The 115,754-nt window shown below is 45.6% G+C and overlaps 3 protein-coding genes across 6 annotated transcripts; 1 reads left to right on the top strand and 2 right to left on the bottom strand.

Moving 5' to 3' along the window:
* Positions 1-13,323: 13,323 nt before the first annotated feature.
* On the bottom strand, positions 13,324-36,243 carry SLC9A6 (solute carrier family 9 member A6). The gene is made up of 16 exons (XM_075720421.1): positions 35,964-36,243; positions 29,199-29,398; positions 28,735-28,812; positions 27,977-28,053; positions 26,914-27,026; positions 24,446-24,551; positions 20,696-20,837; positions 20,363-20,468; positions 20,047-20,135; positions 19,716-19,829; positions 17,978-18,089; positions 17,365-17,518; positions 17,157-17,187; positions 15,825-15,904; positions 15,085-15,190; positions 13,324-14,015 (listed from the first exon to the last, which is right to left on the bottom strand). The coding sequence occupies exons 1-16, from the start codon at positions 36,241-36,243 to the stop codon at positions 13,740-13,742; spliced, it is 2,064 nt and encodes a 687-aa protein (XP_075576536.1). The 3' UTR covers positions 13,324-13,739.
* A 1,388-nt stretch (positions 36,244-37,631) lies between these two features.
* Positions 37,632-41,053, top strand: MMGT1 (membrane magnesium transporter 1). The gene is made up of 4 exons (XM_075720531.1): positions 37,632-37,713; positions 38,299-38,351; positions 39,267-39,370; positions 40,340-41,053. Exons 1-4 carry the CDS (start codon positions 37,632-37,634, stop codon positions 40,500-40,502), a joined length of 402 nt encoding a protein of 133 aa, XP_075576646.1. The 3' UTR covers positions 40,503-41,053.
* Positions 41,054-52,968: 11,915 nt separating this feature from the next.
* Positions 52,969-96,656, bottom strand: LOC104028068 (integrator complex subunit 6-like). 4 transcript variants are annotated; one of them, XM_075720549.1, is made up of 19 exons: positions 96,531-96,656; positions 96,366-96,443; positions 75,903-76,052; positions 75,086-75,175; positions 74,597-74,780; positions 73,611-73,739; positions 71,386-71,549; positions 70,144-70,296; positions 68,376-68,508; positions 62,064-62,158; positions 61,203-61,313; positions 59,312-59,527; positions 58,696-58,819; positions 57,965-58,107; positions 57,372-57,603; positions 56,297-56,689; positions 54,369-54,462; positions 53,570-53,947; positions 52,969-53,199 (listed from the first exon to the last, which is right to left on the bottom strand). In XM_075720549.1, exons 1-18 carry the CDS (start codon positions 96,639-96,641, stop codon positions 53,848-53,850), a joined length of 2,700 nt encoding a protein of 899 aa, XP_075576664.1. In that variant the 5' UTR covers positions 96,642-96,656; the 3' UTR covers positions 52,969-53,199; positions 53,570-53,847. The 4 variants fall into 4 exon arrangements, with proteins under 4 accessions (XP_075576664.1, XP_075576667.1, XP_075576665.1 ...); XM_075720552.1 differs by having other exon boundaries at positions 53,646-53,947; XM_075720550.1 differs by lacking the exon at positions 61,203-61,313 and having other exon boundaries at positions 53,646-53,947; positions 96,531-96,641.
* Between the last annotated feature and the right edge of the window lie 19,098 nt (positions 96,657-115,754).

The raw sequence follows: 115,754 nt of genomic DNA, 5'->3' as shown, positions 1-115,754 counted from the left end.
CCTGCAACCCACTAATTACCTCGCAGACCATGAGCAAAAAGTCTCCAGGCAGGCGAAGTAATGGAAAAGCTGAAACATTTCAGAGTCATTCCTCTCTGGGAGTAAGTAAGGGTGGGGTTGTGGGGGTTTTTATAGTGGTGTGGTTAAAACATCAGTGATGTAAACTCTTTTTCCACAGACTTTAAACACATAACACGCTGCTTTCCAAGTTGATGCAAACGAGAGCATTGCAACCTGTTGGCCACGTACCACAGGGGTCCTGCAATCCTTGGCGAGGACCAGCCAGGCTGCTGAGTGCACCTCTGCAAAAAACAGGTGTCAGTCAGCTCTCTGGCTTTGCATCCGCTGTAATTCTTCCTACCACTGTGGTTTGGACATCATACACGTGCATGGGAGTGAGGGGTTAAATTGCTGCTGGGGGGCATCGGTGGATTCATCTTCATCAGTGGTTGTGCAAACCAGCAAAGGACAAAGTAGGAAGTTCTGAATTTGGTGGGCAAAACAGTAAAAGACAAAAGAAGGGTTGTGGTTGTATTGGGTAACATGCATAAAACTACTCAGCTTTCCACCATCTAGTGTCAAAACATGTCTGTAGCATAGCGCTACAATACCATCAGCAAACCTGGCTCAACAGATCAAAAGAGATTTTCAAAAACAGGACAATCACCTGCTGAAAGACCACTATCAAATAAGCCCGTGAGTAATTACAGTGACTGTGTTATTCAAGGCATCACTGCTACTCAGATTTTCCTGAGTGACACCAGAATCTGCACATTGAGAGAGGATCTAGCTAGAGATTGTTCCCACCTTTAAAAAGCAACTGCAGGGATGGCTCAGCTATCAGATTAAGGGGAGCAGCCGTGTCAGCTCACTTGGAGTCCTTTGGCAGAGGCCAAAATGCTTCTCCCAGTCCAAGTTGCTCCTCTTGTGCATGGAAAATTACAAAGGTGACTCCCATTTATAAAAGGTGATGTACCAGGGCCCCGCAAAAATGGACCCATCTGTTGACTCTCCCACCCCAGCAAGGCTACATTTTGAAAAGGCAACAGAAAGGAAGGTTTCCGACTGTCTTTCCAGCAACAATATAAGTTTTCAAGGAATGTTGGCAGCGGCCACAGCTATTTATCTGCAGCCTGCAGGGGGCTATTCAAACACACCAGGTTTTCTGCCAAGGGTAGGGCTTGAGGTTTTCTGCTCCATGGTCATTTGAACCTCAGCATTTCCGTCCACATTTGTGCGCTGGGTCCCGGTGTCGTTTCCGCTGCCTGCTGGATCACAGGCAGGGATGTGGGAGCGGCAGGCAGCTTGCGGTCACGGGCATCGCTCCGCCTGGGCACGCGCCCACGGGACGTGGTAGCCCTGCGAGCGTGCACACCTCTGCCTCTCCATCCCCACACACCAGCCTCATCTGGTGTCATGGTTTGTGTAAATCCTGTCTAATCCTGAGCAGAGCCCGCAAACTGAAGCATGGGGAATAGTCTGAGCAAACAAGTAACTTTGCTCCTGCGGAACTACTGCTATGACTAAAATTTTTCAGCCACCCTCTGCTGAAGTCAAGTAAGTTTCCATTGACTTCAACAACTGCTGGGTCACAATTTGCTTAAGTGTTTCCAGACTTTGGCCCTTCCAGCAAACACCTTGGCTAGCCGTTCAACAATAACAGAGATCCGTCAAATATTTGAGTATTTGCATAAGCAAAACAGATAAAGTTTGAGACTAGGTTTGGTTCTTGGTCTTTATCTTTTGGTCAGCTTGGTCTTTATCAATTATCAGTTACTGGGTGAATACATATCCAGAGAGATTTAACAAACAAAGGATTCTGATAGCAATGAGGTAAAGCAATAGCAATATAATATAAGGTTTTACGTTTAACAGAGCAAAGGGATTTGTGATGGTATGTGTTATGGACACCTAAATCATGTTTATCTTACTATACATAATTACCCTAACAGGGGTCCTTTGCCTTGGTGTCAGGCTCACCAGGAGTTTCATGTTCCAGACTTGAAAAGATGGCTTCCAGGCATCAGACTGAAATTAGGCTCCTTTATTAATTTTTGCTTTAGATTTTAGTCTCGGAAAAAAATTAATTCGAGGTACCCACAGGCTAACGTAAGTAAAATAAGTGTTTTAATAGCAGAGGAGGTTTTCAAAACATGACAAATTTCATTTTTGCTTGAGTCTGCAGCTAAAATCAAATCAGTTAGAAAGCTGGGGACCATGAAGCAGCAAATACAACTGGATTAGATCATTGCAATGGACATGAGAAGCGATAGGCACAGCATGGGCTGGGACTTACAGCATTTGCCTACAGCTCAGGGGACCAAAATTAAGTTCCTCATCCTGGTACAAACTTCTTGCTTGAGTTTGGCTGTCACATAACATCAGCCAGGCACTACCTGCCTGGCTCCAGGGCTGCTGGCTACGCTATGGACATGCTCCGGAAGGGAGCAGTTGTGCTCCGTGCCTGCAGCCCCTCTCTTAGCTGGTTTGCGGCTGCCTTCGCCCTGTCTACATCAGCAGGCTGGAGGGGTTCACCTTGTCTCACTGTGCCTCGGGTTCCCATGTGTACAAAACAACATAATAGCACTTTTTGCTTCCCACAGGTTTCCTAGGGAAGTGTGTTATCAAAGACACGTGAGCAGCTTGACTTCCGTTTAAAATGCAGGCTTTCCTACAACAGACAGATAGAAAGAGGACAAGCTTTCAGACATAAAAGCACCCCGTGGAGAAGATTCAGGTTCAAAAAGCAGAGCTGAAGACATGGCATCACTGCAAGGGACTCCCACAAACCTCTTCTGCTGCCACAGCCTCTTCCAGTTCCGCTCTGTTCAGACGTGGGGTGGGACCCAAGAGTCGCCCGCTGTCAGTGTGTCCACGTCTCTCTGAATGCAAAGCCTCAAGCTGGGGAGTCTTAATAAATGTTCTGCTGGCTCTTTGCATAGTGATTTTATGTGACTCACAATGAATGCCAGTGAAAGTCTTATTTAGCAAGATGGTTAATGGCAGCTGAAGCTATGCAGAGCTTACATTTGGCGTGCTCCAGGGTACCAGCCTAAACTATCCACGTGGTGCCCATGGCTACACCGGGGGCAAAGCAGAGCAAGAAGCCACTTGTCCAAGGACACAGACGTGATCTGTCCCACGGGCTGGAGCTGAGCTCCAGCCCAGCTCACCAGACCCAAGTGCCTCTGGCTAAATCAGTCAAGTCTTTTTCTTGTCTATCAGTGTTCGGGGAATCATACTTACTACTCAGGCCCATGCTGGTGATAATATAGAGAAGCCAGGTCCCACCTTTCTGCTTTTCCTGGTGTCCAACAGCACTGGCTATTCAAGCATTTTTACTTTCTTGATCAGATCAATTTTCCTGTTGCTAAAAAAGATTGTATTAAAATTATAAAGCTATTTATGGAAGGCTTAGTCACAAAGGTTGGGTTTTTTAATTCCCTATGCCAAAAAAATCAAGTGAACAGTATCCCCTTAAACTATATGCTTCGTGTTAGCTTCATAGTTAGGCAAAAAGTAAATCTGTGTATGCTTTTCAAAGGCTTTGTTTCGCAAACAACAAAAAAAAAGGAATAGTCATGGGAAAATTGCAAACTGTTTGGCACTAAGGAAATTATGAATGCAATTTCCTGAGCTCTGTGTGCTGAAGGAGCTGCAGTAAATAGCTGTCAGGCAGCTTTCTCTACCAAAAGATTTTAGACATGATACCCGGCCGTGAAGGAGATTTGTCTGTGCTGGACTTTTCTCTCCTTCCAGTTCAGATGGGATTTTCAACTGATTTAGTTCAGGTGGCACAAAGGGATGTATTTTCTTCGGTTTAAACCAAGTTTTCTGGGAATCATCTCTTATGCGAAAATGAGAGAGCTCACTTTGCTGAATTCTGCTGAAGAAAAATGATTTAAAGATGTTTTGAAATCAAAGCTGAAAGAGACCCAAGAGAAAGACCTTAGATGTATGCATGGATATAGAGAAGCTGTCTTTCTGCCACTTCCAGACTGAAATAAATACCTTCAGCAAAAACATATTGTGATTTTTTTTCCCCTCAGCAGCTCAAGAGAGGGTTGGGAACAGAAGAAGGAACTGAACCAACAGCGGGGAAAAATATTTGACTTTAAAGACTCTGGATCTGAGGAAGAATGTCAAGAGTTATGCAGAGGCTGTTTAGATTTTGATGAAGGAGCCTCTCTCAGGAGAGCAACACACTACAGTGAGGGGTGACAGAGCCGTCCCCCAAGAGGAAAAGGGCTCTGGGTGCTGTGGATTCACTTCCCACCTCCCTCATGCACACCTGAGCTGGTCAGTGAAAAGCACTGCTAGACTGACTTCTGGGGGCTCATCAGCGCCTCGTGTCCCCCTTCCCGGCGCTGCTGGCTGGGATGCAGGTGCTGGGTGGGTGCAGTGGGTGCTGCTGTGACGTGGCACTGCAGCCAGAACCAGCTCTCGCGGCTGAAACGAGTTGGCCGGTGCCCTGGGTGCTGCCAGGCTGGCCCCGCTGCCTTGGAGAAGTGCCACGGCAATGCCCCTGGCTCCCTTCAGAGAGGTTTCTGCCCCTTGAGCAACCCTGCGAGTGTCCTTGGCAACTCAGAGCCACAAACATCGAGTGGTAGGAGCTGAGAGGGACCGGCCAAACACGAAACCTGGTAACTGGGCTATAAATATTTACACGCTGTGCCTCAGCTTTACTTGTTATGCTGCATCAGGAGCACGGCCAGCCACAGAAGTCCAGGTATTAACTGTCCTATTTGTTGTGGTCCAGGACTTTAGGCTGGACCATAATCCCCACCATCTCAGTGTCCTGGGTCAGATCCGCTCCCAGGGAGGCCAGCGGATGCTCCTCTTCCCAGCCCGAGGTGCCAATGCATCCTGCTCTGATTTTGGCATATCTGCAGCCCACCACTCCCCACATCAGCGGTGCCTCACAGCCCAGCCAGCTCTGTGCTGCTGCAAGCACAACTGCTCCAGTGCCATCTGGGCGCGACTGCCTGACCCCCAGCTGGGCTCTCCTCCTTAGGGCAATGAAATTCAGTCTTGTGAGCATTGCTGAGGCCCGATGCTGGCCATGGAATCTCAAATTAAATATCTGTAAAGCCAGGATGATCCATTTTTTCCAGGGAATTTTTTACTCAACCCCTACACCCCTGTCACGAGTGCCATCAGTCTATTATCAGCTCTGTCATCGGAGCACAGACAGATTGCAGCTGAAGCAACAAGTCGCTGATGGGAGCTGAGTATAGGCATGAAATTGTGCCAAACGGTGCTGGCTTCTCTTTAGCGGGACAATAGCATTCAGCCCTTTAAGGCATCTGACCCAGAGCTAAGGCATTTTATCGACAGCAAATATCTCAGCAACAAAGCTCCAGCTGGTGAACCAGCCCATGCAGAGCAGAAACGAAATCACAAGGGAAATTAATTTGCCTTTTGTAACAATTTGGGCATTCTCATGTAAGCAGCGGACACAACTCTGAAGTCCCAGGATGGAAAAATAACCCTGCCACACCTTGTGTATTTGCAGCATTGTATCACTTGACCTGCCTCATCAGAGGAATCCTTGATTTTGCACCTTGAAAAATGGACACCAATGCAAATAGTGACATCAGACCACTCAACCAGACATAATTTAGCTGAAGAGCTCTAGGATGTTTGTGTCTATTCCAAAGCTAAAAAAACATGGCAGAGTATCTGGTGAAGGGAAGATGTTTGTATTAGATCTGGCCCTTCTGTCGCTGAGATCCAGAGGCATTTCCAATTCTCTCTTATTACAGATCTCAAAAGCTTCAGAGGCTGGAAGAGTTCACACAATAGATCCAAAAGCACCAGTGTTTAATATGAACTGCCTGGGAAAAGGGAAAAGCAAGCAATGTTGCATGTGTTTGTCTCCTTCCTCTTGTACCTCTGGGAGTTTTAGGAGCGAGCTGTATCATGGAAGAGCAGATTTAGCCTTCCATCACCACAGGGTACAGAGGAGACAGTTCCAGGTGCTGCAGAGAATGAGGATGCTGTGGGCATATGGGAGATGTACTGGCCTTCGCTGTCTTTAGGGCTATGCCCATGGAGCTGCTAAGCAGAGAAAGTGCATTATGGTACAGGCCAGTGCCGCGGGAGGGGCAAGGGAGATGCTGTAGAGGGGATGCAGGTGCAGAACATGCCTACTGTGGCCCTCCCTCTGATATTCTGTGATTAGCCCATCCTCATTCAGGCAGAAGGGCTGCAGCTAGCACGGGGGAGAGGAGGAGGTTAGTGGGTTGCAGGTCATTTACTGTTACCAACTGTAATTGATGTATTACTGTATGGTACTGTAAAGTACCATTACTGTTACCAACACTGAAGGTGACAACAGCTCCTCTTGCTGCATTTGGAGACTGAACACAGCGGAAGCTAGCCGTGGGCTGTGGACACCAGGCCACAGAAACAGGGGGGAGGAGGGAGGAAAGATGTCCCTGGCAGAAGGATCAGGCAGGATTCAGAAGTCCCTTACAAACAAAAAGGGCTCAGAGGTAGCTGCCGGGTACCCGCAGCTCTTGGCTGTAGTTTAGCATTGCTTATAGGAGGAGGAAGGGCAAGGGAAAATATTTCTGCTGCTTTCTCAGCCTGGGCAGATTTACACTGTGAAATGCTTTGATGCTCGGCTGGTTGGTATTTTCCTATTCACAAAGCATCCTTTGCACCACGCTGCCTTCCCAGCTCAGCGCAGCGCCCATGTGGGTAGGCTAGAAAAACTAACCTTGCTGCTGCAGGTAGAAGAGCTGACATGCTGCATAAAGCTGACAGCTTTAATTATTACACTTTTTATCTTTGTCCGCATTCCTGGGAGCTTATGCATACAGGAAAGGGAGCAATGTTCACACATATCCTTAAAAGTAGCTATGACCGAACTATTCTGCGAAACAGGCAGGGTTAGGAGATTGCAACCATATATGGATTCCTTAGGGCTGGAGCATGCTGGCACCCCTCGTTGGAAGACAGCTGGTGGAATTTCCTATGAAAGGCCAATTAATAAAGACAAATCTACACAAATCCTTTTGTGTAGACGCATGTCTAAATACTAGACAACAAATTCAAGGCTCTGCTACCCCAGAGTCCTGAACCTTACAGAGTCTCCTGCAGTCATTAAGGGATCTTGTAGACTCTGACCCAGGCTCTAAGTGCCCAGCATGGACTATAAGGACAGGAGTAAGGAAAAGCACCAAGATGGCCTGTGGGAGGGCTGCACGTCCCAAAGTAACACAGTCCAGAGCCCCTGGAGCCCAAACTCCATTCTGAGAGCAGACCTTTGCACACCTTTTGTTCCATTCTGCAATGCCAAGCAGTGAGAGTCTCGAATTCTGCTTTCCCCAGCTTTGGGCCCTCCAGTCATAGCCTCACCCCTGACATCTCACCTCTGCAGCAGCCAGCCCACCAAGACTTTGCCTTGCTTGTTATCGGGCCTGATGCAGGGCCAGGAGCCTTCAGGGACATCAGACTCACTGCAGTGCTGTGCTGCTCTCCCTTAAGCCAAATTATAACGGTAGAGAGACCAGGCACTGGTGGCCAGGCTGTCCCCAGTGCTGCTCCTGCCAGCAAGGTGCAAAGCAGCTTCTGACGTTAGCATGGTTGAAGGCACCAGGTGAGTTGTAAATGCCTTTATATTAAGTGACACCCACATCACTCCCAGCTCAGCAGAGAGCAGAGGAGATGGAAAGCAGCAGGCACACGCGGTGTTTGCACTGGGCAGTGTTCGTACACTGGCACTGGACACAGAGAGTACACAAGCACTCCCACGGCCTCTGGGTTCTCTCATCAGCTTGGCAGGTTTTGTTATGATTGTCAGCAAGGACACCATTTCTTCATTTCCCTTCTACTTGCCTCATCTTCCAGTTATTCTCCAATCACAGGCACATGTGGCCAAAAGATCTTTTGCAATTTAGTATTATCAGAATATATTTGGGCCCACTAGCATCTGAGAGGCACTTCTACCCCCACCTCCTCTCTTAATCGCACCAAGATATTTCCAGAATACTCCCCACATCTGGTGACAAACACTGTTTTGGGGCTGTGACAGGCAGGAGCCAAGCAGAGAGGAAAGTCCTCTTGCAGCACTGCAAACAGCCATCATGACCACAGATTGGCTGCAGATGACAGCAACTTCTAGTGCTAGGAATAGCTTAAAGCCCAGATAATGTCCTACCTGAGAGAGCTGGGGAGCCTGGAAGGAGAAGCACCGTGGAGAAGGGTGCCCTTGCAGGCTCAGTGCTGTGTGTGGGATTTGAACCAGCTCTGATACTTGTCAGCAGCTCCAGCAAGGGCTGCATCTCATCTCTGAGGGGCTAAAACCAATCCTGCAACCAGCTTGTGACCACTAGCATTAAACTCCCGATTCTAAAAGCCTAACAGGGGAAAAAAAAAACAGTCAACAAGCAGCTGGCCTTAAAGAGGAAAGCAAGACACAGGGTAGCTGTACAGTCTCCAAGCACAAGGTCACCTCAGCCGCCTCCAGACTCCTGGGTGTTGATGCCTACCCACAGGTATCCCACTGAGACAGCCAGCTCCAGGCTGTGTTAGCAAATTCCTCCCTTTCTTCAGTGCAAAGGCAGCAATGAGGCCATGGCTAAGCCAAGCACCTCCTTTGAGAAGGTGGTGGCTTCTGCAAAGGGGCTCAGGGTGTAAGAGCCGTCAGTGTTGCAATGGGGGTCTCTTCTCCTTTCTGCAGATAAAGACTCGCGCTGGCTGGTGTGTAAGGCACGGCGAGCATGGCAGGGGATGGAGAGGGTCTCTGGAGCAGGGGTGGGCTGGCAGCCTCTGCACTGCCTGGACCTGCGGGGACGCAGCGGTGATGGACAATTACTGTCTTTTCCAATATTGCCATCTAGAGGACCCAGCAAGGACAAGAGATCCTTGCAGGCCACCATGAGATAAAGAAGAAGAATCAAAAGCTTGCTTTTTTTTATTTCACCTCACATAAAGGCTTCCCCAGCATGACACAGAGACAGCCAGCCAAGTGCACAGGACTGTCTGTGCCTTGGGCGTGAGAATACAGGATTGCTCTAAAAACAGCCCTGTGATGTTTTTGAGGCTGTAGATACCCGGTGTTGGCCCATTTCCCAGCTCTTTACTGATCCCCACATGAACGTGGCCAGGTGGTACGACTGAAAGCTGTCCCTCATCGGCTCAAACTGAACTGAATAAAATGGGGACTATTCAGCAAGTGGCGGCTCTGTGCACCTACCTGCGGTGCAAGTGCCCCTCCCCAGACTACGAAGGGATCTGCTTCGTCCCTTCTTCCAGTGCCTCTGAACAGCACCTATCCAAAAATCTTTTTCCATGGCTGAAACGACATGCCAGTTGACGGCACAGCGAGCCTGTCCCAGAGGATGCCTGCCTGCAGCCACATGCATTGGGGAAGGTGGATGCACACCGGCTTGTCCCAGCTACATTTTGGGCACTGGAGATAGCCCTCACCAATGGTGAGCCCGAGGGCCTGAATCATACCATATTTCAACAAAACAATTCATTTGTAAGGGGTGTGCTGCACTTCTTTTGAGGGCTCACGAGGGCAAAGAGCTGCCAAAAGGCATTTGTTCAATTGCTAAACTACGTCCTTGTTTGTTTTAGTTACGTGCCCAAGTGCAACCCAAGCCTGGGCTGGACAGTGTGCATACAGCGGGATTAGCGGTGTTTATTCTGATTGTCAGGATTTTGAGGTGTGAGAGTGCATGGTGGAATTAGCATCATTTCACAGTAAGAAAATAAACACCACCGTCTCCTGTCCCGCTCCTGTGACTTCCAGCAGCACAGGCCACCCACGACCAGCGTGACGCTGGACGAGTCCTTCGTGCTTGCGGACTCGCGGTACTTTTGTGAGCTGCAGTCAATGCTTTGGCAAAGCCCAGCAGGAGGGCTCAGACTGCACCGCCCCACGCCAGGATGACAGTCCCTTTGGAAAGCAGAACAGACACCCCTTCGGCTGGCCGCTGCTATGGGTGGGAGACGAGTGTGTTCAGGTTTCAGGGGCTATCCTCCCACAGTGATACAGAGCTATGAAGAATGTATTTTTATACCGTTTGAAAGGTGAAGGTTGTCCTTTGTGAATCAACTCTCAAAACCAGATTCCTGCAGTTTCTGAGATGCCCTCTATATTGAAGGATTGTAAAGCATTTGAACAACAAACCTCTTCAGCTGCTCCGACAGCACACAGCACCCAGAAAAGGGTACAGACAGGAGACGGAGGGCAGAATCACCTCCAAAGGACGGCAGAGCAGCTGCCATGAGCCTGACTGCAAATTCAACAAAAACATGGCACATAAAAGCCCATGAGAGCTCAGGAGCCTCAATTTTGCCAACACCCTGTAGCGACGCCTCTTGCGCAGGTCCACCCACCGCCCCAGGACGCGTGTGAGTGAGCAGCGCTACCCCAGCTGGGTTTTGCTGTTCGTGGAGGAGCCCGGGAGCTGCAGCGGCTTTTAGCAGGCATCAGCGTCTCTCTGCTCCCCAGCGCCTGTTCCCGCAAGGGAGGACGGCCCCTCCAGCCCACGGGCTTCAGCGTCTACATCCATGGCTGCTGCCTTACCCGTTGGCCAAAGGCCGTGAACAAACTAGTCTGAGAAGGTCAAGTGACACATCGTCACGTTGCTACAGATTTATTTCCGTGTGAATTATGAAACGGTACACACAATTCCCAGAAAAAAAAAACCAAACCCAAAACTTTTATAGGGCCGTAATCCTTCTTTCACAGTACAACGCAACAGTAAAGGATTTAGTCAGTGTAAACAGAAGGTCCAATAGTGATCATCAGCTATCACAGATCAGCTGCACAAACACCACAACTACGGAGTTAATGCCATTACCACATGGATCGACAGTACTAGTACAAATCATAACTTTACCTACAATGCTTTTTCGTGTGCAAAAACCATGAAAATTCAATTTACAGAAGAAGGGCACCTCCTCTAAATCTCTGTGGGAGCTGTAAACTGCCTCCTCGGGGCTGTCTTATCTATTTGGCAAAAGGTCTCGGAGCCTGATTCTCCACGGTGCCCTTAACTTCATCTACAGCACGCAAGCCATCAGGGCTCTGCATCTGAAAACCAGGCACTCATGTATTTTCTGCTGCAGCAGAATAAAGAAAATAATCAGCTGAGGATGAATCTGAGTCATTTATTAAATCGCTCCTGAATTTCAGCTTAGATTCATTCACTCACCAAGACTATTCAAAACAGTCCTGGTTATATTATGTATGGATCGTAAGAGTTCACAGGTAAGCCATAAAATCATCATTTGTTAACTTTTTTTTTTTCCTTTAATGTACTAACTGAACTGTCACTGGCGTCAAAAGCTGAGGCTTACGATAATGTGTTGGCAAGCTTAAAGAGGGTGGATAAATTACTGAAGTCGAAGGGTCAGAGAAAGAGAGGAATGCTACCAAGGCTGTGGTGAAGCGTTACGCTGCGGCCATCTCGGAGCGCTTGGCTGCAAATTTGCACCTCAGCTGGGATTGCCTGGGAGGGAGCCCTGCGCCGCCCTGACGCTGCGCCGGTGCGCGGGGCCTGGCGACGGGACCACGGGCTTTCGGGGGGCAGAACCGCTCTGCGCCTCCGGCTGCACCAGCGCCAGCTTTGTAAATTGAATTCATAGTCAGATTATACAGGAAAAAACAAGAGGTAGTTATTAATCATACCTCTTCAAAAAGGCAAAACAAACAAAAAACAGGATGTAGAAGTGACACGGTAAACCTAAAGTCAACAGATACCTACTTTTTTTTTTCTTTTCTTTTTTTTTTTAACACATGAAGTTACAGATATCATATAAAATGCACGCTTTTTGGAATTCCTGCATAGCAGGAAACAAAGAGGCTAGCGCTAATCCAACAGCTACGTTAACAGCGAGACTGCCATTTACCGGTGCAAGGAAGATGCCCTATCTAAATATAAACAGAGCGTTACCCCCCTTCTAGAGGAGTCCTATGGCAACTTACACATTTTGTTCAGAAGGAAAAAGAAAGCATTTTCTTGGGGACAAACTGCCAAAATAATTAGTTTCACATCCGTAAATTTAAGGCAATGTTACTTAGACCTGAGAAAATGAAACTAAAAAAAAGAAAGTTTAAATTTATTTTCTCAACTATACACATACACGCAAAATTTCAGTATTTCCCTGTCTCCTCCAACTCTCGGGTGGTGCTGGGGAAAACAGCCGCGGGGAAACTGCTCTGAGGTCTCAGGGTTGGATCCTGAGAGATGCAGAGTTTGTTCCAAGGAAAGCTAACGGGAGCTGTGAATGCTCAGGCTCACCCGGCTCTTTTTCTTATATTCTCTTTTTAAACACCTCTGTTTAAGCCCTCTGAAGACGGTTAACTCCAGAACAGGCCTGTAGTGCACCGGTAACCCTGAAAGGTTTGTATAGCAAAACTGCAGCTAAAATAGACAAGAAAATTACCTACAGTAAGTTTCTGCGATTCCGCCTTTTCAGGAGAAAAAGAAGGATGGCAGGGTTAACAATTTCACTGCAACTTTAGCCATTCCCATAACTACAGAGTAAATCCTTTAACACCAGTGTGAAATTGCAAATTGTTCTGTGCTCTTCCTTGGAAAACAAAAATTAAAATTAAAAAAAACCAACAACAAAAAAATCAACTTGCAAACATTTCTCATTAAATGGTAAGAGACACGAGAGAGATCAGGTGGGGATTACAGACACGCAGCATGCTAAGGAGTTATTAAACAAAGTGCAATTAATTTTTGACTATACAGGAGGACGGACGGACAACTCCCCTTCAGTACCACCTAGGTGCTCCATACCTCTGGAGAGGTCCGCAGGTACCGTGTCAATCTGCAGCCGTAAAGCTTGCGCTCGAGGTTGGCCGGACTCCACGGCCCTGTGTGCAGCTGCGGTAGCTCTGCACATCTCAGCTACGTCTGCGACTGCAGGAGAAGGGATTCGCTCGCACAAAGACACAGTCGCTTCCCAAACGTGAAATTTAGTTGCCAATTGAGGATTTGATGGCTGGCTCTAGAAAACTGCTTGAGCCACAACCGGAAGATGGACTCAGCCCTAAAATCTGTGCACGCCTGGTGTAGTTTCTGTGGGATTGCCTCCTTCTCCTAAACATGACTACAGACACAAAGCACCCCTCCCTCCTGCTCCCATCCGAGCAGCCAGACACACGCAGTCCTTGCCGTCAGCTTTGGCCGGTGCCCGCTACAGCAGGGCTCGGGCAGAGGGTCACTAAAAAGCAGCAAGTCTCCAGGTCCCAGCTCAGATTCCCACAAAGCGAACAAGTTTATCACCGGCTGCTGCCCGGCAAGAGGGTCTGTGGGCAGATATTTCAAATGTGACTATCCAAAGATCAGAGACAAAAAAAACCCCAAAACAATCCTCATCTGAATAGAAAATGATTTCCACTGCTCGCCAGCACCTCCCTACCCTCCTCTCCCAGGCTCAAAGGACGAACAGGGAGTCAGCTCCTTTACCTACCCCACTGGGAACTAAACCCTTCGTCAAACCACACATTAAAGAAGCTCACTGTGTGCAAAAGACTCTTACGCTAAAACAGTTCCACCCTACACAGTGCAGTCAACACAGTTTTTAACTTAAATTTGCAGCTTGTTCTTTACAAGTGCTTGGCAGAGAATATTTATATTCTTCTGACACCATATAAATAATATTTATACAGTTTAGACATTTTGAGACATGCATTAGACTTTAGGTAGTACATACTTCTTGATCATATATGCAAATGTTACTGTCAATTAAACCAAGCAACCTTATGCTGGACCATGTCTTGCGTTATCCAGGACGTTTGATGGTGGCTCTGAATCGTCCATGGGAAGGACCAGGCGCGTTCCCCGGATTACGAGTTCATGGTCCCCAAAAGCAAGCTCCCGATCAAGTGCGTCTTCAGAGCTGTTTCCCACGAACCGCCGTGACGTGCCGCTGGATGCAACGGAGTCGGTGTTGACGGTGGAATCCCCGTAGGTCAGACTGATGTCCCCATCGTTCAAAATGAGGTCAGAGTCATCGTCCTTCAGCTGCTCTTGATTCTGCACAACAAACAGGAGGAAAGTGCCGTTTCTGAAAGTGCTTCCGGAATAGCTATGTTTGAAATCGCACAGTGGTGGTGAACGAGCAGATAGGGGCACCAAATCAGAGACTCTCCTGCACCATGACCATAACCAGATGTGCCACACACACCTCTCTCAGCCCAGGAGGCTCGCACAACGCGCTAACTTCTCTGCGGACTGCCTAAAAGGGTGCTCTTGGCTCTTCTTTCTGATGCCATAGCCAGATACATGGGGAATGCAGTTGTGAGTGACTTTGACTGCAATAAAGTACCCACGACCACAGGAATTGCGTCACCGACCCATCAGAGCCATCTCTGTTTTGTGCAGGGAGCTTGATGCTGATGCTTTGCGGGCAGGGCAAGAAAACTGCCACGGAGAGCTGCTGCTGCAAGGGACTCCTGGGCATGGCAATGCCCCGAGCGCTGCGGTCCTGCCGGAGAGCTGTGCCCGCACCAGCCACCTGCAGAGCCGCGGGAGGCCAAACCTGACCAGCAAACCCAGCTCCTCGAAGAGCACGGATACACACAGGCTCTGCAGTGATGGTGGAAGAGGTCGCTGCCTACGGGCTCTCCAAAGCTGCTTGTCACCTCCCTGCCCCTCTGGGCGGCTCAAACAAAGGCTCTTTACCATTTCAGGAGAAAATCAGTCCTGGTTCAGATGCTGGCAACCTTTTCGGTTGCGAGTGATGCAGCTGAAAGGGCTGCAGGAATGGCTCACCTGCAAGGCTAGAAGAAAGCAGGGGATGGGGAAAATGTATGTCCTCCCAGCTGGACCTGGGGAAGGACACCCGTGACAGCTTCCCCATGACAGCTTCATTGAGCCAATCACTGAGGAACCACCACGAATACACCATGAGTCCCTTCATGACCAAACAGTCAGGTGGAAAAGCAAAATGCTCATGGGAATTAGCTCATCCATCAGCCCCAGTATCTGACCTCCCCCCAGGCTCCCAGCTCAATGCTGCAGAGCAGCATCCAAAAGCTACGCAGAAACATAAACACGCCAATCTCCACCGACACCACAACAGAAAGGACACTGATGGACTCACTTCGTATGCCTGAGGACTCGTCAGGCACCGGGCAACAGGCCCACAGCACCCCGGGAGCGTGGTCGTCAGAGGAGGACCGCTGTGCGTCAGCAGAGGCTTTAGATAGCTACACAGAGGGTTAAGGAAGAAAGAGGAATAGGGCGATGTCGGCAGGTCGAGGGGTGGGATGCAGAGGCAGTGGCGAGGGACTCGGTGTCTCGAGGAAATCACAGGAAGGAAAGAAACACAAGTCCCTGGAAGCATAAAAATTATAGGGATGAGCAATATGAATGCAACCAAACACAGCGGGACATGAGCGGACCAGGGCACAGTCCTGGTAAGAAAAGGCTTAGCAGCATCACTTGTCCCATCATGCTGTGCCTGGCAAATCGCTCCGCCGCTAATTCATGGCAAAGCATTTGCAAGGGAGGAGAAGCATGGATCTAGCAAGAGGGCTATGAATTAGAAGACCCCCCTGCCCCTCCTGCCCACCTGCCACAGGGATCGAGGACCCCCTGGGCTTCCAGCCTTGGAGAGCCCAGCTTTGAACTGAGCTACTGCTGCAGTCACGGTTAACGGCGGGTGGCAATGGTCATTTTCACATGACAGACACGAGAAGGTGCAAGTCAAAAGTCAGCAGTGTGACGGGAAAGCAAACGCTGGCTCCTCTGCTAAGCGGGGAGCGACTCACGCTCCGAGCCAAGAGTCGCTCGGGCAGACGGGATTTCGCACGGCGTGCGCTGACCGCCATTCAAGGATACTTGTGATCGAAGTTGTACCACATGCGGAAGAGCCAGGCGCTTTCTGCCTTCGTACTCCTCCTCTCACTCTCCGGGACACCCTGCGGGAGAGCAAAACATTAAAGCGGCAGCAGGGCAACGTGCCACGACCTGGATCGGGGCCAGAGCCCCCACAGGGAAGCCGGTTATCCCCAGGGGAATGTAAGAAGACACACACCTTCCCACCACCTCTTGAAGAGAAACCTTTGGCTTGCAGCAAGTATAGGGATGTTCACACCATGACAGGCTGGAGGTGCCTCCAGCACCACGCTCTGCATTTAGCAGCGTACAACAGCCTTAGGGAGGTGGTATCAAAGCACCGAGTGACCATTTTTCTGCTAGAGCCTTCCAGCTTCTGGCCCCAAGGTTTAAAGTTCCTCGGAGCCAGCGGCTGCATCCAGACATCACATTTAATAGTGACTGACAGATCCAGCCTCCATCAAATCTTGCCTGAGATTTTTGCATGCAAATAATCATGTGTTATGGGGACTCCTGGCTTCCTTTTAGTCACAGAAAAAATATAAAACTGTTTGGAGGGGACTATGAATACAATTACATATTTCACAGAAATTTGGCTTTCACATTTACGGCTTTGGGCTGCCTTTAGCATTTGATGCTTTCTCTCCAGGAGGTGAACAGCCCAATAAATGGCTCTGAATAAAATGAACCTCCAAGGTGCAGAACCCACACTGAAATCAAGTAGAGCCACAGCCACAGCACGACCGGGCTGCAGATGCACGAGCAAGGCAGCTCAGGGCTATCAGGCAGGAAAACTCCCGACATCACAGGGCTCCAGCATTTATCTCGGCGCAGCTGGTGGTTCCTGCACTGCCACATAACTACCCACAGGAAATGTGGGGGCAAAAAGAGAGGTTGAGGGTACCCATGGGTTAAAGTTAGACAGAAGATGCTACATAAAATGAGTCAGTAAATGGTGTTTCTGTACTGCCCTGGACGCTGGGATGAGGCAGAGAGCCTCCATGTCATGCACATTTTGGTATTTATTTCAAACACAGCAAGGGAGAGACCGAATCTATTGCAGCAGTAATGTGGACTGACTAAACAGTCCAGCGTTCCTTCTATGCCCTTCTTTCCATCTGAATAAGGGCAAGCCTCATTATAACCACAGAGAGCCCAGAAAAGCCATGACTCCCACTGAGTGCAAACCCTTTCACCAGAGGAGCTAAAAACCCTCCTACAGCTGGAAGGGAGTGGAGCACAGATGGGCATTCACAGGGTCTCCGACATAACCCCCGCACCGACGAGCACAGCGCAAATTCCTCTACGGAGGCTGCCCGGCGGCCCCACACTCACCACGTTCTCCTGATCTGCGTCCACACCGACTCTGCGGAGGAGAAAATGAGCACGGGGTTAGGACAAGCAATGCCAGGTGAGTAGGCACCATGGTTCAGGGGGAAGGACGCGATCTTCCTCGTCTCTTAAAACCAAGCAGCTTAATGTAAGACTGGGACGAGGGAGAGGACATGCTGCGCCAGGAGAGCCCCACGCACGCTGCACTCACCGGATATTCAGGCAGGACAGCATGGCGGTGGTGCCCCCGCCAAAAACCCACACCGTAAAGAAGACGATGAGGAGCGTCGTGCTGAACATCATCTGCCGGGCGTAGGTGGCCGTGTCGCGGATGGCCAAGGCAAACGCCATGGCTCCTCGCAGCCCTGCCGGGGAAGGGACGGCAGAGGAGCTCTATCAGCCCACAGCACAGGCAGCTGTGCAGGCTTCCCCACCCGGGATTTACATCGCGCTGCCCCACGGGCAGTCCTGCCCCTCTGACGGGACATCCACCACCGGAGGAGACCACAGAGCTTTAACAGTGATGACTTCAGAGCACGTGCTGTGAAAGCCTGGGTTATCATAGCTCTTTCCCAGCCCAAAAAGGCAAACCCTCCTCCTGCCACACACCATGCACTCAAGCGCAGGGCAGAAGGAGCTCATTCCTACGTCTCAAAACCAAGGCATGCACACCGCCGAGCCTAAGGGAGTCCTTTCCTGCCCAGCCTCTTCTCCAGACATTGCCCGTAAGAGATTTAGAATTGAATAAGAAATATTTCCAGGCACTCAGGAGCGAGGAAGTGCAGATGGGCCACATGGTCGGAGGCAAGGATGCGATAACGTACCAGCAAACATCATCATATGCTGTAAATTTGTTCCGATCTTATTTCTTCTCCCCAAATTCAGTAAAAATGACAGTGGGTAAATATTGGCAGCTCTTCCTAGGAAGATAGCAAGCTGTATTTGGACACGTTAAGGAAATTGCTCTTTCTGTGTCTCCCATCACATCCCACCTCTGCACACAGAGCCAATTTCTACTGCCTGACGGAAACGCTGGGGACGCCGGTCCTCTGGGTGCAAAGATAATAACCCAGCTCTGAGTGCTACAGCAGTGTGAGAAGAGCATACTACTGCCTCACCGAAGCAAAGTACACATTGCAATTCAGGAACATCATACAGAGACAAGCACAAATAAACACGGGAAATGATGAGAGGGCAGGTTAGACGAGCGAGAGGAGAGAAAATCCAGCATTTCCCACTGTATGCTCTCCCCTGCCGGGTCCATTTCCCACCCCAAGAATTATTTGTCCTCTGTGAAGCTCAAGTTATCACAGCTGCCACAACCCCTCTGACATTCCCCAGCATGCCACACTTCACAGCTGGGTTTGAAGCTTTAAGCCAAGTCCTATTCCTGAAGATTATTCAGCAAAATGAAAGCAGCAGCAGTTGAGAAGAAGAAAAAAAAAAAAAAAACACCACCCCAATACTCTTTCTGTTTTCATAGCCTGCGAGATACAAGAATCACCAGCCCCTTCACATTGCTTTTTATCTTTGAAGCTGTGTCTTTTAACACAGCACCCAGATGGCAAAAATAATCCTGGAGCCAGTATTCAGCGCAGCCTTGAATAATATGGAAAACGCTTCCAGCTTTTATGTTCTTTCCTGAACATCATGAATTTGCATAAGAGACGTGTTTCATGATCTCTCTCATGAATGAGCTATTTCATCAGTGAGTTAGCCAATTCCTACTGAAGAGGCACAGCACAAAATTTCAATCTAACCACCCAAACGGCACTTCCCCGCTCTTCGCTCCTTTTACCCCACTGCAACCCTGCAAAAGCTCACTGGGGAAATCTAGCAGACCCCGCTGCAAACACACGTGCCAGCATTGGCAAAGATAACAGTGTTTTATTTATCGCTATAAACCTGCTTCAGTGCAGGCAAAGGGTGAAAATTCTGCACGTCTGAACTGGCTTCCCTGTGATATGAAAAAAATTCCTTCAAAATCTTTGTTTTTCTGAGACATACCAGGGCTGATAGCTTGTTTCCGTTAGCATCAGCCTGCAGAAGGGGAAATCATTTCTCATTACATCATTCACAGGCATCTACTGTAGCTTTAACTGTGCTATTTGACAAAAAAAAAAAAAAAAAAAAAGCAAAAAAAAAAAAGCAGCTTTTTTCAGGGTCAGCCTAATGGAATAGCAGAGAAAAGAGGAAATAAACGGCTATACCAAGTGGTCCCTATTTGCAAAGCCACTCCTGGTGCCACACTGCCACGTGATGAAGCCCGGTGCTTCAGCACTACATTCACATTGAACGCTGAGTCCCTGCAGCAGCTGATTTGAATGCCCATGAAAGGAGACAAGATGGGGAAGAAAAAAAAAAACATAAAAGCTGGGAAAAGAATCTCCATCTTCTTAAAATAACCAGCAAAGGCACCACTACCCAGGAGAAATCCCCTTTTAAAAATAAAGCTAGACTGACTGAAAAAAACCCCCACACATCTGAATGAAAAACCCAAATTGGGAATGAGGCACCTCTCCCTTTCTTTTTTGGTCTTATAAAATGGGCTCCAAAGGATACGAAAGCCCCCACCACAAAGGTAGGGTTAAAGACGTGGTTCTGGAAGGTGAACAGTGCAAGTCCCATGTAGGAGAAGATGAAGTTTTCTGCCAAGAAATTCAGAAGCTCAAACAACTGAAAGAGAAAAACAAATTAAAAGCAAGTTAGACATAACATAGATTTAACAAAAAAAACATGTTAGCCCATCCATCACGCAATAAATACTTCTGCAGATGCAACCCTAGTAAAATCCATCTGTAGAAAGACAGATGCACCTAATTCTGGCTAGAGGGAAGGAAAAAATATTGAACTTGAAATTCAGAGAGGCTGAAAGGGGCTGAGGAGCTCTCACCTGCTTCGTTCTGTGTTGGGACTCTGTAGATAAGTTGTTATAGGTATAATGGGCCTGCGTGATCCCGCAGAAGAGTACGGCCACCACACCTGGGGAGCAGAGCATCACGTTAGACTCCTGGTCATGAAAAAGGGAGCTGAGCTGCACCCCAATAGTGTAGGGGACTTAATGCAATAACTCCAGAACCCAGAATAATTAAACTTCTGAAAGCAGAGGGAGAGCCCCGGCTGCAATCGATACTGGGAGAAGCAAAACTCCGTAGCCCCATCATCCCTGCAGATCTCCGTCCCAGACGCAGGGCTGTGCTGGAGCTTGCCTGTAAAGCCACACGCTTCGGCCAGCAGGAACGTGCTCCAGGACATCAAGAAGAACAAGCCAGTCTCCAGCAAGGGGAACTCCCGAAGTTTGGTGAACTTGGTGACGTTGCAGATGGTTAAGGACAATTTGGAGAGAAACTGTAGGCTAAGAGCATATCAAATCCAGTTGTGGATCACAGCAACACTACACAGCCTGCCCCTAAAAAGGCTATGGCACCGCCTTTCATTAATTTAGGCAAAAAATCATGAAACACTGCATTTGGGTGAGATGCAGCGCAGCAAAAAAAGAAGCTGTTATGCAAACACTTGGATAAAAACAACAAAAAGGATATTAAAGCTGTCACAACTCCAGTAGCTGCTCCCATTGCAAAAGATCCACTGAATATCCCCAGGAAGATCCCGATGGACTTAAACATCGCTGTGACGTCAAATGTGTGGCTGTTGTCGCCCGCCGGCTGATACGCAACAATTGAACTGAAAGAGGGAGGAGAAGCACACACAAGAACAAAACACTCCTTAGTCTGGAGGGAGGGGCACCTCCACGGTGCTACGTGAGCTTCGCAAAGTGCTACGACCTCCGCAAACACCGAGCCTGAGAAAACAGGGAGACAAAACCCGAGTCCCACACTGCAATCCCCCCGCATTCGCAGCACACAGCAGCAGCGCGCTCACCCTGTCCCGGGGAGTTTGGGATCCCCTTTGCTCCCGGCCGGCTTTCTGCAGCTCAGCCACCCGTCCTAGGCAAGGCTCTGCATTTGCTCCTTCTAGACATTAGAGAGCATTGGACCAAAGCCCATCTCTTGCATGATCTCCTGCAAATGCATTTGCTAGGTGACAGTCCGTCACTTATGATGGCATTTTGGGGGTTTGGCATCAGCTCTCTATAAAGTCAGGCACTCTAGGACCACAAAGCATTCAAGTGGGAAGCCTACATTTCTCTGTTGACTCCACAGAGGCGGCTGATGTGAACATCCCCTGGAGAACTGTAAGTTACGCCGGTTTACTGCATTTAACATGCACTACATTGATTTTGCACTGCCCCAAGTTCTGAAGTGAAATATTGCAGGGTAGCAAGGCAAACGGAACAGTGCCGGCTCACTACAGCAATGCTCTATCTTTGGCCACCAAACTTCAACAGACCTTTGTGATGAGATGGCAAATAGGTCTGCCTCGCTGATCCCATCTCTGAATCTGCCCCCTCCTAACTCCTGAGCCTTGCATCAGCCATTCCACTGTTATACTTGGAAAGGCTGAGACACAGGGGTCCCCTACCCATCTCCTAAATCCCATCCTAGTATCAACTTCTTATATCGCTTTCTTCGATGTAAACTTACTGAAAACATTAACTTCCTAGTTAGCAATCCCTCAGCTGGCTCTGTTAAAACTCTTGGATGTGAACTTTAAACATTTGCTGTTTAACCTCCCCAGTTACGCTAGAACGGAAAGTTACTGCCTTGTGCACACATCCTGCAGCCTTCTCCCCTAACTACACACCAACATTTTTCTGCAACATGAATGACAATCCTCCCCTTTCCAACACGTCACAGGACACTTCCCTTATTAAACTTCCCTGCTTTTAATACATTTTGGTTTTCTGCATTGTCTTTTACACTGCAAGCTGCAGATTTCTCTCTGTGATTTAATTTCTTTTGTCAATCCCATCCTCTACTTCCCATTCACCAACGTGCTCTTATTCTGGGGTTTGGAGTTTTTTGGTTGGTTTGTTTTTTTTTTTAAATCCAGACTGGTTTCATTTCCCCTCCATAACCAACTGTTTGGATGGCGGTTTTGCGTTTTAACCCATTACAGTTTTCCTTCTGGTTTTGCTTTTTGTATTGTTATTAAGACGTTGTGGCCAGCTGCCCTTTGCGTGCTTTATTTCCCCTGTCCCTGCCCACGGGGCTCCCTGTGGCACTTACCCCCTGTGAAACCTCCCTTCGGAAGAAGCAGGTAGAGACCCTGCGGCTGGATCTACCCCCCCGCCCCAAACCGCAGCCCCGGCACCTCGCTGCCCACTGGCTTTCGGTTCTGCGTTCAATTCCTCTTCATCCTGCAACCGGCTTCCTGCCGCCAAGCCAGGCCCGGCCAGGATAGCAAGGGGCAGGAGCAGAAAGGCACGGATCCTGCTCCCCAGGCATGGGAACGGGCATTGGGCCGGGACCGAAGGCAGGGAGCGGAGGAGCCTTGGCGGGCACCGAGCTCCTGGCAGAAACCGTGGAGGAGTCCCAGCCCGGGGCAGCGCCAGCGCCCGGCTCCTCGTCCCCTCCCGGCATGGAAGAGACGTGCAAGGAGCCAATGGCACTTCTCGGGGCGATCACCAAACCCGCACGCTCGGCCGGCCACGGCTGGAGCCCCTCTTCACCCCTTGGGGCAAGGCAGCACCCACCACCAGCTGTCAGCCGCTCCTCCATCAACACATCCTACCACCCTGAAACCACCCAATTCCTCATCTTCCCAACTCACCCTGGCATCTCCTAACTGGGGAGGAGGTCGTCTGCTCATGGGAGCAGAACCGTCCCCCCGCAGTTCCCCCACTTAGCCATGAAACGGGCACATGCCAAACTAAATTTAAAAAAGGGTAACCACAAATAGAAGCTCTGGACTGCTCTTGGAGGAGCTCTCCTCCCCGGAGCAAGAGGCCCTCGCCTCCTTCTTGCACCCAAGATGTGGCTGTGTCCAGGTGACTCGAGGCTGTCCTTGAGATACCTGCACCACCCGACAGCCGCCACGGGGCTGCCTTACACTGCTTATGGCAACCATGAAGACAAAGACCACGGCAAGCTTTAAAACGGGTACGCGTTAACCACTGAGAAGCCCTGGAGAAGTTAGCTGCTGCTGGGCCGGTCTGCACAAAAGCCCTGCAGCAAAATAACTGCTGACTGCAGCTCAGAGGTGCTGTTTTGGTGCAAATTATCTTATTTCAGGGAAGGGGGGTGGGCTGAACTCAGCTTGTGGAAAGAGGACGGCAGGAAATCGGAGCAACAGCTACGAAGCTGGTACTGAAACAGTGAAAGAGGGAAATGACCGCACACGGTACAGTCACCTACGTGTGTGGAGATCCACCACAGATGTCGTTACTCTGATGCTGAACCCGTCCACTCCCACCCAGAACCTCCCAGCAGAGGCTGGAAGACCCCATCTCCTCCCCACTCAGGATCACTTCTTAAACACGACCTGGCTGTGCAGCATTTACTCTCGCACCAGCGGCGCCACATCCAGCATAAAAGCCAGAGCGAACAATACAAGTAGTTCCAGAAACCTCAACAGAAACATTCAATTCAGTAAATACAACCATGCGGGTGGCGATACGCAGCTCACAATATGTTACTTGCTGCCTCCACCTCAGTAAAACCCACGCAACCAGCACGCCGGAGTGACAAGTATTCCAGAAATATTTTCTGCATTAGTCTTAGCTATACGTTAACCTGTCACCATTGCAGATATTATATATTTCCAAACAAATTCCTGTGGTGACAACACAGTGAAAATGCAGATAAAATACGTCCTACGTGCAGAGGACATAAAATACTAAAGAATATAAAACATTCTTTAGAAAGCCAGCAAGTTTCCCATGTGTTCAGTCCAGGGTATTAACTCCAGCTGTAAGAAATACCATCTTCTTGATGCACGGGAAGTGGGGAGAGAAAGGAAATCAGCTGGGTTACCAACTACTTCCACCTAAACAAAAGCACGTATTTGTGGATGGGAAGGAGGACAGGTAGGAGCAAAGCCATCAGAAGGGGCTTCAGTGGGATCCTGTGGCAGAAAAGCAGACACAAGGCTTTTCCCATTTCAGAGGAACATAAAAACTTCCTTCTGGCTGGGTCAACTGTCCATAAAAGCGAAAGAAAACTACCCGTCCCGCAAGGGGAAGTTGTAAGGACAACCTGCAATCCTAAGCTACGGTCTGCAATGAGGAGATGCATCAGAAGGTCACTACAGCTTTTGGGGACATTTAATATGGAAATCTGCTCTTGCAAACACCGATGCTCCTATTTTACAGGAGCGAGGCCGAGTGGCTCCCCCCAACACCTGACATGTAACATACATAACAATTAAAAATAAAAACAGAACACACTTACGAAGACAGCACTATGGCAACGGCATCATTGAGGACGCTTTCGCCAAAGAGAAGGGCATACAGCTCAACATCAACCTGGAGTTCATGGAATATGGCAAGAACAGTCACTGACAAATAGAAAAATAGAGAGACATTCAAAAAGGTGCCGTTATTTTGGTGTCATCAAAGACAAAACGCCCCTTTTTAGAAAGCTGCCTTCCTGCATGTCTGTGCCACTCGGCTGCGATGGTGCCAGCCGCCCCCCATGCTCACTTTCATAGTCTTCCTTCTGCCCTTTCAGATCTGGATTTGCTTTATCATCTTCCTCCTTCTCCTTTTACTAAAATACATCCTGTGCATCAGGTCTATTGAGTCTTCAGCAGGCAGACATGACCACACTGTGCTCTGAGCTTCCTGAGGGTCTGAGCTCGTGGGCTGGACCACGGTACTATGCTGACACGACCCACCCAGCTTTTGGGTTGCCATTAGCTCGGAGCATCACGGAGAGCCTTCCTCCACCTGCAGAAGGCCAGGAGGATGCCCGCTTGCCCAGGACAATGGCTGTCTTTTCCTTCCACCCCTGATACTCCGAGAGAAATCTTTGGATTCAACACAGGTTGGCACACTGGAAGTGCCCGTGTTAACATTTCAGACCTAACTGGAAAAAGCCACGCATCGGCTCAAACCCCATATGGGGGTTTCTTGTGATTTACAGCCACATGGCAGAGATCAGAGTACCCTCAAGCCCTTCTGTGATCCAGTGGCTCCAGGAAGATAATGAAAATGCAGCGGGTTTTGCATATCAGCCTTGCAAAAACATCACAACATCTAAAGCAAGCGAGATGTAACACACGGTGCATCATGCACAGCTCAGGCTGTGGCAGAGGGCTGAGCTAATTCCAATCACCTTCTGTGAAAGTCCTTTAAAACAGCATTCAGGGACTCAGCTGTGCACAATGAAGGGGGTTTAACCCATTTATGCACAGGGCAATGCTCCATTTTTACCTGTGAAATCTTCTTGTTCCTGTTTCGAAGCCTGAAGAAGGGACGCGACGCTGACAGCTCATCTGCAGCACTCCTAAGCATTACTGCTACCTATGGTCCTTGCCTGGCCTCTGCCCATGTGCCATCAGATCTACCACACCGCCAGCACGCCTGTGAGGTGCTCCCCACTTTGCAAACGGCCATCCCTCTCCAGGTCGACACCCCGGCTAAGTCATGGGGAGGATGCTCGACCTCGCAGCCACACGGGAACAGCTCCCCGCTAAAGGAACCAGTGGCCTGAACACATGCCCACCCAAGACACGGTCGGAAAAGCTGGGAAATTATTTTACTTTATTTTTTAAGGTTTTTTTTTTATTAAAATAAAAATATCAGCAGTAATAGCCACACCAATACCTGGCGAATCTTAGGGAAACATAAAAAATAAATTATGAAAAACCCATGGGGAATGCACATCTCACATCTCCACCTGGCAGACAGATGTGGCTACTGCCACGTTACGCCGCAGCTTGTGTTCTGCAGCGTTATTCTTGCATATGTGCATATACATACAATGCTCCTCATTTTGCCTTTGAAAACAGAAATGGCTCATTGTTAAGATGAGCAGGTAAAAGTCCCAATTCATCTGGAAATGACAGCCACTGGCACTTGTTTCAAAAGGGCAGAAGACTTGGCTTATCCAGGCATGCAGTCTCTCCCTTCCATGCAAAACTGACCAATATCTGCATTTAAAAAGACCCCCCAAAGCTACTGTAGCATCGGGGTGGGGCAATGCTGCCAACCCCCAGTCCCACCACGACGGCCTCCAACGTAGCAGCCAGGCTGCAAAGGAAGAAATTCAAGCCCCATTCAGCAAAGGGCAAGGAGGACGGAGAGGCCTTTCTGTGGTCCTGTGTTTTTATGTGAAGTTGGAACATGCAAATAAACAGCTACCGTGTACGAGTAATCGTGAACGAAGTGAAGTTCAGTTGGACAAGGCATGTTTTTCATAGTTTTGATTTACAAAGTGCTTCAGCAGGCCAAGCTGTCACTACTGTTCTCAGTACTGCTCGTTATGATCAACTTCCAATTAGATTAGCACCTTCCAAAATACCACCCAAAAGGAAGCAGAAAGAAATCAGCTCAACTAACTAAAACTATCAACCGAACCCTCCCCACATTACACATCTTGTTCTGCATCAGCTGTTGGCACAGGATGGCAGGAACACAGTGGGCCTGTCCCAAAACCCAATGAAGTCAAGCAAGAGACTGCTACGACTTCACTGCAAACAAAGATTTAGGAAGCAGAGGTTTGGAAGGTATATTACACATAACTGGAAGGAAATAACAAGGCATGGAGACAAATCTGACCTCTAGGAATGTTGCAAATAAACTCCAAAATTCAGAAAGAGAGAACTTCCACAGGGTTCAGACTTTCTTCCCCTCTTCACCACAACTCAAAATAGATCAAATAGGTAAAATGAGGGGGAAAATAACCACCTAACATACCTGGGTCAGTAGCCGATACGATGGCACCGAACAGGAGGCAGTCGGTGAAGTAGAAGTCTCCCGCGAGCTGCCCAGTGACTTTCATCAGCGCCACGCAGCCATACACGACAGAGCTGGTGATGAGAAGAGGCAATTACTCATCTCTGCAGTGAATGAAAAGGACATTCAAAGGGGCTCGATTCCCCGGAATTTGCCAGATTAACCCCTGAAGTCATCCAAACGCTGGAACGCTGAAGAACTGTACCAGGTGAGCCGATCCTGGTGAAAGCCCAGGTCCATGGTCTCGGAGGCGAGCGCCAGAGCACGCACGCCAAAGCGCCTGCGCAGCAGAGCACGAACACAGCGCCGGTGAGGAACCGGGACCGAAACTCCTCCATGAGCATAACACGACTAAAGAAAAGCAGCAGCCAGGCTCGTGGGGTCTCGCGATCGTGTTGCAGCACTTCACATTGACACGCTTCAGTGGGATGACCTTGGCCTGACTTTGAAATGGCCGAAACTCTCAGTGAGGAACAGGTAACGCGGATGCTGAGCTTGCTTGGATCCACCGCGCTCTCCAGGGGAAAACACCCTGCGCCAGCCTGTGTGTTACTATTTCAGAGTGGGAATCATCTAGCTCCCTCTGCACACAGGGATAAATATCTGAAACACAATCTGTGCTCGCTGGGCACCTGCTTCCAGCAAGTAAGGACAGGACATGTGTTTACGATCCTGCCCCTCCCGTGTCTCACGCTTGTTAGGGCCGTGCTTTCAGTAACTCGAAGTTACTGCCTCTTTTTGCAAGACAGTCTTCACAGAAGCATGAAACTTTCCTTGCCATGTATATAACTATTCTGTATGGGATGCGGAGAAAGCGCTATGCAATTAGACGGCAATCACCCTGTCCAGACAGCAAAAGTTTGGACAGTAAATAGTATTATTTGCCACTGCTGAGCAGCAGTAGCAGAGAGCCTGTGTGATCTTTCAGGCCTGGGATTAGCAGCCACAGATCCGGGCTCAGAGCACTGCCTCCAAGCACAGCTCAAACCCCCATGGAAGAACCAGACCAGCTCCAACTACTCACCCGATCACCAGGCAGGAAATTGCAGTGCCGAGAAAAGCGTATGCTAGGATAGATCCCAAGTTTCTGAAGAAGTGCCTCTAGAAGGAGGAGGAAAAAAAAAAAGAAAAAAAACCTGAATTATAGTTTGCTAACAATTTATTTCAAGCCTGCACAGGCACCCACGCAATGTCCGTAGCAGCTCGCACCTAGCTCAAACGCCACAAGCTGGACAAGCACGGCAGAACGGTGCCCAGCACGATGGTATACACCGCCAGACCAGCAGATGTTAATGCAGCATTAATAAACATGAACATACCATTTTCTTGTACCCGTGTATTTAATAAGGTGCTGTTCCCAGTCCTGGGAACTGATTTCCTAACCCTGCAGCATTCCTCCTTCCTTCTCCCACAAGCTAAACAGGATCATTTTCCTCTCCTTCCAAATCAGCATGTCAGAGAACTGCTGCTTTCTAAAACCTTCCCACCCTCCTACATGTTTTCAAAGTAAGGTCAGCTGAAACGGCCCAGCTGACCTCAAAAACCCCTGCGCAAACCCATGCTGGAAATGGTTGAAGTCGCTGACCCTTCGCGGGACAGAGGGACGGACGAGACTGACTGGGGCACTCTCAGCCCTGCCTCCTACAATCCTGCATCTACTGGGGAAAACTGTACCCAGCTCCGCAGCCTTGGCTTGCTGAGCAAGCATTAAAGCACTCTCAAGTATTAAAAATGCTCCGGAGGCAGAGGAACTAAAAATGTAGACGCTGTAAAGGCACGTACCCTTTTCAAGCTGTAGCCTGCATAAAATATAATTGGAGGAAGCAAAATGTTGAAAAATACTTCAGGATCAAAAGTCACCTGTTAAGGGAAAAAAAAAAAAAAAACACAACAGTAAAATAGTTTGTTAAGACTTTGCAAGACAAAACACAAATAAGAATGTCATATAAAATATATGGAGGAAACCCTGCACCACTGCCAGATGAAATGCTGTCGGGTGAATGCTGAGGATGTGTCTGAGATCTTTGGGAGACACAGCTCAGGGTCTCAACAGCTTAAATTAAGAACAGCTGAAACTAGAGTTTCACTACATTGTGTTCAGCTTATAATTTATAGCTGATCACAATCTGACCAAAGTTTTAAAAAAAAGAAAAAAAAAAAAATCACTTAATCCAGCAGATACAGGACCCGTCCCCACGGAGGGAGTGGGGAGCATTGCTCGCCTCTCCAATCGCCGACTCCCTTACCTTTCTCAGCATCTCATTATCCTGGACGTTATTGAGCTCCTGGGCGCTGATTTCCCCCTTCAGGGTGTACTCGTAGTACTTTCCGCTGACGTTCACCAGCAGCGTGGCAGGACTGGTCTGCACTTGGCAGCTCAGCGTCACGTTGTTGACGTCGCTGGGGACGTGGATGCCGTAGCGCAGGACCACGCCGACCAGGACCCCTGGGGAGGGACACGCATCGGTGAGATGAGCCATGGCAAACTCCTGGGACGATCTCTTTCCGCACGGATGCAGCATCAGGCACGCCAGGATCCTGACCCTCTGCTCAGCTGCTCAGCACAATCACCATCCAAATAATTGCCTGAGTGATATTAAACCATCCTCCCATGAGCCATGCAAATGCTCCGTGCTAGTGCGGACTTTCTAACACCAGGCATGGACCGGTCCTGAAGGTTTTTAATTACCCAGCAATCAGTCAGACCCTTGCTCTAGTGCAGTGAACAGCCAACATTGAAGGCACACTGGTTTTCTTCGGGCGAGCACCCTGGCATTGCTGGCACATAGCTGGGGACCTGGGCAAGGTGCTGCTCACATGTGCCCAAAGTATGCACGTTGCACCTGGAAAACTGACGGCATCATGTTCTGCCACTACAGAAATGCATTAAACCCTTCATTTCTGTAGGGGATCAAAAAAGGTATCAAGCAACCATCACAAACACTTTGAGGATGGCGAGCATCCTTCATAAGATGCTGCAGCACCATACAGCTGCCTCCTGCACCAGGTAGCTTTCACAGCACACAGCAGCCATCCCCATTTTAGAAAAACCAAGAAAGTTTCCCAATCCAGGCCAACCACCCAGATCTGCTCCTCGCCCCCTGCAAGCTCCAGCTCTGCACCACAAGCAGCAGCCCCAGGGCAGCCCCGCGAGCCAACGCTGCCTCCGGCTCAGCTGCTGCGCAGGAGTATCGTGGGGTTCATTTGCAAGTCAGCAATTTATATGGCACTTCTCGTTTGCAGCACAGCTGATGAGCTGTGCTCTGAGGTCTCGCATCCAGATTAATGGCATTCACACTGTGCAGGCTCCTCCGGGTCCTTCTCACCCGCACGGTGTGCCGAGGGCTCTCCTGGAGGAGCTTTTTGACATCTGCAGGCTGGGGAGGAGGGATGTCCCACAAGACACCTTTCCACCTACCCTTCAGCACAAAAAGGTTTGGAAATTCCTCAATTAAGGCACGCTGAGCTGCCGCAGAAATCCTGGATCTTAACCCCATCTCTGAACCACACATTTATGAAAAGCTTTCAGACGCATGGGAGCTAAACGGAGACCGCAACACTCAGACGGCTTCTCCATTTGCCTCCCAGGATGCTCCCAGTTCTTTACTGTTGCCTTAATTAAGATCTTGCTCTGTGCTTTCCTACAGGCAGGGCACAACCCCGACCAAAGGGAACACCAAACTCTTCCTCCGCTGCCACCTCACGGGAGCAGAGCCTGGGCAGGAGCTCTGCCACGGCTGAGCAGGAGACCGCAGGACCCCGGCACACACAGTGTCCCCTGCAGCCAGTTCCCGATCTGCCGCCCATTTTTTGCCTTCTCTTCCCTTGACAGCAGTTTCCTGGGATGACACTTGCTCCTTTTGCCAACAGGCAGAAGAAAAGCCCCCATCTCCCATCCCAGGGGATGTCATGCACAGCAGGGCCACCCAAGCACACATCCAGGCCATGAGCAGAGGCAGAAGAATCGGCTGCAAACAGACTCACCGCTGCTAACCCATCGCACCGGTGACACAGATGGCTCATCTCAGGGACCAGGCTGACAGACCCGGGAGCTGCACCCAAAACCCAGTCCCTGCAGCACAGCTGAGCTGCTCTCGCAAAGCTACCCGTGCTTTTAAGCCAGGCACAGTCGACCATGTGCTCACCACATGCTTTGGGCTTTATCCTGCACTGCACCGTTGGCACAGAATCGCCCCGACAGTAGCAGAAAAGGTCCCTCTCGGTGCACAACCAGGCACGGTCAGCTCCAGCAAGGAGAGCTCCTTCAGGGAACGTCACGCTGCATGGAACATCCGAGAGCTGCTTTCACACCAGCGTCACTAAGAGGGGACACCAATGAGGAATCCTTTTGCTTAATGTTCTGCTAGTCTTTTTGTTCCTGTGATCTTCCAGTGCTCCGGAAATAAAAGTGTGGAAATGAAGGCAAGGATGTCAAGAACACTGAGATGCCACAGCACGTATTTACATGAGGATGTGGCAGGGGGGTGCATGGCACCACAGCATCGGGACAAAACACCCAGGTTTCCCTTCACCCAGATGATGACCCCCGAGGTACCATGGGAGACAACCAAAACTCTTCACTGGGATAAAGCGAGCTTCAGAGGGTTATCTACACCTGCTTACGGCTATTAAGCAGCTTTAAGCAGTTACGGTGAGAATTCAAATGAAAGGGAGGAAAGCCAGACCAGAGACCTCATTTACCCTCTACCCTTGCAACTGCTCCTCCACTCCTACGGAGCAGGCAGCACCAGGTACACTGCGCTCTGCAGCCCTCCAGAGCTACCTGGGGTGGCTTTTAAGAAGTCTGTTTTTTAAAAAATAAGTTGACTTTAGAGCTTCACGTGGGAGTCGGAAACCTCCAGCAGCAGCAGCTGCCTGTCTTTTCTCAGCTGGAAACCCATCCAGCGATCCCTTTAAATGCCCAGGCTCAGTGCTTTGAGATCAGAGGCAGGAAGGATGGACAGACATCGGTGCTGGGAATTCAGAAAGGATCCTGACTCACCCGCCTCGCCACTCTTAATCCCCGTCCCAAAGCAGCGCTACATGTGATAGCACCCCTGCTCGTCCTCGCCGTCTCGCTTACCCGGGCAGCTGCTCCCGGCCCCACGTGCCAGCCGCAGCCAAATTCCCACTCTGGCCAGCAACAGGATAAGGGAAAAGGGACGTATAAACCTACAATATCTGCCAAGACCGCTGGGCTTGGGGCTCCAAAAATCAGGCATTTTACCCTGCCCTGTGACATGCTGCCTGGGAGGCTCCCAAAGCTCTCTGGACCTGGGTGGGAAAAGACACCCACGTGCAAATACACATCCGCACAAATTGTTTCTGGTATGTGAACCAGCCAGCAGCGCGCCAGCGGCTCCCGACGCAGAGATACCATCAGGGTTACTTACAGGGAAAGCACGCAGCCGCTCTTGCTTAAAGCCAATTACTCTGCCAACATTAAGATGACCCCACTGCCAGCCCCTCCTGCCCGGCGCTGGATCTCTCATCAACCCTCCCCACCTAACGACGCTCCCTGGAGGCCCCTGGGACAAACCGGACTCGGATGCCAAGTTCTTCTCAGACACCAAACCCAGTCCTGGGCTCAGGCTACCTGGACCAAGCCCAGGGGACCATGTAGGTCCTCCTGGTTCTGACGGTCTCTTAGGAAATGGTTCAAACTCTCTTGGCGCTCGAAGGGCCGTCCTAGCAGCAACCCGTGAGCCGCTCTGCCAGTACCGACATGCTTTTGCAGCCGAAAGTTTTACAAAACTGAGCCCTGGGAGGGAGCAGAGCGGAGGGAACCTTACACTGAGGAAGCTGCCATCCGAAAGCTGCAAGGAGTAGAGAAGCTGAAGGCAAAGCTGGTAAATTAATTGAGTTCTTTTATGCAAAGTGCAAGGCATAATTTTCATTGCATTTCTCCCAACTTCATTAAAAAGAACAAAAGCCCATGGGCTTTTTTTTTTTTAGGTGCTGTTGAACATTTCCGAGGTAAGGTTTTAAATGAAGACTAATATATTACCATTCAGACACTTAACAACAATGGAAGCACACAGGATCCCCAGGCGAGCATTAATCTGGACACCAAAAGGGAAGAAAAATGTAGTGAGCAACTGAAGACATCCTGACAACAAGCAATTTAGATGGACGCAATCCAGGGGCCAAGTGGGAACAAGTACAAGGGAACTAAACGTCTAGCGAAGCTCCTGCCACGTCCAGCACCAGACCCCGAGAACAACTGAAACAAGATTGTTCAATTAATCATCCTAAACGTCGAGTACCTCAGATGTGGGAACCTCATTTTAAACACTGAAATGAAGCTTAGAGGCTACGAAACGCCTGTTGTCTATCACCATGAAATGACTCCAGCCTGTGCCCAGCTCTGAGCCGACAGTGTGATTTGTAAGATATAAATCCACCCGGAGCAAGAGCTTATAACTTGCAGTAAAAACACAGACACCAAGGAAACTCTGATGTATTTCGGCAAGAAGAGATGTCTGCAAAAGTTTTATTTGACTTAGTTGTTGTTTTTTTTTTTTTTAATTAGAAAAAGACAAGCTTTTACAAATTGCTTCTCTTGCCCAGATTTCAGGGTCTGGTTTGCAGCCTGCCTGCTGCAGCACTTCCACATTTTCAGTGGAATTCCCCGGGGCTGAAAGCATCGCAGGACCTGAAAGCATCGCAGGGGGCCAGGGACAGCAAAGCAGAAGCAGTCCCTGCTTTGCTCCCTGCAGCTTTTAAGTTGTTGCCATAAAACAACGGCATCTCAGCACTCCTTGGGGAATTACACATCCCTTTTCCTATGGCAGCTGTCACAACCTGAGGAGCAAATGCCAAATGCCTTGACAGCAGGGAAAAACTCAGGGCCAGACAGGTGACGTTACCGATTTCACCAGCAATTCTCTAAGCACAGTCTGCAAAAGAGCAGACAGAAAAGATGCGTTTTACAGATCAGCAGGAGACCAAAACGACTGGGGTCATCCTCTGAGAACAAGGGGAGTGCTCAGGTGGGTCAGGGAGAATGGAGGACCAAGAGGAAGAAAACTCCAGGAGAAGAACAAGAAGATGAAGGGCAGATTTGAAAGCATGAAAGGAATAGAAAGTCCGTGCGTCTGCGAGCTCCGGGGCAACAGGAGAAGGAAGACCTTCGGTGCTGGAAGCACGTGCTCCCACAGCACAGCTCCCGTCCCGGGGAGGTGCCCGCCCCGGCCCCGGGCAGGAGGCCAGCGATGCCTGCACCCGCCTCAGCGCTGGCTTGCAGGAATCTGAAAAGCCAGACCAGTATTTTGTGCCTCCGGGCTGACACAAGTGTCTCCACCCCTTCATTTGGAAGGACACTTCCAATTAACCAAAACTTAGGATCACACAAGCCAACAGCCCAAACGGGTCAAGTCAGAGCCTTCAGAGCGAAGCTTTCTGCTGGGCGGGGGCCTCGGCCACGCCGCGGCTCCGACCAAGCGTGGTCGCACATCACCCACGGCCAGCGAGGGCAAGGACAGCACGGAGAAGACACGCTAACCACAGCACTCAGCAGAAGACCCCTTTTCAATCCCAAACTCAGTAAACCTTGTGTAGATAAGGATCCGTGCCCGCATTAACCACTCCCCCAGCACAACTCCCAGTCCTACTTTGGCTGAACCCCAAGTCAAGCCAGACAACCCGGGCAGAGCCACGTACGGCATCTCCATACAACGGTTCAGGCCGCTTCACGAGGCCACGCCACCTCAGGAAATCGCAGGCCACTGTTAAAACCCAGCCAGCCACGGACCCTCTGCCCCGACCCACGGCCTTGCTCCGCCTCTTGCGGGGCGCCCCACCGAGAGGCCCTCACAGCGGGAGGAGGAACCCCAAAAGCAGGAGCTCGTGCGCACGAGTCCCCGGGCAGCGGGACGTAAGGCTGCCGGCCCTGCGGGTCCCTGAGCACGGCAGAGGGTGGGAGCGTCTCCCCAGACGGCCTCTCCGCTCCTCTTGGACACCTTCTGGAAATTCAGGCGCTCTAAACAGAGGGTGGGAACACAGCCTCCGGCCCCGGCGTGCAGGACGCAAGGCTCCTGACCAGCGCAAAGCCTGGTCTGCGCCGCCCCAAGTCCCCGCTCCCGGCCCTGCAGCGGGTCGGCGGGACGTGCCGGCGCTCGGTGGCACAGCTTCGAGGCCGCTTGGCACACGGTAGCCCCCGACCCCGCCAGCTTCACCCATGCTGCAGCCGCCCTGCGAGGCCGCCTGGGAAAACCCAGCCAGTTCCTCACTGCCAGAGATTTCGGAGTAACGCTGCCCTCGAGAGCCCTCCATATCTAGGGTTTGGAGAACAGCCACCCCTGCCTCCAGCAACGCCCAGGTGCCGCTCAGCACGGGGCGAGCCGGGACGGGGCGCGCAGCCCGGCCGCCCCAGCGAGACGGACCCACCCGGCTGCAGCGGGGAGGGGATGCGGCGCGTCCCCCCGCGCCCCTTCGCCCACGCGGACGCCCACGAGGGACGAGCCCTGCCGCAGCCCCTCGGGAAGGGGGAAGAAGGGAACCGAGGAAGGGATGGCGGGTGCCGTTCCCCGCTGCCGGCGCCCACGCTCGCAGCATCCTCTGGCCGCCGTGGGGCTGCCAGGGAAGGGGCTGTGACCCACGAGGGTGTCGGTGCCACGGAAGCGGGCGGGCCGGGTGCGTGGGGCGGGGGTGCGTGGGGTGGGGGTGCCCGGGGGTGCGTGGGGTGGGGGTGCCCGGGGTGGGGGTGCCCGGGGGTGCGTGGGGTGGGGGTGCCCGGGGTGGGGGTGCCCGGGGGTGCGTGGGGCGGGGGTGCGTGGGGCGGGGGTGCCCGGGGTGGGGGTGCCCGGGGGTGCGTGGGGCGGGGGTGCCCGGGGGTGCGTGGGGCGGGGGTGCCCGGGGTGGGGGTGCCCGGGGTGGGGGTGCCCGGGGGTGCGTGGGGCGGGGGTGCGTGGGGTGGGGGTGCCCGGGGGTGCGTGGGGTGGGGGTGCCCGGGGGTGCGTGGGGCGGGGGTGCCCGGGGTGGGGGTGCCCGGAGGTGCCCGCGCCCCTCACCGTAGATCATGGCCAGCCCGGTCTCGTGGAGGAAGCGGGCGCGGCGGTGCTTGAAGAGCCAGATGGTGAGGATGGTGAGGGTGAGCAGCAGGATGAAGACGAGCAGGTTGGCGCTGTCCTGCCGGTGGCTCTCCTCCGCCGCCTTCTCCGACACGATCTCCTCCTCCAGCGCCCCGGGACGCGCCGCCGCCGCCGCCCCCTCCCCGCCCGCCGCCCCCCGCGCCCACAGCCCCGCCACCGCCGCCAGCACCGGCACCGGCCCCGGCCCCGGCCCCGCCATCGCCCCGGCCCCGGCCCGGCCCCGCCGCCAGCAGGAAGCGGCGCTGGGCGCAGGCGCTGCGGGGCGGGGACACCGCGGCCGGGAGCCCGGATAGGGACGGGGCCGGGGGGCAGAGCGGGGCCGGCGGGGGAAAAGGGGCTCGGGGGGGGTTAAGCCGGCACAGGAGGAGAGCGGGACGGGGCGGGGGGTGCGAAGGCGGCGCCTGGAAGCTCGTAAGGGGATAAGCGGGTTGCGAGCGGGCAGGGGAAGGTTTGCAAGGGGCAAGGTTGCCGGGCTGGGCCGGAGCTGCGGGCTCGCAAAGGGCGGGGAATCCGGCCGCGGGGGTGTCGGGGGCGGAGGGCTGCAAGGGAGGGCTTGGAGGGGTGCTGCGAACGGGGTTGCAAGGGACGAAGCAGGTTGCGAGGGTGCAGAAGGGGGTTGCAGGGGGGAAGGTGGTCAGAGTGCAAGGAGGTTTGCAAGAGGGGAAAAAAAAAAAAAAATCCCGGAGCGGAGTTGCTGCAAGGAGGAAGTTTTGCGCAGGCCTTGGCTTTGCACAGCCACGCACAGGAGCGGTTGGGGCCGATGCGGGAGTTGTGCGTGGGGTGCTCTGGGGGGAGCGGTGCGGGCCCCAGGCTCCTGGGGGGACGGGGCCCTGTGGCGGGGGACAGCCGCAGCCCACGCTGCTCCCGGAGCCGGGGCTGGGGGGTGCGGGAGGGCGGTGGTGCAGCCGCACCGCGCCAAGGCGTGCGGGTCGTGCCGGGAGCCAGGTCAGTCCCGAGGCGGGATCAGGGTCAACTTCCAGTTTACCAAGAAATAGGGGAATTCCTGCAGCCGGTGGGGCACGGGCTGCAATAAATGCCACAGTGATCAGCTGAAAGGTGATTTGTAGAAAACACCCTCAGGGAATTGCTTTTGTGCACCTTATCTTTCCGCCTTGGGGGCGTGGAAGGCCCGGGATGCTTGGCCGGGCGGGGCAGCCGGGTTTCCTTTGCTCGGCCCGGGATCGGGGCGCCTGCTCCTGGCACACGGTGTGCATCCCTTGACACCCTTCCTTCTCGCACGCGTTCCTCGAGCTTTGAGGTTAAACGCGTGGGAAGTGGGGATCACCCCCGGCCCCCCGCGCTCAGCCGGGAGGGGCCGGGCCTGGCGCGGGGGCCGAGGGCTCGCTTCTCCCTCGGCTGCGCCCGCGGGGACGAGCCCGGCTGCGGGGCGCACCCCGGCCCCTCGGGTGTCCTCAACGGCCTCGGCCCCGCGTGGGAAAGCGGCGCCGCCACGCCCCCCGCCGCGGGAAGCCACGCCCCCGCCTGGCGCGGCCTGGCACCGCCCCCCCGTGACGCCATCAGCGGGCGCCGCGGGCGGCGGGCGCCCCTGGCGGCGGCGGCGGCGGGGGCGCGGGCGCGGCGGGGACGATGGCGGCCGCCTCGGTGTGGAAGGGGCTGGTGGGGCTCGGCCTCTTCGCCCTGGCGCACGCGGCCTTCTCGGCGGCGCAGCGTGAGTGAGCGGCCGGCGGCGGCGGGACCGGGACCGGGACGGGGCCGGCGGCGCCGCCTGAGGGGGGGCTGCGGCGCGGGGAGGCCCGCCGGGCCCCGTCGCCCTCGCCCGGCCGCCGGGGGAGCTCCGGGGCGGGCGCCGGGCCGGGCCGCGGCATCAGCATCGTCGCCCCCGCGGGGAGCCCCGCGGCGCCGCCGGGCCGGGGCGGCCCTGCCCTGCGCTTCCTTGCGGGCCGGGCTGCGGGGAGCGCGGAGCCGGCGGCGGGCGGGGACCGAGCGGGAGGAGCGCGGGGCTCGCCCCGGGCGGGCGCCGCCGCAGCCGGGGCAGGGAGGGCGGGCGGGCCGCCGGCCGCGGCTTCATTCCTCGCATCGGCCGTCCCCGCGGCCGTCCAGCCCTCCTGGGGCGAGGAGAGGCGGCGGCGGCGGCGCGGGGTCCGGAGGAGCGGAGCCTCAGAGCGGGACCGGGAGCAGCCCCTGGGGCTGGCGCGGGTCTGAGACCTCCGGCGAGTTCTTGCGGGGGTTTTGCGTTGCTCTTCGGTTTGTTTATACGGGGCCTTTGATGCATGTGCGTGTTTCTGTTTTGTAGATCGTTCTTACATGAGATTAACAGAAAAGGAAGACGAAACATTGCCCATAGATGTAAGTTTAAGTTTGTACGATGTTTGAAATGTGTGGTGCTGCGTGGATAGCTTAGTCTCTGTCAGATGCTTTTTTTTTTTTAATGTGATAGGCAAGAACAAAGGGTAAAGTAGTTTTTAAATTGCACTTTCATTTGAGCTCCCTCTGTCAGAAAGAACCCTCTTTTCTTATCCCAACTTCCCGCGGCGTGTTACAGCTGTCAGAGAGGACAAACCCCATGTCCAGACCTCCCTCTCCTTCTTTAGAACTACTCTGAAGCATCTTGTCCAGGAATTCCCTGAATGTAGCTCAGAGAGTTTTTGCATTCATCTCCTCCTTTGCAGCATAAACATCCTCCTCCCTCTGGCTTTTGTTGGCTGACATTTGTTTATCCAGCGTGGCTGCGTGCCCATTTGATCCCAGCACAACCTGCTTCGGGAAGGTTTTTTTTTTAAATTTATTTGCTTGTTTTTTAAATTCTACTTCAGTTATTATCTCTTCCATTTTTGCTTGATCAGAAAGGTAAGGAGATCAAATATCCATGACCAAGCGGCAACTGCCACCGCTGCACAGCGTGTGTTGGCAGCCAGCTCGTTTCTCGGAGAGAGTATTAGATCCTTAAGTGCACGGGAACACATATTTTTTGTTCTAAGGATCTTGCTGAGGAGCTGTGTGAATCAATTCAGTTCATGCAACGCAGACTGATGTCAGGCAGCTGAAGCTCTTCCCAGCTCTGCCACCCTTTTGCCATGCTAAATAGGTGGGGTATTTAATCTTCCCGTGCCTCAGTTTCCCTACTGTTGAATTGCCTGCCTCTGTAAAGCACTTACTGCCACTGGATGAAGAGCGCTAGAGACACTGTTTGAAAGATGAGATTTTTTGGTAAATATTAATAATATTAATGTGTGTGTTGCATTGTGCTTCCCTCTGTTACAGATAGTTCTTCAAACTCTGTTAGCCTTTGCAGTTACCTGCTATGGGATAGTACATATCGCAGGAGAATTTAAAGATATGGATGCCACTTCAGAACTAAAAAATAAGTATGTTTTATTTCTTCTTTTCGTAAACAGATGTATGTGGTACTCTATAGAAACTGAGCATGTCCATAAAATAGCTCGCTCTTTAGCTCAGTTCTTTTTAAATGCGTGTTGTAGACAATAACACTGAGAGGGACAGTCACACCTGGGAAAGCCAACAGTGTCTTGAATTTCAGAGAGAGTTAGATAACCAGAACAAATTAAACAAACTTCTTGCTTTTCCTCATCCAAAATCCTGCTGTGCAGAGTTGGTAGAGGAATGAAATGTCTATATGGGGAATAAGAGCTCGGCAGTCGCAAAGTGCTGTCCTGAGATGGTCTCATAGACTACGGGGCACTATGCCTGGCTCCCCTTCTGTTTGTCTTTGCTTCTTTACAGGAGTCTGAATTATTTGAATCTCACACTGAACTGTTTGAGGCAGAGTATCTGAAAGACTTTAAGAAATGAAGGATTTTGAATCGAGATTTTGAAAAGGATATGAAATTGGATGGGCGGACGTAGCCTCTCCGGCCATTGCCAAAAACACGGGGGAGCATGGAAAGCGAACAAGTTGACATTGTTGTATTTCATAGCGTTTACCTAAAACCCTTAGCTTCAGGCAAGGGTTGGAAAGGGATGGAAAGCTGAAAGTAAACAGCGTCCAGGTATAACACAAGTGACAGCTGAACTTAGGCTGGCACACTTGGTACGTGTGCATGCAGTAATCCAGCGGCCTGCCCCTAAGCTCAAGGAAGGAAGGTGAAGTTTGTCTGTGAGGTGGACGACCTCTGCGTATTGCGCAGTTGGTATTTTTCACGCTTGGCTTTCTATTTCCTCTGTGTTTTCATTTAGGAAACTTATAAAGTGAGCAAAAGTTTTGGATTCAGAACTTGTATTTCCGTATCTGTAAAAGCTGGTATGCCTAGACTGACTCTTCTAAAACCCCTGTTCTAAAGGAGTATTAACGTTGACTTTTTACATTTATTTTGAAGGACGTTTGACACATTAAGGAACCATCCATCTTTTTATGTATTTAATCATCGTGGTAGAGTATTGTTCCAGTCCCCAGACACAGTGAATTCTTCTTCAAACCAAGATGCTTTGTCATCCAGCTCATCACTGAAATTTCGAAAACTTGAACCTCTGCGCCGCTAAGACTTTTACAGATTATAATAATAATCCAGGACACTGAGATGTAATATTCAAGTCGGGGATGTAAACACTTTTTTAATTTCTGGAGCAGTATTTATATTGATCTTCCAGACTTTATAAAGTATATATATATAAACTAAGGACCTTCTTTGTACACTGTTAATGAAAATGACTGAATTGTGAATTGGCAACGCAGTGTAAATTATTCTACAGTTATGCTGTGAAACACATCTTCAAATTTTCGTATATTAAAACAAGTTGCAGCTGACCTAACTTCAGTTAAAACAAAAAGCAAGCTAGTTTTTACTGCAATTAATGTTCTTTGACAGGAGGGAATGTTCGAGTGCTATTTATTTTCTCTGTTTGCTTGCACTACAGTTTATGGAACTCTTTTAGAAATACTGTGTGCACTTGCATCACTTAACAGCAGAAAAAGGGGCGGTGTCTCCTGTTCCTAGAATGCCTAGGAGACCTGTATGGTGTAGACACAGGAAGTCAAAAAGGTTGCTTTCATTTTTATTTTTTTCATAATGCTGAAAAACAGTTGTGTGAAGGGTTCCCCCTCCCCCCCCCCCCCCCCAGTTTTTCATTATCACGTTCTTTCCTTGTTGCCCTCCTTCGTTTAAATGTAAACTGTCCTGTGTTGCCCCACATTGCCTGGGATATGGCTGTACATGTGGTGCCTGGGGAGGGGTGCACCTCACGTCTGATCACGTAGATAAATCTACCGTGCTCAGCTCATTTACCCACTGTATTTATGTTCTCTTTGATTGTGAATATGGGAACGTTCATCAGCTGGCTGAATGCTGTGTTGGCACCAGATACAAGTTCCCGAGTCATCTTCTATGAGAAGTATTTTAAGTATCAGTAAGAAATACCCATTCTGTCAGGGGTTCAGGGGTCGGGTCCAGCAGCTAGGTCGGTCTCCTGGCGCTAGTGCGGTACAGGTGATCAACTGGTCACGGTACAACTACCCCCTTTTCTGCCGACAGAGCCTTTCAATTTGATTTCCTTTTTTCCAGCTGAGACCTTCGCTGATTTAAGATTACTGTCTTGATTTCATGTATTAGGACAGATGATACAGTCCTTAACTCCTACTGATGTCTAAATTCTGATCTCCCCTTAGGGGCTGAATCAGTGCTAAAATTTCTCTCTGTCTGGCATTTCACCTACCTGACATAGCAAAGGGATAGTAGTTCGAAATACTGATGGGGCCAACTAGAATTTTGCCTAGTCTGAGGATGTCTCACTGCTGCTGTGGAAACTCAGCCTTTTGATCTAGCATCTGGTTTTTTTTTAAACTGTTAAGACAGAAACTGTTTGTCAAAGGCAAAAAGCTTAGCAAAAATACTGTGTAAACCGAAGCCTCTTTTTCTAGCTCTGCCCATCCTATGGAGTGGGTGCCCCAGTGCTAGAGCAATATCCGTAGCTGCTGCTCTACAATCACTCTTAAGCGTCTGGGTTTGGTTAGAAAGGGTTACTCTGCCAGCTGAAAGCATCTGAGCTGCCGGATTACTTCCTAAAGTGTCCTGGTTCCCCCCTAGCTGGTGTCACAAATCAGCTCATGCCAGCTGCTGTCACCAAAGGCCTCAAAAATAGTAAGTATCGGGTCAGCTCTCTACTGCGGCCAGAGCTCTTTCCCTGGGGAGGAGGGCTGCTGTGTGGCTGTCGCTGCATGGAGGAAAAGGCTGAACATCGGCCAGGTGACCTTGCGAGGCACAGAGGAAAGACAGAATTAGCGGAGGGAGGGAGAAGCAAGGTCAGTAACCGCTGTACCAGACTGGTACTGCAACTGTCGTTGGCCGTGAGCCATTTGCAGAGGGTCTCTTAGAGCAAGCTGCTCACCCTTCATGTCCAAGAAGCCCCATTTGTGCTACGGTAAGGCTACGTGGACCTGCCCGAGGCGGAAGGTGCTGCTGTGGGACAGGGCGAGCGGAGAACTTCATCGGCTTCTCAGAGCGGGTCCTGCTAGGAACAGGCTGTTGGCTGCATCGGGTCTCTTCTCATGACAAGTAGCCTTACTCTTCAGCAGCGATGGTTATATCACAAAGCTGTACAAATTATTTTTTCTTATGGATCGCGCAACGTCCAATAAAAATTGATATCCTTGAAGTGTTTGGGAGTTTGTTTATTTCTGACCATCCTGGAGCCTGCTGCAGCAAACCCCTGATGACCGAATATTTAAAAGTGACTGCCTAGCATTGACAAGAAGTGATTGCCTTAATTACGGCAGCTCTGTGTGAAAGTGCACGCCTGGCCTGCTGTTCATTACCACGAGATAAGATCAGTAGGGGGAATCAAAATAACATGCTACAAGTAGCTAAACAAAACATTTCAGAGGGAAATGTTAGCAGCCTGGGGATCTGCCTGCCTTTGAGATTCCTAGTCAACATATCTGGCAGAGCTGACATATTTTCTGTCTTCCATTTAACCATAGCAAAGGCTTTTCTACCATGTGCTAATCCCCTGCCAGCCTGCGGGACAGGCTCCTGCAAGGTCTGGTGTTGCAACAGTTGCTGGGGGAAACACTGGGCCTGCTCACGGGGCTGGAGATAGTTAAAAATCTTGGACTTGAGCAAGATCACTTTTCACTCCCTGTTCTGCTTTTCCGCTGGGGGAGGTTGAAAAGTTAGCAAAGAACTAGAGGAGTTTGCTTAACTACAGCGTCCGTCATGATTGCACGAGAGCAAGCAGCAGACTCACCCTTCGTCTGCTTACCGCGCTGCTGCCTGCGCCCAGCTCTAAACGTGAGGGTGTAAAAAAAAAGAATAATCGGTGTTTTAAGGAAGGGGCACCTTAACCAGCTCCCAAAGCTACCTTGTACTCACCTCGCTATGTGCAGTCCTCCACAGATGAGCTTCCCTTCTTCAAAAGCAAACCAGAAGTTGTGCCAAGAGCTGCTTGGATTAGACCGAAGAGTTTCCAGCCTCGCCCAGCGCGCATTTACTGCCATCACGCCTTGAATTGCTTTGGCTACAGCATGTGATGTTTCTACTGCATTAAATACTTAAAAAAAAAAAAGTACTGATAATTTGCATTCGTTGCTGGAGTAGCAGGTTTAATCTGCATTAATTCTGCTGGTTTTTTTTTCTACTCTTCCTCACCAGCCAGTTGAGAGTTCAGTGGGGAATTTTTGTTTCTTTAAAGTTAAGGAGGGCAGGAGTCATTTAGACCCTTGCAAGGCGAGGAGACGAGGACCACGGTTTGTGTCAGCCATCGTTCACTGTCCCTGCCCCTTCCGTATCAGAGGCTGGGGTGGAAGCACAGATGGCAGAAATCTCTTTTCCTAGAGAGTTCAGCGAGGGCTGAACCGTAGCACCGCTTGTGAAAATAACTCCTGGTCACGCACGGCTGACAGCGGCAGAGGAGCTTTGTGCTTCCCCTCCATGCGTCGGCAGAGACGGAGCGCGCTGGAGCCATCGCTGCGGTGCAAGAAAGCAAAGTGCAGCCCAGCGCTGGATTGCAGCTTTCTCGGAAAGCTGGTGGCTAACGGCCCCTTCCCGGTGCTCTGGAGCACCAAGGCAGCCCCCTCCCTGGAGAAAGCAGGGAACGACAATTACTTTCTACTCTAAAATGATTTTCGGCTTCCTTATCACTCGCTTCCCATGCTCCAGGCTCCCTTGCCCTTCACCGTGCTGCAGCAGAGCCGCTCTTCTCCATCTCCAACGCCTTCAGCGAGGACATGCGCTATGGGGGCATCCTCCAGCTGCATCCAGACCCTGCCTGAAGAGTGGCACCGTGTCTGCTCCTTTTTGGGGGGGATCACCTGCACCAAAAGGCAGCAATTTTCCACCAGACGATTCGGAAAGGCTGAGGCTCACCCCACAGCACCCAGGGGCCGCGGCACTGCCCCCGAGCTCCCTGTGGGAAGCCCCCCCTGTCACACACCCCCAGCCTCGGCGGGGCAGGGAAGCTGCAGCTCGCTTTGCAGCTCCCTGCTGTCCCAGCCGGTGCCTGCGCCGAGCTGGCAGGCTGCCTGCGCGGAGGGGAAGGGCGAAGAAAGGCTATTTTGAATGTTAAACAAGCAGAAAAAACTTCGGTACCGGCTTTCCACGGCTCGGCACTAGCAGCAAAGGCAAAACACTCCTTGGATTTCACCTTGAAGCCATAATCACCTGGGGGAGAACCATGGCGGAAATAAATCTGGTACTCCAGCAGGTACAAGCCTTTTAATCAGCCCCACATTGGTCTCAGTGATACAATGTCATTTCAAAACACTTCAGACTGCAACAAAAACGACATCCTTAAAATGGCAGCTAATTAATTTTCCTGTCCTGCTAACTTAATCCTTTTTCCAGCCAAGAAAGGCAAATGGGAGTTCACGAAGCGGCGAGGCGGCCAGGAGCCTGGCAGCGCGAGCAGGAACACAAGCCCCAGGGCTCTTTGGCAGGGGCCCAGGCCGTGCGGTGCCACGGCTCACCAGGCCATTTTCAAAGGAAGGGGGACGAGAGAAAAAAATTAAAAAGGTGACATTGGGATTATCAAACCGACGGTTCATCCTACGCTAGTGGTCCCAGGGAACCCCCCGACCCCCGCACAGATAGATGCAGCCATTTGCTCCCAGTTTGTATCCCTAGTGTAACCCTTGCTGCCAGGCAGAGCACCCGGCGCTAGCAGTGCCCGCCGTGCCCGGACTGGTGCTGGCTGAACGAGTTTCCCAGGGATTAGCCAGAGGCATGCTGTGCTGCAGTAGGACTTCACTTAGGATTTTTTCTTAAAAAAAAAAAAAAGAAAAAAAAAAAGAAAAAAATTCCCCCTCCTCTCCCAAGGTATTTCTGCTCTATATTTTGGAGCAGTTCAGGGCCAGCCACACAAGGCCAGTGCTGACGTCCTCCGAGCCCCAGGCTGCCCCAGCATCCTCTGTCCCCGGGAGGTCTCTGCTGCGGCGCAGGATGCACGAAGAGCGCCTGGTGCGCACAGCAAATGCTGAAGCAGTGATTTACTCCCCTGTCCCGGGTGCAGAAGTGCACAAAACAAGACACTTGAATCAAAAAGCAGCTTTGGAGGAGCCCACTCGGCAGGCGCTCCAAGAGCGGCTCGCTTCCCCACGTCCACACGAAGCTGTCGCTCCCTGGGATGGTACCGGAGCCTCCAAGGCACCCACAGGCCTGGGCTCAGCCCCCAGTAGTAAGGCAGCACCTCCCCAGCACAACACAAAGCACACAGAGGGGAGAGAAGGGGCCAAATAATCCCCCCTTCCTTCACCAAGACCACCATGCTGCTCTGGTTTGCAGCCCACCATCACATACAGATCTCTGCCCAGGGACCTGGGTGAGAGCGCTGCCATTTCTATATCGAAGTTAGCATCACCAGCACTCTGAAGCAGAAGCTGGCTGCTACTTCAATACCTGTTTGAATACAACAACCTCCGATCACAAAGGGAAAGTGGCAGCAGAGCAAGACCTACGTTCATCTCACGTGGGAGGGACCCACATACCCTATGGGGTGCCACGGGGCTGGTTAATAAACCCAGGTTTCCTGCAAGCACAGCCATGCTGCTGCCCTGGGTTGGCGAGGGCTGGCAGGAGAGGACAACCTCTGGAAGGGACAGGCGGAGACGTCTCCCAGCCCGGCAGGATGTGAGCAGTGGTCAGGGGAGGTCTGCAAGGCACCCTCCTCTCTGCCCCGGCTTCTCGCACTCAAGCGGTAACTGCAGAGCTTGAAAGGGCCACAAGTGAGGCTCCACCCCGCCACGTTCTTGGGGAGCAGAGCACTGGGACACTCAGCAGAGATCAGCCAATGCGCAAGTTAAGACAGGAGGACTGAGGGGGAAAAAAAAAAAAAAAGGCAAGTCATGTCAGATGCAGTTCCAGGACGAGCAGAGCAAGCCGTCCATCAGCACGGCACCGCGACACCGCGCTCGCAAGGCACCAACTCCGGCTGTGCGCTGAGCGTGTGCGACGGCCTCCCCAAAGACACCGCCTTGGTGCAGGGTTTCCGCCTTTCTGAGGAGCTCCCCATCTGCACGTCCGTGCCTGGGATGAACAGAACAAGGCTTTCATTGCCATTTTCAACCTCTTACCGGTTTCCTACCATGGCAAGAGCAGTTCCTCTCATTTCCTTGCTCTTGCAGCCCCTTCTCGCCTCAACAGAGCGGGCACACCGAGTCCCAGGGGTGCAAGGCAGACCCTGGGAAGGAGAGCCTGCTCTTGCTTACATCTGCAGGAATGCAGGATTTGGCCATCTGGAATCCAGACAAAAAACAGCTTTCAGCTGCCCTGCAAGGTCAAAGCCTCCTCAGGGTCCTGTTGTGTGCACTTCTGGAAAGCCATCACTCAACCAGCCATCGCTCAACCTATTATCCAGCAACAGTTTCCCATCACAGCCCGGGCCGTGACTCACCAGCAACTGCCCTTCCTCAGGGGAATTCACGGCCAGTTCCCAGGAGTCGGTCTCACCCCGTTTCGCCTGCTGCGAGCCGCAGGGATAGCTGCAGCAGCAGCTCGGTGAGCATCCTTCCCCGCATCTCTCGCCAGCACGCCGAGCCCCGGCATGCCCTGCCCGCATCCGGCTGCTGGCAAGCCAAACGCTGCCACTGCAGCGCTGCAAGTGCCACGCATTCATATTCCTATTTTCTAACAATACTCCTGCAGGAGGATTTGCTAAACACGATGCACTTAAAACAGCCTCTTCCAGAACTCGTCAGTCCCCCATCGTCTCCTTTTCCACTAACGATCATTTTGGATAGCCACTTCTACGCTCTGCCTGCTCCTCGTTGGCAGAGGAAGGAGCCCTGAATCTGGGGATACCAGAGGAATTTAAAAATATGCATTTACATGGCTGAGAAGGAAAAGGTGCTGGAGCAGCTCAGGTCAGAAGCCAGAAGAGGCAGTAACACCACGAGCGCCTTACAGGCTTGGGTGACTTCTCTACAGCTTTCCCACCTCCCTCTTCCCAAGCTCCTGCTTTTTTCCAGCCCCAGAAGCGCGCTTCCAGCAAAAGGCACCCACTTCAGCCACCTCCGCAGGGAAGCTGGCCGTGGGGAGCCTGCCCCATCCCCACCCCACACCCCCCCCATGCCAGACCCAGGCTGGCAGGGCGGGGAGCACAGGGAGGAGCCCACCGACAGGCACAAGAGCCCAGCAGCCAGCGTGTTGTTTTGTGGTGGGATTTTCAACACCAGGGAAATAATTCAGTGTACAAGACCAAATTAGGGCATGGATTTTATAATCATCTTTGCTAGTGACACACTATACGACCTTGGGTAAGTCCCTCCATCCATCTTTAAAGACTCTCTCAGAGGAGTGCCACAAGACTTTAATTAGCAGCCCTGAAAGTACTCGAGATAGTTTGTCTCTCTTCCAAAATAACCAACTGCAGATGAATTGGAACAACCTTATTTTCGAATTCTGCAAGCAACTGGGATCCAGGCTGCTCCCAGATCAGTCACTTCAACAACATAATCAAAGTTAAATGTGCCAGCTGTGCATGAAGGATTTTAATACGCTGCACGGACTGGAAAATAGCTCGAAGAACCAATGTTATTTTTCCATGTCTGGGATGTCACTGTTGAGCAGCTGCATTATAATCATCCGCAATCAGCAAAATGCCTTTTTTTTTTTTAATCACTTTTTAGTCTTGGGGAAGAGGGCTCATTTTTATTTCTGTCCTACTTAGGAAAGCACCCCTGAATCCTGAGGCACCCACTGTTACCAAGATATAAGGCAACTACTGCAGCAGGGTAGACTGATCAAAACCCCTTCGGCTGACTACAATCAAGCCCCAATTACACTGACAGGATCCTAAGCTTTGAAAGTTGTGCCCAGACAGTAACTGCTCACACTACCACCACCACCTCAAGAAACGATATGCACATTTCCACAAATCTAGCAAAAATCCAGCTCCACTTGCCAAGAGGCAGCTGCCTATCATCGCATATCCAAGACCTGGGATGGCTCCAGAGCCGAGTCCCTCCCTGGGGAAAACCTGAGCACAGCCCAGCATCCTTCCCTACAAGGGCCACCTCTGCACAAGCAGACGGGTCACAGCTGCAAGATGAAGCAAGAGGGGAAGTCTTCCAACTCCGTACTTTACATAAAGCTGAACCTCTCTTTGATACATTCTGCATATTAAATATTTACAAATAAAATGTAACATTAAAATATGCACATACTTTGCAGAAAATGACAAGAGCTGACCATGCAAATAGAGCTTTGCCCTTGTAACTACCCAAATGCTTTATAAATGTCTGCTGCTGTTTCACTATTCTGCAAGGCTCTAAGTATTTTACAAATGGGGACACACCATGAGGATGCTTCGCAAACAGCTTTCCGTCCCTCCTACCAGCTGCTCAGCAGTGGCGAGTGGAGCACTGGGATACAGCAAATTGCCAGAGGTACCCAATATTTTAAGGGACGTTATGCAAGACTGCTTGCATTAGCGGAGTGACAGTGATTGAGCTGACAGCAAGCATACATAAATGCCAAGGATCCAGCTACTTCCATTGCTGTTGGAACTGCTCCAGGACTAGAAAACAGCCGTGAAATTCCCATTGCAGATGTGAAGATGAAACTTCCCCATGGTCTCAAAAAAACAAATAAATCTCCAGCAAAAATCTGATCAAGGGTTTCCATTCCACTGCCCTTCTCAGGCCAGACTGTTCTCTTGGACTTCACCATAAATTGTTTAAGAGCTTCAGCCCAAGCCCAAAATCTTATGAAATGCAGCTGCTTTGATAGCTTCCCAATTCATGGTAAAGGGCAATTTTGTTTTCTTTACGTGGTATCAGCAGTCACCATTCCTGGCAAACCCACATGGCTGCCAACTCAAGAGAAGGAATATGCAGCTATGTTCTTCCACTGCATATGAAAATACCCTCTGGTGAGTTTAGCATGAGACCGTACTGACAGTTTAAGTCCTTCCCTGGCGTGTTCTCCTCCTGAACTCTGAATAATCTGCTGCTGAAGTTACCAGATTTGCACTCCCAGCCTTGAGAAGGATCTCGTATGCTTTTAAAATGGAGGCTCTGAAGTTGAACAGATGAAGCTGAACCAGCTCTCACAGCATGCAAGCAGTGGCTGCTTTTCCTACCAACTCTACCTGTAGCCTCTACCCACGCTCCGTGCTTGATGGACAACAGGGTTCCCACAAAACTGCCACAGTTTTAGCCACTACCAAGAGACAGTCAAAAACACTGACAATGCAGAATGACAGAAGAAAAACACCAATGCTAAAGCCAAGCCAACAGTCTACTTTCAAGGATGAAACAACACGCCAGGTTGCAGCTGAACTGGAATGGAGAAAATCAGACAGGTCCAGCCTTTTTGGTTTAGTCTTCCCTCCCTGAAATGGCAGCCTAAATAAGGCAGTCAAAAACTGATCACAAGATTCAGATTTGGAAGTACAGCTTAACAATTCCTACAGGCCACAAGATTTTTGCTAAATCCCAAGGCATTATTCTTCTCCAGTTTCTTCCTTTTCCACTTAAGACAGACTTCAGCTTGTTTTTGCAGACCTGAAAGCAGCAGCTCCTTTTAAATCCAGTGACTAACATCCTTCCTTCAGATCTCTGCCAAAACTTGTTTCTGCCAGATTTGAAGTGTCTGTGGCCTTGTTTTCAGCTTAACTAGGCTGTATATTCTTCAAGACAAGTGCTCTAGAGTCCATTTGCTAAAGGTGTGATGTTGCCACGTTGCTGGTATGAAACCCTGTAGTTTAGCTTTATGGTTTGGTTTTTTTTTTAATAGTTTGTTTCTGTTAGCCAATGCATTTCCATTCTTATTTCTCCATCGTAAGTTTCTTAGTAGATATTAAACAACAGAACGAAAGGAAACCAACCCAATACCCTCCATTGCTGCCATTTCAGCCAGCCAGTTTAGAGGCAGAACCTGGAGAAATTACAGAAAAATAGGGTTGGGGTTTTTTTGTGGTACAGTTTCCTGTAAAGGCAGATATACAATTGCTTGACCACAGCGAAGTCAAGCACAGCACAGTAACAGCTTCTGTGGCTTCTATTTTGGATGATGACAATCATTTTCTGATGCTGGTTAAGCATGGGCAAGAACACTCTTGCCCCATCATAAATGCACTGTGCACATGAATTGGGAACAGCAGCACCTAACAGACACCTGCCATCAACAACTGGACTGGGAGCTGCATGGTTATGGGCTCATTTTAGGAAAGAGGAAGACTCCTTGGTGTTTACAAGGGAAAAAATAAAGGTAATGAGCAATGAGGATGCCTAGTTAAGAGAGGGTCAGGAAATGGAAGCAGCAGAATACATACAGGTATCCAGACTCCTAAGTACCACACAGCCCTTCTACCCACGGCAGAAGGATCGGCGCTTAATTTGTTAATTTGGATTGTTAAACAAAGCTCCTTACAGGAAAGACAGCAAGCCATATTTTTTTCCCCACCTTCTGACATTCCAGTTTAACTGTACCACATTATTTCAACCTTAGATAAGGGCTCAAAAATGTAAGTTTGAGCAAAGCACATACAGCTTTCCAGATCCCATCCACACATCCGCATGTATTTGTGGACCTGTGCAGTCTCCTGAGCCCTTGTTGAGGAACACTCCTGCTCTGCAGAGGCTCATCTGTCGCACAGGCTAGACGTGCTCTCAGTAACGCAGCTGTTGCTTCTGAGGTCACGATCTCTACCTAGAAAAGGCAAGGTTTGATGCTAGCATAACCCCTCATGGCTGTCCCAGTTGCACACCGAAGTGAAACATGCCATTCGAAGCTTGTGGCTGCATTTGTTCAATGCATGTTCCACCCACATCCAGCACGGCTGTTTGTCTTACGACGAGTTATCTCCGTTAAGATTCTCCTTAACACGGTCATGGAGCATTTGCTGTTTCCCAAGCAAGCAATGTTCACTTTGTGCTCCATTTGGGACACAGGGCTGTAGGCACTCTTAGATGGATTACTGGCGTTCCTTTTTCTTCACCTCTTCACTGACACAACCTGTGGGGATGGTACATCTTCCTTCCTTCTTATGAAGACTCACGTCCTGTTCACTATAAAGGTTTCTTCCCCTCTAATACTCTGATCCAAATTCAATTTATACAGATAAGATAATGGTGAGGTAAGGGAAAATTCTCACTGCTTGGACCTGAATGGACTACTTGGTCACTTCTGTGCATTTTCTGAGGTGTAAGATTCCAAACAAGTGAATGAAAGTCACCAGTTTCCTGTAGCTAATTTGGCAGCCAACTGCATCACATCAAAAGGGCAGGTTTACATACTAACGAGGTCACTAGTTAAAAACTCAGCCCCTGCTCAGACACATCATGATCAAGTGAGTGTCTCTGGAGCCAGGAAAAAATTAAATAGCCATTAACTAGATAGAAGAGAGCTGCCTCCTCGTACCACCTACTACTTCAAAAAATAGCGTATTACATGCAACTTGATGCATGGAACCATGCCATTTTAAAACAAGGTATGCACAGTATATCTGACATCCTGTAAATAAATTCCCTTTTAAGACTCCAACATTAGGCATGAGAGGTCTATCATGGTGACATACAGCTTCCATGTAACAATTCTGAAGGAGTGAATCCCCCCCTTTGTATCATTCCAAGGTATTTCTGTGGTTTTTAAAAGATGTTCAACTGTACAGATGAATAGAAGTTACTTCTAAGAGAAGAATTAGGACACATTTTAGTAATGCCTTTCCACGTGTCACTTCATTCATAGAACACTGCGACAGAGATTTGCTGTCGCTGGATTTTATTTCCTTCTTGAATTTCACTGGTGTAATTCCAATGGTCAAACTGCATCCTCCAGAGAGACAAGGCCACTGCTTCAGAGCGGATGGAAAAGATGTCTCACAGGCTGGCTAGTACTAAAAATGCCAGTAGGCACAGAGAAGTCCAGGCTCACCAGCTAAAAATCTGTTTCCCTGCCTCTCATGCACTGGCTAGTCAACCGGAATCCCTGGGATATTTGCAGCAGAAGGTAAAGAGCTAGTTAACACGAGCACAACTTCAACCTGTCTTTAAAACAAAGCTGTCAGAGGATGTTATGTGTGAACAACCGAAAATACACAATTATCAGAAGAGCCGCTTACTACTGGCACATTGGTACTGCTTTAAAGGAAAAAAATAATTACATAGAGGTGCTTCAGTCTTCTTTGTACGTTTTGCGATATATAAAATTACCTTTGGACAAAATAGTTAAGAGGAACGGAGGAGAGCATACCAGCTCAGGTAACCAAGTGTTTGGTAAATTGGAACTTAGTGCCTTTAATACTGAGTAAAAATGTGCACCCCGCGCAGGCTGAGCTGAGTGAGGGGGCAGGTGCTCCAGGGTACAAACACATTCTGCAACTATAACCACAAGCTGTGTCTGAGGGTGTGCAGATCAGGTTCAGCTGTAGTATAGCTACACTACTCACTGGTTTTACAAAAATATTATCAGTCTGTTGTAACAGACAACTGGAGGAACTCAGTGCTGCCCGCTACAGACTCCTCAGATTAGCACTTATTAAAAATTAATAAAATGGTTTATTTTATATATACATATGTTCCAAAAAATTTATACAGTTAAAATATCAAATTAGTGATCTGGTAACAATACTGTTCAAAATAATCTCTTTTGTATGAACATTAAAATACACATTTTTAAAAGCGTTTCCTTTTAGTGCTTCCAAAGCACAGCGTGTGCCAAGGCCACCTGAAGAATCTCCGTCCTCCTCACAGGATGAAAGAGAACTGAAGTCGGGGACCTGGGAAGCCTCAGGTGCACTTTCATAATGTCTGCAGACAAAACAGAAGAGAGTCTGAGGTAGATTGTTTAGTGACCATCGGGTGGTAACAGTCACAGGGCTGTCTTTAGCTTTCATTAATACAATAGCAGTTTCTTTACTCTCAATCTACACTGAATCTCAAGTTTAAAGGCATGGCTAGCAGTTCTTGGGAACAAGACCCTTGTCTCTGTGGTGGCAACATGCAATTTTACCAGTGCAGGTGTTTCTGGGAGGGTTTTTTTTTTTTTTTTGGGAACACACGGGCTCTCTCCACGATGCAGACAGTGTGTGCATTTGACAGTGCCCCATTTTAGTGCAACCTGCTGCCTATAGCGCGTAAATGTCTAATGACAGCGTTCAAATGAGTAAATTCTCATCACCTGCAGGAGGGGCAGCAATGGTTATTTTCTTCAGCCTGTTGAGCAAATAGCACCCTCCACAGGAAAAAAGCCACACCTTTCATAGCAAATCCTTAAGGTTATAGCCCAGCTTCTGCCGATAGAGGTTCTTAAAGTTAAAGCTCCACTGCTTCTTCTCAGACTGTGACAGTAAAATCACTTGACTGCCAAGATGGTGAGGGCAGCAGCTATATCCTCTTCCACTCTTCTGCGGCACAGCAAACTCATTCCTGGTCCGTATTCGTCTGGCCGGTACATTATTATCTACTGTTGACATGATTAACTCTGTTGGGTAGGCTGTTGAACTCTAGTTCCTCTAGTATTCTCTCTAAGTGTTGTATTAAGACCCGTTTTTTAAACCTAAGGAAGAGAGGGAGAGCAATTTAATTTTTATCTTCAAAAAATACTCCTGAACAACTCAAGACTATTCAGTCCTGACAGATCGTATTACCAGAGGCTCTCTGTTTCCAGTACGGAAAAGCTTGCTTTATTTCTGGTATTAGAATGGCCAGAAAATTTAATTTAATACATCCACCCTTCCCCAACCCACCTAAAATTTTGAGTTGGTCTTCAATAATGACCCATGTCTCTATTTCACATTTAAACTTTAAGTAAAGACCATTTATAAAAATATAATGCTGGTTTGACCACTACAACAACTATAATAACTGAAATATGTCAAAAAGGAAAACAGAAAATACTAGTACTGGAAAAGTTTATGATTTACTATCATGATCTAAAACACTTAATGTATGACTGAGTCATTTATAGCTATACAAACCTCGCTGCTTCCTTGATAGCAAATTCAATGAAATACTTCTGAATTTCCATAGGTCCTTGCACCTCCTCAAGAAGAGAGAAAATTTTTTCATAATCTAAAAAAAGATAAAAATCCAACCATATATTAAAAGTAAGACTTGGAAATGCATTTTCAATAAAGCTTAACAGCCAAAACAAAAAACACTTCTGTGTATGGTAATACATGTAAGGCAAAAAAAAAGCCTGCATTAGCTTTATGCACAAAAAGCAGGCAATACCAATAATCTGAAGTGCTACTGATGATCTGGTATTCAAATGCGGCACCAAAGAAGTAGGTTCTCTTTAAAAAGCAGCAGCTAGAAACCTCTGCCCTCAGAAAATGCAGGCTTGGTAGAGAAGCCTCATACCTCCATGACCACAGTGCCATCATTAGCAGTTAATATGCACGCCGGGCCACCAAGCCCTGTTTTATCCTAGAGCTGTCATTTCTGAAAGCAGCGGTTAGGATTCGTTCTCTTAGAAGGACTAATTACCAGTGCTTCGTGTGAGCACAATTAATATGACTATCTTACTGGTACAAAGTCAATACATCCACAGCAAAAGAATGAATTGGATATATTAAACTAGAAACAAATCAAAACCCAGCATTGTTTCAGTATTTTCCGTAGTTGAACCCAGAATGAATATATTTATGGTGCTGTGACTAAGAGCCTGCTCAGAGCGATGCAGCAGGCACAGAGAGGATATATGGTCAGAACTGTGAATATGTGTACGTATGTAACCCACTACTATTTAGCTTCATTTTTGGTGCCTGCCTGAACTCTGCAGCAAGACAGGTGACTCATACTGAACATAGCACTATTTTGCTCTACATCACCATTTACTAGACATGAATTTGGTAGAAGATTAGATGAGCCCACTTTGCAAGATGGGAAGCAAAGACATACCCAAGTATAAAGTTCTAACACATCTTAAAAATAAAATACAGATGCAGCACAAAAATGGCTTCAACTCGCAACAGCCTCAGTCTGCCACAATGATTATATGCCTCAACAAAATACTAAGTTTTGGGAAAGCAACACAAGATCAGAAAAACAGGAGTTAAGAATACCCCATTATACTAATTACTGGCACTTGACAATGTATTAGGAAAATATTCAGTAGTTTAATTTGTAGAAATAATTCACTCGGACACAGACCACATTAGGGACATCTGCCATTTAAGAAAAAATGGAAGGATTATGCCTATGGCAAATCCTACATTATAATATACATTAGTTGGAGTTTCAGGTTAGTGTTTTGGTTTTGATCCTCTATACAAGTACAGGCAAAACATGTAACAAAAGCTGAGGAGGCAAGTTACTTTTTCCTCATAACATTTTAGATTTTGGGGGTTATCAAACCTTACAAGAAAAAAGAAGAAAGTAATTTTTATTCTTCAGTTCTTAAGAGTTTGCAGTGTTCCATCACTAATTACGCTATCTTGCCAAAAGAAAAAAAAAAAAAAAAAAATCACTTCACTATTAACTGTTAAGATTCTCTTTCAAACATAATCCAAGATGCACCCTTGTAGCTACATATGCCTTTGCCCTTCAGAAGAAGTTTTGACGGACACAGAGCAATAAAGTACACTATGCATATGCAAGGAGCAGTGCAGCATAAAAGTCTATCTAGTCTCATTAGATCATCAGTAACAAAACCAAAACCTCTAAAAGGTGCTTTCACAGGGCACTTCTTATACTTGTTAACCTATCTTCAAGGGTAAACAAGGTCACATGGCACTCAACTTCCCAAGCACTGCTGTCTAAACTTCAACTCACCTGCCCAGCATGTAAGAACTTTCTTCCTTTTTTGTCCCTTCACTGCTCATATGCAAGCAATCAAAAATTATTCAAAATCTAAAGTTGTATGTATATTGAAAATAGCTACAAAAAAACCCAACAAACTTACTTCTTCCAGGTTTGCGAACCTCTTTCATCACTTTAATTTTTACATCAGCATTGTTTCCCTCCAACATCATAGGTGTTATTTTAAATGAATTTGGCACAGATTCAGAAGTAGACTCCATCACCCGTTTTTGGTCATCTCCAGTCACGCTGTAATTTAGAGGCCCTCGAACAAGTGCGTTGGTACCAGGTTTATGATCCAACCCATCTTCACTTAAACAATTGAATTCAACAGGTAGAGAGTCTAAGTCATTGGGTAACATTTCATCCTCTCCCATAGCAGCTGCAACCGAAGAAGCCATTTGCACAGGTAAGCCATCAATTTGCTTTTCCAGTGACTGACAGTTTTCTGCTTTCTTGTCTCCATTGCCATCTTGGACAACACTGTTATTGGTATCTACAAATTAAAAATATGTATCTTACTAGTGCATCATCAGTATCAAAAAAAACAAAAGGAAATAGTTCTGTATCCTTTCTGGTTTGAAGTACTGTGTAGTGATCATATCACTATCATGAAGTCACCATTTTCTGTATTCCTATTGCAGTATTATGACTTCTAAGTAAACTAATGTTTTCCTTCCTTCCCCCAATCCCAGCTAACAGAGTTTTCTTCTGATTCCATTTGCTGCAATAGGCGGGCAAGAAAATTAGTATTTGTGGAAAAAGAAAACATAACCATATTTTAACTTTCCTTCCCCACCACAGAATACACAAATGAGAACTAAAAGCTGATCTGAAATCCTTGCTATCTCCAAACCACCTTGGTGAAAGGTTGCAGTATTTTTTTTTAAAAAAAACAGTTCAAAATTATTTTTTTATTCCAGACTTCATTAGCTATAGCAGCAGCCTGTTTTATTTTATCTAGGCCAATAAAAGAAACTCAGTCCTAATTAACACTAAAGCATACATATGTGCTGATATACCCTTTTATCAGGTATCAACGCAGAAAGCACACAGAGTTGGTTGGTTGGTTGCGGGGGGGAGTGTTTTGGGTGGGCGTTATTGTTTGTTTTGTTTTTAAAACACACAAATATTCCCACTTGTGACCCAACAGGCTGCTTTACTACAACTCAATATACCTTTATTTGCTGGGATGCCTTTGAGGTTCAGATACGACGGGGATCCAGAAGCAGATGGTGGCCCTTTCCCACCAACATGATTCGTTACGACGGGTGGTGACTGTGGCCGTCTCAAGAGTGGTGACATGCTACGCCTTCTCTTTAGTGATGCTGGAGTATTGGGCTCCCCAGGACGCTTAATCTTATTCTGAGGCCCAGCGACAAATTCATCTGCTTCATCTATCATCATGCCCTGAAAAGAAAAAAAAATTTGAGAAAAAAACAGTACAAAATAGAAATTCTTTCATCAATTCATTGATGGAGTAAGTCCTTTTGTGTCAAAATTCAGGTGGCTTTCAAAACACTTTACAGCTCTCAAAACAGAGATATGTAATGTAAACTGTAACCAGAGACAGACCAGTGCCACTCTGTAAATCAGTGTGATTCTTTACACATTTCTCTTGGACTACGTGAAAGACACCACTCCTTTCCACACATGACAGAAGAGGTACACAGGTTAGCAACATACCACAGCTGTTAGAGAAGTTCTACTCACAAATTATTTCAAATCATGTTAAATATAAAGACACAGCAGATAGCGTGGCTCCTCCTACCTTCTTATCCTGTTTAAATGGATTGCCAAATGTATGAAGTCTTTTTGGTTGATCTGGGTCAATCTCCCGAAGGGGTGAAGGCATCATTTTCAGGTATTCCTGGTAATTTCCCATTTGAGCAACAGGAACACTATGAAGGCAGTCTGCAACAGAACAAGAGATCTTAAATTAGTCTACCTTAAAACTAAGGCAATACAAACTTCATACACTTCAACTGCAAGTGTTAGCACTGCAGAACTAGAAATTACTATTTCTTTTCACTACGGAGGAAGAGAGGAAGACTACAATTTTGGAAGTAAGGCTGGCAAGAGTTGAGCTTAATTGCCAGAAGAAAAATGAAAAATAAGCAAGTTTAATCTCTATACTAACAACTGCATCTTTAGACCACCAGCACCTGAACAAGGGTAAAAACAAAATAAGCCCCTCTCTGCTTTAAGCCACCATCACTATAAAAAACACGTCTACTGAACGTTATTGTATGGGAAAGCTCTCCCATGAAGCTTATTTTTAAAATTCAAAGCAAGCATGACATCTTGCATGACAGAAGGCAAAAATTTCCTCCTTTCCCCTTCAGAGTCAAGAAAAGCACACTGATGACTCAACAAACAATGAAATGTCCACTTCTGCCCCCACAACCCAGGACAGAACACACTACTTCAGGAGGGGAAAAAAAAAAAAAAAAAAAAGCTCTACTCGCTCCAAACTGTTAATGAAGAACAGTGGCTACTTACCTTCATCCTGCCCCAAGATAAGCCTGTGTGTTTTCAGAAGATTGGTTCTCATTCTAGTTAGCTGGTCTAGAAGACTGCGACGAGGAATATCATATGCATTTCTGAATGCCTGTGGCTTCAAATCCTATTTTTTTTTTTAATAAAACAGGTAACTTTCAGTTAATCCATCAGTTCTTATGCACAAAGAAATTCCTCTATGAACCATAATAATGTTAACTATTAAAAAAAGTATTCTGAAGTAACTTCAGAGCTTCATAACTGGGTACAGCAAACTCAATGACTGTCTTTTCAACAAGACCTTATTCAGCATTAGTGCTTTCAGCTCCATTAAAACTAAGCATGTTAATTCCTGGATGAACAACACTAGCTGTCTTTTGCAGAGATTACCACTTAAAACACAGTAATCTTTGTTTACTACCATGGGATAGTCAAACAGTGTCCCAAAAGCAAGTGCAAAAAATTGCATTTACTCTTCTCACCAATCATGCCTACGCTGCACTCTTCACAATTCAGTGAAAGTACTTACTTCCTCCTTCTACACTATGTCCATAAAAGTTACCCATTTAAAACAGGTGAGATCAACTGCTTAGTCATGCAAGATCACTACGCTGTTTACCTTGTTTAAAAGTCCTATGTGGAAGCCAGCAAATTCTTTAACATTCATTTCCGCCAGTCTCAGTGGAGATTCCCCAGTGATCCCTTGCAGCAGTTGCTTAAAATCCCTACTGTGTACCAAGGAGAGGCCACTGGAGTGATTTTTCACTTTTATTCCAATTTCTTGTGGAACTTTCTTACCCACTGAACCTATTATCCGCTCCGACTCTATTTTTGTCTAAAATGGAATCACACCATGAGTTAAAGAATCAGCAGACATTGCAGATTTCCAGTATAAAACACGCAGTACATTAACAGAATAAAACTATAAATTTAGTTCCCAACTACTCAATAGACGGGAGAACTACCTACCCAGGGATATATTGCATTACCTAGATTAGATCTCAAGTAGAAAGAAATCCTAATGTGCTAACATATTGAAAAAATATTTAGCTAGCGTTTCTAAATTTATATGCCAGTAGGAGGTCTGTGAATATCCCTGATTTTGCTGCAAGTCTTGTGACTTTCTTTTGTGTCCCTGAAGAATCATTTTTAAGGGGGAAGGGAAAAAAAAAAAAGGAAGGAAGGGTGTCTTAGGTTACTGTAAAGTTGCATCTAAAACAGTATTATCCAGATACAGTAACAACTCCAGGTTTCATTTTTGAAAGAACCTATGAACTAAGGTTTGCACTCTATGTTTGCAACAAGATAAGGGAGAAAAGTCGTAAAAGAAATTTGCTTCATCAGTAAGTTTCTAAAAATATATTACTTCTCCAATTAGCACAGATTGCTTATTATAGCTACAGACAATTTTACTGTATTAAGCTTTAACTGTATTCAAAGTAAGACCCACTTGCAGAACCTCCAAAAAACCCCAACCAACCAAAACCCCAAAAACCACAGTGACTGCAACCCGCTTCCCCCAGATCTCATCCTCTGCAGGGTTTGCTTCATTATCTGTGGGAAACTCTGAATTTAAGGACAGCAGGAGCACAGCAGAATTCTGGAATTATTTGTCCCTATACAGGAGCTTATAATGCATCCAACACACTTAAACCGTTTCATGTGCTGAGAACGTCTGTGAAAACCACAGTAGCCATCTCAAGCCATTCCAACTCCATATTGCAGATAAATAATATGAATTTGCATATTATTAAGTTACCGAAATACTACAGGAAGTTTTATGTCTAATAGATGCTCAGTCATTCAGAGGCTTTTGGAATGTATTTTGTGCATTCTTTAAGGCGGAGGACTTTTTCTTTGTAATTTTAAAGGCTGCACTGCTTCCCCACTGTCTTCTAGATATTAAACTACCGTTTAAGAACTATTCGTGCTAAGGAGGCATGGCTTTCAGACAGTTACACCTGAAATGGCATTCTTGACAAAAAGAAAGAGATATGTAAGACTATTTCCCACCAGGTCACAGTTAACACATAGAATGGATTTGACCTGAAGGAAACAGGAAGCTCAGATAAAAAGCTTGAACTATGACTTCAATCTCTGTGGACAAGAACGTACACTCTTTTGGAACATACACATTGCCAAGGCACACATGGAAATAAACACGAGACTGAGAGCAAGCCTCTGACTTCAGTTGTGAAGAGCAATGGCAAGAGCAGTCATAAATCCAATTAGTGATAATCTTTGGAGTTTGAAGGTCTAGCAGATACTTAAAATGTAGCTGAAGAGGTCTCTTTTGCACTCCCCTCCACCACTTACAGAAGGCACAATCACTGGCTACAGAATCACTCTGGATTCATCCACATTTGCGGTGGAAATGCTCGCCAGTCTTCAATTATAATATATGCTGTACACCCATATGAACGCCCACAGGGATTAACTGCTTTATAATGAGATTACCACAAACTAAATAATCAACGCACTTCTAATTGCAAAGGTTTTATCAATACTACCTGTTGGCTGAGTTTTTTAAGGTAAGAGATAACACTGTAACTAAGTCCACAATCTAAATTATCTGATATCAGATTTGGAGCTCCCATCATCCTTAGGGCTTTCTTTAATGGCTATAAGGAAAACAAAATACACAATAGTAAGAGAATAAGTCTTTAAAAAAAAAATTTATAAGATCAATTACAGGAAGCTAAGGCACATGGATTAGTGCTCTAGCTTTTCCACTTTTGGCCACTAAAATTCAAGTCTATTCAGATAACATGTGACATGAGTTTGGTAGTCTAACTAGCTCGCCATGGACATTATGCCACATTACCAAGACACCACACAGTGTGGTGCCACTGGCAATTTCCACTCAAAGGCTCAGTACCAGAATAGCCGGGATGATGCAAGTCCATATTGAGGTGCATTGTCCAAGCTACATGTAAAAAGTGACATGGTGCCTCCCCCCACCCTTCATTTGGCCCAGCCAGTTCTCGTAGTATCAGCTTCCCAAGTTCTCGCACTTCACCCACATCAATAAAGCAATCTGCATTTTTCCCTATCAAGTTACAAAAATAATGCCAAATTTGGCTTCTCTGAACAATCTGAAGTACTTTAGATCAAAGCTTACTTAATATTTAATGAACAGAAAACACATTTAATATCTTAATAAAGTTACTATTACTCAATATTACTAGAAATTTATTTATTTCTTAAAAATGTTTGACCTGATCTACATACCTCTGCAAAGCAAAATGTTTACTACCTAAAATGTCATCGTAATTATGTAAACAAAATTTACTAGGAAGAGGTATGATGCACAGGACTCTGGTCACACCAGCCATTATACCCAGGAGGATGAAATGAGAAAAGGAACATACCAGTAAGTAGTAAGGAGGCATTGTTTTTAAGTAGTTGTCAAAAGCCTGTCGCCACTTCAGATTTGGCTTAAGTTTGTGAACCTTAAACAAGTCATCTGCAACAAGGAAAACAACAAAAGAAGGTTTCATTTATATAGTCCCAGACTACTAGCCTTATCCAAAATTCAACGTGCCAAGTTTCCCCCCCCTTTTCTTCTCCCTCCACCCATCTCCCAATGGGGCTTCCCCACAAAAACTGTTCTTAACATTAGGTTTGACAGATTGCAAATCCCCAGTCCTAGCTGCAGTAGACAATCCAGAACAAGTCCTCATTACAGACAAACTTAACGAGGTACACCAGGCTTAAATACTGCACACAACTGCTAGCAGCATGGAAGGTGCAACAGATCCACCTGGTAAGAGTTTCACCTCCCTTGCCTCATCAGGGACTCCCTTGTATCGGATTAAACCAAACAACATTCATCTGGTTCAATTTCCATTTTCAGCCCAGCTTTCTTTTGTTCAACCTGTATGATGAATTCTGGTCTCCAGTAAAAACATTCTTGGGCAAAAGGGAAAGGAAGTGGGGGTGGAATCAGAGCAGGGAATCTTTCTGGTCAGCTTTGCTGGACTCTGCTGACAACAGCAGCAGCTGCCCCCGGCAGAGAAGGGGTGTACCTCCAGCCACACTGCCTGCCTCCTGCCAGAGCAGCAAACTCTCCCACAGATATCAACAAGAGACAGTAATTAGCTACAAAAACTGCTGCCCTTTAAGAGAGGAGCAACCAAACAGATTATCTCCTTTGGATACTGTTTTAGAAATACCTTGCTTGCACTAGAGGTGTGCACACTGCTGTTTAGGAATCACTGAGTTGAAGCATGTACCTATTTGCTGTGCACGCTATGAACTGTAACAGTGATCTCTAAACATCAAAAACGAACACAGTATCCTGCAATTTACCATTTGAAATTATGGATTATCAATTGAGATCAAATTTCTCCTTAGTAGGGCTGTAACATACTGGCAAAGTGAGGCTAATGGAAGGATATGCAGGACTGGAGAAAGGGATGTCCAAAAATTAACTGGGGAGAGCTGCAGGAGACAGAGATGCACAGAAGAGGGTGTGCAAAAGACGGATGCAGCAAGGAAATTGTTTTCTCCAGATTGAGCTTTCATTAAGATATATTTGGAGAAGAAAATTTGACTTGCATAGTATTCTGCACAAATCGAACAGATGTTAAGATACGACTTTCCAAGTTCTCATAGTCAAACCACACTTAATTACAGGTATTTTCCAATCTAAATTAATTCTGTATCACATATAAAAACCACACTACAGATGCTAATTGTTGTCTTTCCTGGCCTGAAGGAAGTGGGGTGGAGTTTGAGAGGACAAGTTAGAACTTCATTTAAAATCTCAATATACCACATGCTTAGCACTATTATCCAAAAGAACCTGTGATGATATCATGACATATGGCAAATATAAAATAACATCCATTCTTATCTTATAAGCCTACTAGGTTTTTGCAGCAAAATGGAAGCTAAACTATACCACTCTCCCAAAATTCAAAATAAAATAAAAATTAAAATGTAAAATGTTCAATATCATAGTATGTCCTAATATTTTAAAATCTATGAGTTCGTTATGAGTACAGCTTGACGCTTAAACCCCATGTCAGCACTTTATTACTGTCTCCCTTCCTGCACTGTGAAGGTTGTACCAGCATATAGCCCCTGCAGTTCAACTGCACAGCCACTCTTACATGGCACAGACGTTCATAATGCTCGGCTAGCTGTGATTCTTCATCCACAGCACAGCTGTAGTCTGACAAGTCAAATGCAAAAGCACCTCCCTGATCTTTGCTATGCAAAAGTAAGAAGCTCTCAAGTTCTCAAATATAAGCAGAGCTTCAGCAAAGATTTGTCTATTTAACATGAGAGCCTCCCCACAGCACGAACTCACTGCAGGAACTCCTACCCTCTAAAAGGAAGACAGTCATGGTGGTAAACACAGCCACAAGTTTCAAAGAGAACATCACCATCAACATCTTACCTGCCTCTATTGCAAGAGTTTGATACATACATTGTCAGCCGATTGCAACACAGGCACTTGAAATGTACTTTTTCCACTGTGCCCTGGGCTGCACATAATCATTTATATAAATAAGCAAACAAACAGTAACCCAGTTATCTCTGTCTTTCACAGATTAAATCCCAAACTTTTGTAGATAAAATCCAAGTGTTGAAAAAATCCTTTCATAAATCAGTTTTAAACCAACCTATTCATTTTTAGATACTACTCTCTGTATAGTCCACTTAATGCGCAATTCTTTTTACTTCTAAACTCAGAGGGAGCTAAAAGCACTGGATAATTGGGAACATGGTATTAAAAACCATTAGGAAAGGGCCACAAGCTGCAACAATTCCAGAGATCAGGTAAAACTACAGACAGAGCAGTTAATTTAAAACTGTGTTGCAAAGTCTTTATCCACTTCAGATTCGTGTATAAAACAACCAAATTGTGATAAACAGGATACCAATACACATCTTTAATACCCAGTACCACATACAGGGACTTCATGCACTTTCAAGCTCATTGAACAGTTAAAAAAAAGAGCATGAGAGAGAGAATGGTTGGCACATAATTTTAGTACTTCAGCTGGAGCCTAATTACAAGAACAGTTCATGTGACAACAGTCTAGCTGTGAGTGACAGCTTGCACCATGTAACCCAAAGTGAAAACTTACACACTTCAAAGAGAAAAAAAAAACACCAACACAAAACACATACAAAAAACCCACCACTCACATTAAATTGCATCTGAGCAAGTACACCACCATTCCCTGCTGACTCCTGTAATTCCCTGAGCTTTCTAATGCCTCTGCACCAACAGATATACTCCTTTGTTTTAAGCAGTAGAGACTCATGGTTTTACATTCATGGAAAGTAGTATCCTTCCCTGCAAACAATCTAGCCAAAAATAAGGCACTACAATGTAAAATACTAAAATCCACCGTTTAAAAAAGGTATTGTGGCACTCTTTTTCCATTGATACAAGTGTTTGGCTCTCCCTTCTAGTGCCACAGCTTGTTATGTTCACATTTGTGAGAAAGACAGCCCTTAGTTTCCAAAATAAAGATCATTACTTGCAGGTTCTCTCAAGGAGCCTGTAAAAGCATAAAAAGGAAACTGTCCATATTGCAGTCCTTCACAGGCAGACATTTTCTAAATGCTTATTCTTCTGCATATTTAGACCCACAGAGAAAGGGTATTAACCACCTTCTCGTGGTATTTTCATCATGGTTGTTTCACTACTGCTTCTGCTGACACTCCCAATGAATAATCACTCCTACTGCCCAGCAGTGCCTGCCCTCCCACTAACACAGCTAAGATCAGCCAAGGAAACATCTTAGGCAAGGCAGGAGCATTCAGAAGTATACCTCACCTTTGCTAAGCTCTCTCTCTAACCCCTTGTTTGACTTCTACTTTATGAACTTGGCTGTACAATTGTTTTTAAATAGAAGAAGTACAATAGCTTTGCTAGTATCAGATAAAGGCATTAATCCTTCAAGAGGAAACTTCTATAATCCATGGGCCAAACATTTTCAGCAAAGTATGTCAGCATCTGTCTGTGTAAAGTTCTGACTTCAGAAGTCTGCCTCGCACTGAACAAAAAAAAAAGACAAGAACTGCACCCCACCTCCTCAGTTCTCAGAGCAAACCACCACCCCAAGCTAGTCATGATGCTTCTCTAGCCTTTCCTATGAGAGCAAAAAGGAGCCGCTCAGCTGCAACAGCACGTCCCACATGGTCTGTCTTACCTCCGTAAAAGATCTAGAGACCAGAATTTTTGTCAGACAACCAATTCACCATAGTGCATGGGTCAGGTTAACACACGAACTGTGCAGCTTCACTGTTAATGAAGTCTCATTAATTGGCTCCTTTCCTTACAAAGCTTCAGATTCTAAAAGCAGACCCATTAAGTTACAAGCTAGGAGAGGCTACAGCATTCCCAAATCCACTCTTGCAGAAACCAAGATATAAATCATCAAATCGATAGGATGTGGTACAATTTACCTCCTTCAGTCACGGACCACTCCAACTTGTTTCAGTTTGCTCAAGTATCATCTGCAAGCTTCCTCATGCATGCCTATCTTACCTGCCTTTTAGGGCTGTCTCTTACCTTACTTTCCAAAAACAGAACTAAAACTTCTCCTGCTCAAGAATGCAGAAGGAATATAAAAATGCAAGAAAAAACTTCTTAAGCATCTTGCTATCTGTTTATAAGGCTGAACACATGTAAAGCCACTTGATAAGACATTACAAACAATACAGTTGCAAAGTGGTTTTGGCTTTGTCTGTAAGAGTCACTAGAAGGAAGGGAGAGGCATTATCCACAGTACTATCCCAAGGTAAGTCCCAGTCCTCCAACACAATATCTACCAGTAGGGCAGCAGCCACCAGAACCTCGCTGACACACCAATATGGGTGGTAGTGGCTGAATAGAGCAGACTTCTCCTGGGCTTGGAAGTTCTCACATCCTTTTTAATTTGAAAAGATGAAAGATTGGGTTTACACAAGCAAATCAGTCCTCTACTGAACCATCAGTATCCACTATTGGTATGTATTAAGACAGACACAGGATGAGGGTTTAAAACCAGAAACGCCTACCTACCTACAGAGATAAAGACAGAGTCAATATTTTTTAAAACATCTACAAAGTAATTTAACAGGTATGCTGCTTATTATCTTAGTCATTTTCTGTACTGCTAAGTAAAAAAGGGGCCAGATCTGTTTTCGTGTTTCATGTATATTCCACAGAATTTAATTCCATCATGCCTTAGACCAAGGATAAACGAAGTCCTGTGATGAGATCTGAACATAACACCTTGTGTATGTGTTTGTGTTAACAATACCGAGTGCACAGTATTTGCGTTCTAGAGAAAACATCCGCTTTACAACTCGGGCAACATGGAAGCTCTGTATTTTCCTTTAAACAGCCTTCAGAAATCTAAGATGTGGGATACCAGGCGAGTAAACTGCAGAATAGCACTACACATACTGACAAATGCCTTTCTCCAAAGAGTAGGAAGAGCTTTACATCCCTGCAAAAAAGGCAGGGGGAAGACAAGAGCTGCCAGGTAAGACACAGAACTGCAAATGTCAACATCAAAAGTAACAGGGAAATTCATTTAGTATCAGTGAGGGCTTTTCAGCTAGTGGATCTGCTGCAGTAATTCAGTAGCCACAAACTCACAGAAACTAATTTAGGCTAGAAGTATTCTACCTGCACACTTTGGGACAATTATTAGGCTCCATAGATGACTATAATCCATGGGCCAAACATTTTCAGCAAAGTATGTCAGCATCTGTCTGTGTAAAGTTCTGACTTCAGAAGTCTGCCTCGCACTGAACAAAAAAAAAAAAGACAAGAAGTGCTTTCATTCAACATTCAACACATTCAAACTATCAGCAAGCACAAATTTCTTTTTTTGGTTATGACCAGGATTATGAAAAACATTCCTGAACAGTGTTGTGGGTTTTTCTTTTTTTCTAGAAATGAATGGAAAAAAATCCTGTGTAAGACAGTAAGAGTCAATGTTAATTCTCTTGATCTCCACTGTTAATTCTGTATCACTAAACACACCCACAAAAAACAGAACAAAAAAGCCCTACAGCATCTGCGACTAAAAGGGTTAGTAGCACCCAGGAATCTCTTCTCTCTGCCATTACCTTTGTGCCAGAACCCTAATAGCCACAATTATTTTGGCAGTTATTCACACAGCACCTTTTCATACAATCTTTCCTGTAGAAAGTAATTTCATTGGGGGAGTGAAAAAAACACTGGTCCTTTGGGCAGGGAAGAAATGTAGACTGTTTCATGCTCAATTCCTTCTTACTGCTCTAGACTGCGTCAGGGAATTCCCTTCCCAACACCCATGGCAAACACTGCATCTGATCTTCCAGTAAAAAATTAGCTGCTACAAGAGCAACTGCAAAACCTGGATACACCACACCCTAAATGAGGGAAAAGAATGGAGGTTGAAGCTTACTCCAGGTTAAGGAAGAGGCTACGTGTCTAGGAGGTGAACAGCATCAAACATGCACTGGAAGCAGGTAGCTCTCCTCCTCTGCTGGAGAGAAAAAAAGGGAGAGGGGGTATGAAAATCCTCTCCTCCCAAATTATGTTAAAGAGTTTGCAACATTCTCTACTCTCTGATCTCCATTATTTTATAATGTCTCAAACTAAGGCAGAACACCAACCATTATGGTTTTTCTTTTACTCTGAAGTAGCTGCATTGTCAGTTCAATGTAAATTTATTACCTACCTAACAACGGAAGTAAAACAGGATAGTTGTAAGGCATCACAAAGAGGTTTACACAGGTTAAAGTAGTGCTTGCTTTTAAATACCCGAACGGATAGCCAAGTTCGCTGTATTTTCCACTGCTACTCACAAATACCTGATAAAGAATAAGAGATATCACTGTATTAGAAGAATATGAAGAATATTAAGCATGGGGCATTTAAAAATTAAAATCAATCTGAACCCAATTGCATTAAGACAGCAAATTATCAAGAGCAGCCAAGTTTGAGGTTACACACATCAGGATGAGCATGCGCTTAAATTTCCCAGTCACAAAACTGAGACATGTAATATTTAGCGTACCCCCAAGTCAGTGTGGAAATGCTCTTCACAGTATAATCTTTAGTGCTTTAGTGAAACTACTTTGAAGTGATGCTCTGAAAAGTTTTTGAAATTATTTAAAATAGGTTGGGGACATCTGTTGAAGGTATATTAACAAACAATCTATTTGAAATTAGTCTTCTGACTCATAAAATGGCATGACTGAAATTTACAACACTGATAAAAGAAATCTAAAACTTTTTAAGCATAGAAATTAAGCAAAACAAACTAATATTCAAGAAACGTCTTTTAATTATGCCAAGCGCCAACATTCTTAACATTGACTTTTTTTTTTTTTAAAAAGTGCATATGTATATGTGGAGGTATTAACCTCAAAAAGCCATACATGCAAACAACTATTTCAACAGGATAAACATGATTCATATTCTTATTCGGACAATCAAAAATTAGTTTTAGCCAACATTAGTTTTCAAAAAAAAAAAAAAAAAAAAGGCGAAAAGTAAACCTTGAAGTAAAAAGGAAGTGTTTTTCCTCTGCTTTTTCAGAGCATAAGGAACAGGGTTTGTTACATGGTTTCTATGACAATGAGCCTATTTCTCTAGTTTGTAAGGGACTGATATGTAGCTGGGAGAAGAAAAGCAGTTTTGGAAAAACAACAGAGTAATTTTAGTAACTTAGGCAAATAACGTACCTATGAATGCTTAAAAGACATTTTGGAATTAGTTTATTAAAAGTAACTTTGATTTTTCTTCTGTATATGCATGTCATATTTTCAGTTAAGTTATAATGTTCATTAGGGAAACAGAAACATGAGAGAGACACCTCCAAACCCATCTTTCTAGCTAAAGTATCATACTAAGCAAACTCATGGTATACATATTAAGCTATTCTTTACAAGAACACCATTGAGAAGGGAATTAGAAGCCTTAATTTTATAGAGGATGCAGAAACAAGTCACTTATCCAAAAGTCACAAAAGGAGCATGTGACGAAGGATTTCAGCAACAGAACTTTGACCTCTTCAAGGCCAATCTAGTCAAGAAGATCAAGAGCTTCCATTCAATTCCCATTAGCAGTTTCAACCATCTAGTGGAAATTATTTGCAGCTGCTGATTAGGTAACATGATGGAAACTAGTGCTAGGTTTTCCCTGTAAGCAAATGGAAGCCTACAGAGAATTTCAATTTAGCCGAAAATGGAACCTGCAGGACACATTTCTTAGCAAAATGAGATGGACCTAGAAACAGAATTAAATGAGATTACAAAGCCTGTAGAGGGAACACTCATTCTGACTCCTGATAATTCTGTTAGAAAGGAGGTAACTGAAACCTTGACACATTTCTTCTCATCAACTGCAGAGTCTGCAACCAGACCCCAATTCTCCAGGCTTACGAAGACTGAAGTACCTCAGGATGCCCATTACATTTCTAGAATCAAATAAAGGGCAAATACCTGCCAGCAGGTATGGGGAGACTTTCGTTCCAAGATGTACTGTGTTAAGGGTGAAGGCTCAAGTTCATACTTGTCAAAAGGAAGCTTGTCTATTACCATTGGCTCACAATCAATACAGGAGAACCTCACAACAGGGTGAGCTGTGCGCGGAGGCTAAAGGGAAGGGGAAAAAAAACAGATCAATTGTCTGGTATTTATGGTAAACAAATCAATTCTCTTAAAAAGATTAATACGCATATATTTTACCATCCTATAGGCTTGAAGTCTCAGTTTCTACAATTTCCTTTAAAACAGAAAAATATACAAGCTCCCACAATAGAATATAAAGTAAGTAATTAACTTAAAAAAAAAAGCCACACACACACACACACATTCTGCCCGCCAAGAGAAAAACATGGTTATATTCTACTATTTATATTGATATTTAAAAGCCTCCATGCCAATCAACCTATAGTATCACAGACAGCTTTAAAGAAAAAAAACTTCAACTCTGCTTCCCAGCTTCATGTTCACAGAATTACAGAGGCAAAACTGTGCTCACTTCGCAAAGGATATCTCAAGATATTCCCTGCCAAGTCTGACTTTCTTCTTCTTGAATCATGGGGGGGAAAAAAACAGTACCTTTAGCACTTGCAAAGTACAGAAACAGAACATGCCTAACGAGATGTTTAGAAAGGCTAGTAAGACATGCCAAATGTATGATCATTTCAGTAAGAAAAGAGAAGCGAGTGCTGGTTTTCCCTCATTTTCTGAATGGGGTAATTCTTCTGTTTCAGTTTTAATTCTTCCTGCTAATGAAAGAAGAGTCCATACATGAAGTAATATTAAGCAGAGAAAACATGGTTGATGTTCTATTAAAAACAAATACTCCCTTTTCCATATAAATGCATTTTATAAAGCTTTGATTAAAATTTAATAGGTTCACTATGATTTGTGGTATATGAAGTAATTTATAGTTACATTTTATAATCTTTTAAAAAAGAGTTACCCAATTAACTAACCATATACACAGAAGTAAACCTTCCAGATGCAAAAACCATCACAGCATACAGTATCTACATTAGATTATATCATTCTGTGTTAAAAGCAGTTTTAAGTACTCTTTTAAAGCAAAGTCAGATCATATTAGTAAACAGAGAAAAGTAAAAAAAAAAAACAAAAAACCAACAACCTACTTTATTATTCATTTTCAGTCTGTTTCACTAGGTGTAGAATTCTTTTTTCAGTTCTTATTTTACTTACCAGTGTTGGTGAATTCTGATCAGGCCAAAAAGATTCTGGGATTGGCCAATGCCCAACAGGAACACCAGTTTTAGGGTTAGGCCGTACATAAATGAGTTTATGACAACTGTGCCACGGTTGGGAAGCAAATGAATTGATGGGCCTGGATGAATCAACAAGTCCATCTAAAATTTAAACAAAGCCAAATAACAACAAAAAAAGAAAATAAAAAGCTACATACATGCATTTGTCTCCCAGCAGAATTTCTGTATTAGCAACCAATAAGGTGTTTCATCACAATTATGTCAAAGACATACAGATGTTTACATCAGCGGTTGAAAAAGTTACACAAAATGTAGAACAGCATCATCTGAGAAACGATGATAACATTTGCCCACATCTACCCGTCTGCTCCTGTGGCATAGCCATTAGATAATTAGTACAGCAAGGCATACTCACATATTACGGAAAATGCTATTTGCTTAAGCTTAGTATTTTGACATAGATCTTATAGGCAAGAGCAAGCCTATCATTTTTAGTTCTGCTGCATCTGTAAAGACCGATAATTTGCATTTACAGTCTTTCTACATGGCGTGCAAAGCTCTCTGACTGATGCTGCCACTAGTCAAAACTGGACATGGAGAAAAGTTTCACGGAAAAGTCAGATGCATCTTGCAGGAGCAGCTTTTGTCACATTTTAAATTATTTAATGTATTATTCTTTTATTATTTAATTATTCACAGATCACTTAAATCCCACTCTCTACTGGGAAGACCAGTGTTTTCTCCACTGCAGCGCACCAGCACAGACTCCCCTTCACACTGAGGACAAAGTTTGTAGCAGTACAGAATCTCAGCATTAGTTTTCAAAGACTGCTCTTCAAAGCAAACGGCACAGCAGACATCACCCATTTAAAGACTCTTCTTCATTGTAAATATATTTTACACTACTAGTTTTCCCTGCTTTAGATAGCTGGCCAATAATACTATGCAAAACACCTTTCAGATACATATCAGTTCGGTTTCTCTGCATTATAAACACAATGATTATTCTAGCATTGTTAAATCCCATCAAATTTCTCTCTAGTTAAGACTTTCTCAACTCACGTAAAGAGGGAAAGTCTTAATATTTTTGTACATTCATATCCACAGTGCATCACCATTTAAGTGTAACGAAAATAAATTAAAAAAACAAAAAAACAACTACCACATTTCACCAGCTGTTTTGCCACATAGGAGAACATTTGGGCCAACAGAGACACAGGAATTTGCTGAGGTGCTGTCTGCACAGCATTATAGGAAAGCCTTCCAATAAAATGGCATTTAAATAAGCAAAAGGAGAAAAAAAAAATATACACAGCAAGAAAAAGGTGATTCAAAAATGAAAGCAGGAACAAAGCTGGCTATGCTAGGATGCTCGGGAGGATCCTAAAAGCTATTATGTTTCTGACATTCCAGGAACATCCTCACTTCCTAAACATGAACTGCTCAGCTCTCTATCCTTCCTTTCAGCCATGAATTTCTGCAAATCTGAAAAACTGCTCCACGTTAAGAGTCCATTTTCCTCCTCCCTGTTATGCACTTTACTTGCAGCTAGCAAAATAATTCCTTGTTCTTGGCACACAGTTGTTCATTTGCAGCTAAGAATATTCAATTGAAACTTAACTGTGTTGTGATCAATTAGCAGAATGAAAGCATACAGAAAATAAAGCATTGAGATTACTGTAGAGATGTTTAAGTGTTTAAATACACTAGTCCTGGATTTAATTATTTTAAAACCAAGTTTTGACAACACTGTAATTCAAACTTTACTACTTCCCGCAAACAGTCACTTCCCACAGCCCCAAAAAAGAGGTGAGAAAGAGTGACAGGAGAGCTAGCAAGCAGGTAGATCATCCACACCAATACGTGCAAACATATGGCACCATTTAACTTATCAAGGATCAAACTAGCACTCCTAGAAATATAACAGAGAAGACTAAACATAAATAAACATAAAACTACTCAAAGGCTATGAACAGCACATCCATTACGATTTGGGCTATCTAAAGAGGTACCAGAGCTCTATCATTAAAGCATACAAGCTTTATAGCTTAATCGCTTTTTTAGAATGTATTAGGCATTCGATGCATCCTGTACACTACAGTGAAAAACTAGGTAGGAAGGATACAAAGACACTTAAGGACACTTGCACGCATACAAAACATTTCTTCTTCAACATTAGCGGGAAAAAAGCAGTTACTATACCTTCTCCAATAGGAGGTGGATCTGGTCCTGACTTTTCAAAGTTAATAACAACTCCACTTTGGACTTTTTGAACTAGAGATTCTAAACATTGATTCAACATTCTTTGTGTCCGAACACAGTAAGAACGACCTATGCAAGAGATAAATTACACAGGGAAAATACAAAAGCAAATTTTGAGTAATCTTAAACAAGGAAGATGTTTTATTACACAAGTCACACTGCCAAATCTTTCGGTTTTATCCAAAATAATAGCAACAAACTTTGTACAAGTTTATGTAAAAGGCAAAATACTTTTCAAGTGCAATACAACCAAGGGGAAAAAAAAAAAAAAAAAACACCACACCCAAAAAACCTGCTGAGCTTTTACTCATTAGTAAGAGGCCACTGAGGCTAAATCAGGCTGGTCCAAGGCCAAGTTTATAAACACCCTTAAGAATGCCTGATTTCACCAAGTCTATGTAATCTATCTGCTTTTGTCTACCCAAACCTTACCAACTCCTATACACTCCCAAACTTTCCCCTCCTACACAACATTTTTTTTTTAAGCACCAATTCAAAAAAATTCTGATGCACATCTCAAGGAACAGGCTCTAGAATTAATTCTTTTAAGATTAAATTTAGCTTATTAGCCCTGCAGCAGAATTAACATCTCAATGATACCTGTCCCACTCAATTCAACATTTAAATAACAAATCCTATGACTGAGCAAAGCCAATCTCTGGAAGGACAATCTAAGAAATTTTCCAATCCCTCCTACTGGCGCATTAAGAAAATTCTCTCGCATCTAGAAGATCTGAGATAGGAATATGGTTTTATTTTAAAGTCCTCCTGTGCTACTGGAAACCAAGATCAAAAAAACACCACACAGATTCACATGGACACTGAGTAATTTAGATGGAGAAAACAGCAAGATGTGAAGTTGAATCAAAGGAAGAGAAATACTTTAAATACCAAATGTGAACCAAAGCAAAGTAACATCCAGTTACCTCCTGTAACTTCACACATCTGTGTGATAGCAGATTCATCAGTAGGCACACTCCCAAGCTGCTCCGGTTCAGCAGATGCAGCTCCTGGCAAACGCAGCACTAGAGCAAACAGCCTTTGATCCCAACGAAATGGTTCTTTGGTTAGTTCACTTCCAGGCAAAGGAGAATTCAAAGGAAGATGAAGCTGATAAAGAAAGATTTAAGAATATTTTCAAGTACTTGACAAACCAATACTCAAATGTATTCATTACTCTGTAAAGGATCCCATTTCTCTCCTATCCACTAATTTATCTGAAGTTATAGTCTGGAAACCCACGTTAACTATGAATTTAGGGGCTGGGCAATGACAGCATAGCTAGTTTATGTTCCCTATTATAGAACAGGCTGATGAAACAGAAGTACTATTAGCAGGAAAAAACAATTAATATCAATCTCATCATAGTGCCAACTTGCAAGATCATGACTTGGAAGAATTTAATGCAAGTTTACCTCCTCCTGAACTCCAGCCGTATTTGTCAGTTTGTTTCCGTCTGTGATGGTAATCAAAATAGATGGCTCCAAAAAGAATGGATTCCTTCCCTAGAGACAAAAGCACAGGAATGCTAAGAGTAACCTTAACACTCAGTTATAGGCTTATATTTTTGTCATTATAAAATAAACAGAAAGATGAGCAATCTTTCAAAATAATCCTGTAATTCTCTTTCAATAGGCGTGGAGCCATACAGAAGTACACAAGAAGTGCTACTCTGTGCACTCACATACACCCCCTAAAGATTTTTAGAATTTACTAGTCTTTTTCCTCCAGTAATAGTACAAAACCCCTCTAGCCCACAAAAGCAGTATACAAATTGGTAATAACACAAAGAACTTGGAATTTCATGACAACAGTGGGGCAAAAACCAGAGTGCTTTTAACTGGACTCTTCAAATGAGAGAGAGGGGAAGTCAGGACATTAACTGCAGACAACATAACACTGCAAAGCAGATTCGTTGCCATCCAGTGTACATAATCCCATACAGCAATTATGTATCTACAGTTGGGGTCATTTATACTACTGCTTTCTTTGTAGTTCAATAAGGAAAAAAGAGCTAGTATATTCCAGGGTATGTTCAGTAGATGTAATAAGGAAGAAAAAAGAAGGAATCAAAAAGTTCACAGTTCAAGTTTTAACACGCAGCTATCCAACGTTTTAAAAAAGTAAAATGCATAAAAAAAAAGCCTCGAACCACCAAAATCCCTCCCCCACTGTAATTTCAAAAAACACAGAAAAATAAGAGAGACAGAATAGTATAAACAGATTTGTTACCTGTCCATAGTTGTCTATTCCAGACACTAATCTATTGAGATTTAACAAGTCAAACGATGACCTGAGTGCCTGACCAAGGGTTGTTAGTCCTGACGCCTGAAGATTTTTCAGTTCATTCATAAACGTTGCATGGTTTTCCTTCCATCCAGCCTATTACATAAACCAAAAAAGCTTATTAGTTATTTTAGCAACAAACTACAATCAACTGCAAGTTGTCGTTTATCTCCCTACCCACCAAAAATCTGATTATGTTCCTGATTAATGGATATGCCGTATCATTTACATGCTACACACACCTAATCCGTGTATGCACAACTTGACGTGAAACATAACAGTTAAGCCTACAATGGGAGACTCACAAAACACACGCACTGTCAAGCATTTGAAAAAATTTGCAAATACCCAGCTCTTACCGTGAAAACTGCTGTGGAGGCGATGCAATTAATAGAAGTATTTGGATTAAGCATGTGAATATTTTATTAGAAGAAACTGTCAAATCTGGGAATCAGAAATGCAGCTGCCAAAGTAATAGCAATGATAAAACAAAGATACAAGCAGCATAATATTGCTGCTTCTTCTGACACATACCCATCCCCCTTTCATTCTCTCCTCCATAAATTGAGGCTGGAAGGAAGGAGAGGATGCATTTGCAAAATGTACTAGTGCTGGAGTTAAAAAAAATCTAACAGTGACAGTTACAAAGAAGAAAGATAAAGAAGTAATAGTAACAGTGACTGCCATCTTTGCTCCCTAGTCGCATCCTCTTCTTCCCACAATTTCCTCAAGTAGAAAGCAAGCAAGCATATCAATTTAGTAGGAGGACTATTAGAAAAAAACAAAAAAATTCATATCGGCCATTTTTAATATTACATGACTCTTACTCAACTTTTCCATTTTTCTTGTACTTCTTCCCACCCCAGCCTGCCAGGCTCAGCTCATGCCTTTTAATGTGCTATCAGGCACCCTCTGCCACTTCTGCGTTACAAACCCCCTGCCTTTCTCCTACCTTGGTATTTCAACTGCCAGCCCTCTAACTACACTCTTCTGCCCTTACCTCCCAACATAAAACTTTCTATGGAGTAGTTGCAAACACTCCATGTAACACAGAACCAAATCACTGTTTAGAGAGTCTCAGTTTCACAGCTTGAAATTTTGGAGGTCATGAAAAAAGTTGTTATTGCTGAAAAAGCCTGCAGAACATTCAAAGGAACAGCAAAAAGTGATGAGGATGGATCAGTCCTACCAAGCACTCTGGATCCTATGGTAAGCAGGGCTAGGGCTAACACACATCAGCATCAGTTGTGATTCACATACCCTTCTCTTAAAAAGTGGTACGCTGCAGAGTTTGGAAGCTATTTTAGGAAACACTAGCTCACAGGGAATCAGTGCAGGATTTAAGTTGCCTCAACCAAAACAAGCAAAGCTTGAAAATGCCAGATATTCACACAATTATCAGCCTTGCTATCACATCTTACTCTCCAAACCATTCTTGCAGTAAGCAAGCAGTTATTCACCCAGGCTCACTATCATCTGGCACTGGAGATGTTCCCATGCTCCACAAGGAATCCTAGTTACGCAGACATGGAGAGAATCATTTCAGACAGTCTGACTTTTGCTGGGACAACCTCTGCGTAGATTCTCTCCTCCCTGGTGCACTGGGCTCAGCAGCAATCACCTGCTGACGATGCCATGCTGTGCAAGGACCTGAAAGGACAGGATTTTCCCGTACTTTTTAAACAGCTATATCCCACTGCCAATCTCCAGTACACACTGTGGGCTGCACAGACGGTCATAGGACTGACAAGTTTAGAGCCATAAATGAATACAAGAATGGAGTAGAAAGGAAAGACATGAGATGATCAATGTCTCTGCTGAGTTCGCAGGCCTAAGCTAGGAGGGCTTCTTTTCAGAATGAGGAATTATCATAAGGAGATTCAACAAAAACAGTTTTTGGTCAAGTTTAGCTCCCTGAACCAGTTCTTCAAGCTTTAGATTAGTGCAAGGGAGACAGAGAGAAAACGCTGCAATGGGGCAAAAAAAGAACAGACTTTCAGCAGGACTGGCCCAGCTTTATCATCAAACTGTACTCGAAGCTCAAAGGAACAGTGTAGTTCGATTCTCAGTAAAACACCATCAACACCTTCCCACAACCGCAGCTTAACAAAATACGGCATCTCATCGGCTGAGCCACGGCAACTCCCCGCGCATGCTCTCAGCCCAAGGCAAGAATAAAGTACAAACAGAGGGTCATTGTTTTGGAGTAAAAGTGACTTAAGTAATGATCTTCTTTTCCAGAGTAAAAGAACACCAAATCCCAACAAGATGATTTGTGTTATCCTAAAATGTTTGCCTTAAAACAATTTAAAGTGAACAGTTACAAAAATCTTTTTGTATGAATTCTATGAACCCTTAGATGTAGGTGAAACTGCTTCATTTTCTCTGGCAAAAACACGGATCGATTAGCCCAGCTTCTTGGGAATAGCCAGGCTGTAGTTCAAAAAGCGGTTTCCAGCAAAGGCAGCTGTTTGAGTTACTTTGTTGCAAAAGCACAAGGGGAGGAATAAAACATTTAGCTAGTCCCAGCCTACAACTCTTGATTTGAACTCTAATGAATTTAAGAGTATTTTCTTTGTAAAATGAACAGTAACAATCTTCACTGATATTTGGAGACTCTGCTATTTTCCTTTTCTGAAAACATTTGCTTGGCTTCCAGCTCCTACTGTGTTCGATCTAGCTGCAGTGTGGTCAACTGCCTGCAAAATATGCTGCTATTTTTCCCGTGCATAACCAAGTAAGCTGAAGGTACAAGGAGCAGCTGATCACCCCTGGTTTGCCTTCAATGAAAATCATTTTTCATCTTACAGCCTCTCACAGGATCTTTAAAGATAAAGCTGAGGAGAGATGTACCTTTTAAATAAATAGAATAATACTGAAGAACTCATTAAGTGAACAAGGGCAGCAAATGCAAGATTTCCTAATTCCATACCCAGCTTTAAAGAAAGGTCTGATTAGTTAGTGTACTACACTCTCCAGCTTATCCTCAAACAAGCTATTTGAATCAAAACCACCAAAATTAATGACAAGAAGGTCAACTTCTTTAAAACACGTCTTCTAGAAAGACTCTAGCCAACTTATATAATTAAATATGTATTTCAGGGACAGAAACTAAAGCCCCAAAGAACTCAGTATATTATCCTCTCCTTATATATGGTAGGATCATTCTTAGGGCAAAATAAGAGTCAAGTACGTAATACAGAGCATATGCATAATGAGTTCAACAAAGCACTTTAAAGTGATTAAATAATAATCCTTCCTAAGTTCAAAATACTGCCGCTAATGCTGCTTGGAAAAAAGCACTGCTTTTATGTAGCACTACTTCCATTTGCTGGCAGAAACACTAATGACCAAAAAAATCCCCACCACCCAAAAAAAACAACCAAAACCCCACAACATTAGAGGACCAAACACAAACATATTCTACCAAAACTATGCATCCTCTACAGGTCAGTAATTATGCAGTCAGAACTAAACATTAATTATTTTAGTTGTTTACAAACCAGTTCTAACATTGTGGGTAATTTCTCATCATCTTCAATATTACATTCCTACTTAGTCACTTTTATGCCCAGGATTTATTAATAGCAAGCTGATCAGCCTTTGTCTTGCCACTATATTACTAGCTTCTCCTTTGATAATTTATGTGAACAAATAATTTTAGCCTGTATACACATATCAAAAGACTTTAAAAGATAGTTGGGAAAAAAACAGGTACTATAAGCAAAAAAAACCTCATCCTGTTTGCTTATGCCAAGAACAGGCAAAAATGCAGTGTCATTTAGCCTTCTGTGTTGACAACTGCAAGCTTTGGAAACCATCCTACGAAACACTGAGATCTGGAGGCAGCATACCACCTTCCAGCTCCTGGCTTCGGCCTCTGCAAGCAAATCATACCGAAAAAATAGCACACTTAAAAAGTTAACAGTTTTCAGACAAATCCACGCCCTGCTCTATTTCACCATACAGCTATAGAAGCATTTCAGCTGATTCAAGAAGGCAGTATGGTCAAAACTGCTTTTTTCAGCAGTAGATAGGCCAGATTATCTAGAATTCAGACAAACATCAAGGTGAAAAACCTAGTGAAGAGGTTTTATTTACCCCAACCAGAACCAGGACTAACTGAACATCAGAAGGAATGAGTTGAACAGCAAAAGACGACTTTCAGAATTCTCATTCAGAATCAGTAGCTTAGAAAGACCTTCAAGACATCAGAGAAACAACAGAAGTAGACTTTAGTCGCAAGAGGCAGGAAAGAACATCTTATAAAATGGTTTAGTGGGGGGAAGCCACTACCTTTATCACACGGAAGAGAGCAATATCAAAGTACAAGTAAAACATTACCAAGTTTTGAATATGTGTAACACATACATATTGTAATCTCAGCTACACTAGCTTAACTGTCAAATTTACTGGTTTTATTGTAGTCTGTTTGGTTATGTGGGGTTTGGTTTTTTTTTTTTTTTACACAATACAAGATTTTTGGGCAGCATAGTTGTTTCCAACTATTGCTTAGCACATTTTGGTCAGCCTGCAAGGGGCAGACCCAGAGGTTGGGCATTAGAGCACAAGAATTCCAGGTCCAAAGGAGTCTCTCCTGATTTCACCAGCTCCATGAAATCCAGGGAGCCAGTGCTTTTGAGGCTGCAAGTCTTCACCTTTAGTGTTTCTACAGGCAATGCCAGAAGACAGAACTGTAGAGTTTATTGTTCACTGGATTGCTTTCAGATCTGATTCAAAAATTGTAACATTACTAAAAATAATCTTCCAAGTAAGACGACAATTTGCAATCTAGCATGCCAATCACAACAGTCTGTGTTACAGCAAGTACTCAATATTTATTTAAACATACAGATTTTTAAAGTTCTGCTAATGTTTCCCTAGAAAGAATTGGATTTCAGATACTACAACTTGTTTAAAGCATTTGAGTTTCTCAATAATTCATGTTGTTATTAAATGCACCCATCCTAGGAAAACCGAGACTAGTTCAGGATAACATGCCTGTGGCATGCTAGGTTATCAGTGACATCCGTTTGGAAAAAAATAAGGTAAGAAAAAAAATCCAGCTGTTGAAATCTGAAACCACTCCCGCTATGGAATTTCCAAGTACTGTGTGAAGACAGTGAAACCAGCAGAACATTTTGCCTTCCAAATCATCAGAATGGTTAATTTTTAAGTTACCTTTCTGTTCACTGGTAACTGTACACTTGATCACCACTCAAACCTGTTCATTCTGTGTGAGAATCGAGCAGATGTTTCTTTCCTAGGGAACTGACCCCTATAGTTTGGACCCCCCTATAGTGCCAGAGGCTGCTTCTCAAATGCCAAAATATCTTCACCTCTTTGTCATCTCCTGAACACAGCCCCAGCATTGCTCAGTGGGTTCTGCAGCAGGGAATACCCTCCTATGTAACCTAGAGTTTCCCTGCCCCAGCTTCAGCAACTTTGGAATAGGAATTCTAGCAAACACAAAGACTATCCCAGTTTTGCTATGACGAACCTTGGCAAAGGGGGAGAGGAGAATGGTCCTCCCCTCCCCGTGAAGGACAGGGTTATGCTGCTTAATTGGTACTAAACAGTCAATGCCCACACTACCCCCATGGTTTTTATTTCATGTTCAGATATTTTTGTATCATCAATGTATTTGACGTTCAGATATTTACTAGTTAGAAATAGTGCACAGTAGAAGAAAGGTACTGACTACGCTATAAACATTGTGAACAGTTTTATTTAACATTTAAAAGTCCTAAAATAAGTCAACAACACACAACATACATCACCTACTAACTTCATCCTCACAATTGTTTGTCTGCACTGTGCAAATGGGGCAGAAGGAATAGCTCTAACAGACACTTACAGACATTGACTCCCCTCCAAATACTTATGAATGCCATTTTTGAGGCAACAGAGCTCTCAGGTTCTGTCTGTACCCTGGCTGCAGAATAACTCTTCTCTCATTTCAGTACCTGTGCTCTCCAGCTACTTTTATGCAACATACCAGTCCTGTCACTGCACAGTATCAAGCAGTCCTTGGTAAAGAACCTCACAAGATCAATTCTTTTTTGTTCTTGGCACAGGACAGCATCACAACACCCACAACACCCTTAGATATGAGATTAGCATACCTCCAGCACAGAATGATACTGGCACACAGGCCTGAAATCAGCTCATCATCAGGGTAGTGCTGAATGCAATGAGCCAGCTTGGATCCAAGCTGTACTGTCCTGGATTTGGAAGACTAGCAAGTACTGGTGGAGGTACACCAGCGGATCTTACTGGTCTGATGCAAAGCTTGTGGGAAGAGGAGCAAGGTTTGATGGGACCAAGCCAGCTGTATGCAATTGCTATCACTGTGTTAGGCTCTCCAGCACACAGTAAATCATTTATATTACTAGTTTTATTCCCCACTCTTCCAGTCTCCCCTTGCCTTAGATAAGGGTTTGAAACACAGACAGCTGCTAGCCCTATCTTTTGCTGTAACAAAGTACGATTCTAGGGCAAGGATGGATGAAAAGACAAATATGTCTTGGTCAGCACGCCAGAGGAGCCTATCTTTAGCTTTTCACATGGAAATCTGGTTTTACAAAGCAGAACAGGGAGCAGTTTCAGGGTAAAACTTAGACGTGACTCTACTGCAGGCACAAGAGAAACAAGCCCTGGTCGCTCAAGCAGGGACATGCTGCTGTTCACTATGAGACCAGCCTAACAAAAAACCACCTTTTCAGTTCTCATTTGAGGAGTATTTTAATGGATAGTAGATTCACAGGTTTAAACTACTTCCTCAATATGTCCACAGAGCATTCAAGTACAGTGAAGAGCCTACAAGAGCATTCGTCACTGGTCCTCCTTACATTAAAGCTAGTGAGCAACAAGTTAGCCTTTTAATGCTAAAGCACTGTGAACAGTATGCAAATTGTTTCTTCCTGACAAGTTATTTCTGCTGCTTTTGTAGGACACTCAAACTGAAACGTAGTGGTCAAGTCCTTCTTTAAATCCAGAGTGGACTTGTAAAAAAAAAAAAAAAACAACCAAAACCACAAACCCAACACATTTGCTCAGGCCCCAGTCAAATAAAAACAGTCACAGAAGTTTAATATAGGTAAAACATCTCCAAGAGAACAGAGAAGCATAAGCTGCTTTAATACATCTTTAGGAAAAAAAGACACTGGAGTAGATGATTCCTTTGGTGAATGGAGTTAAGTCCAGTTGGCAGCCGGTCACAAGCGGTGTTCCCCAGGGCTCTGTTTTGGGGCCAGCCTTGTTTAATATCTTTATTGATGATCTGGATGAGGGGATTGAGTGCACCCTCAGTAAGTTTGCAGATGACACCAAACTGGGTGGGAGTGTCGATCTGCTCGAGGGTAGGATGGCCCTGCAGAGAGACCTGGACAGGCTGGATCGATGGGCCGAGGCGAACTGTATGAGGTTCAACAAGGCCAAGTGCCAGGTCCTGCACTTGGGTCACAACAACGCTACAGGCTTGGGGAAGAGTGGCTGCAAAGCTGCCTGGCCGAAAAGGACCTGGGGGTGTTGGTCAACAGCCAGCTGAACATGAGCCAGCAGTGTGCCCAGGTGGCCAAGAAGGCCAACAGCATCCTGGCTTGTATCAGGAATAGCGTGGCCAGCAGGAGCAGGGAGGTGATTGTCCCCCTGTACTCGGCACTGGTGAGGCCACACCTGGCATACTGTGTCCAGTTTTGGACTCCTTAATACAAGGAAGACATTGAGGTGCTGGAGCATGTCCAGAGAAGGGCAACGAAGCTGGTGAAGGGTCTGGAGCACAGGGCTGATGAGGAGTGGCTGAGGGAGCTGGGGTTGTTTAGTCTGGAGAAGAGGAGGCTGAGGGGTGACCTTATCGCTCTCTACAACTACCTGAAAGGAGGCTGTAGCAAGGTGGGTGTTGGTCTCTTCTCCCACGTAGTCAGCGATAGGATAAGAGGAACTGGGCTCAAGCTGCGCCAGGGGAGGTTTAGGTTGGATATTAGGAAAAATTTCTTCATGGAAAGGGTAGTCAAGCATTGGAACAGGCTGCCCAGAGACGTGGTAGAGTCACCATCCCTGGAAGCGTTCAAAAAACAGGTAGACGTGGCACTTCGGGAGATGGTTTAGTCTAGTCTACCCTTAATTGGTTTAGTTTGAACTTGGTAGTGTTAGGTTAATGGTTGGACTGGATGATCTTAAACGTCTTTTCCAACCTAAACGATTCTATGATTCTTTAATCCCACAGAGCCGAGACATTTTGACACCAGATTTTTACCAGAAAGCTGTCACTTTGCTTGTCCTCCACCTCTGCCCATTTCCAGGCACAATTCTTCCCTTTTCTCCATCTCTGGGACAGACTATGTACTTTGATAACAAACACAGAGTCTCTCCTCCCCTCACCCAAATTATTTTTTCCTACACAAATGGAGACAGCTTTAGTGCAAGGAAGAACATATTACGGACCAGCTACCTTTAGACCAACAAGCAGTGCAGCACAATCAAGGCAGTCGTTTCTAAGGAGATGACAGCCACACCACGGCATTTCAGGGGTTTTACTTCAGAATAGCTGTCCTGTAGTATAGTCCCGTAGACTCAGAACTCAGTGGCTGGGGTGCACCTTCCAGTTTTATGTCAACCAAAAGCAATCCAGTTCTTACACTCCAAGGCAGGTCTGCAATGTGACCTGAGATGCACAGGAAATGCCCTTAATCGCACATTTCTAAGCCAAACTCTCCTGTAGGTGCACCAATCAAAGACTAATTCATTGATAAAACAGACTGGACCAGCTTGTTTTCTAAAGCATATATTAGTGAGTATGAACAAGATTAGAACTGCATTCTAGTGCAATATATAACTGTTACTGACAGGCAGTCAATTACACAGAAAAAAGTATTTCTCCATGACAGCTCAAAAAAAAAAACAATTAGAAAAAATCACATACCTTAGGAAACAAGCTCAGTCAAACTACCCCATGTGGTTCACTGTCCTTTTAAGACAACTTCAACATTAAACAAGATATAGAAATGCTTTCCATCAAGAAGAATTCAAGATGTTTACGCAAGAACAACTCATATTAATGTTTAAGCATAGTATCCATGGAAAACACTAGCAGAGAGGCTCTTAAGCTCCAGTTAACAAAACATGTACTGGGGTCTTCTGTTAGTGTCGGCATTTATAGAGAAGCAGTATCTTCACCTTCACCTTCAGAGAGATGCTCAAAGCTGAAACTATGCTTGGAATCAAGTGATAATAATAATCAATGCCAAGCAAAAAAAAAAAAAAGCCTACACTACCTTTTTCTTTATTACCTGCTGCTCCTACTTTAATCTGTGTCTGGATTTAGCTTTTTGGTCAACAATATTTCATGTGTTTTGCCAGCTATGCTCAACACACTTTTTACTGCACAAGGATGAAAGGACTACACATGAAGAAAAGAAAGTATGAATACTAGAGAGATCATGGTATCACCCTGTTCCAAAAAACATTCTTATTTAAATAAAAGAACATTATCCAGTTAAAAAAAGCAGTATTTCTGAGAAACACTCAACAAGCTAGGATATTTTAGTACAGAGTTGAACCAGAACAAGCTATGTTTCACACAATAGCTTAATGGAGAGGGAACACAGATGTAATCATACAATTTGCAGCTCTAGTACAGTAAGCAAAACAAGAGGCTATGCTACACGCTTCTGTTCAGCAGCATGGCAGTCATTTTAGAAATACCATGCACCTATAGATGCATCTAAAACAAACACTGTGGAGAGGGCAACAGTTGAAACATGGAAGTTTCAGTCAAAAATTTGCATTTACCCATAGCAGCCACTGCTCTTCCAGACTATCAAACATGCTTTCAATGTCAGTCAGCCCCCAGCTCTGTCCTCCTGGCACCTTCCTACTCCCAGCATGCTTGGAAAAAATCACAAGGAATAAAGGCAATAGCTAAGAGGTTACAGAGTACGTGCTATCAGCAAAGGGATTCTTCATGGCACATTTTTGGGAATCGAGTGGAAGAGAATTACTGATGATCCTCTAGCTTTACAGCCCAGAGCTGAGATGACACAGCATGATCCACACTCGTTTTGAAAACTGTCACATTCCTCCCCCCGCCTTCCAAAAGCACATCACAGAACTAGTGCAGCACACCAAAGTGCTACACATACTCCAAGTTCACTTTGAATCTCAAGAAGGAAACACATCTAGAGGAAGTCTTCTAATAAACAAATCTCTTCAATTCACATCTGAAATGCTATCCAAGGCACTGCTGGGGGGGGGGAAGAATAAAAAGTAAGATAAGACTTTAGATCACAAATTCATATAGTCACTGAAGGAACACAAATTGAGAAACCTCAACTAGCTAGTCTAGCAAGTAATGTCAACTTCACTTCCAAGTCTGATAAAGCAAACAATATGTTGGAGGGGTTAGTAGCATTGTTATGGTTAGTTTTTTATTTTAGAAGAGAGTAAGTCACAGCTTTCCTCTAGAGTTGTGCAAGTCAAAAGTACCTATCTCAGCTTCAGCTCTTTGGATTAACCGGAGGCACTCACTGCCTCGCTCTACCTTGCGGCCCCCTGCACAGTTCCTCACGTACCCTCACGCTGAGGGTCCGGCTGGCCTGACGCTACGCCCACGTCAGTCGCCCGGGCTTGCAGGCTGCCGGCCTCGCAGCAGGCGGCCAGGCCCCGTTCCCAGCCCAGGGCGCCCACCACGTCCCCAGCCTGCGAGCGAGTGCGCGCACCATCAGTGTGCCTGGCAGCAGCTAAAGGCACCAAGTGTTCTGGCTCAACAGATGCTGATTTTCCCACAAAGCAGAGTTTAACTTCCCCCCCCAATAAAAACCTACTAGCTCTACTGCTAACATGCTATGAAGACCAATACTAATGCATTATTCTCACTTATAAGCAGAGCATAGCAACACCAGCTTAACCACACTGTAGATCTTTGTTTTCAGTCAAATTAGTCATTCAACAACATCCATCTTATGAAGATTTGTATTTTTTTAAATACTGTTTTATACTTTTAAAAATTGAAAAGCATCTCTGAAAACGCAGCCAAATCAATCATCTTCATCTTTAAAAAGCAAAATTAAGGAGTTCTGAAGCACTGGGTTTGTAGCCTAGAATAACATTTAACACATCTAGTGCTGCTTTTCCTAGAAAGTTTGCATAGGAGCCCAAGCAAAGAATCACAGTAACTGAGTAAATGCGAGATTGGCACTTTGTTAGAAAATAATACAGGGAAAAGAAAGCTATTTAAAAGAAAACAAGGCTCTTGTTTACTTATCTGGTAGTAAGTCGTTCAAGTTTCAGGGAGACTTGTAAATGCCAGATCTTACACCAAAAGAAACTTTGTCTTTCAAATACTCTGCAGAGTGAATATATAGATCAATACAAATCCATGGGCAGCCACAGATTCCAATGTGCACGATAAAAGAGTCTCATTACAAGAATGTACTTTTTCCTTGGCACTTTACTAAAACCTTAACCCTAGAACATGCTGCTTACAGCTGAAATTGATTACTACACAACTGTTTTCTGACTATTCTAAAATTAGCAAGAAAACCGCAAAGCAAAAGAGTCCTTTAAATTACTACCTGCTATACTTGGGGGGGAAGGAGGGGGGGAGTAGAAGCACAAGAGGTACATTATTAAGTGGTACACTTAAGAAGAAAATTTAAGAAGGAAGAAAAAATTCCAAGACACTAAACCTACAAGAGTGAATTAAATAACAATCTGCATTTAAAATTCAGGACAGCAACAACTGCTCTTTCCATTGATTTTTTTTTTTTTGGTAGCATACGTTATTAAATAAAATCAGGGATAAAGGCATGCAAAATATAGGAAGTAAAGAAGAGTATCACTAAAGACTGGAGACATCCAGAATATTCTCACAGGGCCCTTGGACTCACACTGCTCTCCCCTCCAAAAGCACCAATCTCCAGAAGACAAGTCACACGGTGCAGAAATTACTTTTTCCCCATTTGATTCCAACTGTTTGAAGTATGAAAACACTGTCAAAGACAGCACTAAGTTTTGTCTTTTCTTGTTCACGATAAGCTCAGAATATCATTCTTGCACCATTGCTCAAATCATAGTTCTTTCTGGCAAGCTTTTTTGAAAAATATGCAAGGGTGAACACTGCAGAAGTGTCTGCAACATTAATTACCTTTTTGCATTGTTACAGTGCGAGACAATCAGGGTTTAACACCATATTGGTTTTTCACAAAGTTTAAAAAGAGTAAATGCCCATTTTCAAGATATCACAGAAGTATTTTGTGCATATTTTTAGCTACACCACTAAGCCAGGTTACAAGGCCTAGGCCTTCTTCCATAAACACCAACAAAAAAGAAATCTTTTAAAAAAACCCCAAGTGTGAAACCCAAGTACTAACAGCACAAAAGGGGAGGAGGCAGCCAATAAAGATTACACGTGGCAGGAACCACCAGCTTCACAAAGCACCCTGCTTCTTACAGAACACCTCACTACAAAAATACAACTAGGGAGATCCAACTCAACTGTTTGATTCCACATTTTAAGCTTCTATTTTTAAAATAAAAGCGACCTTTGCACTGAGGATGCGTTAAGCCTCTTAGTGCAAACATATCTACTTTTGTCTAGTTTATCCTGTAGTCTTAAGGGCTTATATCTTTGAATGTGTCCAAGATCAAATAAAGAACCAAATAAAAAGATGAAAAAATAAATTTCTACAGCGGCTATGAACAACAGATGTCGGTTTCCATTCAAGGCCTTTGGCATCTCATCAATAGCACGAAGCAGCAACACACTCAGATGAAAAAGCAAGCTTTTAGTTTGCAGATTCCTGTAGAAACAGAAGTAGTTAAAATATTTTCACTAAGAATTAACCTAGCAATACAGATTCTCCCTTGCCGTGAAGGCAGGTAGCAGGTGAAAGCACAAGTTCAAGTATTTCACTAGCTTCAAGAACTAAAGATAAAGATGACAGCCAAGCAGAGTTCAGTCCATCAGATCTATCAAGCAGCTAATTTTTGAACTGCTGTTCCATTTAAAATCAATTCCTTTCAAAAACTTAATCACCTTCTTCTTGCATGAACTTTATTGTTTACAAGAGACCTCAATTTCAGAATGCACCAAACTATTTATTTTAGGAGAATGAATCACTAATTATTACTGGTTTGATTTTTTTTTTTTAAAAAGGAAAGGTACATTACTATGAACAAAATTCCTTAGTATAGTGCTTTCCCCTCATCACACCAGTTCCTGCAAAAGGATGTTCACTACAACTCACGAACAAAAAGGCAGACAGCAAGAAGCAGTCACTCAGGACAGGGAGAAAGACGACCCGCATGCTTATGCATGTTTAAAAGCATTTTAACATGCTTTACACTACCCAGTATGTTGTCTCTCAAGAAAGGGAATGTGCTTTTTGAAGGACGCTCTCTACTGGAACCCGTTTACTGCCTTTATAAGCTAAAAGGAGCTACAATTTTTTTTGCATGCTTGCTATAGGGATGCCAACTGATAATTCCTAAGTTTTTAGTGAAATAGATCTTTAGTTTTTTTTAGATTTTGAGACACATGCACTGCAGCATATAAAAGACAAACCTACCACTTGCACCAACAAGAACCTTTCAACTGTCTTTGGCCCTACTTGTCTCATTCCAAACCAGATTATTAAAAAAAAAGGACCTTTTTGCATGCATACACACAGAGCACACATCCTTCATTCAAAGACTTAAGTGATAAGGCAGTTAAATAGAAAGGAGAAGGTAAAAAACTGTTTGGTGGGGGATTCTCAAACAGCATTAAGCTGATTTTGTTTTGTCCTCAAAAAGAACTAGACAATCAGGATTTGCATGAGTGCTCCTTAAACCCTTAAGTGACTGTTTCTTTTCTTAAATTCATTGTGTTTAACAGAGGAAAAGCAATTGTTGGCTTTAACCTGCCAGTCATTTATGCTGAAAATCAGCCTTCTGAAAATACACGAATTCCATGACAAAACCCAAACCAAGCACAGTGGAAGATGTATTGCAAGACTGAAGGACAGGTGTGCTTAGTACTTCACAGGCAATGGAAGATGTCAATATTCAAAAATAAAAATATTGTTATGGCTGACTCAAAACATGCATGGTGGCAAAATAGGAATGACTACCTCTCTTTGCTAAACAAATACAGAACACAGGCTCCTGAATTAGTTACCAAGATCAGACACTGCATATCCTACCTACATTTCATCCCGTTCTTCAGTACTGTATTCTGGGTTTGTTTTTTTTTAATCGTTCCAGTAATGCTTGGCTAGTAGGGTCACTAAGTTTGTACATTATTTACAGCGTATCTGCAGAGGAAGATAGGCCTCTCCCGTTTACCTCAGTTTTCTTTGCCTTTTGCATCTCGCTGATACCAGCTTCCCTCCTGCCCCTGCAGCTGCTATCTGCCTTGCACCAAACAATTCTGCCTGCATACCTCACTACCAACTTGTGAACCTCCAACCGTATTTCCAGCTGTTCATACATCCTTTTCCACAGCGCAGGTCAGACCACCAAGTATTTGCATTTGCTAGAAGCCAGACCTTTTGCATGTAAAAATGATGGTTTTCAGTGTCTCAAGGTTCCTGTAAAAGCCTAATCAATTTAAGATTTTTCTGTGGATTTGCTACAGGTTAACTTACTAGGTACTCCTCTGGTTTTCTTCCTTGACAGAAAGTAAAACACAAACAAATGCATTTCCTATCACCTCAGGCAGCTTTCCTGAAGATCTCTGCCTCAAACCCAACAGGCTTCACAGCTGGGTTTCTCTTTCTCCCTGCAGCTCAGGGTCAGAAGCTCTGATTTCATTTCTTCCAGAAACAGACAAATAGATCTGACATCTCTGTTTTGCAGCACAGCCTATTCACTTGCCACCTCCCTTTGCAGAGTCAGTGGTAATTGGTTACATTCTACACCAGCACAGCTTCTATGTGAAAGCAGAATTAAAATGCAGGCAAAAGCTTTTGTGCCACTAAAAAAAAAAATAATGAGATAGCAAAGTTAGCCTCCCTGAGTCTGACCTTCTGAGTTCCCTGTTTTGAAGCACTATTTTAATACTATAAATGAACAGGTTATTTACATATAGTAAGTACTCTTTGATAGACACTTAAATAAGCCTTCTATAAATTTCTATTCCAGCCTCCTAAGGTATCCCAGTCCAACACCAAAATCAAAGGTCACCAAGATCAACCCCTTATGAGAATTTCAGGGAAACAGAAGAGGTTGCTCAGAGTCCATCACGAAGGGCTGCTTCCACAAGAGAGCTCTTTAGCACTGAAACAAACGTTCAGACTAGCAGGAAACAGCAACAGAACTGGAAGACATCCTATCCATCAGTCCCAGTTTGCATTTCTCAAATGGTAAAGTGTTTCACATACATTGTATTAAGGACTTTGAGCTACTTCTCAGACTGCTAACTACATATTTCTGCATTCAAATTCAGGGAGCCTATTTTTACAGTGCAGTCACAACTGACTCTTGAATTCAGTGCAACGCATAACAGAAAGAAGAAAATACATATAATTTCAGATTCGGCAGAGTAAACATTTAAGTTCTCTCAGTCCTCTGACTTGTGACCAGATCATTTATGAAGGTCATACTACAGAGTCTCTCAAGAACATAAAACAAAAGCCATTATTTCTGTGACCCCTATCATAAATAATATTCCTCAAGCACTGAGGAAAGGCCGTATCACTGCCAGCAGCTAGGTATCAGTCACAAGGGAACAGGGCAGTCCAGTTAATCAATAACTTCACATAAGACCACCATTGTTTTTTTTGTCTGGGCCTGAACTAGCCATTTGCAGCACAAATCCACAAGCAGACCACAAACTGCAGGATGTGAGGTTTAACAAAAATCAAGAATGGAAAAAAACAAAGAGCTAAACCTTGCTTTCCTTTTCAAAAACTCTTTTTAGGCAGAGATTTTGGTATAAGCTCCATTTACAGAGAAATCTAGGTAGATATTGCTGAAACCTCCCTCCCTCTTTTCCGCATCACTGGAAAACAGGAAAAGCTCGAGGGAAGGGGGCAGGAGAGAAGACTCTTCCCTTCTCCCCATACTTTTACTCTAGTACCATTACTTCAGGAAAACGCAAATAAAATGGTTTAAGATTCTGTCCATTTATACCATGGCATGTGTTTAGGTGTAGAGAAACACATATATTTGATAGAGGGAACAAAAAGCAGCTGAGGATGCTAAAAGTTTATGCGATTTCAAAAAAAGCAACTGGGCAAAGACATGGCAAAAGCCACAGAAGACCATTACTGGCATACCAACCCTCAGCATGGGTCTCTAAACCGCAAACTGAGGGAGCTTGGGAAAGCGCTCTGCAGAACCGTCAGTAATACGCCTGGCCTGTTTTTACCCTCCTCCCCAGGCATTCAGCATCAGCCACGTCTTGCAGAAAGGGACGAGAAGGGTGGAGCTGGCACACGCATCTTGGAGGTACTGCAACACCAGGTCAAAGCACAGATGGGACGGAGCAAGCTCCGAGTTCTAACAATCCATTAATATAAAGTCTTCAAAAGGAGGACATATCAGGTACCATATTCATTGAATCAGATAACACATTTATCTTAGCTAGAAGACCAAGAACATAAAATACTGTGCCAGACAGCAAGGCTGTTCTTAAACCCATTTTTCTCACCCAAGAGAACTGGATACACATGGGGGAATTCCTTCAATACCTAAATTCAAGCACTAGTGTTTTAATTGTAATAGACACCTGCCACATGCTACTGGATACAAAGGAGTTTTACTATAGGTATCATTAGCTTCCCAAGCGTGCCAAAAACCCAAAATCAAAATGGCCTAGCTTACTTCAAGGCTGCTAATACGCCACTAGCCTGAGACAGACTCACTTGACAGCATCCTATTGTGATTTTAACCTAAAAAAAAGTGGGGGAAAAGCATCTTATATACAGTATAAACATTAGGTTGAACATTCTCACTTCATGAAACTACATACTATTTTTCCCTCCTAGCCCATAAAACGATAGTCTGACCCAACGTTCAATGGAACTTGCAGGTATCTTTCCATTGACAGGATCACATCATTAAGGTAACTGCTGGTTTGTACATTTCATAACATGTTTTTAAAATACTGAATATTTGTCTCTTATTGGAGAGCATTTTGGAAGCCACATAAGAGTTGTAAACGGCTGCATCATAATTACTATCACAAATCACCATCTATACATTACGTAATGAACAGAAGCAAAGCAGCTGACGAGGTTCCAGAGGCGTCTGCTGTGGGCATGGAATGGAGATTCCTGCCATCCCCATCTCACTTTCCCCATCTCACTGTCCCCACCTTCCCAGGACAGCACCCCGCCTCCTCTTCAGACACATGCCACCACAGCTCTTTGCAGACCCACAATGCAAACTCAGAGACTAAATAATCCCATTTTAAAAAGTGGCACAGAAAGCTACGAGCAGTCAATTAAAAACAGGAGCGACTGGGAGAGGGGCCACAGGTCTCGTAAATAATTTCCAACTCTCTATACTGAAAACAGTTCTGAAAACATCATCTTACATGCACATATTTTAGCAAATCATTTGTGTGATAGCAGGATCCTTTTACTTAGCACAATACCACCGTATGCATGATGCTTTTTTGAGATATTCTTGTCCATCAAAAGTGAACCAGTGCTATTGATTTGAAATACTTTAAGGCTACAGGTAAACAAATTCTGAAACAAACAAAAACAGTGCACTCATCTCAGAGTTACCCCACTCCAAGCTGAAGTTCCTATAATACCTCTACCTCCCTGGGTGGTCTCAACTCCACAACAAGATTATTTCCCTCAACTGCTTCACTGGTAACCTTAAGAACTATCTGTGAGATTATATAATTTAATTAGCATAAATCATAAAGAAAACAAGAGGATAAAGCAGCCACTAAACAAAACCAGCCACTACTGCACATACTTGGAAAGCAGACTTGAAAAATACATTCACTTGTCAAGTTTTTTTTCCTCCTTCTCTAAATCAAGAGAGATAAAGTACCTAACTACAGCAGCATTAGCAAAGAAACTATTTCTTTTACAAGCATGTTTTGCAAGACATGCAGAATCTGGCTTAGACCAGAAAGTTTTCCTGGCATAACTATGGTTGTTAGAAAACACAAACACCAGTAAAAAGTCTTGAGAACACATCCTCAAACAGGGGAAAAATCATATTGTTGCTGTAAGGCTTCCTCTGCTCGAATAAGAGACAGGATGACAGCCTAACCATGTTAATTTATGCCATGAAGTCTTTATGTAATAGTTGGAGTTGTGATCATAGTTATTATAAACATATTTATTGGATCTGCAGCCTGTTCCTACACAAGTTATTAAGTTTTGAAAAAATATTTTAAGATTGTTTAAGATCCACTTTAAAAATCAGCATGCTAAAGGTAGAAAAATAAATGTCTAAGAAGAGATATTAGCAAGTTACAAGAACCACAATACTTTTTTTTCCCCTTGACTATTTACTGTATGTCAAACACAATTCAATACCACAATGGGTATCACACAGTCCCATTTATTTCAATTACTATTTACTAAAACTGGGAACACAGTCAGATGCTTATTAGTACCTCAGAACATACACAGATGCTCATTAAACATAAGGATCTTCCTCAGCACATCTGAGTATATATGTGGCAATAACCTGTCGCATTACCACACAGACCTCCAGCAGAAGTAATTTTTTTTTTTATTAAATCACCAGTATGCTTGCTATCACTGCAGTGGAAAGGTTTCTTCCTCAAATTTAAGAAAGGTCTACTTGTAAAATACTTGACACACAACTAGGAGAAAAAACCCTTAACACAAGAAACCTACAGTTAACACTGGTGTAACAAAGATTTGGGTTTTGCATCCAGCCACAACCGTGGATGGGAAAAGGATGTGTGCATTATGCCTAAAAAACCAAAACAAAAACAAAAAAAAAAACCAGACAAAACACCCACCAAACAAACAAAAAAAAACCCCAAAACCAAAAAACCCCACACCTCTCCAAGGCAGACCTAGGTTTCTGACACGTAGTAGCTTTCTGTAACTCAAGGACAGTTTCAACTCACAGAAACAGGATGACTTCCCCACCTTCCTCTGAGGAAACGAAAGGTGCAGTAACGAACAATAAATACTGACTCATTAAATCACTTCAGAAAGCAGGCTGTACTTTTTAGCTGTGTAAATACATTGCTGATGAAAGGAGCCAAGATTCACAGCTCTTGATAATTAAGTTTCCTTGTTATCAAAGATGTGAATAGACAGCATCAGTGAGACATTTATTTTTACAACTTCTCTTCAAGAAGTTTTAGCTGGGAGATCTAGAGAGGGTTCTCTCTTCTTCTCTGGGATGACCCGCAACAAATTTTTTACATAAACCTCTTTGGCCTTCATAGTATGGGTCTAAGGCCCAGTGGTTATAACAACTACTATATTAGTCATGGCAAATACAGTCCTAAACCAGGACTATTCAGGAGGATTCTAAAGTTCCCATAGCAGTGATGTTTCCTGTAGCATGCTTTATTTAAATGCTTTAAATCAAGTTAGATGTTTCGATCAGCAAGTCGAAGGCTACAGTTTAAGTGACAGAGAGCCCCCCCCTTCCCCCCCCCCCGTTTTCCTCTTGTCATAACCTCGTGGCACCGTCGACATGGCCCTACTTGCCTCGATCCTGAGGAACGAGAAAAGAGGGACAAGAGGAGCCAGCCAGGCAGGCTCCCCGTCCAGCTCCCCGCAAGCCTGCACGGAGATGCCCACCCGAGTGGCAATCCCGGTGCGGGTTACAGTGCACGGAGGAGGAAGGCGGGGGGAACCCCAACACCCACACCGCCGCTTCTTCTTGCCTCGCGGAAAACAGAGGCGGAAAACGGCCCGTGGTGCCTCCGTCCCAAAAAACACAGCCGTGCCAGAGGCGGCAGCGGCGGGGAGGGCGGCGGGGGGCTCGGCGGCCGCCCTCCGTCCCCCGCTGCCAGGCGGGCGCTGCCTCCTGCCCTAACCCCGTGTCCCCGCAGCCCGGCCGGGACGCGACCTCCGCTGGCGGGGGTAAAGCGGCGGCGAGAGGGGCCGGGACCCGCGGCCGAGCGCCGAGGCGAGGCGCGGCCCCCGCCGGAGCCACCGCCTCACGGGAGGCGGGCGAGCAACGGCCCGGGAGGCGGAGCGCGGCCGGCCGCCCGCCTCCCTCGGCACGCCGGGGCGGTGAATCACGCTCCCGTCCGTCTCCTCCCCCCCCCTCCTCCATCTCAGCAGCGCCCTCAGCCTCTCTCCTCCATACAAAAGCAAAATGTCCGCCATCTTCACAGGCTGCTGCTGCCGCCGCCGGGCCGGACGGGGCTGCGCCGCGCCGTCGCCACGCCAAGGGCGGCCCCGCGGCGGGGCCGGGGCGGCCGCAGGGGCCCCGGGGCGGCAGCGGGGGGGGGGTTATTACCTTGATGCAGTAGGGCGGCTCGTCGAAGGTAACCAGCATGTACCTGTCGCCGCGGCTGGCCGGGTCCCGGGCCCGCAGCTGTGGAAAGAGCGGAGAGAAGCGGCGTGAGCGGGCGAAGGGGGCGACCGGGGGGGGCGGCGGCGGCCCCCTCGGCCCCACGCTCACCTTCATGAAGATCTCCACGGCGCCCTTGGCGATGTCCAGGTAGCTGGTGCCCAGATACGCCCGCTGGTTCATGGAGGCGGACGTGTCTATGAGGAAGAGGAGGATCGGCATGGTCCAGGCAGAGCCCCGGCCCGCCGGGCACCCTGCGGGGGGGAGGAGGAGGAGAAGGAGGAGGGGGGGAGCGGCTCACTCACTCCCCCTGGCCGGCCGCCTGCCCGCCCGCCCCGGCTCGGCTCCGCTCCGGCTGCGGCCGCTGCGGCTCGGTACTGAGCTGCCTGTGTTCGCCGAGACTCAACTTCTCTTCCCTGAGCTTCCACCAGCACCATGTGACCAGCGCGCACGCCATTGGCTGCCAATTATACCCGCATTTGCATATTCATGGCGGAGGGGGGAGCCGGCGGGCGGCGGGGGGACGAGGGAGGCGCCGCCGCCGGACCCCTCCGCGCGCGCGCCGCACCTGTCACCCCGCCCCGCCCCTCTGCGGGGCTCCCCGCCCCGCGCCCCAGGGGCCGCCCCGCCCCGCCGCGGGGCTCCTCGGGGAGGGGGAGCGCCCGGTGCCGCCTCACCCCCCCACCCCCCGGTAGTCGTCCCGCCGCTGCGGCCCTGTCCGCCGGCCGAGTCACCGCGCGGGCGGGGGGCGCCCCGCCGCGGCCTCACACCTGCCCGCCGCGGCCTACCCTCGCCGCGGCCCGGCCTGGGGGCGCCCCGCCGCGGCCTCACACCTGCCCGCCGCGGCCTACCCTCGCCGCGGCCCGGCCTGGGCGCCCGCGCGGCCCTCGACGGCCCCGCCGGTGCTGAGGGGAGCGGGCAGGAGCTGCAGGCTGGCCCTGGGGAACCGAGCGAGGCAGCTCAGCTAATCACCGCTGACATAACCGCTCCATTTCTGGTCTTCAGAGGTTTTGCTTAAGCACTAAATCCTCGGCCCTCCACGTGCGATCGCTTCCCAGCCAGGTAACGGCCGCCTTCAGCGGGCGGCGGCCGGATTTGGGTGTCACGAACCGTCCCCGCGCCCACGGGGAGCCTGGCGTACCTGGACGAAGGCAGGAGGGCAACAAATGAACTATGGCAAAAAAATGCAGAAAACTCTGCATTATTTCCTACCACTCAGGAAAAATAAGAAAAAAAAAAGCCTCAGTCTGAAAGAAGGGATCAAGGTGTCCTGCTCCGAGGAAAATAGCAGAGGCCTCAGCCCTGGAGCAGGCTGTGCTGGGATGGGGCCCGAGCAGCTACTACTGACTGTAACTGGGTAAGCGGAATGAGGCTGAGGAAGTATTTAGCACTATGTCTGCTCGTGAATGCTTGTTCGCTTCCAGGATCTAATCCAAAAAACACAAAAGCAGTGCTGTCAACGTGAATCTTAGTTTAAAATACTAATTAAGAAATTGATAGTATTTTCCAGTGCTTTTACTTTCAAAGGCTTTTTCTGCAGATTTTTTTTTTTTTTTTGCCATTCATTTGAACGACAGGCAAAGAGCCGGTTTCGGTTTTCACTCTGTTTTTACAAAGCATTTGGACAATACTGTTGTTTCACAGCACCACAGGTCATTTCTAAAAACCCCATTACAAAACGTTACAAGATATGAACGTTTGTAAAGATATCATTACCCATCTTGATCAAGATAATCAGAGATGCAAATTCATTTAATTCGGGGATGTACTCATCCCTTTTGTCACCAGAAAAAGCCCAGCATCTGAATACAGGACAAGTTTTAGCAATAAGTTTGTCTTTTCAAAACTCTTAGTTTCTGCAAATATTTTTTGTATAATGTTATCAAATTATTTTAGTGAACCAAAAGTGGATAAATTAATAGTTGAAAAGCAGCTCATTTAGCAAACATACTGTCAAACTTGGAGACTCCATCCCATTATGCAGGCCCTCTCCATAAGTTGCCTATCTGCGAGCACAACTGTGATCAAGGTTTCTGAATTTTAACAATCATTGCGGAAATGCCGGGAGGGATAAACAGATAAATATTTTTACGCAAGTGATTAGTGCACATGAATGGAGCCAGACTGAAAGAAATGGGTTTTGAATCTCTATAGATAAGACAAAAATGCAGATACTGTATTTTTGTACCGCTGCATGTTAGTCTGGAAAGACAGCTCCTGGCTAGGAATAGATTTGCCAAGGACTGAATGGAAACTAAATTATTGGCAGAAGATGCCAGCTAATACCACTAGGTCCCTGCACCGAGAACTTGATGAGGCCACCTATGCATTTCTCTCGCATCAACCAGATGAGGTCAGAGCCCAGCTTTTGACTGCAGCTGACCTCAGCCAATTCGAATCGGCAACCTAGAGGCCCCACGTCCTACAACGTCCTCAAGTCAGACTATGTGAAATGCTAAACAATTACAAGTTCATACCCTCACCATATATTTTTTTTACTCCAGACTGCCAGATACACAAAAGCCACTTCTCTCGCATCCAAACATAGTATTTAAAGGTCAAGATGAAACTCTTAAGAGAGTTTCCTGTTTCAGAGGCTGACCTTTCCAAGGGTAGTGGCAGGCAAGGTTCACATACTCTCCCTCTCTCCGTTGAGGATATTGGCTTTTGGAGCCTGCTCCTGCTGGACACCACTTCAGTCTAGGATTTTTCTGGGCGCAATGCAAGACATATGTTTAGTTTAACGAGACTACTTTATTCCTGAAAATAACAGACACCATGTTTGCTAACATGCATGAATGCAGCTAGCGTGATTCGTACTGCTCCTCCATACAATTTGCGTTTGCAGTGCTGACCACCTGGCAGCTATGGCAGCAGACATTTGCTACATCTATAAAGTTTAAACTTTTCTTGGTTTTTAATTGAAATTACTCATCTACATTTCTTCAACTGCAATAGTTAAAGAAAATGTCTCTATGGGGAAATTAATCAGAACAGCTACTGCAGATTAAACTCTCCTATAATTAAATATTTTGAGATAGCTCCTGTGTAGCTATTCTATCCCACAGTAAAGAGGAACATAATTCTGGAAGAATCATTTCAGTCAATTTCTGACCAAACAGATCAGTAGCATTTTTCCCTGTTGTGCTGATAAATTGTTATTTTTCTGTTCCTCATCCTAACACAGCTTAACATCTAAGCTGTTGCCTCTAACAGGATTTTAGCTCTAACAATTTTCCTTTCTTAACGCTTTTATATTGCTTCATCTGTTACTTTTTTCTCACCTAGCTGCTTTCTAACCTGAACAAGTAATATACCTGTGAGACACTAGCCATGCTCCTCTAGGCACTGAAGGAGGTCAGCTTTGGCAGCGATTAGCCATCTGAATTTGGAGCGCACTTGATACCTTAGTCAGAAATTATCTACTTAAAATCTGGATCAACAGCTAAACCCTTCAAACCTCCCTCCGCTTCTGTGGTTCCCTATCTTGGTCTTGTAATACAGCCACCCTGATGACTTTCTTGCTTCATTTAAAAGGCTTCAAGCCAGAGCAGAAATGGTCGCTGCTAAATCAGTATAAAAATACTGATTAATCCATGGCATGAGTTGGGAGGTATTATCCCCATCATACAGAAAAGGGGCCGCCACCAGAGCTAAGGGACTTGCTTGGCACCACACAAGATGCAATTTTCAGTACCACAGTGAGAATTCAGAAGCATTTAGCTCTTAGCCAGCCACAGGTCTATACTGTCCCTTTCAGAAAGATGAAATCCCCTATTTACATACAGAATTTGTGTACAGCTGAACTTCACTATGAAAGGTAAAGCATTGTGCTAAATAATAACTCCAGTAGCTATATGGCAGAGCGAGAGTACAGAGAATTATATTCAAGATGGCAGAAGCTGAGCAAATTCAAGCCCTTTGATATTGTGTGCTGTATCAGGGGTAAATATTCTCACCCATCAGCAGTTAGCTGCTCTTAAGCCAGACACTAGAAAAAGCCAGGCTGCTTCTGCCAGTGTCACACAGCCCCTTCTGAAAAAAAACCAAACCAGTATTTTCCAGGATGTTGCTCAGCAGCACTTTTTTTTTTTTTTTTTTTTTGCTATTTTGTAACTACACTACAAACTTCCACAAAGTTGTAACTCACCCCTTAAAGATTTCTGCCCCTCTCACTCGCTCCATCTCCTTTCTGCAGTCATTCCACTAAAGACAAGCAAGAGTTTGGGAGTCTGATCCAAAACTTGCCTTTCTGCTGCCTTTCAGGAGTCTGGGTTTGCAGATTGGAGGACAGTAACAGAAGCTGAGGTGCAAATCCCACATTACTGTGAGCCATCAGACTTTGTGTAAGTCTCCCATGGAGATGTGCACCTGAATTTCTTTTCACAGACTTCAGCAAATTCAAGAATTCCATTTTCAGCTCAAGTATAAGGAACAGACTACAGATACATGCCCTGACTGCAGCACGTTTTCTGCTGATTTATCGACTGTGCATAAATACTGAACTATAACTGTCATATTTAACCACAAAGAGAGAAAGCTGTATGCTCAGGAAAATAATTCAGGGCAACTCTGAGATTTTCATGTCTTCCATGCACTTCAGAAAAAGAGGCCTATTAGCAAAGGGGCAGAGTCCAGCCAGCATGATTTTTCTCCCCCTCTCCCCAACACATACGTTAACCCTTTGCTGTGCATTACCATGTACCCAGAGTACCTTTCCTTCTTCTGCAGAGTTTTTGTGTGAGCACAGCTACGACTGCCCATGGTCCAAAGGTGAAAGCCAGATCACTGCAGCCTGCGTAACAGCAGACACAGTTTAATTTCCATTTTGCTTTAAAGACCAATGAAAAGGAGATGAGGAAGTGATTGGTTGCCTAAGATGGTGGATCGTTTTGCAATAATAGTAGATAAGCAAAATTCTGACAAAATGTCTCCGAGGAGACATAAAATGAATCCACAAAGCAGCACTTTGAACAGCAAACCAAGCTGGAACAAATTTCCAGACAGGCAAGGCTTTCCATATGAGAACTGGTTTCAAAGTCCAAGAGTCTCTCCAAAGAAGAAACAACATTCAGAACAAAAGTTTGAAAAACATACTGGCTACTGAAAAAGAAACTGAAACCTTATTGGTAAATTTAGCAAACGGGAGAAATGAGTTACTCTAAACATGAAGATGAGAAAAAGAAATTCATCTTGCACATACCTCTGCATACGCAGGGAGATACAAAACTGAAAGTGTGTGCTTCGGCTTAGTGCATCTTTGTGATCAAATGGCAAATAACATCAGATTAGTGGGGTGGGTCCCCCATTCTGAGACCCTACACATCCCACCAAGTTCTCCCCACATAAAGATTTATCACATCTCTCTCTCATAAATGCTGGGAGACAGCAGAACTTGTTGGGGGGGGGGGGGGGCGGGGGGGGGGAGGAAGGACGAGAACGAGAAAGGAAAGGGACAGGGATTTCTGGCCGAGACAGGAGAGACTTGCACTAGGCACACACAGCCACGGGAAGCAGGGGCTTACGGGCCAGGGATGCTCCGACCTGTAGGTGCATTGGAATTGACAGCCAGCCAAGAACTGCGTGAAATTCCCTGTTACTTCCTTTTACTGGTCTTATGCTAAGTGTTGCTAAGCTGTACCTGGGAATCAGGCCAAATCGGCTTGGGATCTTTGGATTAAAGGCATTATAAAAAAAAAAAAAATCCAGAGTATTACCCATGTGGAAAGCAACAATATGAATTAAATGAACGTGCAAAGTAACAGGATTTGGTTTTTATTACATTCTACAAGGTAAAGTATAAAGATAGACTAAAAAATTGCCTCTTCTGAGGAAAACTACATGCTTCTGCCTGGGTTTCTGAGAGGAAGAGTCATAAATGCAGTGTATTGTTACCAGAATTACACCTGAAAACAGAAATTTTTAAATAGGCCAGAACCAACAGGGACAGGTTAGGAAAGTCATTTTCCTAGGCTAGGGTACACAGATTTGTGCCACCGAGTGAGAAGTGAACCTTGCTTCATCTATTACCTATCAGCATTTATTTTACGACAAAGAATACTCGTCTAGGCCAGGGACCTGCTCTAAACTAACAGGATTCATCATAAAGGGAAAGCCATGCTTGGCTGTTTCATTTCTGGATACAGTTATGATGGTTTTTTTACTATATACGTGGCTTGCCTGCAACAGAAATTCTCCCTTACAGAGTTCAAAGTGTCTCCTGCAGAGAAAGTTTACCTAACCTGACAGTGCACTGTGCACCCTGCTTGTGCCTGCGCCAAAGTGGACCAGACCCTGCTGCAAATCTCACAGAGCCTCAGCCCTCCTACAGACCCATCAGTCTCCGATTTTGGCTCTGCAAGTCATTTTTCAGTCCTCAGCATTGTTTCACTCCACTGGGAACACCCACTGTCCCCTGCTGGCATGGCAGCTTGTGTCTCAAAAAAAAAAAAAAAAAAATGGTAGGGACAGTCTTCAAAAACATCAAGGGACACTACTCCATGGGACATTAACTCTGCGCTGAGAGCACCAAAAATCAAGTTACTGGTCCCAAACTGGAAATCTGATGTATTATTTAGGGATTAATGTTAGCATTTGCAACATCACCTTAACAGATCATCATCATCATCTTACTGAAACTGTAACACTTTCATGGCATCAGTATGTTTACTTTATCATCATTTAGTTGCCAAGAAAACCCCAAAGCTACTACAGAAAACACTGTGCAATAAAAGCGTTGCATTTTACTGTAAGCATTTTTCACAGAATACTTTTTTTTCCCCAAAGGAATCCAGTATTTCATCCTAATGGGTATTCGTCATTGAAGACAGTTACAGAAGCGGACAGAATTATCTACTCGGAGCACAAGCTTTGGTGCCACGTGAGCTTCGCTGGCTCTGCTACAGACCTTCACCAGCATCTTCCATAGGTACCCAGCCTTCCTACCTTGGTTTCCCCAGCTGCACAAGGGCTTATTTTGTTGATTTTACTATTTTTTCAAAACCACTCAAAACTGTGCCAAGCCCTCACTAAAGAGGAGGGAGAAATCAACCCTGCCCTGTAGTTCTCACAAGCTAATTTCAGACATGATCTAATGGGTGGGTGGTAACAAGACAACAAGGTGGGAAGGAGAGAAAGGCCCAAGCAGCGCTGTTGCGGTTAGAAGGAAACTCAGCAAAAAGCAAATGCACAGGAGAATAAAACAAAGATCCTTTCACTCTTCAATAATATTTTTTTTTTAAGATAAATAATGAGGAAGAGGAAGCAAAGGCTCATCTCCTGAGGTATCTGGTAGGTGTTTGGAAGAAACAAGCTTCCAGGAAGAGCTTAAGCAGGGATACAACCTCATCTTGTGAGACCAGCTCTCTGTGTTCTGGCATGAAAAAAGAAGATGGCAGGAGCAGACAGTGCAGTGCAGCAGCATTGCCAGCAGCACAGACCAGATGGGAAACTCAGAGAACTGAGACACAGCAGCAGGCAAGAAATAGGTGTGCAGAGTCTTAAATTAAGAGTCAGCTCGAACATGACAGCAGAGGAAAAAAGGGCACAAGGTGGAAGAGCTGTGCAACTTCGCCAGACCGAAAGAGCAGCAAGGTGTTCCCCGCAGATGCTTGTGCCTGGATCTGAAAACATTTGCATTTGTCTCTCTCAGATAGGGTATCTATGCCAGATAGCACATTTTTATTTTAAATTTCTGTGTTCCTATCTCTTTTACTCCTCTGTCTCTTAAGATTTACACACGATAGGAGATATTGTGCTTATTCTGGACTAAGTAGGAAAAAAAATACTCTGCTCTCTCTGGAGTTGCTGTCTTTGTTCCTGTTTAGCACTGCTGACCTTGCTCAGTGAAGACTGAATTACTGAACTTCCTGATCTCTCAGATCCCGATTTTGTCACTTCCTTGCACTCACTCAATTTTTGTGTATTAAGTTTGAAGGTTTGCTGGCAGCAAAGGAGAACTTCAAATCCAGACACTTCTGTTTACTTGCCTCATGCTCCTACCTAGTTTTGGATATGAATGCAACCTCGAACTGGAGAGTGTTACAAGAACAAAGTTTTTACATCCTTTCAGAAGCTTTTGGCAATTTCTAAGAGCTGAAAGCTAATTATTTTGGCACAAAGAAGCACCAAAGAATCTTTTAACTGTGGCATTCCCATATAAGGTTTCCTTGACACTTTTGTCTGATAGGTGAAAGAAGGAAGGAGTAATAAAAAGCCCACATTTATCTTTTTTGAGATACAGAATAGCTTCAATACAAGAAAAAATTAAATAGACAAGAGCTCTTCAGGTTGAGGGGAAGAAAAAAAAAAAAAAAGATGACCGCAGAGGGAAATGATAGCAGTCTATAGAATGCTGAATGGAGAAGGTAAATACAGAATAATTGTTCACTTTCTCTTACAGTACAAAAGCTGAGGGGGCATCCAACAAAGTCATTAAAACAAACACACCCAAAAGGAAGTACTCTTTCATACCATCCATAATTGCATCGTGGCAGTCAGTGCCTCGGGAGGTTGTGGAGACTGAAAATGGATTTTAAAAGGCATTATACAAATTCATGGGGGACAGTGTGATCAACAGCAAATAAACACAGTAGCTTAGGTGAAACTTTTGGGTTTTCAAACCCTTACCCAGCTGATTTCCCAAAGCTGGGAGGAGACACCAAGTCAAGATGATTTGGTATGTGGCCCTTTTCTTCATCGCTAAGCATCTGCCGCTGGCTGTTCCTGGAAGTGGCGTGGCAGTTCCTGTTGCTCAGCGCTGAGCTACGAGGCAGTGTTGCACATCAGTAACGAGCAGTGAACGGTTCTCTGTGTTCTCCTGCTCGGCTCTTCATCTTCCAGCAGGCTTCCTCCAAGGGCAGGAGATGCTTCTGGCAGAGCTTCACAATCCAACCTTCCCTGCCATTTTCCCTAGAGCAACCACACTTATAATTGTGCAGAGAGAGATACTGCATTAGCTCTTTCTAGTGAAGTGCAAATCTCAGGTTAAAACAAGGAAAATTTTAATCCTATGTTTTGGTATTTAATTGTAGCCTCTGTATCTCATATGCAAAGGGCAGAAGATGCAGCTGTCCTCCATTCTTGGTCAAAAAGCTCCCCAGTCCCCAGTAACAATTTGGTACTATCTACAAAAAGAGAAAGACAAGGCAACCAAACAACTGCTCTCCACAGCCAAGTGAAAGTAACAATTTACCTCAGACAGCAAGGAAAAACAAACAAACAAAAAGAAAAACCAGAAACTCCACCCTGAAGTCACTCGGTTTCATTTTAAAAAATAGTAACTGCAATAAAGGATTTTATACGCAACATTTATAAAAGACAAGAATTTCCAGTTATGATTATGCCCAGCCTTTTTTTTTTAAAAAAAAAAAAAAACCAACCCCAAAAGCTATAATAACACCAATTCTCTTCCAAACAATTTCAGAACAGAGTCAGAAACATTTTCAAACTTCAATTATTCCCTATTCAGCTACATCCATTGTGTTTGCAAGGAAAATCCAACTGAACTGGGAGTTTGTGCCAGCTATTTCCCATGTCACAACATGCTCATTCATCACCCCAACACTTCTCCAGCCTTGCACAACGCATACTCTGCAGCATCCCCGAGCCAAGGACAGGCAGCTTGTCCTTTACCCCCCAGCAGCCCTACCCTCTCCTGCCGCCCCCTTCCATCTCCATCTCCTTTTTCCTCCCAACACACAGACCTCCTGCACCCTCATTTTACCATCCAGCAGCAAGGCAGAAAAGAGAGGAGAAAGCGGTAGAAAAGAGAGGATGGAAAAGGACGTGGTGGGTGATCAGTGCTGGGCGCAGGCTTTTCGTACATACAGGAAAGGAAACAGGATTGCAAATGCAAGGGGGAAGACCACAAAAGCCTAGTGATGGTCCAGCACAGTGGAAATCTGCAATGAGCCACTGACAACTCAAGGTTTCTATAGCACTTGTATTCCCAGCTTTGGAGCACATTAAACCAAAAAGATAAGGCAAGTGGTATACTTGCACTAAGGCAGGGGGGTCCCAAGTTGTTCAGCACCCCTGCTAACGTGGTTCTCCTGGGAAGAGAGTCACTGATACTGGACTGCGCCCTTTAAGGGTTAGTATCTCAGTGCCAATGCTTTGGAGTTTCCTACTAAGAGCTCACAGACCCTTTGCCCCTCTCCAGATGCTCAGCTCTCCTCAGTGCTCACACATGTTAAGGAACACAGACAGGAGAGAAATGGAAACTGCACGAGAATGGATGCATGGAAACAAAATAGGGAAAAACCACTTTGAAAAGTAGTCTTGGAAAAAAAAAAGCATAGATCAGAAGGAAAGCAAGTATAGTTCTAATGAGGTTCCTGTTGCTCTTTAGGAAGAGCCACAATTACACAAAACACATAAATTAATAAACTGAAACCGTAAATTACCCTTTGATAGACATAACAGGAGCTTACCTGAATCATACCCCAGGCAACCACAGTCACCTGATAAAACTAAAATGACCATAAAAATAGAAGTTAACTTTTTTGATTTAGAAATTAGTGCCAAAGAGGGTATTTAGCCATCAGACTACTTAAAAAAATAATTCATAACAGTATATTACATCTCAGTGCATCAAGGCACAACACTTCAGAATGGTGGCAACAAAGGAAAAATTAGCCTCAGCCTTCCAAAGAAAATTCAGTGAAACACAGACATTTCAGTTAATGGGCTTTGACTGTGGGTATTTTAGCTCTAGGCAGTCTAGCCTGGTGCACTTTGAGCTTAATTCTCAGAGGTATCAATCACTTGAAACTCCAGATGAACTCAGTAAGATCAGCAGCTGATGCTAGCCAGACTCAGGCCCAGCTGTCCTGAAATGGTTAATCAAACAGAGGCATAAAAAAATGTGAATCCACCAAGTTTTGGACAACCAGGGCTTTATCTGTAATAACACTAAGAGGGCAGCAGGACCCTAAATCGAAGGATACTGCCTGCATCACTGGCAGAGCAATAAACAGAAAATAGAAAGACTTTTGTTCTGATAGCGATATCCAAACCTAGCCATTTCCATATGCAGCACAAGCTGCGATGCACAGCACCCCTGCGTGAGAAAGGGCAGTCCCTGGGCCTGGAGAGAGAGCAGGATGGCACTTGCAGCTCCTACAGAGAATGCAGCTCCAGCCAGGGCGTTCCTTGCTGATTAAATACAGCCCCCAGGCTGCCAGCCAATTACCCCTGCAACACTCCCATGGCAACATTTGTAAACCTCTGGTCAAGTAAGGGGTATGTGGAGAGCTTAGAAGGTAAGTAAACTCAAATTTAAAGCCTTGCTGCATACCAGATACAACCATAATATTTTTCTTACTCATTTACTATTTTCAAAACAAAAGCAGCAAAGGATATATGTTATCAAGCTGGACTCTTACTTCCCATTTTGTGGAGCTGCAGCTGGCTTGCAGGGACTCAGAAAGCTGTCCTGTGTGCCCTTTGCCTCCGGGATCCAGGACCAGCACATCCACAGCACCCCTGCCTACCGGGAGCTGGTGATGTGGCAAACAGGGAGGGCAATAAAATCAGGTAGGGCAGTGCTGCAGCAACGCCACGGAAAACTGCTGTTCTTGCTGCAAGTATAACACGGAAACTCTTGCAGTCGGTGCAACTCTGTCAAAGTACAAAATGAGAATTTTATCTTTTTCAAAGCATTTCTTGTAACACTATACAGAGCTGCCTGTGTGCGAGCATTATACTCAGCTGCTCATTTTCCCAGTAGATAGGCAAAAGAGTGCTATCTAATTTCATAGACCAGGTCTACGCTATGCCTTCCATCTCAAAATGGAGCTTTTCCCTAACGTCATTAAAATAAAGCAAACCCATCTAAGAAATGGGACTCTTTGTGGACAATGGACTTTAGGGTTTTGCTAATTGTTCTTTCCTATTGAGATTTATTTTCTCATCATAGCCTAATCATTAGTTTTACAGAGGTACAGAACATACACATAACTCAGCAAGGCAACTGGCACTGGTCGCATCCTGCCTCCTGCCAAAATCCACTTATGAAGATCTAACAAGCTTGGTAAAAATCCTCATTTTGTGATTGCTCTCCAACCAAGAAAGCAGCCAGGAATGATTCTGTCACAACCAGGTCTTCCCACACACCCTGCTTTCATCTTAATTTTTATTCATAGGAACATGCAAATTTCCTGCAACATGGGCTGGAAATCGCTTCTGTTGCATTTCCAAAAGACATGGGAGGATTTCAGCATCAGTCACTGTGTCACACAGACCATAAAACAAATTTTAACAGACAATAGTGGAAAAAATCCTGAACCAAGAACTAGCACGACAAACATACAGAGAAACTCAGTCCTCCCTTTGAAAACACTATTGTTTATTGCTGCCAAGGTCAATGAGGCTATAAGCAAACTGCTTTAGCAAACCCCACAAATTTACAAACGCCACTGTTAGTTCTGGAGATATTCAAAGAACGGTTAAAATCAGAAGTAGGCAGGCCTCAAATACAGCAGCTGAACAAAAACTCAGTGGGCTTGAGTGGCATCGAGGCCAACCTGCTGCTTCTCCAAGAGATTCCCTTTCCTTTTGAATCTTGGGAGGGAGGGACAAACGTGAATTTTCAGAGAACTTAGTGAAGAAAGTATGAATTTTCTGGCCTCAAAGTCTAGGGACTATTTGCTACTCCCTCAAGGGGACCAGAATTTTATCCAGTGTCTTAAACCATCCCAGACATCCACCCCAAAATCCTTCGGAGCAAAGAAAGAAGTTCAACATCTGTCCTGGGTTTCTCAGGGTCCAGTTAAATCCAAGTGTTGCCAGATTGGAAGAAGCTCTCTGGAAGAGCCCAGATCTGGTTTAGGATGATAACAAAGTGAAACCCTTCTGCTCAGCCATAGTTATGGGCATGTCATGCAGCTCTAATAATAATTAAACTATTACTTTGCGTGAAAGTCAAGGCTTTTGTATCTCAGCAACAACTAAAGAGGGGAGCATAAACAACCAGCAAGACTGAGAAACAGTGACGCTTTCCTATTACTTGTGTACTTGCCAATATTTTGGTTTAGGGACAAATATTAATGCCAACTGTTAACAGTCATATAAACTAACTCACATCCAACATGCTTCACATGGTGTAAGTGTTTTATTCTCATTCACTGAGGGAGAAATGAAAGTCTAATCAGTAGGAGCCAAAGGCACTTTTGTCACTGAAAATCACCGTCACTGCTGTGTGCTTCCTTTCCTTCACCAGTAGGCATAATTTTGACTATTGGTTACAAGTTCAATTTATTTTTTAAATTTACACTTTCTGCCTTCTTAAATTAAATTAGGTAGCACTTGTAGTCTGGTCTTAAATGACTTACACAGGGCAATATAGGGAATACAAGGCAGAAATGAGAGCAGAACCTCTATTTCCTCACTTAGAGTCATGAGCTTTAACCACTCTTCAGTGCTGCCTGCCTTACTGAAACAGTAAAGTATAAATGCAGGCAGTTCCAGTTTTCAGGTTATATGATCCCAGCCTTCCTCTTTTGTTGTTGCTCATTCATCCTTTTTATGTAACTGTTGCCTTAGCTGTGAAAACCATAAAGGTCAACCTGACACTAAACTGTATCATTGGGAAGAGTTATCAAAATTGTGGACAAAGCATAAAAGGTTGCCACCCGTTTTCTTGATTTTTGGGAGACAGTATGTTGGTAACATTACTCTAAACACAGCCGCTCCAGTGAACTGCACTCAAAATACTTCTGCAATCGAATTTACTGCTTAAGATTGTGTGTGCAATAGGGGGAAGCTGTAAATAAATGGCACAGTCTTGCTAATGGCTGTATATAGGGCAGAAGTAAGGTCAGATAGCAGTGCTGTTGTTTTCAATAAATTCAGTGGATCCGATTTTTATCTCACATTGCTAGAATTCCAGTGATATTACTTTATCAACTTCTATCCTAATGTAATCCAAAGTATCCCAACTGTACACTGTTTTTCCTAGTCAAAGATTTCTTGTGAGTGTAATAAGACTCCAGTGATTTTATCAGTATCACTACAAAAAGCACAAAAACCCTAAAATATAAGACCCACCAAGAACACAGCAAGTGCAATATCTATGTTGTCTATACCAAACTGTGCTGGGAACATCGTACTGGGGAAAGGAGCAACCCAAAGGCTGAACTGGGCCAGAAGTTTTTTTGTGGGGATCTGTGCTTCACTTATGCTGGAAACACCTTTCCCATCAAAAGCCCACTCTTACTGTAATTAAATGCTTCAAGAAATCAATAATTTTGTCAAAATTCCACTTTAGGGGAAAAGCAAAAATTCTGAGAGCATCCGGTCTCATTTCAATGTTTTCCCTTCAAAATAATTTTACTGTGACATGTAGCATAGAGCCTATAAATACGGTGTATTCCATACTGTAGTGCAATCAATTCTAAATTAAAACAGGCATTTCAATCTATCCATAACACCTTTATTTTCTGAACGCTGCAATTTCACTCCAAATAACAAACTAAATTTCACGAAGCCAGCAAAAGAGACATCTCCAGCATTCATCGTGGAATTTCCTGGGTTTTCCCATTTCTCTTTGGAGCGAGGTGGGTGCAGTCCTGCAAGGAGAACGTGGCAGGAAGGCTGCTTTGGGGCTCACTCCCCACGAAGAGATTTGCAGCTCAGGCTAGAGCTCACGTCGCCTCGCTTTCCGCATGCTCGCTCCTGAGCTGGCACGCTGGCATCTGGCTGGGCTGCGCTCCTCGGGCAGAGCTGAGGAGGAGGTGAAGAGCAGCATGTGGAAATGCAGTGGGAGGCCAAAGCAGGCCGTGCCGATTGCAGAGGGAGAGCTTGCGACGGCCGCAGCGTTGCGACGGCACAGCGGGCAGTTCCCACAGCAACCCGCCGCTCCCCGGCTCCTGTGCACAGGCAGCGCCGAGCTGGCACAGCCTTGCTCTGAGCATGTCAGAAAATTTTGAAAGAAAGGTTTCAGACAAACTTCAGACAGAGATTATGCTCCAACCGGCTTGCAGCTAGGTGTAATTTAGCCAGCCTCCGCCTCCCCCCCGCAAAAACCCCACCACCACTGAGCTGAGCCATCCCTTCCGCTGCGCTCCGACTGCGTAGGTCTGCAATTAAACCCCAGGTTACGCAGCAATTCTCCTGCCAGCCCCAGCAGACACAGGGGAGCTTCATTGCTATCGTGTCCCCACGGATGTTTTCGTGAGTTTCAAAAGGGAGGTTATATCTGACTGGGAGTTGATCATCACACCAAAAAAGAAGGAAATTAATTTTAAATAAGTTTTGTTATGTTTGCATTTCAGAAGAAATGTAAATTTGCACCAGAACAACAAGTGATGTGAAATGAGACTTATAAATGTGTTGGTACAAGCTTGCACGAGGCAGTCGCAGATGATTGATACAATGACTGATACTATAATTTAGCTTTTCATGCAGCTTAAATGAGTGCTCAATTCTGTACCTTTTGATCACAAAGTGGCATTTCATGTCATGAGTAGTCAGCTGTAGTTCAATAAAAGAAAGACTGCCCAACAGGAGCAGGCAAAGTAGGCTGAGGCCTCCAAAAAAACACAGATCAAAAACATTAGTTGAAAAATGAAATATTAATATGGGCAAGGCTTCCAACTAAATGTTTCCTTTGGTATTTGCTCAAGTGAATGTTATACCTCTAGTGGCAATAGAAGTGAATTACCTAGCATAATGACTATGGAAAACTCAGGCTACAGTTAAGTAGTTTCTACATCTTGGATATAGGTATGTACATACAAAAATGTGCGTAATTTTTGAAAAATGAAATCTTGAATCCCCACATTGGTAATTCACACTGCTCAGAGCCTGAAAGTCAAGCAAGAGACATGAGCAAGCTTTTCCAAGTTAAATACTGTAATTTGTCCAAATAAAATGACAGCACGCAGGCTCACACCCAGTATTCGGATGTGCCCATGGCTTCTGCTGAAGTTACCAGATACGTCCATTACCTCCCCTCAAAGGAAAGCTCGTTATAAAAACTCTGATGTACAACTCGCCCCTGCAGGCACATGGGAAGGCAAACGGCACGCTGCAGCTGTCTGAGGAGACGCGCTGCTCTGGAGAGGGAGGCATACGGCAAGACTGGTTCAGGCTGCGACAGTGCCGGCAGTCTGTCTGTGGACACGTCCCTCCTCCCAAATCCAGCTGTGTTGACAGCAGAGTCCTCCCACAGCCTGCCCAGAGGCTGGTGAGCATTGCCCTGCAATAGGTTACCACCCCTCTGATCTGGATATACTTGTTTGAACACTCCCTAACCTATTTCAGGGAAAATCAGCTGGGCCAGCAAACTCTTATTACTTAAAATGCTGGGCCATGGTTGCACAGACATTTCTTCTTCCCTGCAACACAAGCTCCAGCTATTTCTACTCCCCTAATCTTTGGCTACGCTTTGGCTCCACACCCCCACCCCATTGGTCTATGCGCTGTTTTGTCTATTTTTATAAACCTATGTTGCTGGGTTTTTTTAAGTTGGATTCCCCCCATGCTCCTGATTCACGTAATTAAGTGTTACGGTCTGTGCCAAGACAACAGAGGAGATGGCATGTGGTTGGAAAAAATGGCCAGGAGGTCCCCATATCAAATTTGTCTTAGGATAAAATGGTTGTGAAACCATGGCCTGATACTCCCTAATCCCCCTGAATTTGGCCTTTGGTAAACTACATGACTCGAGTTATTTTTTTTAGCCATCTCATCAATGATCTCAATCTCTTGTTAGTGTCACACTTTCCAGATCCACCAAACTCAGTAGAATCTCCACAATCAAAAGTTTTTTCTGGCCTGGCCCTTCGTGTAAGTAATTCGGGACGTGGCTGTTGCTGAGCTGTACCCTCCCGTAGGCAGTTCAGAATGTGCCCAGGGCAGGTTGCTTCCAACGCCTTGAGTCAAAGGGGTCACCGTAATACCAGATGAAGAAACAAACTCTCACCACTGTGTATGCAAACCAAGTACAGGTGGGATCTATGCTGATGCTGTCCTCTTCAAGTCAGCGCATGTAGATGATCTGCACTGGAAACTTCTCAGTCATCGGTGGCAGCAAAGCCCAAATCCAGAAGCTTTTGGAATTTCCAGGTCAGAGATCAACTCCGGCCTGCTCGCCTCCCAGATCTCTTTTCTGCAGTGTGTTTGCAATGTACCAAAGGCTGCACGAACTAAGCACGAGACCATCTGCTTAGGAGCGGCAACAGTTTCTTGTCCTCCACTTCTAGCCTTTTTTAAATCCCTTGTCTTTGTCCTGCTGACCATAATAAGGAACGAGTTCAGCAGGAAGGACAAGTGGTTTCCAGAGTAATTCCCAGCAGAACTCCATGAGGGAGCCTGGAGCACGCCTTAGCGCCATGCTCAAGAAACAGAGCGTGCAACGCGGAGAGCCCTTCAGAGAGGGGCCGGGATCAGAAAGAGAAGGACAAACGGTACTTGTGGTCAGCTTTTAAAGACAAATCTAAGTATCAGTGTAGGCATTTGCTAACACGATAGCAAAGCCGCCAGTGAGGCTGCCCTGCCTCTCCTCTGTACAGCTGCACAAAGACTTAATAAGTTGCACACGTAGAACGCTTGAGCAGCAGAGGTGCAAAATGGATTGTATTAAGTGAAGCTTTTAATAAGATTTTGATAACAATTATTTTAATGTTAATCTCTAAAGAGTTTGCTTTTGTAACATTTAACTGATAAGCATATAATCTAGTTTTAATTTAATCTCTGCAGGTGTTTCCCAATGGTAAATGTTAAATTTTTATTGCTTCCTTAGGCAGTAATAATAGGGGAAATGTCTGTAAGGCTCCTACCATCCATTTGTATGCAGATAGCATCATACTTTATAATAGCTGTAAATCTGACAGGGTAGCCTCTTACTTTTGAGATGACATTATAAATATGTGTCAACACTGAAGTAAACATCTTTGGAAGGAAAATGAAATAGAGATGTTATTAGAGGTCTAATGAAACAACCATAACTGCTTATTTATAAGAGATATATGCACACATCCTTGAAAGAAGCAGAGCCCATGCTGGGTTTGCAGCTTTCCAATGAGCAGGACAATGGAGATTCTCAGCAGGGTCCTACAGACAGCGCAGAAATAGATCCTACACTTCATAAAGATGATGACTGTCTATAAAACTCTAAATGTTTGCTCTCTCTGAGGTTTCTAAATGATTATAAATACCGTGGTATCTAAGACTCAATTATGGCTTCTTTCATACAGCTTCGTGGAGCAAAGCGTATGTGAGGAGCTCCCACGTGAAGAACTGTGAGACACCAAGTACAGGAACGGAACCCCGATACCCATCTGCAGTGTAATAGGAGCACTCTTTGGGCAAAATTCACTCAGTACAAGACCTGGGAGGGGCTTGAATGATCACTTAGATCTTACGCTGGCCTTGTTCTCAAGAAAGAGCACGCATGAAACCTGCCTTTGTTTACATTTAGTATTTTAAAGACAGCTACGCTTCAGGCTATATTTTACCAGAATCATTTCATCTGTTCTGCAGCAAATACGGCGCTCTGGCACGCTGCGCTCACCGTGTCCACAGGCACATCTCGGGGACCCACTAGCACGGGCAGAGAGCTGAGCTACAGGACTTCTAAGGTGGGACTGGCGTGCCTCCAGACAGCGCGGAGCATGGGCAGAGCGCGCTTCGAGCTGTCTTTACTCTCCTGTACAGGCATGCCCTGAAAGGGATTACACTTTAACAGAGGTCTAGATATTTCCTCAACGGTGCTTAGATATGTGGCTCCCAAGGTCCACGTTATTAGTCAGAAAAATAAACAGTCTAACCTCTGACACAAAAAAATACATGCTAGTACGTTGAAGTCCCTAGTGACATGAAACGGGAATACAGCGTGCTGCCACCGGGGGGTGGAAATTTGAAAAGCTGCCACATAAGCAAGTGAAAAAAAAAAAACCTTTTACTGGTGAATTAAAGTTACAAGAACAGCTCGGACAATTTAGGTTAAGCAAGAGTTGCTTCTTTTATAAGTCAGAATATGCATGCTGCTTTAAGGTGGTAGTTTGAATGCAGTATTTGGCTTCTTTTGATTGTCTTTTAAAATGAAAAGAAGATCTTTTGTGAAGACTTCTTTATAAATTGGTATTAATTAGAAAGAAAACTCAAATCCTTTTCTACATAAAGACAAGATAGAAACAACACAACATGGGCGTGAATGGAAGTGCAGATACGTCACTCCATTTCCTGAGTTACTTCAAAGTCAAAAAGGATCTGCCATGTTGTGCCTGGAGAAGGCAACTGTCAAGAAAAACAAAATATTGCATCAAGAATATTCACTATTAAGAATTAAGTGCATTAAGAGCTACAGGTAAGACTCAGATACAGAAAACG

Source organism: Pelecanus crispus, chromosome 13 (genome assembly GCF_030463565.1).
Source record: "Pelecanus crispus isolate bPelCri1 chromosome 13, bPelCri1.pri, whole genome shotgun sequence".
NCBI classification, from domain to species: domain Eukaryota; kingdom Metazoa; phylum Chordata; class Aves; order Pelecaniformes; family Pelecanidae; genus Pelecanus; species Pelecanus crispus.
Note: the sequence above shows the minus strand (reverse complement) of the source record. Positions and strands in the feature narration are given on the sequence as shown.

Bases quoted from the DNA above. Each gene is read 5' to 3' on its own strand.
- LOC104028068 (XM_075720549.1), bottom strand. From the start codon at position 96,641: ATGCCGATCCTCCTCTTCCTCATAGACACGTCCGCCTCCATGAACCAG. The intron at 58,820-59,311 runs GTAAACAGCGTA...AAAAAAAAATAG, and splicing joins ACATAGGACTTTTAAACAAG to GATTTGAAGCCACAGGCATT. The intron at 56,690-57,371 runs GTATATTGAGTT...TTTAATTTGTAG, and splicing joins AGGCATCCCAGCAAATAAAG to ATACCAATAACAGTGTTGTC.
- SLC9A6 (XM_075720421.1), bottom strand. From the start codon at position 36,243: ATGGCGGGGCCGGGGCCGGGGCCGGTGCCGGTGCTGGCGGCGGTGGCG. The intron at 24,552-26,913 runs GTATGTTAGGTG...TCTATTTGTCAG, and splicing joins CGTATCGGCTACTGACCCAG to TGACTGTTCTTGCCATATTC. The intron at 14,016-15,084 runs GTGAGTCCATCA...TTTGTTGTGCAG, and splicing joins CGAGTCCTCAGGCATACGAA to AATCAAGAGCAGCTGAAGGA.
- MMGT1 (XM_075720531.1), top strand. From the start codon at position 37,632: ATGGCGGCCGCCTCGGTGTGGAAGGGGCTGGTGGGGCTCGGCCTCTTC. The intron at 38,352-39,266 runs GTAAGTTTAAGT...CCTCTGTTACAG, and splicing joins ACGAAACATTGCCCATAGAT to ATAGTTCTTCAAACTCTGTT. The intron at 39,371-40,339 runs GTATGTTTTATT...TTTATTTTGAAG, and splicing joins ACTTCAGAACTAAAAAATAA to GACGTTTGACACATTAAGGA.